Source organism: Arachis hypogaea, chromosome 19, assembly GCF_003086295.3.
Source record: "Arachis hypogaea cultivar Tifrunner chromosome 19, arahy.Tifrunner.gnm2.J5K5, whole genome shotgun sequence".
NCBI lineage: Eukaryota > Viridiplantae > Streptophyta > Magnoliopsida > Fabales > Fabaceae > Arachis > Arachis hypogaea.
This window is the reverse complement of record NC_092054.1, coordinates 155,122,189-155,264,291: the sequence shown is the minus strand read 5'-3', so window position 1 is coordinate 155,264,291 and position 142,103 is coordinate 155,122,189. Positions and strand designations below refer to the sequence as shown.

General features: G+C 33.5%; 17 protein-coding genes across 36 annotated transcripts in view; 12 read left to right on the top strand and 5 right to left on the bottom strand.

Moving 5' to 3' along the window:
* The first annotated feature begins 13,536 nt into the window (after window positions 1-13,536).
* Window positions 13,537-14,959, top strand: LOC112776141 (uncharacterized). Its single transcript, XM_025820171.3, has one exon. The coding sequence runs from the start codon at window positions 14,082-14,084 to the stop codon at window positions 14,637-14,639; it is 558 nt and encodes a 185-aa protein (XP_025675956.1). The 5' UTR covers window positions 13,537-14,081; the 3' UTR covers window positions 14,640-14,959.
* A 10,412-nt stretch (window positions 14,960-25,371) lies between these two features.
* LOC112775795 (ubiquitin receptor RAD23c) lies at window positions 25,372-29,742 on the top strand. 3 transcript variants are annotated; one of them, XM_025819646.3, is made up of 12 exons: window positions 25,372-25,901; window positions 26,757-26,918; window positions 27,396-27,449; window positions 27,614-27,693; window positions 27,797-27,913; window positions 28,004-28,181; window positions 28,332-28,499; window positions 28,565-28,633; window positions 28,726-28,773; window positions 28,848-28,957; window positions 29,117-29,195; window positions 29,354-29,742. In XM_025819646.3, exons 1-12 carry the CDS (start codon window positions 25,836-25,838, stop codon window positions 29,471-29,473), a joined length of 1,251 nt encoding a protein of 416 aa, XP_025675431.1. In that variant the 5' UTR covers window positions 25,372-25,835; the 3' UTR covers window positions 29,474-29,742. The 3 variants fall into 3 exon arrangements, with proteins under 3 accessions (XP_025675431.1, XP_072084931.1, XP_072084932.1); XM_072228830.1 differs by having other exon boundaries at window positions 28,001-28,181; XM_072228831.1 differs by lacking the exon at window positions 29,117-29,195 and having other exon boundaries at window positions 28,848-28,982; window positions 29,330-29,742.
* Window positions 29,743-40,117: 10,375 nt separating this feature from the next.
* Window positions 40,118-41,735, top strand: LOC112780013 (ACD11 homolog protein). The gene is made up of 4 exons (XM_025824361.3): window positions 40,118-40,546; window positions 40,642-40,814; window positions 40,908-41,053; window positions 41,433-41,735. Exons 1-4 carry the CDS (start codon window positions 40,292-40,294, stop codon window positions 41,537-41,539), a joined length of 681 nt encoding a protein of 226 aa, XP_025680146.1. The 5' UTR covers window positions 40,118-40,291; the 3' UTR covers window positions 41,540-41,735.
* Window positions 41,736-44,846: 3,111 nt separating this feature from the next.
* LOC112775881 (dihydrolipoyllysine-residue acetyltransferase component 4 of pyruvate dehydrogenase complex, chloroplastic) lies at window positions 44,847-48,634 on the bottom strand. The gene is made up of 6 exons (XM_025819778.3): window positions 47,453-48,634; window positions 47,133-47,324; window positions 46,937-47,024; window positions 46,776-46,846; window positions 46,609-46,692; window positions 44,847-45,283 (listed from the first exon to the last, which is right to left on the bottom strand). Exons 1-6 carry the CDS (start codon window positions 48,338-48,340, stop codon window positions 45,179-45,181), a joined length of 1,428 nt encoding a protein of 475 aa, XP_025675563.1. The 5' UTR covers window positions 48,341-48,634; the 3' UTR covers window positions 44,847-45,178.
* Window positions 48,635-54,450: 5,816 nt separating this feature from the next.
* Window positions 54,451-55,438, top strand: LOC140182434 (uncharacterized). The gene is made up of 3 exons (XM_072228638.1): window positions 54,451-54,822; window positions 55,135-55,235; window positions 55,381-55,438. Exons 1-3 carry the CDS (start codon window positions 54,451-54,453, stop codon window positions 55,436-55,438), a joined length of 531 nt encoding a protein of 176 aa, XP_072084739.1.
* A 7,242-nt stretch (window positions 55,439-62,680) lies between these two features.
* On the top strand, window positions 62,681-66,430 carry LOC112777309 (uncharacterized). Its single transcript, XM_025821652.3, has 6 exons — window positions 62,681-63,396; window positions 64,019-64,068; window positions 64,189-64,311; window positions 64,434-65,201; window positions 65,292-65,508; window positions 65,617-66,430. Exons 1-6 carry the CDS (start codon window positions 63,132-63,134, stop codon window positions 66,114-66,116), a joined length of 1,923 nt encoding a protein of 640 aa, XP_025677437.1. The 5' UTR covers window positions 62,681-63,131; the 3' UTR covers window positions 66,117-66,430.
* A 585-nt stretch (window positions 66,431-67,015) lies between these two features.
* Window positions 67,016-69,082, top strand: LOC112777312 (uncharacterized). Of its 7 annotated transcripts, none has more exons than XR_003190379.3 (4): window positions 67,016-67,948; window positions 68,062-68,143; window positions 68,581-68,804; window positions 68,928-69,082. XR_003190379.3 is itself a non-coding variant. In XM_025821657.3 (3 exons), exons 1-3 carry the CDS (start codon window positions 67,805-67,807, stop codon window positions 69,029-69,031), a joined length of 330 nt encoding a protein of 109 aa, XP_025677442.1. In that variant the 5' UTR covers window positions 67,016-67,804; the 3' UTR covers window positions 69,032-69,082. The 7 variants fall into 7 exon arrangements, 3 of the variants coding, with proteins under 3 accessions (XP_025677442.1, XP_025677441.1, XP_025677440.1); XR_011878060.1 differs by having other exon boundaries at window positions 68,581-68,834; XR_003190378.3 differs by having other exon boundaries at window positions 68,578-68,804.
* Window positions 69,083-69,996: 914 nt separating this feature from the next.
* On the top strand, window positions 69,997-78,754 carry LOC112777308 (uncharacterized). Of its 10 annotated transcripts, XR_011878056.1 has the most exons (16): window positions 69,997-70,593; window positions 71,189-72,423; window positions 72,547-72,719; window positions 73,419-73,591; window positions 73,693-73,761; window positions 74,276-74,348; window positions 74,698-74,854; window positions 74,951-75,242; window positions 75,357-75,471; window positions 75,585-75,748; window positions 76,027-76,101; window positions 76,198-76,611; window positions 77,018-77,082; window positions 77,594-77,645; window positions 77,736-77,761; window positions 78,603-78,754. XR_011878056.1 is itself a non-coding variant. In XM_072228829.1 (13 exons), exons 1-13 carry the CDS (start codon window positions 70,240-70,242, stop codon window positions 76,384-76,386), a joined length of 2,961 nt encoding a protein of 986 aa, XP_072084930.1. In that variant the 5' UTR covers window positions 69,997-70,239; the 3' UTR covers window positions 76,387-76,802. The 10 variants fall into 10 exon arrangements, 3 of the variants coding, with proteins under 3 accessions (XP_072084930.1, XP_072084929.1, XP_025677436.1); XR_011878054.1 differs by lacking the exon at window positions 78,603-78,754 and having other exon boundaries at window positions 77,736-77,960; XR_011878058.1 differs by lacking the exons at window positions 77,594-77,645; window positions 77,736-77,761; window positions 78,603-78,754 and adding an exon at window positions 77,270-77,411 and having other exon boundaries at window positions 74,951-75,049; window positions 75,140-75,242.
* A 482-nt stretch (window positions 78,755-79,236) lies between these two features.
* LOC112777311 (uncharacterized) lies at window positions 79,237-82,834 on the top strand. Its single transcript, XM_025821654.3, has 6 exons — window positions 79,237-79,420; window positions 80,852-81,068; window positions 81,152-81,255; window positions 81,371-81,542; window positions 81,691-81,813; window positions 81,944-82,834. Exons 1-6 carry the CDS (start codon window positions 79,383-79,385, stop codon window positions 82,511-82,513), a joined length of 1,224 nt encoding a protein of 407 aa, XP_025677439.1. The 5' UTR covers window positions 79,237-79,382; the 3' UTR covers window positions 82,514-82,834.
* A 1,377-nt stretch (window positions 82,835-84,211) lies between these two features.
* Window positions 84,212-86,768, top strand: LOC112777310 (cytochrome P450 CYP73A100). Its single transcript, XM_025821653.3, has 2 exons — window positions 84,212-85,171; window positions 85,818-86,768. Exons 1-2 carry the CDS (start codon window positions 84,297-84,299, stop codon window positions 86,548-86,550), a joined length of 1,608 nt encoding a protein of 535 aa, XP_025677438.1. The 5' UTR covers window positions 84,212-84,296; the 3' UTR covers window positions 86,551-86,768.
* Window positions 86,769-88,400: 1,632 nt separating this feature from the next.
* On the top strand, window positions 88,401-93,303 carry LOC112777304 (uncharacterized). 2 transcript variants are annotated; one of them, XM_025821647.3, is made up of 13 exons: window positions 88,401-88,520; window positions 88,945-89,358; window positions 89,448-89,694; window positions 89,868-89,980; window positions 90,364-90,443; window positions 90,675-90,816; window positions 90,950-91,030; window positions 91,467-91,571; window positions 91,799-91,981; window positions 92,079-92,171; window positions 92,492-92,631; window positions 92,721-92,787; window positions 92,879-93,303. In XM_025821647.3, exons 2-13 carry the CDS (start codon window positions 88,972-88,974, stop codon window positions 92,996-92,998), a joined length of 1,758 nt encoding a protein of 585 aa, XP_025677432.1. In that variant the 5' UTR covers window positions 88,401-88,520; window positions 88,945-88,971; the 3' UTR covers window positions 92,999-93,303. The 2 variants fall into 2 exon arrangements, with proteins under 2 accessions (XP_025677432.1, XP_025677431.1); XM_025821646.3 differs by having other exon boundaries at window positions 88,439-88,718.
* Window positions 93,304-94,777: 1,474 nt separating this feature from the next.
* LOC112778427 (probable carboxylesterase 17) lies at window positions 94,778-96,224 on the bottom strand. Its single transcript, XM_025822742.3, has one exon. It carries the CDS (start codon window positions 96,202-96,204, stop codon window positions 95,005-95,007), a length of 1,200 nt encoding a protein of 399 aa, XP_025678527.1. The 5' UTR covers window positions 96,205-96,224; the 3' UTR covers window positions 94,778-95,004.
* A 6,823-nt stretch (window positions 96,225-103,047) lies between these two features.
* On the top strand, window positions 103,048-104,141 carry LOC112779628 (uncharacterized). The gene is made up of 2 exons (XM_025823957.3): window positions 103,048-103,657; window positions 103,800-104,141. The coding sequence occupies exons 1-2, from the start codon at window positions 103,276-103,278 to the stop codon at window positions 103,856-103,858; spliced, it is 441 nt and encodes a 146-aa protein (XP_025679742.1). The 5' UTR covers window positions 103,048-103,275; the 3' UTR covers window positions 103,859-104,141.
* Window positions 104,142-104,214: 73 nt separating this feature from the next.
* Window positions 104,215-107,105, bottom strand: LOC112779627 (transcription factor TGA2.3-like). Its single transcript, XM_025823956.3, has 11 exons — window positions 106,810-107,105; window positions 106,614-106,729; window positions 106,442-106,518; window positions 106,195-106,362; window positions 106,012-106,092; window positions 105,851-105,910; window positions 105,680-105,757; window positions 105,530-105,587; window positions 105,008-105,279; window positions 104,677-104,922; window positions 104,215-104,556 (listed from the first exon to the last, which is right to left on the bottom strand). Exons 1-11 carry the CDS (start codon window positions 106,875-106,877, stop codon window positions 104,410-104,412), a joined length of 1,371 nt encoding a protein of 456 aa, XP_025679741.1. The 5' UTR covers window positions 106,878-107,105; the 3' UTR covers window positions 104,215-104,409.
* Window positions 107,106-111,809: 4,704 nt separating this feature from the next.
* LOC140182433 (uncharacterized) lies at window positions 111,810-115,876 on the top strand. Its single transcript, XM_072228637.1, has 3 exons — window positions 111,810-112,072; window positions 112,279-112,808; window positions 115,734-115,876. Exons 1-3 carry the CDS (start codon window positions 111,810-111,812, stop codon window positions 115,874-115,876), a joined length of 936 nt encoding a protein of 311 aa, XP_072084738.1.
* A 2,498-nt stretch (window positions 115,877-118,374) lies between these two features.
* On the bottom strand, window positions 118,375-122,081 carry LOC112776876 (uncharacterized). 2 transcript variants are annotated; one of them, XM_025821150.3, is made up of 7 exons: window positions 121,573-122,081; window positions 120,731-121,194; window positions 120,137-120,320; window positions 119,797-120,021; window positions 119,591-119,707; window positions 119,152-119,385; window positions 118,375-118,836 (listed from the first exon to the last, which is right to left on the bottom strand). In XM_025821150.3, exons 1-7 carry the CDS (start codon window positions 121,636-121,638, stop codon window positions 118,633-118,635), a joined length of 1,494 nt encoding a protein of 497 aa, XP_025676935.1. In that variant the 5' UTR covers window positions 121,639-122,081; the 3' UTR covers window positions 118,375-118,632. The 2 variants fall into 2 exon arrangements, with proteins under 2 accessions (XP_025676935.1, XP_025676936.1); XM_025821151.3 differs by lacking the exon at window positions 119,152-119,385 and having other exon boundaries at window positions 121,573-122,059.
* A 9,718-nt stretch (window positions 122,082-131,799) lies between these two features.
* Window positions 131,800-142,103, bottom strand: part of LOC112776832 (cytochrome P450 76A2) — a 14,062-nt gene continuing 3,758 nt past the window's right edge. Inside the window, exon 2 of the mRNA XM_025821093.2 lies at window positions 131,800-132,725. Within this exon, the coding sequence (XP_025676878.1) occupies window positions 132,099-132,725 (627 nt within the window). The 3' untranslated portion in view covers window positions 131,800-132,098. The remainder of the gene's footprint in view (window positions 132,726-142,103) is intronic.

Genomic DNA, 142,103 nt, shown 5'->3' with positions numbered 1-142,103 from the left:
GATGACGTGTATCCCGCTAAGCTCGGGATTAGCATCAGCAACAACAATCCGACCATGAATCTCGGAAACAACCAAACCAAAACTGAAATAAACACGCACGTGAGTTATACACTACCCAATAGACGTTACTTGCGAAAACAGAACTCATCATCCAAGCCACCAATATCGGAACAAGTCAGGCTCCACTTGACGCCCCAGTCATCTATAAAATGAGGGAGAAAACAACCTAAGAAGGACAGGTGATAGAATTCACTCTAACTCATACTCTTTACTCCTCTTAACTCATACACTTACTTGAGCGTCGGAGTGCTTTTTGCAGGTGCTCCCGCTGCCGTGTTTCACCACACTGAGGTTACCTTTGGAGACCACCTCCCTGACGACGTACAGCTCCTGGAACTAAGCAAATCTCGTTGGGGACCTATACCTCGGCTGGTTCGGACGGAACATTTGGCGCCCACCGTGGGGTCCGGTTACACTGACCCCACTTTTTCTTTTGTATAGCACCTCGTGTTTTCTTTTTACGCAGGAATTCTCAACCTTCGCGCATGGCTGATAATGGAGTCCATCAAAACACTCAGGCCGAGCTCATGGCTCAAATGGCCGAACTGCAAGCGGAGGTCAAAAGGCTGGCCGAACTAACCAGCCAAAATGATGCCAGTAAACGTGAAGACAACGGCCATAAAGGAAAAACAGACCTACTGAGTATTGACCCACCAAGGGAGAAGCTGACCTTGGACAACCCATTCTCTGAGGAGATCACCAACTACCAGATGCCAAAGTATTTCACATTACCGTCTTCCCTCGAGCCATATAAGGGGATTGGTGACCCCCGGGCTCACATCAAGAAATTTCAATCTATGATGTTCTTTAATGGTCCTAATAACGAACCCGTCCTTTGCAGGGCCTTTCCTACTTACCTCGATGGCGCAGCCCTGCTTTGGTTCTCAAAACTACCTGTAGGATCAATCTCTTCTTTCGAGGAATTAGCAAAATCCTTCATAGACTACTTCGCTGCAGCAAGGATATATGTACATGGATCAGACTACCTCGGTACCATTCGCCAAGGACCCCAGGAGAACTTGAAAGACTACCTAACCAGGTTTGCAGAAGCGACAATGGAAATACCCGACCTAGACCCCGCCGTCCATCTGCACGCCATAAAGGCAGGACTCCGACCCGAAAAATTCAGGGAAACAATCGCAGTAACAAAGCCGAAGACATTGGAAGAGTTCCGAGAAAGGGCGGCGGGGCAGATGGAGATCGAAGAGCTCCGCGAAACTGAAAAAACAGAAAAGAGACAACCCAGAAGAGAGGATGAGAAATCCACAAGGTCGGCAAACATCAAGGACCTCAAGAGACCCTTCAAGCTAACCCCAAAATTTGACAATTACACCAGGTTCAACACAAGAAGGGAAAGGATAATCAAAGAAATACTCAACGCCAAAATCATAAAACCATCAACAAGGGCCGGGAGCTATCAAGACCAGAGATTCGTCGACAAAAGCAAGCACTGTGCTTTCCACCAAAAGTACGGCCACACAACCGACGAATGCATAATAGCCAAGGACCTATTAGAAAGATTAGCCCGGCAGGGCCTCCTAGATAAATACATCGAGGGAAGGAAGCATAAAGAGAACGACAGAGAGGAACGCCAACGGACCTCAGGAGCAAAAGACACCAACAAATGGCCAAACAACACACCACCTAAGGGGATCATAAACACCATATCAGGAGGATTCGCCGGAGGAGGAGAAACAACTTCGGCGAGAAAACGTAACTATCGCGCGATGCTCGCAATAGAAGGGACAACACCACATAACGACAAGGACACATCAAACCTAGAAATCGTTTTCAATCAGAGGGACATATGCTCAGCCGCACCACATTCAGATGACCCAGTGGTAATTTCTATCCAAACAGGCGAGTTACTGGTAAGAAAAGTCCTCTTGGACCCAGGTAGTAGTGCCGATGTTCTGTTTTACGCTACTTTTATAAAAATGCAATTATCTGAAAAACTTATGCAACCTTCATCCGGAGAATTAGTCGGATTCTCCGGAGAAAGAGTACCGATCAAGGGCTACATATGGTTGAAGACAATGATGGGAAACCACCAATTGTCACGAACCATCGACATACAATACCTTATAGTCGACTGCCCTGGTCCTTATAACATTATTCTCGGAAGACCTGCTCTGAACATGTTCAGGGCAGTAGTTTCAACCTTTCACCTATGTGTAAAATTTCAGGCACAGGACGGAAAAATAGCGACACTTCACTCAGACCGACAACAAGCTCGGCAATGTTACAACGCAAGCCTGAAAAGGTCGGCTCCAAGACTAGGGTTCCAGCAAGAAGTCAAAGCGATCCATAACGCAACAGAGGTACTGTCCTTGGCAGAGCTTGATCCGCGCGAAGACACCCAAGAGAGGCCTCAACCAGCAGACGAGCTCCAGAAAATCCCACTGACAGAGAAACCAGAACAGTTCACATACGTCGGCCAGGCACTACAAGGAAAGGAAAGATCAGAACTGGTGAAAGTATTGCAAGACAACGCCGACCTATTTGCATGGACCCCGGCAGATATGCCAGGAATAGATCCGAGCATTATCTGCCATAAACTCGCCACAAACAAAGCAAACCGACCTATAGCTCAGAAAAAGAGGAATCTCGGAGCAGACAAATCAAAGGCCGCACTGGAAGAAACCGAAAAGCTACTTAAAGCCAACTTCATCAAAGAAATCAGATTCACTACATGGCTCTCGAACGTAGTAATGGTAAGAAAAAATTCAGGTAAATGGCGCATGTGCGTCGACTTCACAGATTTAAATAAAGCATGCCCCAAGGATGCTTATCCTCTACCATGCATCGATAAACTTGTAGACAGTGCCTCAGGTTACAAAAGCTTGAGCTTCATGGATGCATACTCTGGTTATAACCAGATACTCATGCACCCAGAAGACCAAAGCAAAACCGCGTTTATAACCGAGCATGGAAATTTTTGTTATAAAGTAATGCCATTTGGACTAAAGAATGCAGGTGCAACATACCAGCGACTGATGGACAAGGTGTTCCATCATCAAATAGGTCGGAACATGGAGATCTATGTGGATGACATGGTCGCCAAGACCACCCATGGGAAATCACACTGCGATGATCTTAAAGAAATATTTGAACAAGTCCGAACATACAGAATGAGGCTCAACCCAGAAAAATGTGCTTTTGGAGTACGAGGGGGCAAATTCCTCAGATTCATGCTAACATCACGAGGTATAGAGGCGAACCCAGAAAAATGTAAGGCAATACTCAGCATGGCAAGCCCCAAAACAGTCAAAGAAGTACAACAACTAGCAGGGAGAATAGCAGCATTATCCCGGTTCCTACCATCAGTATCAAGCCGATCATATCATTTCTTCCAAACAATAGCAAAGAACAAAAAGTTTCTATGGACGGAAGAATGTGAGAAAGCTTTCACTGAACTCAAAGTCGTCTTATCATCACCTCCAGTACTACAGAGACCTGAAATTGGCAAGCCCTTATACTTATACTTATCCGCTTCCGAGCACTCTATAAGCTCGGCCTTAATGATCGAATCAGGGAAAGCACAACAACCAGTATACTTCGTCAGCAGAGTCATGCAGCCAACAGAACAAAGGTACCCAAGAATTGAACAGCTAGCTTTGGCGCTCGTAACAACGGCGAGGAGACTTAGACATTACTTTCAAAGCCACACAATAATAGTACGAACAAACCAACCATTACGACAAATACTAACAAAGCCGGAATTAGCTGGACGACTGACCAAATGGTCCATAGAGCTCTCACAATTCGATATCCAGTTTCAACCAAGATCGGCACTAAAGGCACAAATCCTAGCCGACTTCGTATCAGAATTAACCTCGGCCGAACACAACAAGCACTGGGAGCTGCATGTAGACGGAGCTTCCAGCCGAGAAGGAAGCGGAGCTGGAGTAATTCTGAAAGAAGGAGAAAACGTAGTGGCCGAGCAATCGCTACAATTCCACTTCCCAGCAAGTAACAACCAGGCCGAATATGAAGCCCTCATAGCCGGACTCAAGCTCGCCCTCAACCTCCAGATACAAAGCCTGACAGCCCATTGTGATTCCCTCTTGGTAGTCCAACAAATCCGATGAGAATACCAGGTAAAAGATCCCTTGCTAGAGCGTTACTGGCTGATAGCAAAGGATCTTATTTCGAAATTTAATTCATTCATCATCCTACATGTACATAGAGAAAAGAATACTAGAGCCGACATATTATCTAAACTTGCATCCACTAGGGCAGACACACAAACATCAGCACTAACACAACTGACACTTAAAAAACCCAGCATTGAATTTATATCCATAACAAACATTAACCACCTCCATGACTGGAGAACACCCTTTCTTGAGTACATCAATACAGGTACCGTGCCTAAAAATGAGCTTCATCCGCAACACTTCAGACGAAAGGCAAGCCTATATAAAAGCGTAGCAGGAGAACTGTATAAGCGCGGCATCTCACAACCGTTACTGAAATGTCTGAACAACGAGGAGGCTAGAGAAGTAATGAACGAAGTACATGAAGGCGTATGTGGAAATCACATCGGAGGAGGAGCCCTAGCTGTAAAAATCGTCCGAACAGGATATTTCTGGCCGACCATAAAAAGATATTGCATAGCGAAAGTCAAGAAATGCGATAAATGCCAAAAGCATGAAGCCATTTCTACAAAGCCAGCCGAGCTATTGCATAGTATGGAGGTAAGCTGGCCTTTTCAAAGATGGGGACTCGATATCCTCGGCCCATTTCCAGTAGCACCAGGTCAGATAAAATTTCTTTTAGTATCAATCGACTACTTCTCAAAATGGATAGAAGCGCAACCCTTAGCAAAGATAACAGCCGAAAAGGTAAGATCTTTTATATGGAAAAACATAATATGCCGATTTGGAATACCAAGAGAAATAATATCAGATAACGGTAGACAATTTACCGATAATAACCTCGGCACATTTTTAAGCAACTTTAATATACAGCACTATTTCAGCTCGGTCGAACACCCACAAACCAATGGGCAAGCCGAAGCTGCTAACCGAGTTATATTGCAGGCAATAAAGAGAAAGCTTGACAATGCGAAGGGTGAATGGGCCGAGCTAATCCCAGAAATACTATGGAGCTACAACACTACAACACAAACAACCACCGGCGAAACACCTTTCAGGTTAGTATACGGGGCAGAGGCACTAATCCCAGTAGAAGTCGGAACACCCACAGTTAGGACCGAGCTATACGACGAACAAAACAACACTCTCATAAGAGGGGCCGAGCTTGACCTCATCGAAGAAGATAGGGATATCGCAGCAATCAAACAAAGAGCCATGAAACAATTGGCTGCAAGAAGAGACAATAGCAAAGTCGTCCCGAGGGCTTTCTCAGAAGACGACCTTGTCCTCAGACGAACTGAAGACGCAAGACGACCTCCTTCACACGGCAAGCTCGCAGCGAACTGGGAAGGACCCTTTCGAATAGCAAAAGTGCTCGGAATGGGGGCTTATCAATTACAGACATTACAGGGCAGCCCAGTATCAGGAAACTGGAATGTTTCCTCACTAAAAGTGTATAGATCATAAATTGTACAATCAGCGGATGAAGGCACTCTTTTTCCCCCTTAGAGCTTTTTTCCCAAAACAAAGGGTTTTGCCTAAGCAAGGGTTTTAACGAGGCCGGACGCCCAATATATTCAACTTATTGAATGTTTCTCTCAAATCTAAGCCTAACAAACAACATATAAGGGAGAACAATGTATACAAAATCAACAACAAAATGACATCATTAACTTGGCCTAAACCTCGGCCAAAACAAAATAGTTCAAAAGTATCAGCAAAACAAGGCCAAACCACGGCCAAACGAAAGAAAATAGTCAATAATAGACAAATCATACACAAACTAAGAGGGAGGAGCGTTCTCATCGTGCTCCTCCGCAGTTCCATCTACAACTAATTTTCCACCAACAACTATCTTAGTCATATCAAGCTGATCACTGTCAAAATCCGGGGCCAGCACAGCGATCTGACTCACAGCTCGTTCAAATCCATAGGAGAACATCTCCATACCATGCTCCTCCAACTCATGAACGCGAGAAGTGAGCCGACCTTTGGCCACATCATGTTCCATAACTTCAGCTTGCAGCAAACGGATCTGGTCCCTTAAGCGAGTCACCTCCTCTTCAGAATCCTTTGCCCTAGCCAAAGCACTAATGACAGCATCATCTTTCTCCTTAGCAGATTTTTCCAACTCAGCTATCCTCATATTATGCGACTTCTCCAGATCGGCAACCCGATTCACGTACCCCTGCTGCTCGGCACCGATAAGCTCGGTAGTTCGACCAACACACATCAGGCGAGAAGCAACAATCTACACAAACATAAAAAACCACAAAAAGTCAAAAGGCAAGGAAGAAGTATACCAAAATGCTCAAACTATAGCAGGCATTACCTGAACAAATTTACCAAGAGACTCCATGCCAACGCGGTGAGTCATCAGCATATCATCAGGGTATTGAGACACCTTATCAGAAAGATCGGCGAAGTCAAATTGATCACTCCACAAGGAATGCGATCCAGAGCCAGGAATAAAGCCATGAAGCTTTCTCTGACGATCAAAGGCAACCCCACCACCTCCAACAACTTCCCTTACTTCCTCCGAGATCACCTCCACAGATTTCTCAACATTATCCCTTTTTCTCTTAAAGGAAGACGCAGCCTGAGCAACAGATTGAGCAATATCACCTCCCCCCTCATTCACTGCCAGAGAGGCATCGGTGAGTCTTTCTTTTTTCTTTTTTAGAAAAGTCTGAAGACGCCCTGGATCAAGAAGAGGCACCCGTCCACCTACACAGAAGACAAAAGGTCAGAATAAATAAAGCAAGTGAGAAACAAACACAAAACAGTCAAGAAATACCTAAATATGCTTTCAAACCATCCATATCACCAGAGTCATAATAGCGAAGAAGGTCAGGAATAGACAAACACTCCCCCCCAGCAAAACTCTCAACCAAAAAGTCAAGTAACTGCTCCTCCTCCTCACTCCGTTCAACAGCTTCAAGAATCTGACAAGGTTCCGAACACCAGTACAAGGAAAATCTCTCTACCAACTCGTCATCTAGGTAGAAAGGGCATTCAGATTCCACCGACCTCACCTTTACAAACAAAGATTTAAAGTTTTTAAAGGAAGACTTATAAAGAAGAAAGAGAGACCGACCAGGGTAACTGCTCAGACATACCCATAACCCCTTTCGAACCCCTTTCGCCTGAAACAACGAAAAGAAGACAGCAAGAGAACAAGGGGCAGAAAGAAAGCTCATTAAACACTGGAAAGCACGCAAAAACGCCCAAGAGTTAGGATGTAATTGTGAAGGCGCACAGTTCAACTGGGTTAACACATCACATTCAAATGCAGAAAACGGGAACCTAACGTGAAGCTCAATAAGACAAGGAGTATAAAAGTAGAAATACTGCCAATCCCCCCTCCTCTCGCAAACCCTATCTTCACTAGAACAGGGAAGGAACTCAACCGCAATACCAGACCCCTCCCTCACGACATGCAAGCTACGAAGCTCACCAATGGAGTCGGCACTAACAAAAGAAGAGGAGTGGGTCCTCACATCATCATGAACCCAGTAATAAGGGTTGGATTCATCCTCCTCCACAACTTTATCTTTTTCTTTATCCCTCGCCATCCCAGAAGAAAGAACAGAGAAAAGAAAACGAACTACAGAGGAAAAAACGAACCTTTAGAAGTCATGGCAAAGGTCAGAAAGAATTTGAAACAGCAACGAAATTCCCAAAGGAAAATTATTGCAAGCCCACTAACTTAGTGGGTAAATACTTCACAACCGTTAAACAAGCGTGGATAACCCAAACGGCAAATAAAGGCATTAAAAGCGGGCACGTTTTGCAAGAAAAGCAATAGCAACGCCTTCCAAGACCATTTAACACCATTGAAGACCAATTTTGGAGCGGCCCAAGACCAGAAGACACAACGAAAACAATAAGCTCGTCTATCATTTACGTACAATGCCAGCCGAGCTTGGGGGCTATGACGTGTATCCCGCTAAGCTCGGGATTAGCATCAGCAACAACAATCCGACCATGAATCTCGGAAACAACCAAACCAAAACTGAAATAAACACGCACGTGAGTTATACACTACCCCATAGACGTTACTTGCGAAAACAGAACTCATCATCCAAGCCACCAATATCGGAACAAGTCAGGCTCCACTTGACGCCCCAGTCATCTATAAAATGAGGGAGAAAACAACCTAAGAAGGACAGGTGATAGAATTCACTCTAACTCATACTCTTTACTCCTCTTAACTCATACACTTACTTGAGCGTCAGAGTGCTTTTTGCAGGTGCTCCCGCTGCCGTGTTTCACCACACTGAGGTTACCTTTGGAGACCACCTCCCTGACGACGTACAGCTCCTGGAACTAAGCAAATCTCGTTGGGGACCTATACCTCGGCTGGTTCGGACGGAACAGCTGATATACGTAAATACGAACTAGCCTTGGCTTATTAACGTTTTTTGCCCAAGAGTATAACTCGAATGAATTAATTTAGAATGTTCTATATTTTTTATTTTAGTGTTTGAATTTTTACTAAAATTATGTGAGATGGATAAAAAACTTGTTAGATAAATAAAAATTCAAATTAAACAATGCAACCACAATTCTCGTTTTACATAGGTATAGATAAAATAATATCTTTTTCTATTAAAAATATTTAAATAAATTTTTGATATTTAATTAAAAATTTAACATTTTATGATATTATGGTAAAAACTTTTTCAATAAAAATAATATAAAAAGTATAAACAAAAATAAATTAAATGAAACAATAAAAAATAAATAAATGATATATATTATAAAAAATATTTAATATTAATAATTTTATTTATATTTAAAATTTTAAACTTGACTTTAGGTATGATTTTTTTTTTGAAGTATGGGGCAAATAAATTATTACAATAGAGACAATTATCTACACATATATACTTGTTATTAATTTTTAAAAAAAGTTTAACGGAGACAATTGCTCGCACACTAGTATATGTAGATACGTTTCTGATTGAATATATATTTTTTTAATAATATATATATATATAACCCTGCAAAATTTTAACATTTTATTTTCAAAAATTATTTTTATTATGGAACTTCTTTTGGTGTATTGGCTGCATATTGGTAAAGGAGATGTTTTACTAAAGTGTGGTGTCCCAGTCAATATGTCGGGGACGTGGTTTCTGAACCGGTCAGTGACGTGTCAGCACCCCGTCAACACGCAGGGAGCGTGCTGATGTGGCGAGTAGGGGCGGGTGACAGTTCGTTGTCAACACGTGGTGCTGTGAAACCCATGAAGTGGTGCAGGGTTTCGTTGAGTTCCAACGTTGTAGCAGCACCACGGGAAGGGACATTTTGCAGGCTTACTTACATGCAAGGAACAGCCTCTCACTCTGGTAATCAGTGAGCAGCCTTCAACCCTGTATGAATTCAATCTTCTTCCCTTCCATTGAAGCACACAAAAAGAGTGTTGAAGCAAGGAACTAAGAGAGAAAAAAGGATTGTATGAGCGAGTAGCTTGAAAGAAGGAAAAAAAAAATTATATGGCGCAGTAGAAGTGAAGAGAGTATTGGCAACAGTAGTGATAGTAGTGTGAGTATTGATTTAGAAGAAAAAAATTTTGAATAAAAACATTATTAGTTTGTAGAGATTAAAAAATGGTACGTAATTATACGGTATCCGAAGAATATATTATCAATTATTTGGATCATTCAATTTATGTAAGTTGATAAATTTTTTTTATGTATTTAAATTTTATTTATTTATGTATTTAAATTTTTTAAATTTTTTTACGTATAAATATATATGTAGTAAGAATATTATTTTTTGTATTTTATAAATATTTTAAAATAAAATTTTTATTTGTAAAATATAATTATATTCTATTTATAAACGTTAATATGTAATTTTTTTTTGTTATGATGAGATTAATTATCTGTTATAAAAATATTATAATAAAATATATATTTTATCATTTTTGTTATGAATATACTAATGAATAAAAAAATAAATATTTTGATTTTTTAAAAATAAATATGTGGCTGCGAACATGTATTTTAAAATATTAATATATAAATATTATAATAAATATAATTATAATAAATAAATATGTGACTGACTCAGCACACCTTCACGTGTTGTCTGGTTCAACCAACCAGGTCTCGTTACGTGTTAGCACGCTTTTTGCATGTTGACTCAGTACGCCTTTTACGTGCTGACTCAACACACTCCCCACGTACTACTAGTTTCAGTCAATCAGTCTTCGTCACCTGTCGTCCATATTTTCTGTGTAATGTATATAACACGCTTTACGTGTTAGATCTATCATCTGATACGTCCACTAATGTGTAATACATTTTTTATCCCTATTTTCAACTAAAACACCACCCTTCTTCTCATAACAAGATTCTTGAGCCTTTTATTTTTTACTATTCTTTTAATTTTTAATCAAAATGATAATGCCGACTCTTTCACAAGGCTTTTTTACCTAAATACGCATGGAAAAATGATTTATTCCCTAAATGCGCATGGTTTAAAATTCTGCTCAAAATACGCATACCCATTTCACCTCTGGCGACCACAAAATGGTTTCTTACTCCATTTCACAAGAAGCGCCCACAAAATGGGCCTGTTGCGTGTCAGAGAGCAACTCAAGTCCGCCTTCCACGAAATGGAACATATCACAGGGGGCATCCACAAAATGGAGGAGTGAGATATTAGAACTGAATATGAATCAAAACAAACAGATAATAGACATCAAACTTGGAAGAACAATAGAATATATATATATATATATATATTTAAAAATTTAATTTTGATGCATGAAAGTGTAAAATTTTTTTCACAAATATCCAATTAAATTTATATGTTTAGATAATATATAAAAATATTTATCATAGTAAAATAAATATAATAAAAAATAAAAATATGAAAGAGAGTACTATCAATTTTATAATTTTAAATAAAAATAAAATATTCTATAATTTTTCTAGCACTGTCAGTATTCTTTAATTTAGTATTATTTTAAACTATAAATTTTCATTATTTATGGCTATATTGTTACTTATGATTAGTTTTTTATTTATTTTGTCTTTTTTATAGAGTACATCAAAGAAATAAAAAAAATTATACAAATAAAAAATAAGAAAAATTTCATAAAACCAACAACATATACCATATGAAAAAAATATAATAAAAAATAAATAAAATTCATATGAATCAAATCAAATAAAAAATTTCATACACAACATAAATATAATGTAGTAAAAGATAAAAAAAGAAGTTATATTAACAAAAAATAATAAAAATATCATAAAAATTAATAAAATACTTGAAAAATTAGAGCACTATAAAAAAAAAAGCAACATTTGTCATATAAAAAAATGCATTTGCATCTTCATATTTCAAAAGTTGTATTTGCATAAAATTAGAATCCAAACATTTTATTTACGTAAATTACTCTATTATTTTATAGTAACAAACACTACAAATTAAGATGACTATAATTACAGAAATTTTGATATTACTTGAAAAATATAATTAAAATTAAGATGACTTTTTATTACTGCTTTAACTGATAAATGGCTAAAATACTAGCAAATAATTTTTTTCTCTTCTATATATTGAAGTGCCTTCTAAAAATAATTAAACTCGCTTATTATAAGAACATAGTATATAAAAGTATTTCGTTGTTGGCTCAGCTAATGTCCACCAATTCGTTTGTGTCAGGGACGGCTTGGCCATTTCGTGGATGCTCCCTGTGATATGTTCCATTTCGTGGAAGGTGGGCTTGAGTTGTTTTCTGACATGCAGCAGGTCCATTTCGTGGGTGCTTCTTGTGAAATGGAGTTAGAATCCATTTCGTGGTCGGCAGAAATGAAATGGATGTGCGTATTTTGAGCACAATTTCAAACCATGCGTATTTAGGGAATAAATCATTTTCCCATGCGTATTTAGATAAAAAAGCCCTTCCACAATGGCATAAAAGATAAAACATATCTATTGAGTAATGTTTGGGAATTATAGCCCTTTTAAACCCGGAAAAAGTTTCCTTCCAAAAATTGAAAGCAGTTTTTAAAACACAGGTGGCAAACGTTTGTACTTTGTACCCGAAAAGTATATTACTCTAAATAGTAATTTTATATCTTTTTATAAATTTCTACACATACTAAATCAACTTAAAATATAAAAAGTAATTATAGATTATTTTATTAAATAAATAAATAGAGAAAAAGAAAAGAAGAGACACTTTTTAATTTTAATATTGACCTTTCAATAGTATTTTTTAGTATTATTAAAACTTAGGGTATTTTACCATAATGTAGAATCTATAAATTTAACCTTTAAATTTGTTGCTTTTGATTTTAATTTTTTTAAATATATAAATTTGATTCTCATATTTATTATTTTTTTTATTTAATTTTATTTAAATATACAAATTTAACTCTCAAATTTATCATTTTAATATTTATTTATTTTTAACGTACTAATCGGAGGATCGGACCCTCTATTTTGTTTTACGATTAAAAAGAAATTATTTCAACATAAATAAAATCTTTTAATTTGTGTACCATAAAATTTAACTGTCAAATTTTTTTATAAATTTTATTACTCCTCAAAACTAAAAGTCTAATTTTTAATTAAGATTTTTAAAAATAAAATAACTTTTATATTAAAATAATACACCAACTAACTATTACACCGGATTGCATTTTCTTCCATCTTTAAAAAAATTAGCCGAGAAGAGATGATGTCTCCCATTGATTGAGGCAGTGATATTGGAATGCATTATCGTAAAGGTTTTTAATGCAACATTATTGACGTTCAGAACACTCCATTATTCAACCCACTCGTTTGGTCGTTCCCACGAAGCTTTTATCTACATATTCCACGAAATCTTTTCTGCTGAGTCACACCACCTGTTTGGGATTTAGAATGCAATTTTCAAGTCTAATCAAAATCAAATCTCATCAATTTAATAAAAATAAACAACAAGCAAGTTTCCTTCCCGAAACGCCCTCAGACTTAACCCGCAATGTGGAATTTTCCTATTCCTACCTAACAAACAAAAAGAAAGAAACAGCCCCGAATCGATCCTACTAAAGCAACGAAGCCGTGAAACTGTCATTGACTGACTAGGCAAATGGGCCCCCGCCTACGTGAGAGTACTAGATGCTCGGTGATAATTACTTAAAAAAAAAAAGAAAAAAAAAAGAAATAAGCACACCTCTATAAATATATAAAAAAATAATATTTCAAAATAATTTTCTACATCTCATATCAAGTAAGAATTATTTTTTTTATCTAACAATTATTTAACATTTATTCTTTTCTTTATTTTCTTAATAAAAATTGATTGTTAGTTAAAAAATTAATTTCCTAACAAAATTGGTAAAAAAATTGTTTTTACTTTAAATTTTCAATTTAAAAAAGAAAAGAAGTATCCTGTAGATGAGAATACAATAATAAAATATACAATTATACTTTAGGTTTTAACAAATAGTCTAATAATAATTACTCAACGCCAATGGTCCGGACTCCAACTTCGAATTCAACCCAACTTAATGCTTTAAAAATGGAAAAAAGTAGCCACCATTTTCTTTAAATTTTATTTATTAATTTGCACCGGAGGAAACCAGAAATGAGAAACATGGGTACAAAAAGGCAAATCAATGTGTGTGATGGGCCAAGAATTTGGTCCCCACGCGCCTGCGTCGCGTCAGCATCATTACAACTCTTCACTCAACTTTTCTTCACAGGTCTTCCTATCTCTCTCTTGCTTTTTCTCTCTCTATTGTCCCCATTATATATAAGCCCCTCTCAGATCTCATCGCCACCACAACGCAATGCACCGTGTCAACCCTCTTTCAAACACCACCAGATAGGCAGCTAAAGTTTATTTAGTTCATATTTCTTATTGGTTCTAAAACGCTACCGTTTTGGGCTTCTTATTTTATTACTATTATGGAAGATACGAGTGGCAAAAAGAGGGTCCGTTGTGACTCGGACGACTCAGTGCTGGAATCGCCCGAGGCGAAGCGACTCAGGGACGATTTACTCGAGTTCTTCAACGACGCCGACGAAGCGCCTTCCACTCAGGATCTTGACTCCGTCATGAGGAGCTTGCAAGAGGAGATTTCCGCGTCTCCCTCGCCAGCTCCGTTCCCTGTGACGTCAGATTCCGGCGAGTCTCAGCCTCAGATCGGTTACCTTCAGGAGGCTTCTGACGACGAGCTTGGCCTTCCGCCGCCGGGGAACTCCTTGGTGGTGCTGGAGGAGAACGGTGAGGACGCTGCGGCTGAGTTGGTACGTGTTTCGTCTGACTCGTCCGGAATAGGCGAGTTATGGGAATTTGAGGATCGGATCCCGAGTTACGACTCGTTTGGTTTTGAAAACGGGTTTGCTTATGAGAGCAACACTGATTACGTAGCTTTTGATGGCCTTTTCGATCACTCTGATGTATATTGTGACTCGGCCGATTTCACTGAGTCGTGGCGGCACGAGTCCTTGCCGGCACAATAGAGAAAGCTAATCTCCGAAAAAAGAAAAATCAGAAAAGAAACTTCTGGATCTGTTTCGTTTACCAAAAAAACTTTTGTAGACATGTAAATCTTTCTCACCTTTTCCCCCTTTTTATTTGAAGGGGAATTAGAGATATATAATTAGCACTATAGGATGAACTGAATTAACTGAAGATGCTATTGGCGCCAAGAAAAATATGGTTTTTTTTTTTTTTTTTCGGTTTACGAATGTTTAATTTATGTATTTTCTTTCATTTGTTATATATAAAAGATGTAAAGATGAATACAAATAAAAATAGATGAACAAGTATTCTGATAGAAGTATTTTATTAGGTACTTAGGTTCAGGATAAAAAATTTAATTAATTAAGTTATTTTTAAAAAAATAGTTAAATAATAAATTATTTTATGTTTGAATTTTTAATTTTAAAAATATTTATTTTGTAAAAATATGATAAAAAATAATAATATTATGAAAAAAATTATTTTTTAAAATTTTTTTTATAAGTTTTTAAATAAATTTTTAAAAAATTATAATTTAATTTTAAAAATTACACTAAATATTAATATTATTATTTTTTATAAGTTAAAAATTTAAAAAAATTATTTTTAAAACTTTTTAAACGGAGTCATAATTATGCATTGGTTTGCTTAATCATTTATATATATAATAAACTCTGTTAGAAGGAAAATTTAAACTATTTTTATTAAGAATAAAAAAGGATTTTTCTATTTCCTAATTATTAACAAGTGCCTGTTATTAGAAAAATATAATTTTTTTTTAAAAAATTAATATTTGAAAAGTTTTTGCAAGAAAGGAATTTGTACACAGTTTATAGGCTAAAACTAGAACCAATTAAATGGAATAAATAAAGGGGTTTATACTTTTTCTTGATGAAGATCATGCAAAAGCTCCCTCTTGTTTACTTTTTGGCGTTTTAAATTGCCGATGCAACTTGTTGCTTAGCTAATGGAGAATAAGGTAGCGTAAAGAAATCTTAATTAATAAGTCAATTATAGATACTTTGTGGAAAATAAATACATCTATATATTGATTTTAGAAAAATAAATATGATTAGTTGATTACCGAGACAATACTCTAAAAATTTTAGACATATTGCCCCTTTGATAAGTGGATATTTTAAATTTTAGCGTACGAGAATTCAAATGATGTAATTTTTTATTTTTTAGATAATTATATTAGTTGTATTTTTTTAATTCTTTATTTGAATAAGATAATTATATTATTTTTATTCATAAAATATGTAATGGCTTTTATTATTTATTAGTTTTAGGTGTTAATTAATAAATATAGATGCATTTTGAAGTGAGAGAGAGAGGAAAAAATTTAAATTCATTATATTTAATAGTATTTTAAATCCTTTAGCTTTTTTTTTTTTTATGATACTAGGGACCATAAGCCCAAAGAAAGAAAAAAAATCAAAAGAAAAACAGAAAAAATCAAGCACACTAGCGCTAGGAGATACGGGACAGCGTTACCCGGTTACCCCTCTAAAAATACTCTGTTCAAAGTTTATACACACTATTGGATGTAATACTTAGAATTGGAGATTGTCCAATCTATTTTACCAAAAAAAAAAAAAAGTTCATACACGCCATGAAAGGTAACTAGAACCTTTTTCTTATGTTTTTTTCTTAATTTTTTCAGCTACGTAGGTAACCCACAAAGTAATATGCAATGTCTAGCCCAATTATTGGGCTTCCTAGAATAGACCAAACCCCTAAATTTGTCTACCCATATTTCGGGTTTTGTTCAGTCCAAAAACGTAAAACAGATCCATGCCAAAGAAACACTAAGTTTTTACCCAGAAAATTATTTATTTATTTGTTTTTGTGCAAAAGAAATATTTATATTTAATGTAACACTGACTTTGTTCTTAATAATTCTATTTTTAATTTAATTTACGACAGACAGGAAAAAGAATTCTCCTACTTTTTTTAAGGTTAACAACTTCTCCTACTTTATCTAGACAAAAAATGTGGTACGGTGACTGCTTTAAAATCTACTGCTTCTGCTAGCTCTATTTTTTCTATTCATTGTGTAGTACAAGGTGGATACATCCCACATGATTGTTAGTTTATAGTTGGTTGGTAGGAATGGGTGTAGCTAACGAAGGATTAAGTGGAACGTGATAAAATTTTAATTAAATCACTCCGTTGAACAAACAAAAAAAAAGAGGAAAAAAAAAGAAGAAAGGGAAAGCACTACTTAACATAAGAACGCGAAGACTTTATATTATAAATCATGAATACAAGTAGTTATATGTGCTATACACAACAATTTTATTTTATTTTGCTTTTCTGTGGGATAATAATGCATGTGCCGTATGTTGGATGAAATTATTGTCATTGCACCAGACGAATTGTAATATATAATAATATTATATCATCGTTCTTATAAATCAATGATCCGAGGCAACCTAACAAGTAACAACTTGCATGAGTAGATAAAACAACGAAGATAGCATACGGATGGCTACAAGAAAGATAAACATCAATTAGACAAATAATGAAGTTAGTAAAAGTGTAGAGCCCAACAATTTTATTTAATTTTGGCCAACATGTAACCAGTAAAAAAAGAGTGAACTATTAGATGAAATCTCACACCATTAAAATTATTATTGATAGTTATTTGATGGCTACAAATCACAAAAGTTACTGAACCCTGATCCTAGCATTCCTCGTGAAGTTATCATCGGTGCTTTTTTTTTCCTTTTTTCTTTTTACAATCTAATACTAATTTGTCAAGAATTTGGACGACATTTAAAAATTTAGCGTTAATCAATAATTTGTTATATACAAGCGTAATTATCCGTGGCATGTATGTAATAAAATTATAATTATAATTTTAAATTATTTTTTTAAAATTAATTTAAATTATAATAATTTGATTAATAAAAAAAATAACATATTATACATTGTTTGTTTTTTTTTAATCTAATGTTAATTGGATTAACTCTAAAATAGTTATTAATCGATTTTAATAATCTACTTTATTCAATAAATCAGACATATATACTGAACGTGATAATAAATAATATAGTAATAGTTAAATTCACCAACAAATATATTAGCTATTATCACATTATAAAACAAATTAAATATAAAAGCTATTAGCACTTATAAATCTATAAAATCGTACTGTCTTTGATTTATGCAAGGGTTCACTTATCAAATAAACTTAAAATATGAACAAAAAATATTTATAAAATGAATCTAGCATCACTTGAAAAAATCATAGAAAATAATCAACTTGTCTTATTATCCATGAGAACTATTTCTATGTAAGTCATTTTATTCTTGTCAAATTTAGACGGGACTTTCCATGACGTTATATATTAATTTTGTTAAATAATTCTTTCTCTCTTTATATATATATATATATATTACGGTAGTTTTTTTAATATATATACATAGACATAAATAATTCTATACATATACACAAATAAATAAAATATATGAATTATATTTTGTTAAACTCTATGTTATCGATTATTAAAAATATTTAAATCACATATATTAATTATTTTTTGTTATAAGTATTTCGTTTTATTTATATGATTATTTTTTATTCTACAATCGTACAATAAATTTTTTTTATATCCATATATATTCCTCAATTCCGACCCATTTATACGCATATTAACAATTTTTTTTCTAATAGTGATATTTTAATCTTTCGTTTTTTTTTTCACGTATCTTATTTTAATATTTTTTTAATAATTACATTACTAATCTGAAATATAAAATGAGAAAAAAAGGTGATACATATATCCAAGAAAGAAAATAAACTTAAAAATCAGGGAAAAAAAAAGAAATTTTATATTAAAAAATATAAAAATAATATATTCAAAAAGAATAGTCGTAATTTATAAATAGAGTCAACAATTTAAATTTCTCTAAAACTAATTTAATCAAATACCAATATTAGAAATAAATTACTTAAATAATATTTAACCTATTCTAGTCCTTAGACACATAGGTAGCGTTTGTTTTGAGGTATTGAGACAGAGATTGAGAGAATGAGACTCAGTATCGTCATGTTTGTTGGTTTAGAGACCGTTATTAAAATTTCTGTCTCTATCTCTAAAATTTTAGTATTTCAGTACCTTCAAAATATAAGGACACAGGGAACTAAAAGTTTTAGAGATGGAGACTGAAACTTTAATAACATTTTATACCTAAAATACCCTCATTTCAATTAATTTATTCCAATTTTATTCTTTGTGCAAATTAAATTAGAGTTTCATTTTTGTTTCAATTTCTGTCTCCTATTTTGCACCAAACAAAATACTGTGATTTATTTTAATCTCTATCTCTTAGCCTCTGTCTCTCAATCTCAGTCTTTCTGTCTCTGTTTCTCCACCAAATGCTACCATATAGATTAAAGTCATTCTTATAACGACAACCAACTAAAATAATATCGTAAGTTCGAATATTTAGAATTTGTGCAAATTCAGACAATTCCCTTGTTATTTGAAAACCTTCTGTATCCCTGATATGATAGAGTTGAATCGCAATTCCTTTTATGGAAAAAGAGTTACGGATGTGGCTTTGATGTGTTAGAGATCAAAATTCGGAAGTCACTATTTATATTTGAGTGTGACACCCATTAAACCCTAAAGCTAAATAAAATAGTATCTCTGATTTTATTCTGATTTGATTCTAAATAAAAAATAATAATGACTTATTTAATTCAGCATTTATAATAATAAATGAGATGATCATTATATAAGTCATTTAATGTAAAATAGCTTAATTTGTGATTATAATTAATATATGTATTGCCCATAAATAGATTAGAAAATAATATTTTCGTAACAAAATAATCATTCAATTTGAATTACAATTAATTGATTGATAAAAATTATAATAAATTGTACGATATTTAAATAATTAACCAAATAAATTAGTTGATATAATTAATTTATTATAATAAATTGAATTTAATGAGTTAAAGAAAATAAATCGAAAAACATCATCAGAAACTTGTCATGACAGTTTTATCATTAAGTACATAAATTTAATTGTTATATAATAGAATAGATATTTACAAATTATTATATTAAACACAAACTAAAAAAAAATACACTAAACAAAATAAAAGCATCAATGGTGAAATATAACTCAAAAAATTACTTAAATTCAAAAAGAACATGTGATGAATTATAATAAATCTATATATGAGAAGTAAAAATAAAATAAATAATTAAAAAAATAAAAGAAGATAAAAAAGATAATGTGTGGAGTAGATAAAAAATGTATTGCAATAGAAGATTAATATAATTAATTAATATAGAGGATGAAAGAGAAAAATCAAAATACGATCTTATTAAAAAATTTAAAAAATATATTTTAAAAAATAACCTATTAATCAACTTTTATAAAAATATTACAAAAAAAATTAAATTATTTTTAAATAAAATAATAATACCCTTAAGAATTATTAATCAAAATAAAAAAAATTAATATAAAATAAAATCATAGATAAATATTATCAAAATTAAGATAAAAAATAAAAATAAAAAATTACATTGAAGTACAAAATAAAGAGAAAAAAAAAGGGATATATAAAATAATAAGATAATAAATTGAATTAATTGAGTTCATTTATTTCTTTGCTTTATATATTATTTATTAAATAATTTAATATGTATTTCAATCAAATGTTATAATTAATTTGGTTTAATGAATCAAACAAAAATTTAAAATAATTTGATATTTACTCTAATTAAATTAAATATTTGAAGTTATGATTAATATAATTTAATGAATCAAATAAAATATTAAATGATAAAATATTTATCCTAAAAATATTTATAATATTTTAATCTATGGTCTAAAAGTACAGTTATAATAACCCATTAAAAATACTTAATTAGTTAATACAAATAATTAGTATAATTGATTTAGTTCAATAAATTAAAAGAAATAAATGTGAAAGGAAGATATAAAAAAAAGTGAAATTATAAAAAAAAAAAAGAAAATAGAAAAGATAATGTGTGGAGTAGATAAAAAAATGTATTGCAATAGAAAATTAATATAATTAATTAATACAAAGGATGAAAGAGAAAAATTAAAATACAATCTTATTAAAAAATTTTAAAAAAATATTTTAAAAAAGAACCTATTAATCAGCTTTTATAAAAATATTACAAAAAAATTTAAATTATTTTTAAATAAAATAATAATACTCTTAAGAATTATTAATCAAAATAAATATAAAAAGAATTAATATAAAACAAAATCATAGAAAAATATTATCAAAATTAAGATAAAAAAACAAAAATAAAAAATTATAAATATTTTATTTAAAGTACAAAATAAAGAGAGAGAAAAGGGATATATAAAATAATAAGATAATAAATTAAATTAATTGAGTTCATTTATTTCATTGCTTTATATATTATTTATTAAATAATTTAATATATATCTCAATCAAATGTTATAATTAATTTGGTTTAACGAATCCAACAAGAATTTAAAATAATTTGATATTTACTGTAATTAAATTAAATATTTGAAGTTATGATTAATATAATTTAATGAATCAAATAAAATATTAAATGATGAAATATTTATCCTAAAAATATTTATAATATTTTAACTTATGGTCTAAAAGCACAGTTATAATAACCCATTAAAAAGTACTTAATTAGTTAATACAAATAATTAGTATAATTGATTTAGTTCAATCAATTAAAAGAAATAAATTTGAAAGGAAGATATAAAAAAATTGAAATTATAAAAACGTGTAGCCATTAAAAAGCAATAAAAAAATCTCTTCTAATTTTTTATTTATTAATTATTAATTATTATTTTTAAAAAAATAATCAAGTATTATTGTTAATTATGAAATAACCTAAAATCATAATGCATTTTATTTTTAAATAAATAATCATCCATTAATATCTATAAATAAAACCTATCGTCAAAATGTTTTGATTAAAAATGTGAAGGGTTAATTACTATTCATTATTAATAATATATCGATTATATCAAAAAGTAAAAATATAATTATCCGCATTTACAACATTAGAAGAATTATCATTATGAGTAAAATTTTGTCAAAATAAAAAAGAATAAAAAAAAATTACACACATATTCATTATGTAGTTCTTTATCTTCGCAATATTTTAGTACAAAATTTATTACAGAACATATAAATTTTTACATACAGCACAATTTTATTTACATAACACATAAATTTGTGGATATAGAACAATTTTTTTTATGTTATATACCAATTTTTTTATGCTGTGCACCAAAATTTTTGTACTCATTTTTCTAAAACATATATAGGAGTAAGAGTGTTTATCGGTCGGGTTTAATTAGAGCTAAATCCAGCCCTAAAAGGTCATATGATCTATTTTGATCCCGCCTAAAAGAAGTTCAAAATAAATTGGACTGATCCGATGTAAAATTAGTATCTACAAATTTATATATTATATATACTAAATTAATAAAATTTACTTTTACAATTAAATTTAACAAATGTTATATCATATTTATACTGAAATAAATTATCAATAAAAATGATATCGTGTAATATAAAAAATATTATTTGAAATATAAAAGTATAATATTTTTTTGTGACTTAAATAAGTTAAACAAAAAAGAAAGAAAATAAAGGTCAATAACGGTTTAAATAGAGGAGAAGTCCCGCTTAAGACCACTCTCAAACTTCTCCCCAAAAGAAGGAAGCTCCACTTGATGAAGTTGTGACCTCATCGCCATCTTTGCCTTGGTATTCGCCACCATGTTTTTGCATTTCTTATAATCAAATGAAAGTCAACATGCTAATTCCAGTGTATGATATCCCTTATTTTGAGCACATAAACCCAAAACAATCTTCATGATTAGCAATAAGATTAAACGATTTCACACATCCGTCTCACAAATAATGTTTCATTAATTCACATCCCATGTTAAGAGATAAACTCTCCAAATAACAAACAATTCTCATTAAACAATACTATTACTCTCAATCATTCCCAAATAATCTTTTTGCCAACACTTTACAATATCTCATAATGCAAGCAAAACTAACACTATCACTAGAATCAGGATAAGTAGCATCACAATTAATTTTAAAAGTATCTATAGATGGAAGATACAAAAAACCACTTATAATTAGAAAGGAGGAATACATGTTGTAATCCCAAAACACCTCTAAGCACTTTTTCTGAAGCTAAAGTCACACGAATAATTTTTTTGGAGGCCAAATCTCATGAGAATTAAAGATGACATTATTCGTTACTTGTCATATCTACCAAAGTCTTGAAAAGAATCCGAACATATGCTCTTAACTATGATATAAGAATCATTTTTTCAAATATAGAGGATGACAAGAAATGTCTAACCTGTGCCATACAAACTGAACTTTCGGACAAATCTCGAATACAATGGAAAACTGATTCCTAACTAGAAAGACATTTTGGGTACCTATCTGATTATGACATTCCTATTCTGAAGCAAAAACTTGCAGTAGGAAAAATCTCTCTAAGACACAACCAAGCAAAAAAATTGTGTTTTTTGGAATAAGTTGGCGCTAAAGCCAAAGTCAATTCTCCCACTCTTTCTAATCAAAAAGCTGCTTATACAATCACAGGTAATTAATTATTGTGTGAGTTGTTGACTTTGGATGCAGAAAAGAATGTTATTTTTTAAATTCTGAAAATAGAAAAAAATATATTTTTATTGTAGAAAACAAATTTCAGACCAGATCGAATAACTCGAACCATAATTCCAATTGATTCGAAGATAACGTTAAGTAAAAATAACAAATTCGAAATTGATAAAATATTTCTTGGGTCCGAGTCAAGTTTTGGACTGGGTCAAATCTTGAACATTCTTATATAAGAGGAGGAGGATAAGAAAAAGAAGATGGTGACATGATGATAATAACAAAAGAGAATGAAGTGAAAAAAGAAGATAGAGAAAAAGAAAATGTTAGTGCTAGGACTACGACAATATTAGAGAAACAAAACAGCATAAGCTATTTTTTTTTATTTTTGAATTATGAAAAATCACAATACACATATTTGGTACCATTTAAAACAAAAAAATTTAACTTCTCGAAAAGTTAATTCACATCCTTTTGAAAAAGTAAAAATATATGACTTCTCCTTTTTGATAAGTCATTCTATCACTTTCCTAAAAAAATTGACTTCAAAACAAAAAAAATCACTTTTATTATTGGGTCTGTGAAAATATTTTCTGTTTCTGCTGAAAATACTGTCCCTCCACTACTATTTTCACGCAAAGTTCCATCTGTTAGAAGCACTGACCTTCCACGATCATTTTCACCTAATGTTCCAGCTGCTGGAAGTATTAGCCCTCCACTACCATTTTCACGTAATGATTCATCTGCTGAAAGTATTGACCCTTCACCACCATTTTAAAACAATGTTACTGCATATATTCCTTTCAATTATTTTTTTTTATCATTTTACCACTTTATTTTCATTATTAAATTTGTATTTAAGATGATATGTGATATGAAATCTCAGTTTTAATTTTATTTTTTTCACATGTGATTTTATTTTTATATAATTTGCTATTATTTTTATAGTTAGTTATAACAAGTTATTAACCCCAATAAAGAAGGAGGCTAACAGGAGTAAAAAAAAATAAAAACAACACCAAAATATACATTGACATACATTTTATATTTGTTTTTTATTTTTACCTACCATATCATACATAATAAAACAACAAATACTAACTACACAATAATTTCTTTGGCATTGTCATCAAGATAATTGTGAATTAAAATTTTATTACTATTCACCACATATAAGAACACCGTTATGAGTGAAAGTGAAGTAGAAGAACCAATTTTTAATGATATTACGTGACAAGAACCAATAGTCTAAAAAATGGAACTAATAAGAGAGCAAATAAAGAATCGATTATCTAAACGATTGTAATTTTAGTGATTAGGTTAAGTAAAATCAACCTTTAATATTGAAAAATATTTGTTATTATTGTTATTTTAATTTTTATTTTATTGTGTAAAAAAAATTATATTTTTTGAGTTATCTATCCAAATGCTACAACTTTAAAATAAGTACTTTTATAACTAAAAATTCAAATGCAAAATAATTTATTTATAAACTACTATTAATAAAAGTCCTTATACTTTAAACTCTTTTTTTTTTAAATTTATTTAAATTAGTTATCCAGATTGGCCTTAGTTAAAAGCTTGGTTTGAAAAAGGCTTTCGCTCTATTGATAGTTTAATTTTGAGTCTTAAACGGTTAAACCCTGTAATTTTGGCATGTGTTAATACTAGTTACTAGTTAATTCTCATTAGTCTTAAGTGTTCGTTTGGGCGGGCGTTATTATTTTGATAAAAAAAAAATTTTTAATAAAAAAAGATTTTTTTTTTATTTTTTAGTGTGTTTGACAAATTTTTAATAGTAAAAATAAATGCACTAAAAAATAAATAAAAAAATTTTAAAAAAAATTATAATTTATATCTTTTTTTGAAAGATATTTTTTTTAAAAAGATATTTTTCATATAATAAATAAATACTTTTATATCGTTATACTTAAATATAATTGATAAATAAAAAAATATTTTTATATGAGATATTCACATTTTTAAAAAAAGATAACTCAAAATTTTCTTTTTAAAAGCTGACCCAACCAAGTTCTAAATCCTAATTATAATCGAGCTAACCCAACAATTAGTGATCTAGTCCAATTGAACGAGGCTCAAATCCGCAAGCCCCTTCAGTCCGTGTCAGGCACTAAAATCTAGCTCACTCTACACTACAATTCGCAACTAAAATCCCTCTCAGTCCTTGTTTCACGAGAAAGCACTTCCCCGATCCACACCGTTCATGTCACCTTCTAAGGTATAAAATCAATCATCTCAGAGGGGCGTTTATTAAACACCGGAAAGGGCGCGTGGATAATCGTCACTCAACTACTCCCAACTCAAACTAGCATATTTTCGGGTATATATCCTATTTAGAAATTAAAAATAAAAATGGAAATAAACAAAACAAGAGATTTTTTATTTTCCACTCTGCCCATACTGCTCTTCTTCTCTCCATCGTCGTTTTAGGTTAAATAAACCCTCTGTCGATCGGTGGTACTAAGCCGTGCCGGCGCGAATTCCGACGCTGTTCGTGGCGGCGACTGAAAGTTTCAGAGACAGTGCGAAGATGAAGGTTTTTGTAAAGACTCTGAAGGGCACGCACTTCGAGATTGAAGTGAAGCCCGATGACACGGTTTGACACCTCAACTCTCGATCGAATTTTGTTCTTAATTTCGTTTTCTTTTCGTTCTTACGTCAATTGCATTCCGTGATTGGATTGAATATATTTATGATTGTATCGAGGGTGTGAGGGTTCCGAATTTCGACTAATAATTAGGGTTTTAATGTTTCACTCGTTCGATCGTGGTATTGAATTTTGACCACTGTTCGAATTTTTCTTTTAATACTTAACTTTGTAATTTAGCTTTTTAGGAGCTGTAATTTTTGGAATATGATTTGTATCGTGGTTGGAACATCTTCTGCCTAGTTAGCTATTTTTGGCTCCATTGGTTATGGCATATAGCTGCAATACTATTCCCTGGCAAATTTACTCATCTGGATTCTGATAATTTAATGGGAAATCTGTTGTCAAAAGTTCTGTGAAAATTTAATGGAAAGTTGCCACATGATAGTGAATAAGTTTGACATTGACTTTATTTGGAGCCTTACTTTACGGGAATATCAAACCGGTTTATGCTTTAAGAAGAAATCTGGATAAGTACTGGTTCTGTATAATTGAGCATTTCTCAATTTTATAAATCATCACCAGCCCATTACAACTGACACCTTGGTCAATGGCCAAGTGATCACTGACTGTCAGATTTTTCACTCTCCTATCAGCTTTGGGAACTCACTTATCTAAGTAGCACATATTATGTCTCTGTCAATAGTCAAGTTTGTGGTTTTTGACGGTTGAACTAAACTACTCTGAGTTACTTAAGCGACGCATTCTACTATTGCAATTGTGGCATTGCTTCATCTCTAATGATTATATGATTTCATTTATATCGTGTTTTTATTTTATTTATGATGAGCATATTCCTTTCAGGTTACCGAAGTGAAGAAAAATATAGAAACTGTTCAAGGTGCAAATGTCTACCCTGCTGCACAGCAAATGCTTATTCATCAAGGCAAGGTTCTTAAGGATGGTACTACTTTGGAGGAAAACAAAGTAGCTGAAAATAGTTTCATTGTAATCATGCTTTCTAAGGTAAAATTTTCTTATTTATCTCATTCCCTTTAAAAGTTTACGTTGGTATCAAAAAACATTAACATGTATGCAGTTGTTTTGTTGCATAAATAGTTGTCTAAAGTTTTACAAACTGTTGCACATGGAAAAAATTATTGGTTCTTCCATGGACATAGGTCATTGCTTGTTGATTTGAGTTTGATATGGTAACCGGTAGATAGATTGTTTGGAGTGGCTCAGAACTGTCATAATTTGTAGGTTTTACTAGCTACCTATGAGCGCATGGTGTATATTCACTATTATGTAGAATCATAATTTAATGTTAACCCCTTGTATTCTGAAGTTGATGTATGGATTTTGGGGGATACATAAACATAAGTGGAGTTATTTATCTTGAACTTTGTCAAAAGAAATTGTTGTTGACTTTTGTTAAATTTTCAACTCTTATAATATACATTTATTCAGTACTAAGTTAGAACTATGTGCTTACAATTCCAGAGTAAGAGCACATCTGGTGAAGGATCTACTGCATCAACAGCACCTTCATCAAAGGTTAGAACAGTTTGCTACGCTATAAATATTGTATACTATATTATTATTTGAATGATCACATTCCTGAGATATATTGAGACAATGGTCTTTAGTTATCAAGGTTCTGAAATTTATTGTATTTTACTTTATTATTATTTTTTTAAACTATTATGTCTTCATTGCAGGCTCCACAGACTAGTGCAACTCCTACTCCTACCCCATCTGTGTCAGTAGCACCTCAAGCTGTTCCTGCCACTGCTGCACCGTGAGTTGATGATATTTTATAGAATTTTTTCTTGAGAATTTATGTTGCAGTCTCAACTATTTCAATATGAAGAGCTTGAGGTCTAAACTTTGCATTTTGGCAGGCCTGCACCTTCACCTTCACCTGCACCTTCGCCTTCACCTGCACCTGCTGCACCTGCACCTGCACCTGCACCTGCACCTTCACCTGCTGCAGCTCCTACATCTACAGATACTGCTGTGTAAATATTGTTTCCTGTGATCTACGTTTTCTATACATTTTACATGCTTACTTCCATTATATATTGTTGAAATAAACTTTCTTGAAGCAGGGTAGGGTCTGATATCTATGGGCAGGCAGCATCCAATCTGGTTGCCGGAAGCAACTTGGAGGGAACAATTCAGCAAATTCTTGATATGGGGGGTGGGAGCTGGGATAGGGACACAGTTATCCGTGCTCTTAGAGCTGCTTACAACAACCCTGAGAGAGCTGTTGAATATTTGTATACGGTATGTGAGATTTTAGATGATGAATTTCATACTTGATGATAGTTGTGCGCTATATTTTGGCATCTCTACTAGTTCAATGGAAGTTTATTTTCTGTATCACTGCTTTAAAAACAAAAAAGATTAAAATAAAACATCATTCACATATATCAGGGTATCCCTGAGCAAGCTGAAGCTCCACCTGTGGCCCGAGTGCCTACAAGTGTACAACCTACAAATCCACCAGCTGCTGCACCTCAGGCAGCTTCACCTCAAGCAGCACAACCAGCTCCTGTCACAACTAGTGGACCAAATGCTAATCCTCTAGACCTATTTCCCCAGGTAGCATTCTACTATTTATTAAAGAGAATGTTGGAGGTTTGTACACTAACAACTATGTCTTACAGGGCCTCCCCAATGTTGGTTCTGGTGCTGCTGGCGCTGGCTCTTTAGAATTTCTGCGCAACAGCCAACAGGTACTCTCTATTTTGCTGACCTGTTATCTGCACTGAAGTTCCTACACGTGTCTTAGCTAAACTCTCCAGTTTTATTTGTTCTGTTTTCTCAGTTCCAAGCCTTGCGAGCTATGGTGCAGGCTAACCCACAAATATTGCAGGTTTTTCTTCTTTGCCTTATTAGTGTATGCTATGTTCTCGTTTTAGAGTTCCCTGAATATTCTTGTTACTGCAGCCTATGCTACAAGAGCTTGGCAAACAAAATCCTCATCTTATGAGATTGATTCGAGATCATCAAGCTGATTTCCTTCGACTGATAAATGAACCTGTGGAGGGTGGTGAGGGGTGAGTGATCATCCTATGCTGTTCTGTATATGTATTTTTGTTGAAGGAATGGAGAAATATAGTTTTTTGTTTTTATTTCATTTTATTTTTTTGGGGGTGGTGGGGTAGGGTTCAACAATTTTGTTCAATGTCTTAATCTTTCTTGTTAATGTGCTTTAGGAATTTATTTGGCCAGCTAGCTGCTGGCATGCCACAATCAGTAACTGTTACACCTGAAGAGCGCCAAGCAATTGAACGTGTAAGTTTGATCTCTTGCCTATATAAACTATACGCTCTATTTCCTCTGTTCATGCATATAAATACATGAATAAGCACTCCTCGTTGATCTAAAAGTACCCATTCCTACTATTGGTAATCAATATTTATGAGTAGCGTGATGTTTTACTGCTGCTGCAGCTTGAAGCAATGGGCTTTGATCGTGCACTTGTGTTGGAGGTGTATTTTGCTTGCAACAAGAACGAGGAATTGGCTGCCAACTACCTCTTAGATCACATGCACGAGTTTGACGAACAATAGATCTCCTATCCAGTTGCAAATGATCTGTTCTTGTCATTTTTCTTTTTTATTTTTTCTTTTTCCCCTTTTTCTTTCTTTTATCTTTTTAACTCGATGGGTCTGTTATACTTCTGTTTAACGAGGTAATGTTTGATTATGACAAGCCTTAAGTCGTCAAGGGATGTTTTATGGCCTCAACATTATTATTGCCCTTGTATCTACATTTACTCCGCGTAGAGGGGTTTTTTATTTTTAAAGTATTCATATACATAGTCGTTTGTCTTGGATTATTGGTGTGTTGCATGTTTCGTACATGTCTAGTTATGAATATTTTGTTATTCATATTTTTATTTGCAAGTCGATGGATGGCAAACTTGCCTAAGCTTGCAAACCCATCTGGTGTGGTTACAAATTGGAGATTGGGCATTTTTTGTTCCTAAATCCTAATCAGTTATTTAACATTCAAACTATCGTAGACTCGTACTCGCTTTATGATCATTTGGTGTTAAACTACTTTGGATATGTAAATATGCACGGGACATCGCTTTGCTTGGTAAAAGCTTGCCTGAACTTTCAAGCTGGGGTTTGGATGTTTGACGACTAAATCCTCATAGTGGTTTCTGTGATTGACGTTATGTAGCAAAATCGTTTCTGAGATTCAAATTGTACTAATTACGTCTCTGAAATTGGAAAAATTGCACCATATTAGTTTTTGATCCGTTTTTCATTAACGACGTGCTGACGTGGCTTGATGACATGGACCTTTGGTGACACGTGTCACCTCATGGTTTGGCCACGTATAATGGTATGATGATGTGTCGGTCAACGACACGTGGCATGCTAACGTGGATGGTTATGCCACGTGTCATAATGTTATTTGTCCACGTTTCATCCACTATGTCATCGTTAAATGTGCACCAAATTGGTTCCTTACTTTACATCAAATGACAATGACTCATTTTAGTCCCGTGCACCAAATTAGTCCATTCATTAGTTTTTTTCATTTTTTTTTATAAATTTAAAATTCTCAATATTTTTTTATACATTAATTTTAATTATATTTTTTATTATAAACATTTTTATAATAAGTTTTTTAATTAATAATTTTAACTTGTATCATTAGAACACATGTTAACTAAAATTAAAACTTTATTATTGCCTCTTGTGTGTGTTTGTATCTGTTTTAATACTGTTCAAGTCATGGTTACAATAAGTACTTATATTGATTAATAGTGTAATATATGAAAAAGCCGCCTAACTAAGTTATAGATAAAATGAATTATTATAATTGACAGTATAAATCTATCTTATTAATTTAGAGAGAAGTCAATTATATGGAAAATCAGACATTCTTAAAATGGATGAGAATAATGAATTTATATTAGTTAACAAGTGTCTTATCAAGTATTCTTAAAATATTTATTAAAATGTTAAATATTAAAAAATTGTATTAAGGAATATTATTATGGACAATTATAGGTACAGATGTATATATACAAATATTCTCTTTAGTTGAATACAAAAGTGACATGTGGATCTATGCTAATAATTGGGGGGACAACTTGATCATCTTTCTGAGCAGTTTGCAGTGTTTGCAGGGCTCGTTTATATAGTTCCATATTGAAGCTAAGCTGGTGGAAAGAAATATCATGGATGGGCTTATCATTGTTGGGCTATTATTTTGTTATTGAAATATTGTGTGGATTTCATCACTTAAATCAAAATGCTGTTGGACATCACTTATTTTTGGATCATATTAACTGATGCTTTGCATATCACTTTTTTTTAATTTTTTTTTACATATGTATTTATATTTATGAATGTAAAAATTATATTTTGTATAAATATAAATTCTAATTTATTATGATATTTTATTGAATAAGTACTTATGTAATAACAATTATGTTATATTATAATTTTTATCATAATAATATAAATTTTAAATTTATTGTAGAGTCAAAATATAAAGTGTATATTACATTGTAACATTTAAATTAATATAAAATATTGAAAAAAGATTTATTAGGTTGTTTGAATCAACAAAATAAAATAAACATAACAGCAATACAATTGTTTTAAGAGACTTGTGTAAAAAACTAATATTAATATGCATTTACATATAAAGAAATTCTAAATGAGTTTAACTCTCTTCAATTCTAGAAAAATTATGCTTCGAGTTAAAAAATTATGGCCTATAAATGAAGCGGACTTAAACAGATCAACCCATTTAATTCGCTCAGTTAATTTAATTTTCTTCACTTAACTTAAAATTTTGTTTTGAAATTTAAATAGATATAATTTACATGAATGATTAAATTTAAGGTTTAATTATTCTGTTGGTCTCTATAGTTTCATAAAATTTTCAATTAAGTCCCTATTCTGTTGGTCCCTCTTAGTAGTATTTTTCTTAATTGTATAGGGACCCATCTAAAAAAAATTGGTACAGAAACTCAAATAAAAAGAAAAAAATGGTGTAGAGACTCAATTGAAAAAAAATTAGTGCAGAGACCCAATTAAAAGGAAAAAAAGTATAGGGACCAAATTGAAAATTTTGCAAAATTATAGGGACCAACAGAGTAATTAAACCTAAGTTTAATTGAGTTAATAGTCAAATTAGTCCCTGAAAGACGAGACATTCTTTAAATTCTGTAGAGACTCAATTGAAAAAAAAATTAGTGCAGAGACCCAATTAAAAAGAAAAAAAGTATAGGGACCTAATTGAAAATTTCGCAAAATTATAGGACCAACAGAGTAATTAAACCTAAGTTTAATTGAGTTAATAGTCAAATTAGTCCCTGAAAGGCGGGACATTCTTTAAATTCATCCCTAAAAATTTTTTTCCATCAAATTGATCCTTTAAATATTACAAATTAATCATATTTGCCCTTCAGTAATTTCATTAACAATTTTCGTCAACAATTGATAATAAAAATATTAATTAACAACATACATAATACTTGACATAAATAATTAGATTTTAACTAGATATATTTATCAAAATCTATTAATTTAGTTCATTTTTTCAATTACATAAACTATATTTTCAATATAACTTAATAACTAAATTGATAAATTTTCATAAATATGTTTGGTCAATATTTAAATAAAAATTGTTAATGAAGTTACCGAATGACAAATCTATCTATTCTATTATATAAAAATTGGATTTTTGCACTTAATGATAAAGTTGACGTGGCATGCTTCTAAAAGTATTTTCTGATTTATTTCTTTTAACACATTAAATATAATTTATTATAATAGATTAATTATATTAATTAATTGATTTGATTAGATATTTAAGTATCATATAATTTAATATTATGTATATCAATTAATTGAATATAATTATTAGAGTATAATTAGGATAATTATTATTATTATTTCCCTTCCCTATTGCTTATATAATTATATGTTAGTTTAATATAGCTTTCTTTTCGGACACTGTATTAGTATCAGTATTATATTTAGACATTTAGTTAATGTTGGAAATTGGAATGTTTTATTGGTTTGTTGGGGAATAGGATCACATATATACTTCGGCTCTTGTTTGATTTATTCTAGTAAACTAATACGCAATTTAATTGATTAGATAAGTTAAATTTTAATGGTTAAAAAAAAAAGTTTTAGATATTTTTATTTGACTAATTTTTTAAAAAATTATGTTTTTAATTTTATATTGAATGTCTTTAATTATCTATAATTTTATTATTTTTTAAAAAATATTATATTTTATATTATGTCATATTATCGGATCATATACTATCCGTGACGAATATAAAAAATTTGAACCTAGGAGCAAAGTATATATAATGCATGAAACAAAATAAGGGAAGTAGAGTAGTAGTTTAAGTTTAACAACATAATGGAAACTATTACTATTTAACATTTTTTATGTCTTTCTTTTTTAAGATGATTAATTTTTTGTTTTTTTATTCTTTAGAATATTCAAATAATATTTTTATTTTATTTATTTATTTTTCTATATTTGAAAAATATATATATGTTTCATATTATTTATTCAATACAAAATAAGCATTTTCAAAAAATAAAAGATCTTATGACAATTATTTTTATGCTGAATAAATACTTTTACTGAAGTAAAATGTATAAAAAAAATTGATTGGTAAACTGGTTCTTTATCTATATTTTATTTTTATCAAATAATAATAATAATAATAATAATAATAATAATAATAATAATAATAATAATAAGATAGTAATAATGTTAAGAAACAAATAGTAATAAGATAATAAAGTTATATTTTTGAAAGAACATAAATAAAAGACGAATAAATGACCATTTGTACACATAAAAGATGAAAACGCTGACATATGTATTCACACTAGATCGAAACTAAACTTGTCCTCGATGCCTTTCGTGTAACAAAAGTACCTTGTCTTTGGAGGGTTGGAGTGCCACGTAGGGTACTTTTGTTAGGGGTGGCAAAGCGGGCCGGCTCGCCCCATAAACGGGACGGACCGGTCCGCCCTGCCAACTAACATGGGTTCAAAATGCTAGCCCGCCTCTCTTTATGGCGGATTGGCGGGCTAGTCCGCTTGACTTTTTTTTTTTAAATAAAAATCATTAAAATTAACTAAAAAATAATAATTAAAAAATTAAATACAAATAAAAAATAGTTAAATTATAATATAATTTTTTTACTATTTTTTTTAATTTTAACTTTAATAAAATTGTTTAAAATAATATTTGCCAATAGAATTATCTTTATTTTAAAAAATAAGTCACATAATTTGAGCATATATACGAAATTGTAAAATAAAATAAATAAAGTTAATAACTAAAAGAACAATAAAAACAAAAAATGAAAAAAAGTGTTTAAAAATTATATAATTATTAATTTCATAATAGTAATCACTCTATTATTTAATTAAAAAATAAAAATAAAAAGTCTTCGGCCTCACGGACCGGCCCGTCCCGTCCCGCAAAAATCCGCCACTTTGGCGGTGCGGGTTTGGCGGATTTTTTTAATTTGGCGGGCTCCAAATCCTAGCCCGACCCGCCCTTTTTAGCGGGTTTAGCGGATCGGCCCGACGAGCTCGATCCGTTTTGCCACCCCTACTTTTATCACACGAAAAACACCTTACGTGGATACAAATTTAGTTTCGATCTAGTGTGAATACATATGTTAGTATTTTCATTTTTATTGATATAAATGGTCATTTATTTAATAAAAGACTAATAAAACTATTTTAAAAAAATTAACACAATTAAGTTTCTATGCTATCTCATTAATCTCATACAAATATTAGGATTATGTCTACGAACTTAATATCTTAATGTAATAGATCTAAAAATATAGATCATTGCAGAGTTATATATAAACTTTATATTAATTTTTCTATTCTTGTGTTTCAATCTTTAAAATTTTTTACAATTTAAATTAAATGTGATATAAATTTTGCTATTTTAAAATGAACTTTTTAAATAATTTCGATTTCTCGAAATAAAAATAAATGGTTCTAAATCAGATAAATATAAAAAGAATTAGAAAGTATTAAAAAAATAAATTGACATGAAGGCAGCATAAATTTCCATTTGAGGCTCCATTATTACTGCTGATTGCTAAACATGGGCTGCTTTCTCTTTTTTTTTTCTATTAACAAAATCCAAACATTTGAGGTCCAATTCATTATTTAGAACATCCAATCCAATGCTGCCACAACCCAATCCAGAAATCCACCAACTAACACTAGCAATGCATAGGCTTGACTCAGCCACAGCCACCATCACCCAGACAAGCCCTGACACCAATTTCTATCTGTCGATCTAATAGTGAACCAAAAAGAATATCTGTATATCTGTACCAACTTGCATCTGTACCGTAGAGCGACCCTATTATTATACTCTTAACTTACTGATACGAATTTGTATCAAGCACTAGAGAGAATTAGAGATAATCAGAGAGAATAGAAGAGAAATCCCTAGAATTAGGGCCAAAGAGAGAAAGTAGAGTTTCCAATTACACCATGCCTCCCTCCATTATTACATCATATTCCTATTTATAGTATAATTCTCTAATTGGACTAGCCCAATACTAATTGTATCATTACCCTACCCTTCAAAATAACCTTATCCTCAAGGTTGCGGAAAAAAAATTATAAATCCTAGTAAAAATTATAAAAACTAATTACAAGTAATACAAAAATATTTCTAATCCTGAAATAAAATTGTCTATGCTACTGCTAACAAAAAAAAAAAAAAATTTAACCACCAGGATCCCATTGAAAAAAATTTTGTTCAGTCCACAACCAACAAAATAGAACTGCTGTAGAAATCTGAAAATAGACCAAAAAAATTGAAATCCTTAGAATTGGGCTTGAAGTCATTATACCATCCATCACATGCTGATTTTGGGCTTCAGAAATTAAAATTTGGCCTGGCCCACAATAGAAGCCCAACTCATTGATAGGCTTCAGCATCTCTTCCTCATTCTCATGGAAGAAGAGAAGCGCGTTGTTGTTTCTTTGTCTCGGAGGTGCACCCGCCGCCGCCCCCGCGTCCCACCCGCCGCCACCGACCGTCGCGAGCTCGCGTGGAGAAGCCGGCACTGCCTTCCAGCTCCCGTTTCTTTGCTGTCCGCTGTTCTCTGTTTGCATGGAGGAACCGGCACTGCCTTCCATGTCCCTTCGCCACTGCCCGCCATCGCAATTGCTTCCTCCCCCGCGATCCCAAGGGAAGACAGCCACCAGGAGTGTTGGTGGATTAGCCCCGATTGGAGAGACTCGACGGAACCCCGGAACTTTGCGATCTCTGCCACTCCGTCCCGACTCTCTGGAACCAGTCGCCGACGCCGCGTCGTGAGAGACCGTCGACAAATTCGGCGCAGCCTGCGCTCCTCGCGTCTCCGTTGTAGAGGTGCCGCAACGGTTGTTCAGATTGGTAACGTCATCGTCATCCATCGTCGCTGCTCCGTCAATCCCTGCTTTCGCGAGTGTCCGCTCTCCTTTTGCGATGGCACCGTCCTCGGCGCCGCTGCCTCGGAGTAGAACTGCAGCCTCGCCGGTGCTGGTGGTTGGTGCCAGGCCAACCGCTGCATCTGGAAATGCGTAAAGTGGCTTTGGCTGTGGTCGATTCACCCCCTCTGCCTCTGTGTGCTCTAGAATTAGAGGTATTGGAATTGAATTTGGAAATCTTGCTTGATCTGAAATTGCTGTTGATTCCTGTTGTTGTTCTGGTTGGAAATCAAATTTGAAATCTGATTGTTCTTCATTGGCCAAATCGCTTGCTTCTGCTTCCTTTTCTGCATCGATGATATTTGAATTTAGGAAAGAATTTCGCTGCTGTTGCTGAAATTGTGTTATTGCTTTGTAATTACAAATTGACAATGAGGACTGCTGAATTATTGCTTGATCTGGATTTTCTGTTGATTTTGCTTGTTGTTGCTGTGGTTGGACTAGGAAACAGAAATCTGATTCTTCTGCTTCTTCTTCCACTTTTGTGTGAACTGGAGTCATGGTGAATTCTGGAAAATTGGTTGCTGCATTCTCCAATGCTGCCTTCTCATAATCTGATGCTAAATTCTGAAATTGCAGAGCCGTAAGTGTAGAATTGTTTGCTTCAAGAGCTGTTGAATCATTGTTGAGTGGTGGAAAAGCTGAGGTTGATTTGGCTTGAATCTGGCATATTGGAGACTGTTGGAATCGTTGATGATTTCGCAAGGTTGCACAAATTTTGGTGCAAGTTGCCTGAATATGTGCAAGTATCTTGGATCCATTTTCATAATTTGAATTCAAGCGATCTAAGTTAGTTTGAATCTGCTCCCAAATTGCATCCTCCGAGGAATTTGGCATGGTGTTCAATGAAAGCACCATTTGATACGAATTTGTATCAAGCACTAGAGAGAATTAGAGATAATCAGAGAGAATAGAAGAGAAATCCCTAGAATTAGGGCCAAAGAGAGAAAGTAGAGTTTCCAATTACACCATGCCTCCCTCCATTATTACATCATATTCCTATTTATAGTATAATTCTCTAATTGGACTAGCCCAATACTAATTGTATCACTTACACTATTTACTAAATCAATATCAATATCTGGCATAGTTCTTTTAATAAAATATTGTAGAAAAAATTGTATAATTAAAACTAAAATTGTAAAAATATTTTATAAAAATACTTGTATTTAAATAACTTGTGAAAAGAGAAAATTAAAATTAGTATATTCAATATATAATGAGAATTTTAAATTTATAAAGAAAATGAGAAAAAACTGATAAAGGGACTAATTTGGTGCACGACATTCAATTTCAAGGACTAAAATGAGTCATCTGATGCAAAGTAAGGGACCAATTTGGTGCACATGTAACGATGACATAGTAGATGACACGTGGACAAATAGCATTGTGACACGTGGTATAACCATCTACGTCAGTATGCCATGTGTCGCTGACCGACACATCATCATACCATTACACGTGGCCAAACCATGAGGTGACACGTGTCACCAAATGTCCATGTCATCAAGCTACGTCAGCGCGTCGTTAATAGAAAACGGATCAGGGACTAATATGGTGCAATTTTTCCAATCTCAGATGTAATTGGTGAAATTAAAATATCAAGAACGATTTTAGTCCGTGTTTGACAGACTTTTTTTAAATTTTGGTATACGGTGTTTGACAGACTTATCTGTAACAAAAAGGATAAAAATTAAGTTTGGAAAGATAACTGATTGGTCCCTTTTGTTGGTCTGTTGGAAGAAAATGATTGTGTAAACTTGAAAATGATGCAAATCAAACCCAATATTGTTTTTGTTTTTGGTAATTTAGAGGGGCTTACGCCCATATTGATCTGTTTATTTGGAAGAAAACTAGGGAGTGTAAATCGGAGAACGATGCAAATGAATAGGGCTGCACATGGATCGGATAATATCCGCATATCCGCGGTAATTATCCGCATCCGATCCGAATTTTGCGGATATTATCCGATCCGTATAGCTATCGGATCGGATCCGCACTATGGTCGGATCGGATTGCAGATTTGGCAGTGATATCCGCGGATCCTATCCGCAAATCTGCATATCCGCACATCACATATAAATAGCATAGTTTAAGAAAATAAACCCTAATGTGATATGAATTTTAGTGTGTTATTTATGAATTTTATGATATTTTGTTTTTAATTTTTTATGTTGTACTTCAACTTAGAATAATTAAACTTAAATCTTGTGTTATTATTTTATTTTTGTTATTCAAAAGAACTATTATTGATAATATTTTAGGAGTAAATAGGCTTAAACAGATAAAAAAATGAATTTTTTGGATTTTTTTTGTAAAAATAGTCAAATAGAATCTTAAAATAGTTTTTTTTTAATTATGCGGATATACCCGATATCCGATCCGCAAGTATGCGGATCGGATCGAATCGGATCCGGCCTAAAAAAAATGCGGATATCGTATCCGATCCGATCCGATGAGTGCAGTGCGGATCGCATAGTTGTAAGAACCGGACCGGACCGGCCGGTTCGACCAGACGGAAAACCGGTGAACCGGTGGTCCAGCCGGTTCGGTCTTAGCTTTGGACCGAAGAAGGAAGCAAACCGTTTAAAATCGGACGGTTCGTCACAAACCGGAGCAAACCGGCCAAAACCGGCCGGTTCGATACAATCCGTGAACCGGCCGGTCCAATATTCAAAAATGTATGCAATGGGTTTCAAACCCTTGTCCCCTTGTTAAACAAGGATAAGGAATGCCACCAAGCTGGTGTGTTCATTTAGAAATTTATGTGCTAATTATTTTATATATTATATATATACACAACTGAATTATTTTATATTTATTTAATTTAATTTTAGTTTTATACTCAATTTTTTTTAATTCTTTAGAATTTATAGAATTATTAAAATAAGTATCAAATATTTTAATATTTACATTTACATATTAAAATGTTAGTAAAGATATTTATTTTAAATTTTTTAGAGTATTGAGTTAGTAGGTCTTCGAAGATTTCGACTTAAGACTAATTAGTAGGGACATCTAAGCATCACCACTAAATTTCACATGAAAAATTAATGGAGGGACGTAATGTGTTCATCGTTTACTATCTTGAAGAACCAAATTGATATTTTATTTTTTTTCAAGGGCTAATTAATTTGAAGTAAAAAATTTTAAGGATGGACATAATTGTCACTTTATTCAATTTTTTACTATTTTATATTTTTTATTTACGTACGACCGGTTCTATCGGTTCAACCAGTGACCCACCGGTTGAACCAGTAAACCAGTGACCTGACCGGTTCGATCACCAGTTCGGTTCTGACAACTATGGCGGATCGGATAGAATTTTAGGCTATATCCGATCTGATCCGATCCGTGTGCAGCCCTACAAATGAACTGCAATATACTTTATTAGAAAAAAAAAAAACAAAAATATAACAACAAATTCTGAGAGGTGATACTTGAAGCCCAAAATATTAATGGGGTATTATTTAGAAAAGGATAAAAATTTATGTCACGGTTGTATGATGAGATTATTATTATCATGATTAATTTTGGTATTAATCACTCTTAAGATTTATTTTTTTTTGGTCAAGATCACTCTTAGAAAGAAGGTGGGCTTTGAGATCCGTTCAATAGGAGCCCAAAAAGAGAAAAAAAAAAAAAACGAAAAGTCGCGAGAAGTTACCAGCGGTTGACGTCTCGTGTGATGTGGCGTCAAACGGAAAAGAAAAGGAAATTGAGTTTTTGAATGAAGGAAAGGCAAGGCGCGTTCGTAGCGGAAAGTTCCTATTCCATCCCGCAACTCCTTTCTTTTCTTGACATTTCAACGATTCTCTTGTTTGAACCTTTTGGAAAAGAAGGCGTTTGGACTGAGTAGCGATAATGATGAATGGCGTTGAGGTCATCATGGACAATAGCAGCACCAGCATCGTTAAACTACCCGATCCTGCGGTGGTGGCGGCGACGACTTCAAGTCCTCTCTCCGCCATTGCCGAGGCCTTTGAACACCTCGCCAAACTCCTCAACCGTGGTGACCTTCCCTTGGACGCCTTCTACGAAGCCTGCTCTTTCGTCTCTGTTCTCTTCAATTGTCTCGGCTTTGCTTTCAAATTCGCCGAATTGGAATACGTCGCCAAGGTTCATTTCCTTCCCTTTCGGAATAATTCAAAAATTTTGTTGTATATTTGATTGCTTTGTAACAATGCTATGAATATTATGATTCGTACGGTCAGCTAGAAGGACTTATGGAAGCATCACCGGCGTGTGGCACTCTGAAGGATGTAATTGAAGTTGATGTCGCTAGCAAAACGGTTAAATCCCCGGGAAGTTATTCGCGTAATTTGCGCAGAGTTCGCCAGGGTGTTGATCTCGTCAGAGCTATATTCGAACAACTTCTGGCAACTGAGTATGGCATCTTTGATCTTTCTTGTGTATATCATTTGTGATGCTGAATTGAATTATCCAATTTAACAATTGATTTGTCATTTGGCGTTTTCAGCGATAGCTGTCTGAAAGAAATAGCTTCAAGTGCGTACGCTCAGATTTGTGCACCGTATCACACATGGGCAGTAAGAACAGCTGTGCATGCTGGGATGTATACACTTCCAACAAGAGACCAGCTTTTCTTGAGGCTCAATGAAACAGGTAGCTTGTTGCATCATTTTTGTTTTTGGCCACATCAAAATGATCAATGCCTGTGTGGCTGTGTGAAGCAATAATTACTATTTGAGTGTTTGTTTGGGTACCATTAAAAAAAGATGTTTTTTACATAATAAATAAACAAAAAGTACTTCTATATTGTTATACTCAAACATAATTGATAGATAAAAAAGTCATTTTGCATGAGATATCCGAACATAAAATTACTTTAATTTTTTCATAAGATCTTTTAAAAAAAGATAACTCGAAAAAAGATTTTCTCTTAAAAACTCACCCAAACAAACCTTTTAGATTAGATATTATTTTCTTGTGGCATTCTATCTTTTAAAGAGAACTGAGTTGTTGTGCATGAATGGTACTCCAGAGAAGTCTGCTGAGACGAAGATGAAAAGGTACATCAATGCTGCAACTCCAGTTATAGAATACATTGATAAACTGTACCTTTCAAGAAAGATTCCGTTGAACTGGTGAGTTCATGTGGCTTCAACACATAGTAGTATTGTTGTGACACAATTTTTTCTGATGTAATGTATAAACATACATGTAACTATTTAGTTTCTAAGCGCTTGACATGTAGCTTTAGGGAGATACACAATAGTTTTACTAAAATTTGTGTTGTATCTATTGTGTACATACATTATTCATTTGAAAGAGGTTCTGCTTAAAAGAGGTCCGCGGATACATGCGGGTGCGTGATTGAGTTTATTCATTTGAAAGAGATTCTACTTAAAAGAGGTTCGCGGAAAACATATAAAAATTGGATAATGATATATTTATCATATATATATTGAGCTTAGAAATGTGATCACAATGATGTGATTAATAATCTTGTATCATTCTTTTTTTTTTTACTAAAGATAAGGAGACTTAAATCTGCGAACTCTTAGATGAATATGAGGAGACTATGTCATTTGAGTTATAACTCATTGACTTAATAATCTTGTATCATGTATTAAGTAAACATGCATAATTAATATAAATATATGGCAAAAATAGAAAAATTAGTTCTTGAAGTAAAAATGCTTATTTTCCGTGCCAAAATTTGATTGTTATGCTACAATAAATTAGAAACATCAAGTGAGTTTGCAAATTAATAATGTGTGTAATATATAGGTACCATGATAAGGATAAAGCATGGTCAAAATTAGAAAGGAAGATTTTAAAGGGATAGAGAATACTATCTTTATCAAATTGTGTGTGACAATATGCCAAAATAAAATATTTTTGAAGATTTTATAATAAACGACATTGGTAGTTTTAATATAATTATTTGAATCCTAGTAAGAAATAACAAGTTATTAGTAATTAGTTGTGTGAATATTGGCTATTTAAGAAGTAAATTCAAGGATTGTCCCTAACTTTTATTTTAAATGATTCTCTTACGGCACATTTAATTTCAAATCATTAATTCTTTATATAATGGATTCTTGATTTGAGAGATGAAAGAGTTGCTCATTAGAAAATAAACAGTGTAATTCTTATATCACTCAAATTTTTAATATAAATTTTGGTGATATATATAGTGATTATTCGAAAATTTTCACAAATTTGAGATATTTTTATAATCGTGTTATTTTGACTCCAATAATAAATGTTGTTGAACAAGTAAATAATTAAATGCTAACTTTAAATGAAAATGACTAAAAAAAAGTTTATTTCAATTCGAATTTACCTTCCTTAAAAAAAAAAGAGCTAACAATAGTATATCATCAATGTACGCACTCGAATTTTTTATAAGTATTAAATTTCTTAAACTTCCAAATCATGATCTTTGCTTTAAATAAGGGTATCCTGTAATGCTTATTAAAAATATTAATAGTTCAACGGGTCTTTGTAACAGTACTAGATTAATTATCACAAGATAAATTTATTTAAGTGAAAGTCTTATTAAAATGTAATATTAGTGAAAAGATTTTTATATTTAAGATGACATTTATTCTTTCGAATATAAAATTGTCACTTAAGTTTTAACGAATACAATTTTTTTTTATGTTTTCATATGTCATGACTATTAAAAATAGAAACAAATAGTATATTTTTCATAGATATTAAAAAATCACATTAATTTCTACTTATATATTATATGCACCTGGCATTATAAAAGTTCTGATAAAATTTATATGCAAGATCAAATGATTTCAGGCTTGGAATAAAATTAAAAGCTTCAACAAAATTCAAGAGACTGATATCCAAATACTATTATATTAAAGGTTCACAAATGAAAGAATTAATTTAATTAACATATACATAAATTAAGTGATTAATTTTTTGTTATGTTGATGTTTAATTTAATTATTAAAATTTAATATATAAAATTTAGAATGATTGATTTTTTAATAATAGTTAATATTTTATTTGTAATTTTAATATTTTTTAATTAGTAACTTTTAGAATATATTTTAATTAAATTTGTAAAAACAAATAAATATATAAATTTATTGTTATATAAAGGAGGAATTAACTGTTTTACATGTATTCTAACTGTAAAGAATAATGTTACACGATAAAAAAAATTTATTATTTTTTTCGATACTTGGCTTACACTTTAAATATTAAAATAGTAATTTTATTATAAAATTTTAATAGTATAAAAAAAGATGTGGATCCAAAAGATTAACTCTTAAACTTTCTCTAAAGTTAAGCACAAATGTGGAGTTAAATTCTAAAATGATTTTTGAGATTGGTATCTTGCATTAAAATCGTCATTAAAATTCTAATTGCATCAATTACGTCCCTAAAATTGATAAAAGTTGATAACAGTGTATCATATTAGTCCCTGACCCATTTTTCATTAACGGTAAGATGACATAACTTGATAACGTAGACTGTTAGTGACACATGTTACTTTATGATTTGACCACGTATAATAATATGATGATGTGTTGACCAATTACACGTAACATACTGACATGTATAATTATACCTCGTATCACAACAATATTTATCCACGTATCATTCGCTATATCCTCATTGTAGATATACTAAATCAGTCCCTCTCCACCACCTTCTCAATTAGTGTTTGGAGAGAAATTCTTATCTATGTTTGTTATAGTTAAGATCAAGCTACTATACTACTATATACGGTATTATCTTTATATTAGACGATTCTTGTAAATGTGTTTTTTATATAATTAGGTAAATTAATATAATATAAAAATAATATTCTAAAAGATAATATCCATTTCAAATATTTTCGCTGAATACATAAATTTAGGTACTCCTCTTGCTAGTTAGTAATATCTATGTTTGCCAATTTATGTATATACATTATTCAGTGCATTATTATTGAAAGCTAATTAGTTTCTTCAGTACTAAAGGAATGCAAAATATGTATATTAGTGAATGTGAAATTTAAGGCCAAGTATATATAGGTTTTGTTTTCCATTATACTAATCTATAGTTTGAACAAGGAAGATCCATGAAAATACAAATAACTGAAGTTGACAAAGGATTATACTCAAATACTCCATACATACAAGAGTTGTGGAGACTGGAGAGTTTATATTCTACAAATAGCATTTTTGGTTTACTGAATAACAAAATAGGCAATACCCAAAAAGAAAAGAAAAATAAAAACAGAATAAGCTATTTATTAAAAAAGCATTTCTATATTAGTTCTCAACCCATGTCCTACGATATTATTAATAAAAGAAGTTCCAGCAAAACTAAAGGACAATTAACCAAATTTCAGAATCCCATACTACCAAATCAGAATCAATAGACAATGATGCCCAAAAAAATTAACAATCAATAGACAATATAAGCAATAGACAAATCAAGAACTAGAAATTAGGCTAGATTTTATTGCAAAAGTACAAGCTTTAAGGTCTTATTTGCTCATGCGGCACAGAAAACATTGCTGACTTGCTGTTTACAGAATCCTTCACTGAAAAAAAAAAAAAAGAAAAGAAAAGAAAGAAAGGGTAAAAGCTGTTTCTCGTAGTCAATGTTTTGCTCAATAGAATTCACGATTGCTCCTAAAAACTAAAAAAAAAAAAAATGAAAGTGAAAGATAAGCTCAAAATGATGGGCACTAAGCCAAACAAGCTGCCCAAACTATCAATTCACGATCCCCCAGCGACTATAACATGATCTCAAAGAACAGAATCACTACAATGTTAGACTGTCTGGGTTTTCAATGATTTTGGAGAATGTCTGAAGGAAGGCGGCCAAATCAGCGCCATAAATTATTCGGTGATCAGCTGTTACATTCACCTGAAAAAGAAAGTTCAGATACAATTAGTTTGATCCTGAGATTTAAATAAAAAAAATGCTACTCGTTATAAAAGACTTAAATACAAGTCATATTTGAGTCGTGTATTACTATTTGTTCTAGTGCTTATTAAGTACAAGGCATATGATGCTTGCCATATGAAGGCTTGCCAGATTGTTCTTTTATCAGCTAAGACTGCTAAGTGATGCAACCCAAGTCAGATTTATAAGTTCAATATGGCAGTGCAACTGTGCAATGCAGAGGATAAAAGATCCAAAGATCCTTTTTAGAAACACAATCATTGAATGTTTAGAAACACTTGCAATTGCAAATTTTAGACAGAAAACAGTACAAACAACGACCACAATGATATTCATATGTGAACCTACAAATCAACACAGTAAATTATGTTTGTCCATTTCCTATGAAACACAAATGTCTGACTTTTAGATGATAGTTGGTAATTGGGAGAACATATACATTTATATCAACCGGAGAATTAAATTATTAAAAAGGTGATCCAAGGCAACTCTCCTGTCCCAGGTAGGAGTAGGGTCCAACAAACAAGACTTCAACTAAATTTCCTTGAAGAAGATTCAATATTTGATTTTACACTAATGTTTCACGACGAGAAAAAAAATTTCAGATTCTGAAAATGGGATTTTGTGTAGCTCTGCAACCTCTATACAAAGGGGAAGACTGAATCAAATACAGAGAATTTTAAGAGAGAAAAATGCATGGGTGAGGAATGAGGATAGGAAAGTGCCTTTGAAAGGCAGAAAAATCTGGTTTACATTGTAAGAGCAGTAGCAGACTAGTAGCAATCAGAAAACAAAATTTAAAAAAATTGAAAAAGGACAACACACTTGAAGATGTTATTCTCAGTCATGGTAGCAAATTTTCAGAAAAATAAGTTAAAAGATTTGAGATGAACCTATTGAATTACCTTTTGAATAACAAGATTCCATTCAATTGTCAGAAAAATATATTCAAGAAGCACAACACAGAGCAGATGTAATGCTCATCCATCGTATAAACTCCTTAGGTAAACAAGAATTGTAATAGGATAAAATGTATTCCAAAACTTAGATCTAGAATTAAAACTTCAGAAAAATAGGCAGTACAACACTAGATAGAAATGCAACCTAAGGTCTGTCGTCACATGAAGACTATGTTACTCTGACATGCAGATCACCAAGGAAGGAATAGTTGTTCTTTCTATTTTTATTTTATCTTTTCGTTGCAATGGCTTGATTGGCTTCATATGGTGTTCTAATAAGTGCATAAGCATAACTACTTGAAAGAAAATATATACACATATACTCACCAGCATCTTATTTTTCACCTTGAAGAATCCAGTTGCATCAGCCTCGACAGTAGGCTTTGATGCTCCAACTGCCATGATAGCCCCCTGAAAACAAGAAATGGCCAAGTTCATATGAAATGGAATTCAAGCTGCCAGAGAATCTCAAAAATTATGAGTCAGTCTCTCACCTGCCCTGGAGGAAGTATGGCATCAAACCTGTCAACTCCAAACATGCCCAGATTGGAGAGTGTGAAAGTTCCTGCAGACACAAGATTCCGTTAGAAGATCAGAGTTCTAATTTGAACTAATAGCCAACTAACAGAATAACAATTAAAAACAATAAATAGACCTGAATTATACTCATTGGGTTGCAATTGCTTTCCACGAGCTTTATTAACTAGCTCTTTCCACTTTTGGGACAGCAGATACAAGTCCAACTGCAACAACACAAGAAACCAATTTACTTGAAAACAAAGAAAACACAAAAATGCTCCATTAACGACCACAAGCCACAATGTAATTACAGCATTCGAAAATCAAGAGACCTTGTCAGCATCCTGAAGTACAGGGGTAATCAAACCGCCGTTGATTGCCACAGCAACTGCAATGTTGATGTTGCTGTTATAGGCAAAGTTCTTGCCATCTTTGCAGCTGGCATTGACCACTGGATGTTGGACAAGTGCCATTGCAGCAGCCTTGGCCAAAATTGCTGTCATTGTCACCCCCTTCGGCTTCACCTGAACAATGGAATATAAAAAAACACCCAATCATATCACTATGAATATTCATACCTACTGGTATCACGATTTATCGAAACAAGCCAAATAACGGCATCAACATGTCATGAAGGAAAATTCATGCATACCTTCTCATATAAAGCATCAAGTGCATCAGTGATCACAGGATAACCAACACGGAATGTAGGCACGGAGAGGCTCTCCACCATGTTCTTTGCAACTGCAGATTGCATTGTCGTGAATGTAACAACGCTAGAGCCTGGAATTGGAGGCGGCGCCACTGCACCAGCAGCAGCTGCTTTTGGAGGAGCTGAGCTCGCCGGAGCAGGAGCCGCCGGAGCAGGACTGCTCTTTGATGGCGCAATCCCAGCAGCGGTCTCCACGTCGGCCGGAGTGATCCGACCAAACGGACCGGTCCCGGCGAGAGACGCAAGGTCTACCTTGTGCTGCTTTGCGAGCTTCTTCGCCTGAGGCGTGGCGACGGTCTTCTTCGGTCCGTCAGAAGCTGCCGCCGATGGCGGAGGAGGAGGAGGAGGAGAAGGCTGAGAAATTGCCGGAGCTGGATTTGCAGGCTGAGGAGGAGGCGCAGAGGATTGGGATTGTGATGACTTGGCAGCTTTGGCTTTGGCTTCGGCGACTTCTTCCTCCGTCTCGGCGAGTAAGGCGATGGGAGCTCCAACGGGGGCTGTTTCGCCGTCGGGGACGACGATGGCGGCGAGTATTCCATCGTAGAATGTCTCGACGTCCATGTCAGCTTTGTCGGATTCGACGACGACGACGCTCTCACCCTTGGAGAGAGTCTCGCCCTCGGATTTGATCCAAGAGACGATTTTGCCCTCAGTCATAGTGGAGCTGAGTGCGGGCATGAAGATTTCTCGGATCTTGGATTGGACAGTGAATGAAGTAGCGCGGCCTCGAGGGATTGGGAGAATGAAGCTGCGACGGCATGGGAGGAGGGATGTGGATGAGATTGAAGAGGAGAATGAGAGGGTGAATGGTGAAGGAGAAGAAGCCATTTGTGTGTTTGTGAATTGGGAATGTGATGAATGAATGTGTGAAGTGAGTGAACAGAGTAGAAAGAAAGAAAGAAAGAAAAATCTGGGCGGAGAGGACGAGGGAGAGATGCACGGTTTGTTCAGCTGCCTCTCTATGTTTCCATCGCCCAAATAATATTATTCATTCACTTCTCCTCCTTCTATGCTACACACTATGTCCAAAATCCCATTTTCTTTCATCTTGCTGTTTTATTATGTAATTAATTTTGATGTATTAATAAGTATAAGATTTTATTTGGGTGTTATTAAATTGTTTAAAAAATATTTTTTATTTTGTTGCATGTTTGATGAATTTAAAAAATAATAGAAAAAAAAAACTTAGAGGTTATAATTTATATTTTTTAAAATGTATGTTTTATTTTAAAAAATATATTTTTATATAAGAGTAAAGTATCGTTTTTGTCTTTAACATTTGAGATAAATTATATTTGTGTCCATAATGTTTAAATCCTCCTATTTATATCGTTAACGTTTATAAAAGTGATTTAATATTATTCTATCGTGAATTATACTAACAAATCAGATTGTATTTTTCAATTATTCTCATTTGAATAGGGGTGCATATGGGCCGGGTGAAGCCGGGTTTGATGTGACCCAGACTCGACCCGAAATATACACCGGGTCTATTTATTAGACCCGAACCCAACCCTAGACCCGATAAAACCAATACACTTTCGGGTCACAATTATACCGGGTGAAAACCGGGCCGTTAACATTACATTACGTTGATACCTTCTTGTAAGCTAGCATGTAAAAATATCCAAATTTCCAAGACTCCAACCATTATTTAACATGGTAAAATTCACTTAGAAAAATATAACAAGAACCAACCCTTCTTTAAAATTAAAGCATAACCACAATCAATACTAAAGCAAAACCACAAGTAATACTAATATTGTCTAATAATACCAAATATTTAAATCAATACAAATAACACAATATTATGCATTAGTCTAAAGTCTTATGCATTCTAAACATAAAACATTAACTTATAGTCTTATAATGACTAATAAAACAAAATATTAAGGTTTACAATACTTAAATTTCACATAAGAATAATCATAATCCATCACTAATAACATAAAATATTAATTGTGTATGATGACCGGGCCACCGGGCCGACTTCGGTGACCCGAGCTATGGCCCGGACCCGACCCGAAATAATGATCGGGTCTATTTTTGAGACCCTTACCCGGCCCTAAACCCGATGAAATCACACCAAATTAGCCCCTAAAGTGTTCGGGACCGGGCCGGACCTTCGGGCCGGGCTGGGTCTGTGCACCCCTACATTTGAATGTATTCGTTCTCAATTAAGTTTTACCTGGATGTGTTTGATTTTAATATTTTACCTATTATTTGTGTTTTAAGTTCAATTATTTTCCTAAAAAAGTGAATAATGCAAATGTTGTAGGGGATTAGTTTCAATTTTTGATGAACTATTTTCTGAAGTGAATTATCGATTCTATTTCAGAAATTTGTATTATAACTTCAAGAAGAGATTTTCAAAACTCAAACTAAAGTTCATGACATGTAATTGATGGCAGGATAACATTGAATTACTTTTACAAACGTTCGGGATACAAATAGGACGATTTAAACATTAGGGGACATAAATATGACTTACATCAAATGTTAGAGACAAAAACGATACTTTACTCTTTATATAATAAATAAATAAATAATATTTTTATATTATTATACCTAAACATAATTGATAAATAAAATATTTTTTATACGAAATATCTAAATATAAAATTATTTTATTTTTCTAAAAGATCATTTAAAAAAACTAAAAAAAAATCTTTTATTAGAAATTCACTCAAACAAATCTTTAAATAATTTTATACATATATTTAATTATGTAATATTACGTTATAAAAATAACTATATTTTATATCGATTGCATGAATAATAATCTAAAAAATATATAGTTACACGACAGCATAAAATATTTTAGATAATTAGTATACTAAGGTCCAGTTTGGGAAGTGAATCCGGAGCAGTGCAGTACAATGAAGAAGATGACTTAATGATGATATTACAAGAGTAGAATGAAGCGATAGCTGAGAAGAGGAGGCTAACAAAACAAAAAGAGAATGCACAAAGAAGCATATTGAAAAAATTCAAACAGGTGTGTAACAATGTTTTAAAATGATTTTTAGCTCTTGGAATGTGAAGGGTTGAAAAGTTGAGTATGATAAAAGAGCTCAAAAAAAAAAAACAAAAATTGAATACAGGGACGGATTTATATGTAGGGGTGTGGGAGCAATTGCCCCTATTGAACTTTCAAAAAATTAATAATAAGTATATATATGTGCAGAGAATTGTCCCCATTACAATAATTTATTTGCCTCACACTTTAAAAAAATTATATGTAAGAAACATTTATATTATTAGATATTAATACAATAATAAAAATTATTGTATTATATAAATTCAAAACAAATATTAATAATAACTAATAAGAATCTGATTATTTAATTACCTAAACTTAAGCTTAATTTTTTAAATATAAATGAGATTATTAGTGTTTAATACTTTTTTATAAATGTGTATCATTTATTTACTTTTTTATGTTTTGTTTAATTTAATTTTGTTTATACATACATATAATATTGTTTTTGTTAAAAAAAATTATTATAATATTATAAAATGTCAACTTTGCAATTAAATATCAAAAAATTATTTGATATTTTTTAATAAAAAAATATATTATTTTTTCTATACCTACATATAAAGATAATTGTAATTGTTTAATTTAAAATTGAGTAAAGTATCGTTTTTGTCCCCAACGTTTGGGATAAGTCCTATTTGTGTCCCTAACATTTAAATCGTCCTATTTGTATCCCTAACGTTTGTAAAAGTGATTTAATGTTATCCTGTCGTCAATTACACATCATGAGCGCTTTAGTTTGAGTTTTAAAAATCTCTTCTTGAAGTTAGAATACAAATGTTTGGGATAGATTCGATGATCTACTCCGAAAAATAGCTCATCAAATGTTGAAACTAATTCCTACAACATTTACATAATTCACTTTTCTAGGGATATAATTGAATCTAAATACAAATAGTGGGTATAATATTAAAATCGAACACATCCAAGTGAGACCTAATTGAGAATGAATACATCCAAGTGAGAATAATTGAAAAATATAATCTGATTTGTTAGTATAATTGATAGTAGGATAACATTGAATCACTTTTATAAACGTTAGAGATACAAATAGGACGATTTAAATGTTAGGGACACAAATAGGACTTACCCCAAACGTTGGGGATAAAAATGATACTTTACTCTAAATTTTATTTTTTTTCACAAATTTTTTGTCTTTTTCACATAATTTTAGAAAAAATTTAGACATCAAAATAAAAAATAGTCAAAATTCTAAATTAGTTCATTCAAATTATATTTCTTATAGATTTTTTAGCTATTGCGTTATAATTTTTTTGTATCATATAAAAAATAATCAATATAAATGTAATTTGACGGATATTAGATGCTTGACTAAGCACAAGTATTAATAATAAATGTTTTTCATGCAATATTACCGAAATATTGAAATAAAAAAAATATTTTTAAATTAAATTACTATACTTTTAAATGTATTAATTATATTTATTTATTAAAAATTTGATTAGCTAATATACTCCAAATTTAAATATCTAAATATATTAATATATATTTTTTATGTATTTTATTATATTATTTTGCCCTCACTTCTAAAATTTTCTGGATCCGTCACTGATTGAATATGTTAGGCTTGGTTGAAACAAAATTGCAAGTTGTGACTAAATTTGATGTCGTACGTATTTGGGGAAGTGATGCGGTGGGTTGGGAGTTTGTAGAATCGGAAGGCACGTCTGGGGTCTGTTGTTAATGTGGGATGAGATGTTGTTTAGAATGAGTAACTGTTATAAAGGGGAGAGGTAGTTATGTGTTGAGGGAGTTTTATTGAAAAATGAGTTCCACTGTGCTTTCTGTTTGGTTTATGGTTCTCATACGAGAGTGGAAAAACTTGCTGTATGGGAGGAACTGAGCTATATAACTGGCTTATGTCAAGTCCCGATATGCTACATGGGTGACTTTAATGAGGTGATACAGGTTGATGAGAGGAAAAATCAGGACAGGTTAACAGCGTCTGCAGAAGATTTTAAGGGTTGGATCCAAGATATGCAGTTAGTGGACTTACCGTTGAATGATCGTAAATTTACATGGTATAAAGGTGGTTCCTATAGTCGTATTGACAGAGTCCTAGTGAGTGTAGAATGGACTGAGGAGTTCCCAGAGATTCGCTTAAAAGGTAGTCCGAGAGGCTTGTCAGATCACTGCCCAATAATAGTTGAAGATACTAAGTATAAAGGTGGCCCACGTCCGTTCCGGACTCTAGACTCATGGTTTACACATGAAGGATTCCTAAGAATGGTCAGAGAGAAATGGAGGAATATTGGAGAGGGGCAGTTCACAGATAAGTTGAGGCTCTAACGGTGCCTTTGGGAAAATGGCATAAAGAAAAATTTGGTGACATGGAAAAGAAAATTCAGCGCTTTGAGGAGGAGATCAAGAAGGTGGATGACATGGTTGAGAATGGAGTCTATGATGGTACAGTGGAGGCTAGAAGGAAGGCTCTAGTAAGCTATTGCAAGCAGTGGTATGTGAGGAAAGAGGTACACTGAAAACAGATATCGCGTTCTAGGCATGCGAAGGACATGGATAAAAACACAAGGTACTTTCATAACTTGGCGTCGGCAAGAAGAAGGAATAATAGAATTGATGCTTTGGTGATTAATGGAAGGTTGGTAAGAAATCAAGTTAGGATCAAGATTGTCATCAGAGAGTTCTACAGAGATTTGTATCACCAGGAGAGATCACCGGTGGTAGGTTTTAGGGACGGACTGGTTAACCGGATTAACGAAGAAGAATCCAGTGTGTTGGAGAGAATACCGTCATTGAAGGAGATTAGAGAGGCTGTTTGGGACTGTGAATCCTCTAAGGCTCCAGGAAGCGACGGGTATAATATGAACTTCATCAAGAAGTGCTGGGATGAGATTGGTATAGAGTTCTCAACGGCTGTTCTGGACTTCTTTCGGTCATCAAGGTTGCCGTCTGACTCCAATATTACTTGGGTGGCCCTTGCATCGAAGTACACTGGAGCCAAGGAGATCAAAGACTTCCGGCCGATCAGCATGGTAGGCTACATATACAAATTAATTTTCAAGGTGATGGTCAGAAGGATGAGATCAGTGATGCCAGGCCTAGTAGGAGAGACTCAAAGTGCATTTGTGAAAGGTCGAAAAATTCACGACGAGACACTGATTGCGTGCGAAACAGTGCAATGGTTGAATACGAGGAAGAAGAAGGCGGCAATTATTAAATTAGACTTCCAGAAGGCTTATGATCAGGTAAAGTGGAACTTTGTGGTTGTGCTGCAGAAGATGGGATTTGGTTGGAGATGGAGAGAATGGGTTAGGGAGTGTGTCGGTACAGCGTCCATGGCAATTCTGATAAATGATTCCCCATCCAAACCGTTCAAGATGGAGAGAGGCTTGAGACAAGGTGATCCACTGTCTCCGTTCTTGTTTGTTCTGGTAGTGGATATCCTACACAGGATGATAGGGGAGGCAGTGAGGAACAGACGAATTTCGCCGCTGCTGGTTGGTAAGGAAAACATAGAGTTGTCACATCTCCAGTTTGTAGATGACACTATATTATTCTGCCCACCAGAGTAGGAGACCATCAGAAACTATGCCAGATTGTTAAGGTGCTTTGAGATAATGTCGGGGTTAACGATTAACTTTGATAAATCCAGTTTAATCCCAATCAATTGTGAACAGTATTGGACTGACAACATGTGCAGCTTATTGGGATGTAAAGAGGCAAATCTTCCAGTCAGATATCTTGGCATTCCTCTAGGAGCAAACCCGAGGCTGGTCAAGACATGGAAACCGATAATTGATAAGGTTGAGAAAAGCTCAATTTGTGGAAGGCTAAGGTGCTGAATAAAGCGGGTAAGCTAGTCCTTATAAAGTCTGTGTTGAATAGCTTGCCAGTGTACTACCTGAGCCTGTACAAGATGCCGAAGGCCGTGGCAGAAAAGTTGATATCATTACAGAGAAGATTCTTATGGAGCAATGAGGAAGGTAGGAATGGTATAGCACTAGTTAAGTGGGAAGTAGTTCAGGCCCCTAAAAAGGAGTGTGGTCTAGGGGTAGGTGATGCAGTGATTAGAAACTCTGCTCTACTCTTTAAAAGGTGGTGGTGCTTTTCAAAGGAGGAGTGTCCTTTATGGAAGAATGTTGTATGCTCCTGCTACGACTTGAATCCTAATATGATGTTATCAACTCAGCCACTACCTACTAGAGGGGGACCATGGAAGGACATATGTCAGTTGCAGCTCAAGGATAGTAATGTAAGGGATAAGATGATTACTGGGTTGTCTATAGAGGTGGGTGATGGCAGGAGGACTCTATTCTGAGAAGATGTATGGCTACAAGGCGGTTCACTCAAGTTGAGGTTTCCGATACTCTTCTCTGTTTCAAACCAGCAAGGATCTGTCATAGGGAATTGTGGGTTTTGGGATGGATTAGAGTGGATCTGAAACTTCTAGTGGAGGGGAGGCTTATATCAATGGGAGTTGGAATTATTGGATAGTTTGCATGAGTCTTTAAGGCCTATTAAACTAGCAAGTGATAAGTAAGACAAAGTTGTGTGGAAGTTTGGTAAGGAAGGAATTTTTTCAACTAACTCTTTTGTGCAGGTGGTGCAGTCAGATACTCTCCCGGAGGATATCACCAGCTTCAGTTTCACCAGAACCATATGGAAAGGTTTGGCACCACCACGAGTGGAGTTATTTATTTGGTTTGTTCTGATAGAAAGAGTAAATACTAAAGAAAGACTACATAGATTTGGAATACTTAGTCATGGAGACAACATATGTGTGTTATGTAAAAGAGATGTTGAACATGTTCACCACTTGTTCCTGGATTGTGAGTTTACTTGGCAGGTATGATGTCGATGGCTTTCTGATTTCGGGAGAGCGTGGTCTATTTCGGGCTCACTAAAGGAACATTTTGAGAGCTGGACAGGCATCGTAAACAGAAAGGAGGAGCGGAATAGGTAGATGATGTGCTTCTTTGCGATTATTTGGAATGTATGGCTTGAGAGAAACAGGCGGATTTTTAATTCCAAATAAGGTGGTCCAGAAGAGGTGTTTCAAAAATCCTTAACCAGTTATGGAGAGTGGAGTAGTTTGGAACCTTCTTGTTGTTGATGGCAATGTCGGAGATGACAACAGGGGTAGTTTAATTACTTTGGTTTAATATCTTTATTTTCATGACTACAGTTTGGTTGTCTACCAATCCACTGTATTGTGTTGAGCTCTCTTGTTAAAAAAAAAAATAACTTAATTAAGCTTTTTTTGACAAAATAGCTTAAACAATAAATGACTATATTAAAAATAACTTATAAATAAATTATTTTGTGTTTGGATTTTTAGCTCTAAAAGTGCTTATTTTATAAAAATGTTATAAAAAGTAGTAGTATTATTAGAGAAGCCATTTGTTTTAACTTATCTATAAACTCTTAAATAACTTCTTAGAAAGCTACAATTTAATTTTGAAAATTGCACCAGATATTAATACTACTATTTTTCATAAGTCATAAACTCAAAAAAGTTACTTTTAAAGCTTTTTAAACGGGCCTTAAATCGTGTCAGCTATTGGGTCGGAAGTTCTAAGTTGAGACTCTAATAAGGCTGAGGCGATTCAACATGATTCTTAGGCCAAATTAAATTCGTATGGCTTTGGACTCATTTTGTGCGAGATGTTTCTTTTCTGTAGAGTTCCTTTCATATCTTTTATTTTTACTTTTATTTTTTTAAGTTTTTTGTAATCTTTTTCTTTTTGCAAATTTATCTTTTTAGCAAAGTTGTTCTTTTCATTTCTTTTAAGAGTTTGTATACTTTGTATTTGAATTCAAAGTATTTTAATCTAGTCGAAGACAATTTATTACTTCTTTAAATTAAATGTCATTTTTTCAGCTATTTTATTTCCAAAGTTATTTTTTTTTTATATTTCAGATTTTCTTTTATTATTTTAACTAAGTAAAATAATTTTTGATGCACTTTCAAAAACTAGTATTTATAAGAAAATTTCGTTTCAAATCACTAGATATAGACCTAAATTTGTTAAAACTTTGTATAACAATAATAAAAATAATTATGATAATGACAATTGATATTTGAATAGAAAATAAAATTCATTGAAATAAAATTGACTATATATTGGAATTTGTATTTTAAATAAAAAATTAATATTTTATGAATATAGATATATTCAAAAAGAATTATATTTTTTGTTTTTTTTTTAATTTATCTTATTAATACTACAAATAAGATATTTATAAATATATTTCGTTTGTATTGCTAACAAAATACGTGTAAAAAATTTAAAACACGTATCTCGATTACATACTATATTAATCCTTAGGTTATTGAATTATGAGATATAGTAGAAAACAAGAAATTTTTTTACCTCTTGTTGGCTTTTCCAACTATTTAAGATATCTTTTATATCATCACGTACAACATTAATCAAAAACTCAAAGCAAATTCTATGCAGTCCAGCCCAACTTAAGAGAACCTAACGTTCATGATTTCTTCCTTCCTTTTTTTTCTTTCTTTAATTCTCTCTTTCTTTTTTCCTTTTTTTTATTTTGTACCATCAATTTTACAATTGTAATTTGACAAAAATTATTTTTTTAATAAGAAAATAGAATTGGTGTTTAATTTTAATATTGACATCAAATATATTTTGTAGTATTGTAGATGTACAAAAAAATACTGACAAAACATATTAAGGACATATTGTTGCCATACATTAGAGATTTGTCGCAGCTTTATACATGTGTTGGCACTCGAGCAACACGTAGAGTATGTTGTTTTAGCTTTTTCAGAGATTCTGAGTAGCTTTATTGATGTGGCGGCACCAGAACAATACGCAAAAAGTATTGCTTCAACTTTTACAAAAATTTCGAACATGTTTTCTAGATATTTCCAACAGTTTTTACAATATGTGGAAGAAGTGTTGACAGTTGTTTGCATGCAAGAGACCGTGTCCTTTTTTGAGAACACGTGACGCAGACGTAGAAGCTCTTTAAATTAAGTTTAATTCTTCTCTTTTCTTCAACATTCATAATATGCATAGAGTAAGTAAACGAGAGAGAAAGGAAAAATAGAGTGAAGAAGATAGTTGTTGATCCTGAAAAAAATAGAGTAGAAAGAAAATCAGAAAGAAAAAAACAAATAGTGTATTTAGAGTGAATTTTATACATAAAAAAATTATAAATTTATATTTATAAAAAATGATAGGTGATTATACAATAATGAGAGAACATATTATTAATTATTTAGATCACCTTAATTATATAAGTTGATTATTTTTGTTTATTTATCGTATTTAAAGCTTTTTATTTTTAGTTAATATTATTTTTAATGTTAGCCTTGTATGATGATATAACATTATTATTTTAGTATTATATTTAGTATTATTACTTTTACTTGTATTTAACATTAGTATGTTATCTAAATTTGTAATTATTAAAATTAATAAATAATATAAATATTAAACAATGAATTTTTTTTGGATAGTATTGTTATTTTTCTGTTATAATATTATTTTATTTTATATTCGTAATTAATGAAATAAATAAATAATGGAATAAACTCAACTTTGTAGACTTTATGAATTTTTGACATCCTGTACACGTTATTGATATACACTTGCTAATTGAGGCGCTAGTTAGCACAGTAAGCAATAACGTGGCGATATGTTAGTCGCTCTACCTCAAAGTGTCCACAGTCACACATCTGCCGTACAAGATCAACTACTACACTTTTTCATTAGGCATATTGCACATCTCAAACACCTCATGTTATCTATCAACTTGGTGCACAATTATATTTTTTGTACTTTGGATATTTGCTTCTATCTGCTGAGTGACAAATTTAGAGTAAGTAAATCCAGTATGCTTGCACTCGTGAATCTCAGCCCTCTTTCGCGTAAATAGCTCATTTAATTGATAAGATGTTGCTCGGACGAGCGCCAACACAGGAATATTTCAGGCACCCTTCAACACTGAATTTATGCACTAGACAAGGTTCGTCTTCATGTGGTCCATCGATATCCCTCGTCAAATGCCAATATCCAGCTTGTAACTTTGATTGTGTCGTACCATCGGATATATGCCTTGTCTAACTCTTGTAACCTCTTGTAGTTGTTGTTGCACTCCTCCACTATCCTTGAATACCCTACGTTGACAACAAATTTTTGCAAGTACGGGGCCTTGATTGCCCTCAAGAAATTGCTACCAATATGCCTAATACAATATATCCAACATACTTTTGGAAGTTGTCAATAACCTTCACTGCGATTTACTGCTGTCCGAATTGACTCATGTCTTTAAGAGATTATACCCGCACAATCTCTTCTAACAACATGCTTACACAAATTGCTAAGAAAAAAAGTACCACGTATCAGCGGTCTTCCCCTCCAGGATGGCAAAGCAATCAACACAATGTTTTGGTTCCCTTTTCGTGCAACTGTAACTAAAAGAACACTTTTATATTTTCCGTAAATATGTGTGTCGTCAACCTGAATAAGAGGCTTGCATGCCGGAATGTTCTAATGCATGGATTAAAACTCCTTAATACGTTGAAGTATTTTGACACCGTCCGCCTCTTCATTTCCATTATACATGGGTCGTGTTTTTGTTTAGACAATTGAGATAACATCTTTTGAATCATTACTGAGAACCACGATGGGAAAATTTTGTAAGATTCTTCCTAACTATCTAAAACTTTAGGTATTGACTTATACTTTTCCAACCAAGTCTTTCGATAATTTATGGTGTAGTTGAACCTTGATTGGATTTCTGTAATTATAGATTTCACCTTCACGGATGGGTCGGTCTCAACCAATGGCCTTATAACCTCAGCAACCGTGTTTGAGTCCAACTTGAAATGATCTTCTGAAATCGTTCACATGATGCATGTGTGACTCCCGTTGTATCTTCGTATCTTCCAACAACCTTTTTTTTTGTGTGTATCAAGTGGGCTTATCCCATCGCATCCACGGCCATACGTCTTGTATTTTGCATAGAACGTATAAACATATTATAGTTGACTCCTCTAGAGATAGTATAACTCTTAATTGCCGTGACGACCACTTTTTTAGAACTGTATTCCATTTCAGTCCTGAACTCCCCGTCCTTGGATTAGCAACGCCTACAAAAAAAAAACCTGTCACTCATTGATCGATCCAAAATATAAATTAAGAAAATGTATTACTCACTCCTCACGTACCTATATTTGCATATTTGGAAAATTTCGGTGCATGTATGGCATCAAGATCCAAGCTACACATAAAATGTGGATCGTCCATTGGTTGACTAACTGCGGGAGGAACCACTACATTTTTTAATATTGTCTCACATTTCACATCACCATCCTCGTCCTTCTCACCAATTTCGTACGTAGTTTCGAAGTCTCGCTATCACTATTTCATTTCTTTGTACACTTCAACTTTATCATCTTTGAATCATGTTGAATTTCTTCTACATCTATATTTTCAAACTTGACATATAACCCAATATTTTGCTGTTGCACCTGAGTCTGCTGATGAATATGGAACATATGCTGCATATTTGCTTCATCAATAATCGGTATAATATTAAACTGTATTAGATCATCAAACACTATAACGGGATTCCGATATAGAATATTGCTCATTCTCTTTAAAATATCACTCTCTATGCTTTGACAGAGACCGTTCTATAGCTCTACGAACGTCATGGTGCATGGTACCATAAACAAAATGGATTCTCACACACAAAGCTCATCCCATCATGAATATTTCGTATAATGTCACTATTATAATACACATGTATATTTGTAGTATCCTCCATCACACCACTAACATACTAAAATAACTCTCTTATTCGCAATAAAATGTTAACGAGCTTCGCATTATATAAGAAGAGCACTGGACATTAAGGTTAAGTGTACAACATGCCCCATACGTGTTGGCTAAGATGTCACCATGTGATAATAAGAGTTCCCATTTTAGATGTACTCATCAAACAAAATTAATCCTTAAGGAACCAAAAATTTTACGATAAAGAAACCATCCGTTTTTGACAAACCAACGTTTCAAATGATCAAAATGGTGGTTTAACTAACTTAATTAAACTATAGCATATCTGGTGGATCAAAGATTACATAATTTAATTAATTAAGTGCGTGGCTGGGATTACAATCGTTTAGGCAATTGATTCTTTATTTGCTTTCTTATTAGTTCTATTTTTTACGCAATTGGTTCTTCCTACGTAATATCATTAGAAAACGATGTTCTTATATGTGGTGAATAATAATAAAATTTTAATTCACAATAATCTTGATGGCAATGCCAAAGAAATTATTATGTAGTTAGTATTTGTTGTTTTATTGTGTATGATATGGTAGATAAAAATATAAAATAAATGTGAAATGTGTGTCAATGTATATTTTGTTGCTGTTTTTTATTTTTTTTACTCCTATAAGAACTCTCTCTTCATTTATTGAGGTTAAGAACTTGCTATAACTAACTATAAAAATAATAGCAAACTATACAAAAATAATTCACATGTGAAAAAAATAAAGTTAAAACTGAGATTTCATACCACACAATGTTACATCCAAATTTAATAATAAAAATATATTGATAAAATAATTAAAAAAAAAACTGAAAGAAATATATGTAGTAAGTAATTCAAATGAAATATTATTTTAAAATGGTGGTAGATGATCAATATTTTCAGCAAATGAATCATTATATGAAAATAGTGGTGGAAGACTAATACTTTTAAATTATTACTAACTCAGTCACCAAAAAAAATTATTACCAACTTAGTTGCTGCATTTTGTGTTTGATACCAATCAATTGGGTCCAATTCGCGTCTGACCCTCTTCTGTCTCTATTTCGTGGATACCATCTCTGTGATGACTGAATTCGTGTTCGCTACACCTGAAAAGTCCATTTTGTAGGTACCATACATAAGATGAAAAGTTATTTCCAATTCGTGAGTGCTTCTTATAACTTGGTGTTGTGCATTTTGAAAAAAGTTTTAATTCATGCGTATTTAGAAAATAATAGTTTATCTGTATTTATTTCCATAAAAAAAATCCGCAACAACCACCCATTTATAATTATATTAGATAATTTTATTTTTAATAAAAACACTAATAGAAAAAAAAGGCGGTTATTTGACAAAATTAGTTTTTTCTTTAATCGTTGATCCGGAGAAGGTATATATACCTAGTTTGTTTTATAAGTCTTTCTAATACAACTATTTTCTTGTATTTAAATTAAACTAAAAGCGAAATATCCCAATAAAGTTGACTAACTGACTAGTCACCCCATTGACTCATATTACGGGAAAAAAAACTGTAAGGACAAAAAAACCCTACGAGGTTAGTTTTGTGAATAAATACAAAATGATTTTATGTTTTTTTATTTGTTTACACATCGTAATAAAATTTGATATTTTGCGTCTATTTTTTATTTTTATTTTTATTACTAATTTGAAAATATAAAAAATATATTAAGATGTAATTCTTTACAAAAAGTTTAGCCTGATTTTGAGAACATAGAAACTTTTTTATTAAAGAATTAAGTGTGTTTTTTATTTGTGTTTTTTTTATTTTATAATTTTGTGAAAAAATAAAATAATAAAAAATGAAAATTTATTTTTTATACAAAATTATAAAAATAAAAATTACTAAAATAATAATAATACAAGTAAAATACATTTTAATTTTTATATCGACCATATTATATACTAAAAATCAATTGTAAATTAGTTTTGTATAAAATAAATATTGTAATATGATTTACATTAAAAATATATAAATATAAGTTATTGATTTAGTGTTTAAATAGAAAATAATTTATTTGCTGTCAACAGCTGGCAAAGATGAAAAAGAGGGAGTATTCAATTCAATATTTTTCTCTTTACTACATTGCGCCGGCAGATCCGGGCACACCCCCTTTTATCTCCTTTGTCTCCTTTGAATCTGCAACGTGTGATGACCGATGCCAATGGTCCACCCGCAATTCATATCCATCCCCAAGGGCATTCTCGGCATTCTACATATAATCCGCGTCACTCACTTATTGTCCTGAGTCATCATCCTGTCCTAACGAATCTCCACCGTTGATCTTCGCTCCACCTCAGATCAGCACATCTCGAAACCCTAATTCCCACTCTTTCCACAGAATTTCCTTAAAATGATTAGAGCCGGGATGTCAATTTACTTTAGTTTATTACTTTATTGATACTATTATTAATTTGTAATATAGTAATTAACGTGAGAATAATGAATATAATAAATAAATTTTTATTTTTATAATAAGTAATTAATTTCTTTTAGATTAAAATTTAGGAGTCAAAACAAGAAAGAAAATCAAAATCGAAAAGAACAAATATAGAAAATAGAAAATAATTATTACATCACCATTTCAGAAAACAACGCTCTTTAAATTGCGATTCAAACCTATCCTCCGCCTTCTGAAATCAATCTCTTATTCCATTGCAGCCAGCCAGCCAGCAGAAGAACCGCCTCATAGCCGAATTGTGCAATTCAATTCAATTCTCGTTTTTTCGTTGCGTTCGTTGTGGGTTGATTGATTGATTCCGATTAGGTTATAATTAGGGCAAGGTATGGCGTCGTGTGGGTACGTGAGGTGGGAGGAAGTTTGGGTGTCGAGGGAGAAGGGAAGGAGGGAGGTGCATTACGTTCTGAGGAGAAGGGATGGGAGCTCAGATCTGGCACTTGTTGGCAAAGAGAAGAGCTTGAGGCACATGTTTTATCACTATGCGCTTCCCACCCAGAAGAAGCTTCTTGCTTCCATGGGGTCTTCTGTGTCTTTCTCCAAGCTCAAATCTCGCAAAGAAGTCGTTGATTGGTTGGATTCCCTATTCTCTGGTTCGTGCCCTAAAACTCTCTTTATCTTTCTGTTTGTCATTTTGAGCCCTTATGATAATTCACTGGTCCTTTTCAACCGGTTTTGAATTCGGGGTTGATAATTCGCTCGTTCTTGTGAAAATTATCCTCGAGTATTGAGGTTTCGCCGTTTCGGCAACACTCAGCTTTTTCCCTACTTCGAATTTTCATTTGGGTTTGCGATGAAAATTGAATTTATTGGTTTGGATACCTTGCCTTTCCAATTTTCGTCTTCCTGGGGTTTTATCTTCGCCCTAATTCTCGTGTGCTTCATGTTTTTGTCACGCTGATTTACTGTATTCTTCGATTGTTTCATTTTTTCCCTCCTTACATCCATTTTAGTTTTTGTGTTCCAACATATTATGCCACACCGCTAAAATTCATGGATTTATTTATCTACTTTTTCGATCTCTCAAGTTCTAAAAAATACCTGGCATATTCATAATTTGATATGTGATAGGTGTTATAACTCTGTTTGCCTGTGGCTTGATTCTCCCCTGATAGCCCAGGTATCCGTGTTTAACACCACTGGTTCTTCGTTTATAGAGTGTTAGTCTTGGATATTATGCTAATTTTTATTTTTTAATTTGTTTTAACTTTTCAGAATCCTCCGCAGAGAATTCAGCTCGTGCAGCTGATGCTGAAACCTTGAAGGTACTGATTATGATTTATGAAGCAGCAATAGGATTTTGGTAATTTTTTTTTTCTTCGAATGTAAGCCCTTATTTGTTATATGATCCATTTCCTTATTCAATTCTTCTGTATGTTTTCCAGGATAATCAATTGGGGAAGCTGGGCCATGGTACAAAAGAATTCTTATGGTTAGGGTCTCCTTGGACTTGCAAGAAAAGAAGAAATCACTATCAGTCATTTAAGCGAAACGGTTTTAAGATATCTGTAAGTCATCGTCATATATATATAATTTTTATTTTTTTATGCATCTCCTTCTATTCCCACACCTTATCTATATTTGACTTTTCCAACCTGCTTGTTTTGCCTGATTTCAAAATGTTTTCCAGGTTTATGATTTTGTATATGTTTTAGCAGAAGAAGGCAAACGTCTGGTTGCCTACTTGGAAGACATGTATGAGGATTCCAGAGGCAACAGGATGGTTGTGGTACGATGGTTTCACAAAATTGATGAGGTTGGTATCGATTTGCCTCATGATTTTTGTGAGAGAGAGGTTTTCTTTTCTCTTTATCTTCAAGATCTAAGTATTGAATGCATAGATGGATTGGCTTCTGTCGTTACTCCACAACATTACGAAAAGCTTCAGAGTGTTGCGAGATATACTCTCTGGGAGCCATTCATATGCAGAAAACAATTTGATAATGATGATGTTAAACCCTTCGATGTATCCCAGCTTAAGGGTTACTGGAAACAAGATATAATCAGATTCATGTGTGCGCCTTCTGAATCAAGGTCTCATGGGAGTTCTGGTCTGTCTGACAATAGTCAAGGAAACTCTGATCCAGCTGCTGAGAGTAGACCTAAGAAGAGGCGGCGCCTGACAAAAGTTGGTAGCAAAGAAGTGGCTGATTTGGCTGCTATTAAACTAGATTTGAGTAATTCTAAATCCAATACCAAAATTGGAACGGGAAAGACTTCGTTGAAGAATGTTTCTGATGACTATTTAGTTGTAGGTTCCCAAGTTGAGGTTCTCTCACAGGACAGTGGAATGAGAGGCTGTTGGTTCAGAGCCTCTATTGTTAAGATGCACAAAAATAAAGTGAAGGTTCAATATCAAGACATTCAGGATGCCGTTGATGAAACCAAGAAGCTCGAGGTATCTTAATAAGCGTCATCTTTAACCTCCCTTTATATCGATTATGAACTTGTCCAAATGTTAACATTGCTTTTTTCCTTTTTGGTTTAGGAATGGGTTTTGGCTTCCAAAATCTCAGCTCATGATGATCTGAGGCTACGGAAGTATGGAAGGAATAAGATTCGGCCAGTCCCACCACCTCATAGATTTGAAAAATCCACGGGGGTTGATGTTGGTTCCATTGTTGATGTTTGGTGGCATGACGGTTGGTGGGAAGGCATTGTTGTTAAAATAGTGTCTGAAGCTAAATATCGTGTTTATTTCCCAGGTATGACTGTTTGCTCTTCCCTTATTTTTTTCTCTGAAATTTGCTGCTAACACTTGACACCTGTTTGTGCTGTGGTGTAATTGACATTTATGTTTGTGATCTTTGCAGGGGAGAAGTTGGTGTCAATGTTTGACCTTGATAACCTACGACAGTCTCAAGAATGGATAGGGAATGAGTGGGTGAAGATGAGGGGAAGGCCTGACCTTGTGGATTCTGTATTGTCAACCTTAAAGGCAAAACAAGGTCCCTGCAAATCAAGTGAATTATCCACAGAAGATGTCATACAATCAAAGGAGGCTGATGCATGCTTGGATTCTGAAGGGGATAAAAGTAAGAAGCCTGTGTTGTTTCCAGACCTCTTGAAAGATGATATACTATCTCAATTACGGTGGTCATCTAGGAAGAGGAGACGTAGTAATGGCACCTCTTTGGGAAGCGATAAAGATAGGAGAAAGTCCCCAAACTCTCTGGAATCTGATGCTTCTGACAGTTTTGTGATTCCAGCATTTGTGAATGCTGAACATGACGACTTCACATATGGAGGGGATCCTTCTGTTTTCAACTCTTCGGTTGTCCCTTCCTTAACCAACTTAGTTATGTGTAGGTAATGTGTCTGTGTTTCTTTTACTAGGTCTAGGCTCATGGTTCTTTCTTTCTATAATTCTTTTTTTTTCCGTTCCCTAAGTTCGAATATTTAGCTCTCTTAGATGAATAATTTTCTTTTGATATTGGAGTGAACTGTGGTATCGTGGCTATGATGCCAAGTAAGTTTGGCAGATAATTTCTAGATGCAGTGGTGTAACCGCTTTAGCTTTGACGTAGGATAGTTTTTTTGTAACGGTTCTTTTCATTCTCTTAAAATGTTCTAAATGTATCGTGTAATTTAATGGAATAATGGAAATACATATACCATTTTGTACTAGCTGGAGAATATCACGAGAAGTACTTGAAAATTATGATTTACCGATTTACGTTGTTTTCTTCGATTAAGCTGAAAGGATTGAAACTATTGAAAGTGCTAGATTAATGATTAATAATGTAGTGCGGGCGTGAAAGAGGAGCTTTTCATTGATGCACGAATGACCCTATATCTTTCGGCGATATTAGGCTAACGTAAGATCATATTTAAAATGATTAATTACCTTTACAAACAGTAGCTAAACTACAACATTAACTAGGCTCATTTCATTGGGGGAGGTTGATTATAGTGTCCTATCATATATGTGTGTTTTGGACAAGCATAATGCTTTAGCCTCTATGGTCATAGTAAACCTGAAATACAAAATTGATCAACTTAAAACAACAAAACTAGAATTCCTTTGCAACCTTTGTTAGTACCTTTTTTTGTTTTGACTGGTTGTTAGTACTAGTAGTTACTAGTTGGTACATAATTTGGCCAGTCAGATGACAACAACGTGTTCCCGAAAATGACTATATTGCCACTTGCCAATCCAAATAACTTAGACTACTTGATAAATACACCAACACGACATAAACACTTGTGCTTAATCAATGTTCATAGATACGTGTAGCGTTTTCTTTCTTGTTTTTGACTACTGTATCTCTACTAGTACGAGTAACACAGAAAACTAGAGATAGAATACTCAGAAGTCAAAGTATGGTGGCCCTCAATGGAACGTTGCCCCTGCTGCCGTATGCAGGAGCCCGTTGCTTGACTTTAGTTGTACACGAGGACCTACGCTAATGGATCCAATGCTACTAATCCTATGGATAATAATAATTAGATTGTCTTAAATAATATATCTATACTCAAATTCTTCAGAGTCTTGATTTCACTCTCTTTTAATTCTTCAGCTTCACTCATGCTATTGGTTTAAGCCAAGCCAGAGTCAAACAAAGCTTTAATTTTCATTCTTGAAGCTGCGCCAACTAAGCACGCCACTTAAGTACACTTTGCATTATTGATTCATTCAATTAATCTGGTGTCTGGTTTAGGAAGCAACCATGAAAGGAATAATTAATTCTGGTAAACACAAGCACTATTAAACGTGGGGCCTTCTCCTTTACATAGTGAGTGAACAATCAACAATCTAAGTTAACTTGGTCATAATAACTTTCTTTCACACTTCACTATTGCTGTTTTATCATGATCTCTCTCCATTTTCTTGTGCCTACCAACTTCTGAATCCACTCCAAGCATCCCAAGAGATGGAATTGCTCTATCACCTTGGAGGAAGCTGTTCATAGGTCATTTTCCCTGCACATTCCACTCTTTCCAAGATGGAATTCAACCATCAAACTCGTTAACTACACACATAAAAAGGCATTTTTGGTAATGGCAGCACACCTAATTATCACAGGTATGGCTTTTGAAGATGGTTCTAAAAAGGAGCTGCATAAAGTTGGTAGAAAAATGTCAAAGCGATTCTCTCTTTCTGGGACTAGTTTGGCTTCTATGGAGTCTTTGTCCCGGCCATTAGTATGCACTATTTACCACCACTCTTTCTTGCTCATAGTTTCTGTATCAAGTATAGAACTTCATCTAGTTTCTATATTCTTGAGTCTAATTTTTTTGTTCTTATCTGAGAACAGGTCCAGGAAGTTGTTCTTTCTGCAGATATGCAATGTGAAAAGTGCCAGAAGAGGGTTTCTGACATCATTGCTAAAATGCATGGTAAGTGTTATTTTCCTCTTACTCTCTTACACAATGGACATCTATGTGTGTGGAATTATATGTTACTATGTTGCATGTGATTGTCAAATTGTTGATTCGTTTTGAAGGGCCCTAAGAACTTTTTCTTCTTACTAAGGCCATGATATACACAAACACTTTCCCTCTCTCTGATTTGCAAGAAGAGGTTAGATAGAGAAGACAATGAGAGGAATAAGAGAAGTGGTCACTCTTCTTGTCACTTCAATATGGTGAAAACAGGAATTTAAACAGTTAACTTATAAATCCAGCTGTTAAATTTTATGGTTTTGGTTTCATTAGACACTTACCTACTCAAAAAAAACATGACCCTACTATTTAAGGATATAGATTAGTGAATTCTTCTATTTGATGAATTTTGAAACACAAGTGTGATGCAAAATGTTATGATGGTTCAGCAGAGACAGAGTCCGTGGAGGTGGATGTGTTAGAGAAGAAGGTGACACTCACATTTAGGTTGTTACCAACTGTTGGTAAAGTAATCACAGAAGCACAGCAAATTACTCCCATTAACAGGAACAATCTCCCTAAAGTTGCCATTATTAAACGGATATTCCGCTCTTCCCATGGTTAAGTACACCACTCACAAGTCACAAAGGAGAAAAAAGGATCCAGATTCACATGTGTATAAGATTCTCTAGACTGATTTTACAGTGTATAGTAGAAAGCTTTTTGTGTGTTCTTTATTGAATTTGCTTTTTCTCTGAAGAGACATTAAAAGGAATTCATTGTGTTTTGTGTTAAACAGGAAATTCGGACCACACAATGCATAGCCAAGCAATGTCATTCATTGCCTTTATTCGATTTTATTGTACCTTGGTCTGCTCAACTCAAATTGTAATGGTGAACTGAATTTTATGTGCAAGGTGTTAATGTTAATTTTAAGACTGATTTTTATTACAATATTAGAAAATGATAATGATTAGATAAAAGAAAACTAAGAGAAAACGATTTTGCTTTACCTTATGGCATTGCAAGTCGTGGGCATCAAGGGATGCTTCCCCTTAATTAAGCGTCAAGTTGAGAAGATAGAATGACTTGATAAATAAATAAACAAGTTCTTGTTCCTCTTAGCTTGCTTTCTTACCCCAACAAACAGAATCAGATTCGAAAATGAAGGAGGCAAAATAATATTATATGTTTTAGAATTTTGAGTACTTTATTAGAAAACGTGTCAGTTGGTCCACATACACTCATTATTCTCAGAGTGCACAATTTTCATCTTATCCAAAAATAAAGCTCCATCATCGTTGGTTCTTTCAAATTCCAACTATTTTCTGCAAGCATATATTCTCTTCCTCTAAAGAGATCAATCTCCAGCACTATTTATAGATTGTAGTGAAGTTCCTTTACTTTTTCTGCGCCCTTCGAAAAATTTTAGTACTGTTGCACGATGATGATGATTCTCAAAATTGATTGACTGCATGCACGTATTAAACTTGAAGGAATTAAAAATGGAGTTCACAAATTTTCGTTACTGATGAATTATATAATAAACAATTATTTTTGAGGTGTATGGAATTTAATTCTAATGCATTATCAATCTCAAATACCGTTTAAACAGTAATTTAAAGTTGTTTAACAGTTTCGGATTGCAATATTTAAAATGTAATGATGTGACTTTTTGATAATGTGCCTAATAGTCCTTTTAATTTTAAATAAGAGTAATAACACAAAATGTATTTTTATTTCAAACATATAAAAGAATAAAAAATATCCATAACTTTATTGGTTTAGAAATTAGAAAAAAAATTAGGAAAAATATAAAGTAATAAAATTATAAACTATAATAATAATAATAATAAATTGTTTTATTTAGCAATTGATTGAATCATTGGGTGTGGGCACGCTTAAGAAGGAAGGAGGCACGTGCGATGATCGGCGAATATGATCCTCAATAATTTGGTTCTGTTGTATGTATTGTAGCTGGCCTTCTGAATCTGATCCAATACCATTGCTCCGCGCGTGCTGCAACCGTACGATCTATTCTCTCCCATTCAACCTTCCTTCATATTCAACCATAACACCTCAAAACCCTAACCCTAACCCTAATCCCAATCATGGTAACCGATTCCCACGACTCTCGTCGCAAGCATCGCCGATCCTCCTCTCCGGAAGACGCCGATAGATCCTCGAAGCGCCACAAGCACCGCCACCATAGCCACCGCCATCGCCACTCCACCAAGAAACGCGATGAAGACACCGAATACGATCGCGGAACTCTTGCTAGGATTCCTTCTCCAGCTCCTGTTTCTAACTCTGCTCCGTATAGCTCTCTCCCTGACGACGACGTCGAGGAGGGAGAGATTCTCGAAGAAGGTGAGATTGGAAAAAAGCAGACAGAATCTGATGCAGAGCCTGGTGAAATTGAGCTGTCAGGAAATCGAGATTCTCGATCCGATAACAAAATTCCGGTATGATACAATCGAATTGTTCTTCGTTTATCTATTTATTTTTTTAATTCGGCTTTATTTTCTTTTAATATTGTGGTGAAATCTGTTTGGTTGCCGAGAAAGCAGAGGCCAGAGGAATGGATTTAAAAGACGTCTTACTATTGTAATTGTGTTGTTTTGATTGACGAAACCAGGATGTGTTCATATCTTCTTTAACCTTCTGAGATTTATCTTAGTATAAGTAGGTGTTTTAGGCGTCTCTGTTCTCCTCGGTGACCAAACAGAGCACTATGTTTCCTTTTTTGGATTGTATAATCAATTTTTTCATTCGTGGCGTGAGAGCTTGTTAGAGTACCTTGTCAGTGTTTCATAGATATGTAAGAACCTGCTTGCACTACACGAACATGAGTGAATTGGAAAAGAAGTCTCTCTAGGCGTTTCAGTGAAGACTGGTGGCTTACAGTTAATTTGTAAGAGCTGGTTACGTTTTTTTTTTTTAAATAATTATTATTATACTTCATTTTTTGCCCATGGACCAAGTTAAAAGGATTGTTCAATTTCTTTAGCATCGCTTTAAGTAGACATTTGCATTCAATTTCTTGTTTGTGATGGGCAGGGACCTGTCACAAAAAATTCAAAAACTGGAAAGGAGGACAGAAGTCATGGTAAATATGTTAGTCCTGCATTGGATACTGCAGACAAGCACCCTGGACTTCATGATGACTATGGTTCTCCTAACCAGTCAAGCCCTGAGCTGAAAGGTGGAAAGAATGCTAGAGATACTAAAGATGGTTTGGGTAATGGGTATTTGAACCCTAAATCATCCAAAGAAGATAAGAAGCAGAATGAGGGCCCTGGACAATTGAGAGGAAATGAGAAACTAAAAGGTGACTATGAAGAGAAAGAGATACAGGCAAATGGAATAAAACATAATTACCATACAAATTCATCATCTGATAGTGAAGGTGAAAAATATAGAATGTTAAGAAGTTCTCCTTCTCATGATAGATGTAGAAGTCGATCAAGATCAAGTGGTCATCCTAGGGACAGATCTCGTTCTCGTAGTATAGCAGATGAATATGCTCATTCCAAGAAAAGGCACTCTAGGGATCAAGGGTCCCTTCATCATAGTGGCAGAGATAAGACTGACTATGAGCATGATGAGGAAGGAATGAGAGCACGTGGAAGGGAGCATGGTCGTGGCAATGCAGACTTGTTGGTAGATGACAGGAGGGGACGTAGTTCCAGGTATCGTAGTCGAGAGTCCCAGGATCGCAGTAGGGACAGTCATGTGGATAGGGATTTATACAGGGAAAAGAAACGAGACGAAGCAAGCAGGAATAGGGAGGTTGATTGGGTGCGTAAAACAGAAAAGGAACGTGAAAGGAGCTATGAGAGGGATAGAAGGGACACAATAAAAGACAGAAGTAGGGAAAGGGAGGAGGATAGGGATAGGAGACGAGAAAAGGAGAGAGGCTGGAGCAGGGAAACAGATTTTGAGAGGGATAGAAGAAGGGGAAAGGAAAGGGACAGGAGTAGGGATAATACAAGGGGTGGTGAGAGAGGAAGAGATTGGGATAGTGAAAGGGATGATAAGAATCGGGAAAGAGATCACATTAAGGAGAGGGAGAGGCGAGATGATAGATATAGGCACACTGATAAAGACACCGCATATAATAAGGATAAGCATTTGCGTCATGAGGATGGTGAAGACATTCGAGACAGATATAGAAAACATTCAAGACACGAAGAAACTGAATATCATCGGGAGAGAAACAGGAATTCTGATTCTGTAAAATTTTATAATTCTGCAAGAAGTGCCATGGAAGAGAATGAAAGCAAGCTAGAAAGGTATTTCACTACCTATAATTTTTTGTTGCTATCATAATTTTCTTCCATTCATACAATACTCTCTCTGGAATAGCACAGTATCTATTTATTTATTTTTAATTATTTTGTCTATGTTGATTGTAGAGGTGAGGCTGAACAAGATTACTTAGATGAGGATACTCTGCAATTACCAGAGCAAGAAGAGGAAGATCTGAATAGGATTAAGGAGGAAAGTAGACGGAGAAGGGAAGCAATAATGGAGAAATACAAGAAGCAGCATCAGCAAGCAGAACAGGCAGCTGAAAATGAAGGAAAAGGTATTGTTCTTCTCCCCTCTTTTCCTTCTGTGTGTTTCAAAGTGATAGGATGATAACAAATTAGAAAGTAGCAGCTATTTACCATACAATGATTTTCGGCCACTACTACAAGTTGTAGTTCTTTACACAATGATCTTCCTAATATAGTTATAACCTCTAAAATTTTTCCATGAATATGTTAATTTTCACTATTTTGGCTCCATTAGTGCCATGTAATCTTCGCTTCTTAAAGTATGAGGGGTTGTCATTGGTTCTAAAGCCCTCCACTTTTTCTTAAATTGAGCTGGACTTGGTAAGGATATGCATTTAAGTTTCCTATGCTACCTGTTATCTATTTGTTAATCCGTGTTTACTGTATTTTGTGAGTTGTTTGATTTGTTGTTCATGAAACATTCATTTTTCTTTTTGATAAACCCCTATCATTACCCTTTTTCTGAATCATTGTTTTTTGCATCTCTTGAAATTCAAATGTTCTCAGTTTAGACATATGCTTGATTTCATTTCTATGTAATAATGTAGACTTCTTGCAAACCATTATTGCTATGTTTTCTTTACCGTGAGAGTGAGTTCTGAAGTTAAAAAGGAGGAATGATAGGCTTGGAAATTGGATTAATTACAAAGTAATGGCTTTTTTGTTTTTCCATCACTGTCACCATTATTTGGACTATCTTTAGTAATTTCATGATGCACTATTTTTAGACAAGGAATCCGTGGACATTCCTACTGATGTTCCTGAAGCACATGATGGCAAGAATGATGGTATTGATGATGTAGAAACATCATTTGCTGTTGGGAAATCTACTCCTGAAAATTTGAATGGTGCTTCTAAGAAGATATCTGGTGCTGGTGGCCTGGGTGAGGGTACTCCTAAGGTTTGTCCTTAAATTTGTTTACATTTTTAATATTAATTAATCTGATTTTTTTTCATACTTCTATTTATTGGGTTTTGAAATATTTTTTCTGATCTTTACAGAGTGAAAGATCAGACGACATGTTTTGTGATGATATATTTGGTGAGACACCAACTGGAGTTCGGAAATCAGTAAGTTTTGCATAACCGATTCTAAGTTTAATTGGAGGGAATTTTGTGTTGACTTGTTCCATGTGTTACTAACCTCAGAAATATATGACATGGGTTCTGATTCTGGGTGATTCACTTATTTAAAATGTTCTATAAACCTTTTATCTTTCATCTTTCATCTTTCATCTTTCTTGCAATAATAGTTCTCACCTGCCTCTGTTCTCTGCCTACTCTAAAGATTTTGTTTTAGTTCCCGCATGTCTTTTCACACACACACACACACACACACACACACACACACACACACACACACGTACTCACTATGACATATCTCCCAATCTATGTTGCTTTTAGTGCAAGAACAGGTGAATTTCCTTTGTGGATAACCACCTTTTGTATTTATTCCTGAATCCTGATTGTAATTGCTAACTAATACATAATTTTTTATTTTGGTATTCTTTGATGTTCATTGTTCTTCCATATATCATACTTCTACATCTATAACTGATATAGTGATTTTCCACCTTTCTTTTAGGGAAAAGGGGATGGTATACTGATTGAGAGGGTTGGCCTACATGACAATTGGGATGACGCAGAGGGGTATTACAGTAAGTAATTGATTATTGTTTCAATCTATTTCAGTTCTCTTTTGATTGATGTGTTAAGGCTCGAGTACTTGACCCGAAATTTGTGCCTTGTTTTTCTTAAAAACATGATTAGATTAGATGGTGATGCAACTTCCTTTATTGGGAAGAATTATTGTTAAATGTGTTCTTTCAAGTTTGATGCTTTTCCACCAAAATGAAGTGTGCTGGTTCTGTTGTGAAACCTGTCAAAATGTTGTGGAAAATCTTTTGGGCAGCCAAATTTCTGCTGGATTTGGTTGCCTGTTATTGCATGCAATGTCTCCAAATACACCTATTCTCCTGTTCATAGTGTTGTGATATTGCTGTGTAGGCTATCGTTTTGGTGAAATACTTGATGGCCGATACGAAGTCACTGCTGCACATGGGAGGGGTGTTTTTTCAACAGTGGTTCGGGCAAAGAATCTCAAGACTGGTAATGGTGAGCCAGATGAAGTTGCTATAAAAATCATTCGTAATAATGACACCATGTGCGTTATCTTCTTCTACTGGTTATTTGAATTGTACCTTTTGCTTTCTGTTAGTGTTGTGTTTACTCACTGTTACTCATCTCTAATATGGTATAGGTACAAGGCTGGTATGGATGAGTTGGTCATACTGAAGAAATTAGTAGGTGCAGATCCAGATGATAAGCGTCATTGTGTTCGTTTCCTTTCAAGTTTTAAGTACAGGAATCACCTTTGTTTAGTTTTTGAATCTCTTAATATGAATCTGCGTGAAGTATTAAAGAAGTTTGGTCGCAATATTGGCCTTAGGCTAACAGCTGTGAGAGCATATGCAAAGCAACTATTTATTGCCCTGAAGCATCTTCGGAACTGTGGTGTTCTTCATTGTGATATAAAGCCTGATAATATGTTGGTATGCCAAAAATAATTTTGTTTAAATGTTTCTTTTCCGGATGCTAGTTGTATTTGTTTGCAAGAAGTAATATGTTGTCTTCTAACCTTTTGTGTTCTTATGGTACAAAAAAAGGTGAACGAGGCTAAAAATGTCTTGAAGCTTTGCGACTTTGGTAATGCTATGTTTGCTGGTAAGAATGAAGTCACACCATATCTTGTCAGTCGGTTTTATCGGGCCCCTGAAATAAGTAAGTTCCATTCATTTACTTATGAGATTCTTAATCACTAATCTCGGGAAATATCCTATGGTTGCCAACTCTTGGGCTTTTGGATTTTTATTTATTTATTTCTTCTCCTGCAGTTCTTGGCTTGCAATATGATCATCCGTTGGATATTTGGTCAGTAGGCTGTTGTTTGTATGAGCTCTATACAGGGAAAGTTCTTTTTCCAGGTCTTACAAACAATGACATGCTTAGGCTTCACATGGAATTAAAGGGTCCTTTTCCAAAGAAGATGCTGCGTAAGGTATATACTGTTAAATTTTTTTTTGGGTTTAGTACTAGGGTTTAGCAACCATTTGAGCGCTGAGTAAAAATTGTTCTTTACTGTTTGATTCAGGGTTCTTATATATATAGATTGCCTGTGGTGAATGTTTTCATTGTTTGCAATTGAGAAATTAGTTATTCATTTTTCTTTTACTCATTTTATCACCATAGGACGAATTGTGGTCCCCACTATGAGAGTGAGTGGCACTCCTATCTCTACTTTCTAATTAGATCTAAGGTATTTTCTGGACCTTGCAGGGAGCATTCACTGACCAACATTTTGATCAGGACCTGACTTTTCTTGCTACTGAAGAGGATCCTGTGACAAAAAAGGTTAGACTTCTATTGTATTTTGAAGTTTTTTTTTTTTTTACTATGATTCGAAGTTTTCCTAAGAGCTTAAATATTGATGGTAATATTATTTGTTAGACGATAAAGCGGATGATTCTCAACATAAAACCAAAAGATATTGGAACAATCATCACAGGCTCTCCTGGAGAGGATCCAAAGATGTTAGCCAACTTCAAGGATCTCATGGATAAAATTTTTATCTTGGACCCAGACAAGAGGTTGACGGTATCACAAGCACTGAACCACCCGTTTATCACTGGCAAGTGAACAGTGTGCTGCTTTTGACTCCCCGAAGTGATGTTCACTGATATTTGTACATAGTGATCTGATTTAATTCACATTGGGGTTCTAATCATTTGGCATTATTTATCTGTTCCGTACTGACCAAGGAGTGTCATCACGAATATTGGCTTTTTGAAGTGAAAAGAGTGATATCTGGTCAGGCGTACACTATACTGGCGGTTCTTTCACTGGAATGTACTGTTTCCTATTGTAAGACAACTAGCCAATGGCAGTTCCCCCCTTCTTGTGTGGCCATTATGAAATTTAATCTGTTAGTTTTTCATAGTATAGTTGTATTTGGACTTCAAACGTTTGTTGCAATTAATTGCGTAGAAAATTTTATTACAGCGAATTCAATTTTTCGCGATAGTAAACTTGTGCTTCTATGATCCTTTGCAGAAGTTGGCCTTGTTTCTTTCTTTGGACACTCTTTTTTCTCATTTATATTACTTCTACTAACCTTGCATAACTGTTGTAATCTGGATGATTTATATCATTTGCATGTAATATCTTCTGATCCTCCATAGTTTCTAGTTATCATTGCCAGTATAAATGTCTTTACAATTTCATAGAACCTCTTTGGATTCTGGAGATTCTAATTTAATTTCTCATCCAGGAGGCCTATCAGTGGTCTGAGGCATCCCTCCCGTGCCTAGATGCTTAAAGGGAACCCAGGAGAAGGTACCTTGGTTTGTTTATTGGGAGATTAATTTCACCTCTCTAGAATAGATTGTTATTTCTATTATAATTTATTATCAGCTTCAATGGAATAGCATGAATGATTGTTTTGGTTCTGAGGAACATCAATGGTTTTAGTTGCCTATAAGCACATTGAAACATGTGATTTTATTTCGTTTTGAAAATATAGGTATGTTAATGAGGGGAAGGGGAGTGGTTAGTGTTGCATCTTCATCCATTAAAGTGATGCAGGTTCCATTAAACCAAATGCCTAAATACCACACCCTTTCACATAATTGTAAGACTCTTAAGTGACAGAATAACTTCCTTTATTTTCCGCCTCTTTGATCTTCCAAGTTTCAGCCATTAGCTACGCACAATTTTAGTTCTTGAATTTTACTCGATCATCTCTTTCAATCTACTACCTTGTATTCTTTTCTGAGATTTTGTTAAATGCATATCCTAATGAAATTGTCTTGCATCTTATCCATGATGGCTGCTCATTTTGTTGGAGGAATTTTCACTGGAGATGTTTGGCTGTGTTCTTGAAGCAAATTCATATATCTGTGAGTAATTGATCCAGGACTCTTGTGTGGGTTTGATTTTTCTTCTAATTTCACTAAATATTCATTGTTTGATTTCCTTTGTCTTTTTAGGTGCTGTGTCTTGGTCCTTCAATTTTGTAAGTATATTTAAGTCCAATTCCTTTATGATCTATGTCGGCAGTGATGAGATTGATGGGTCTTCTGGTTTCCAGTTCCGTATGATGAATACTCTCTATCCTTGATTCTCATTTTGGAAGTTAATATTTCATGTGCTTGCAATTGCACTTAGGTTTGTTAAGGTGGATGTTGGTGGTATTTAATAGCATTTTCAGTAAAGTTTTTCTGTGGGTGTGTTGTTTGTTCTTGCTTAGTATGGTGTTTTTGGGCTTGCCTTTTGCCTTTTCTCGTCTATGCTGTCCTAAGCCCCTAACAATAACTTCACGTCAGATCAGTCTCATTATTTAAGTATAATTTGGAAATAGGGATTTCCTTTTTCTATATGGTATGTTGTAATCTTCGTTTTTTAATGATGTTTTTGTAAGGGGTAGAGTGATGTCATGTCTTATAATTATTGTGATGTTACATGTTATCTATCAAGAACCTATTTCATCTCAAATATTTTGTAGGGACTAAGCTAATGTCGTGTATCCTTGAAAAACAAAAATACATGTTTATTTGAGGCCAATAATTTCGCTGCCATCTTAGTTCCTTTCATAAAGTGACTCTGTTGTCTCTTCCAGATCAATGAGTCACTTCCCACTGACATCTTTGCTTATGGAGTATTTTTGTGATGTTATGTCTTATAATTATTGTGATGTTACATGTTATCTATCAAGAACCTATTTCATCTCAAATATTTTGTAGGGACTAAGCTAATGTCGTGTATCCTTAAAAAACAAAAATACATGTTTATTTGAGGCCAATAATTTGGCTGCCATCTTAGTTCCTTTCATAAAGTGACTCTGTTGTCTCTTCCAGATCAATGAGTCACTTCCCACTGACATCTTTGCTTATGGAGTATGCTATGCTGTATGTTAGAAAATAATTTTAGGCATAAAAAAGTTTGTGTATTAACTTAACACTGGAGCCAAGGGGGGCTATGAATATGGTTTGCTATAATCCTTTTGTTATGATGGCTTGTTTCTGACTATGAAATTCCATAGAAATGATCCTATTATGTGATTTACTTCCACAAGGCGTAAAAGGTCAGGTTAGTCAACATTGAAACGAGAATGTATTGGTGGGTTTAAAAGTTTGAGGACATTAAACTGTTAAAAACAAGAATTAGATCCGGGTAAATTATGAAAGGTTTCATTATTAATGGTGGAGAGTCACTTAAGTACTTTGATGGATATATCATTTCATGAGTTATGGAAGGTCGAGAATCTGGTAGTGGAAGTGGAGGGAAGAATAATAAGCATGATTACAGTCTGTTGTATCAATAATTCATGCTGGCAAAAGTAAATTTTGTACCAATGGATATGCTACTTTGATGTTTCTTGTGATATTTAATTCTGGCTGCCTGGGTTGCTTTTTTTGGTCATTCTGGATGCCTGTGTTTAACTTTTAACATTCATTTATGGTGCTTTTGTTCTACTTTAGTGTTTCTGGATTAACTATTAAGGTTGACCTGCGCTGCTGACCCAACTTCCATTTTCATCAAATGCTAAATGCCTGGCGTCCCATCCTAGTTACTATGTCTTGCAGTGTGGATAATGTACGGCTTAGGCATATTTGTGGGGTTTGGGCAGTCAGTGAATGGATCGGAAGTTTCATACGAAACGTAAACTTTGCAGGTATAAAATAAATAGAGGGGCTTTTGTGTCAATACAGGGATTGGGACACTATAATAATTTATATAAAATATTTTACAAGAAAAGAACATATACGTTATTAGTGTATAGAAATAATCTAAAATAGGATAAATTTCTTGGATACCCTTGACAGTTTAACCGATCCTTGGAAATATGTCCTGATTATTTAGTTATTTTTAATCACGGGTTAACTTTGTTTTATTATTATTATTATTATTATTATTATTATTATTATTATTGGAAAAATGGAAGTAACGGACATTGCTTAATCTAAGCTAAGAATTGTTAGTTTGTTACAATGTATTAGTAATTTAGTTTCTTTCAACTTTCTCGAGTATCAGTGAAATCATCGATAAAACAAATAATATAAGTTAGTATAACGCATTGTAAATTTCTGAATTATATTGTTGAAAGTTGAAACTATTAATAATCGAAACTTGTTTGGGAATGTTACTTCGTAAAATAATGCGCTAAATCTAATGGAAGAAAAGGGGCAGAATTCCTAATAAAAAAACGGGGAGTGATAGGTAAACAATGACCATTTTGAACAAAATGAATAATTACCAATCAAATAAAAAAATATTACATTTTAATTTAATGCTAATTAAATTTAAGATTAATTTACTCTTTTAATCCTATTAATTTACATTGTTCATACATTGTTTAAAAATATCGTTGGTTACCTATCCTTTTCCTAAAAAACATTAGTAGTCACCAGATGCCCTATATTCTAATTTCAATATATTACCTAAAGAGCACGTGATGGCAGTACCATGAAATAGAAGGTTGTGCGTGTTGCAAAATTTGACCAAAATGCATGAACTCTCAAAAGATTGCAAGACTATTTGACGACATATTCATTTGTTTAACGGAAAAGATTTATATCCTTACATTTTCGGGGGAGAGTAAAGGGTCTAGGATAGCAATTTCCTTTATTATACTCTTAAAATGTTAAAATTCCATTCAAAATATGTTTATTTTAATTGAAGTTAGTTTCTCTTTAGTGAAGGAGCAGCGGACCGTACGATTGTCGTGATCTGCTTCTCATGATTGATCGAATAGTCAATAAATTGAATTTTGTAGATGACCTCTCCATTTCTCTCTTCACCTTTTCTTTTTGTTTGATTGGTTCATATAATCTAATTCTGCAATTTGGCTCACACCTCTCTCAGAATGTGACAACCGATCGAATGATACTTGAAAATTGAAATGTTCACACCTTGACACTTCACTCACGCACTAACCGCGTTTAGTACTTAGTAGCTGTCTCTTGTCATATTACACTTTGAGCCTTGCCTATTAAGAAAACTCTTACATCTCGAAACACCCATTACCATTACTATATATTGGAATAATTAATTGTAAACATATATAAACACTTTGTCTCAAGCTTATTATTCACATTATTTTCAGCACCATCAGAGCCGTCACGTTCCCGTATCATATGGGTAAGAAACTGGATGCTCTGTTAGGTAGAAACTTTAAGGCTTCAAAGTTTACGGCAACCGTTAATCTTGCCTTATCTCGCCTCGCTATCCTAAAAAACAAGCGCCATGCACATCTCAAACTAGCCCGTTCTGACGTTCATCAACTTCTCCAACTTGGTCACCATGATCGCGCTCTCCTCCGAGTAAGATATAGTTTAATGCTATATATCATTTGTTTTGTCTTAGTTATGGGTTTCGGGAAACTGATGGGTTGCTATTGACACAGGCTGAGCATGTGATCAAGGAGCAGAATATGCTGGATGTATATGACAAGATTGAAGGATACTGCAACCTCTTGTTTGAGAGGGTCCACCTCATTGCACAAGAGAGGTTCGTTTACTTTATGTTATTTAGTATTTTATCATCCTGCTGCTTATGATTGATTGAAAGCCTTTTTTCATTCTTATTTTGAATTGATGAGTTTTCGGTGTTCTTCTTGTTGTAGAGAATGTCCTGAGGAACTAAAAGAGGCTGCATCAGGATTACTCTACATGGCTTCAAGGTGTGGAGATTTACCAGAGATTCTAGAGATTCGTGCAATGTTGACATCAAGATTTGGGAAGGAGTTTGCTGCTCGTGCTGTTGAGTTAAGAAATAACTGTGGTGTTGATCCTCAGGTGTGTCAATATATATTGAGAGTCAATATGTTAATCGTGGTTCTGTCACTTCGATCAGTATCTACTAATCATTATTTTTTCGTTCCAACTTTTTTTTTTACCCCCGCAAAAGATTATAACTTTTGTGATCCTTTTAATTTGCTTCAAGTTGATACAAAAGCTTTCCACAAGGATGCCAAGCTTGGAAAGCAGAACGAAGGTACTCAAAGATATTGCTTCTGAGAACAACATTATTCTACTGATTGAAGAAGTTTCTTCTGTTACAATTGAGGTATAGTAAGTGCATATAAGAGCTAAAGCAACAAATACGCATTCTTTTTTCTTTCTTTTTTTTTCTTTTTTTTTTCACACTCTGTGTTAATCAAATTCTTACAGAGAGAGCCTGATGTGATCAAATGCAGGAACAAGTCAATGTTGCAAAACAAAATCAGCAGGAGACTAGGCTAAAAGAAGAGAACCTCCACAATTTGCTTAGTAAAGAAAAAGATGAGGAGTCAATTGATTCCTTTAAGGCTATGAAGAAGTATAAGGATGTAGCTGATGCTGCAAAAGCTGCTTTTGAATCAGCAGCACAAGCAGCCGCTGCTGCAAGAGCTGCTCTGGAACTCTCACAATCCAGTCCTCACGGTCCTGATGATGATCATAATAGTCCAAGCCCCGGACCAAGAAAATTCTTGGATGAACAAGATTCTGATTTTGTGGAAGTTGTCCCTCGGCTGGAAGACTCAGCTGATGAGATTCCAAAGGGGGAGTCCGTGTCATTGGTTGCAGAAACTGAGGCTGATTCACTTGTGAAGGAACTAGAATTTGATGAGAGTGATGATGAGGCTGATAATAAAGACAAGAGTAATCAAACTTCTAAGCAGACACCAAGAGTATCAAATGATGTTCCAGAATCCAAGATGCATAGCAAACCTCATTTGGATTTGGAGAAGAGGCCGTTTTCAGTGAGAACTAGACATGGTTACTGAGGAAGAATGAGTGTACGCGTATGCATAATGAGACTTTTCTTATGAGATTTGAGTTATGCAGATAGTTTGGGATAAGTGTGTTGATTGGTTGAACCAGTTACGTTTATTTCACAAGTTGAGCAAGGAAAAATTGTCTGTTTGGATTTTGTGTATCTAAACTATTGATTTGATATAGTAGGAGGCATTCTCAAGGCTCGGACATAGGAAACAGAGAAGTTCCAGTTGATTCATTTAACAGAAAAAAAAAAGTGTGTTGTATTTGGCCGGCTAAAATTTTTATATATGAATAATTTTAATGTGAAATACAAAAGTATTTGATCATTTTGGTGTTTTACACAGTTGTGGTAGTAGTACAAAACGTCACTGACGTTTTGTAATAAAAAAAATTTTTGATCATAAAAGAACAAAACGTCGCTGACGTTTTGTTAAAAAAATATTATTTTAATTAAAAAATACAAAACGTCACTGACGTTTTGTAATAAAAAAAATTTTTTGATCATGAAAGAACAAAACGTCGCTGACGTTTTGTTAAAAAAAATATTATTTTGATTAAAAAAATACAAAACGTCACTGACGTTTTGTAAATGGCCATAGTTGTGTTTAACACACAGTTTGGTTCATAATGAAGAATTTCACCTCTAGTAATACAATATTAAAAAGAAAAAGTTCTATTGGGCCACTAATATATTTATGATTGCAAAAATCTATGAATAGCAGAAGTATCCAATCACACTTCATCGTAGACAACTATATTAGATTGAACCAAATATAGATATTAACAACTTATCCTACTTTTATTATTATGTCATTAAAATTTCTTAATCATTTTTGTATAGTTATTCATTTTTTGTTGATTAAAGAATCCTGATCATCTTTAAAGGTATTTTTTTCCTTTGCAAAATGTTATTTTGATGAGCTAAATATGGGGTTTCTACAACCTAAAAAGATTTAGAATTGCTTAGATTTAGTTTTACTTCTTGGAACATGTTCCTAATCAGTAGATTTAGATCTGATTTCAAGTTTAAAAGTTTTTTGGTAAGATTTATAATATAATAACGCTTTGTGACCTTGATTATTAGGATAATGTACGTTGCACAACGTGACCAATATCAGATTCCTAAGAAATACTACATAAGCTATGTATGTGTCTGTGTGTTGATCTCTCCTCTCCATAAATAAACTTTTTAATGTCCCAAAACTTGTGCACTGAAACGCTGATATAAAGATATACCAAAACTTTATAGTGATAAAAAAAAAAGGAGAAAGTATCAATTAGCGTATTAGTTAGCTATAAAAACATTATGGTGAATAATTGACTATTATTATTATAGTAGCTATGTTAATTATATAATTTTGATAACACTTTAAAAAATTTTATTAAAATTAAATTTTTTTTTTTATATTTTTACAATGATTTTTATTTTTTTAAATAAAAAAGTATTAGCTACTGTAGCATGCAATATATATATTCAGCCACGGTTGGCTTGACTCTATATATAGAATATATTATAGAAATATATATACCACTTGCTCAAGTCTGCTTCATATGTTGGCTTTACTAACTCGACATATTTGACTTCACCTATCACATTTCGAAATTAATCTTCCTACCTTGGTTTGAAATACCAATGAATCTAGCCCATGGATTCAATCACAAACTGTGGGGAATTCCTATATATATATATATAAGCTTACTCTCAATATCTTCTAACCAACCCACTCATATACATATAGTAGTTCATTCCTAGCCTTAATTATTCTTTTGCACACAAAAAATTTAAACATGGGACTTCAACTCAAGAAACCAGTCTTTTACACTAGTATTATTACACTAGCACTTACCTTAATTACAAAACTCTTGTGTTGTCAACTTTCTATTCCTTTCCCTTCCTCAAATTTCGTTGTTGCTATTGCCACTCTTGTGTTTACGTTGTTCCTATATTTGAACAAGAACTCTTCTACCACACTCCCTCCAGGGCCTCTCTCTGTTCCTATATTTGGAAATTGGTTACAAGTTGGCAATGATCTCAACCACCGTCTTCTAGCTTCATACTCACAACACTATGGCCCCGTTTTCCTTCTCAAACTTGGTTCCAAGAACTTGGTTGTGGTATCTGATCCAGAACTTGCCACCCAAGTCCTCCACTCACAAGGTGTTGAATTCGGCTCTCGCCCTCGAAACGTTGTGTTTGATATCTTCACTGGCAATGGACAAGACATGGTGTTCACTGTTTATGGTGATCATTGGCGCAAGATGCGTAGGATAATGACCCTGCCATTTTTCACCAACAAGGTTGTCCATAACTACAGCAACATGTGGGAAGAAGAGATGGATTTGGTGGTGCATGATCTCAATGGCAATGTTGAGAAAGTGAGGAGCGAAGGGATAGTTATCAGAAGGAGGCTTCAGCTGATGCTGTATAACATCATGTATAGAATGATGTTTGATGCAAAGTTTGAGTCTCAAGAGGACCCTTTGTTCATTCAGGCTACCAAGTTTAACTCTGAGAGAAGCCGTTTGGCACAGAGCTTTGAGTACAACTATGGAGATTTTATACCTCTGCTTAGACCCTTCTTGAGGGGCTACCTCAACAAGTGCAAGGACTTGCAAACTAGGAGGTTGGCATTTTTCAACAACTATTACATTGAGAAAAGGAGGTAAGAAAGTAAAATAAATCTTTGATTTTACATTTAATTTCCATTTGTAACAAATGGTATTCAACATTCATTCATTCAACTTAAATTTTGTATTCAGAATTGGGACCTAAATTTTATGTTTTATATACCTTAATTCTATAAGGTATTGTTTGTTTTGAGGTATTGAGACAGAGACTTAGTATCATGTTTGTTGGTCTAAAGATTGGTACTAAAATTTCTGTTTCTGTCCCTAAAATTTCAGTATTTCAGTACCTCCAAAAAGTAGGGACACAGGGGACTAAAATTTTTAGAGATGGAAACTGAAACTTTAATAACATTTTATACCTAAAATATTCTCATTTCAATTAATTAATTCCAATTTTACTCTTTTGTACAAATTAAATTAGAATTTCATTCTTGTTTTAATTTCTGTATCTCACTTTGCACCAAACAGAATATTAAAATTTATTTCAATCTCTGTTTCTTAGTCTCTGTCTCAGTCTTTTCGTCTCTGTCTCTCCACCAAACGCTACCTAACAGAACAAATGAATAATTTAACTGTCATTAACTGCCTAACTAAAGGAGAGTTATTTAACAATTAATAATACTATCCAGATTAAAATGGACCAAATATAAAATTGTAACACCTATGTGACTTACTGTACAGAAATATAATGGCTGCTAATGGAGAAAAGCACAAGATAAGCTGTGCAATTGATCACATCATAGATGCTGAGATGAAGGGAGAAATAAGTGAAGAGAATGTGCTTTACATTGTAGAGAACATAAATGTTGCAGCAATAGAGACAACACTGTGGTCAATAGAATGGGCAATAGCAGAGTTGGTGAACCATCCAGAAGTCCAAAGAAAGATTCGTGATGAGATATCCAAAGTGCTTAAAGACCAAACAGTTACAGAATCTAACCTGCATGAACTGCCATATCTACAAGCCACAGTGAAAGAGACACTAAGAATTCACACACCAATTCCTCTACTTGTGCCACACATGAACCTTGAGGAAGCAAATCTAGGAGGGTACAAGATTCCAAAGGAGTCCAAGGTGGTAGTGAATGCATGGTGGCTTGCAAATAACCCTGCATGGTGGAAGAACCCTCAAGAGTTTAGGCCAGAGAGGTTCTTGGAAGAGGAGAGTGAGACAGAAGCAGTGGCTGGAGGGAAGGTTGATTTCAGGTTCTTGCCATTTGGTGTTGGAAGGAGGAGTTGCCCTGGGATCATTCTTGCAATGCCAATTCTGGCTTTGATCATTGCAAAGTTGGTAACAAACTTTGACATGAAACCTCCAAATGGATCAAACAAGATTAATGTCACTGAAAAAGGAGGCCAATTCAGCTTGCACATTGCTAACCATTCCACTGTTTCTTTTCATCCAATTAATTAGCAAATTATTTTCCTCTTGTCAACTTCAAAATCAAATTGTATTTCCTTGTTTGTTTGCTTCTTCTTTCTCAATTATTCTGTGTAATGTGTCACATCACCTTGTCTTATAAAATTCATAAGTGTACCAAAATTACTAGGTTATATTTACGGGGAAGGTGTTTTTCAACGAAGAATAAAAAAAAAAAAAGACATAATGTAGTATGCATATTTTTCTCAAAATTTTAATTATAATTTTTACTCTTCTATACACCAAATTTTATAACAGCACGATTCATTTAAATTAGTTCCTATCCTGAATATAGGAATGGCAATACCATCCGAACTCGCGGGTATTCACTCAGTCCCTATTCGCTCGGGGCGGATAATTACCTGCCTCGCATCGAGACGGGATAATACCCGCCACGCTATATATATAATATATATAATTTTAATATATAATATGTATAATATATGTAAAATAATTAGTAAATGATTAATAATATTATATCATATTTAAATTTTTACTTTAATTTATGTTATGTATGTGATGATGATTATATAAATTTTAAAATTTAATTTTATTTATTAAATTTTAATAATTATAGAGACGAACAAGACAGATACCCGCAGGACGGATTCAACGTTTTACTATTCACGAGTGGAAGCAGGACAGATTATATACGAGTTATTGCACGACAGAACGGAGTTGAATAAAGCAAAAACCCGTCCGTTGCCATCCCTACCTGAAGACAAGATGCATATTAGTGATTGTTACGAATTACGATAGAGGCCAAACTGCCCACTGAACCCATCTCTCCGATCTAGGCTGAGTGATCCACTCACGTTCGCTTATATTTTGCACTTTTATTTGAGCTTAAGGATTTTTTTTTTCAAATATAATATTTATATTAAATCATTTAATCAAATATATTATTTAACATTTTCAATCATCATATTTATATAAAGATTATTCTAACAATGTTTGTCTGAGTAGTTTCTTTATTATATCCAATATTTCAGAAATAATTCATATGCTTTAATGTAATTAAATGACAAATAAAAAATATTTATTTTAGAGTTTACTTTTATACAATTATCAATTTTATTTAAAACATTTATGTGTTTAAATAAATCTTTTATTATTAAATTTAAAAACTGAATAATTTAAATAATGTAATTATATAAATATTTTTAAAAATTCACATCTAATTATCTTTACATAAATTTAATATTTAAAAAATTATTAGATAATTTTACCTAGTAGATATGAATGTTCAGTTTTTACATTTTGAAAAGAGTACTGCTAGGGAACCAATAGCCTAAGCGTACAATGTGTATAATGGGCTAAATCTTTGGTCTATAAATAAAATGAACATTACCCATACTATCTAGAATAACCATACTCTCATGTCATAAAACCACTTATTCCAAAAGCTTAAATCTAAAACTCTAATACCATATCATGAAATCACTCATCCCAAAAGCGTAACCTGACAGGACAATGTAACACTAGTGGTTATATCTCTAATATTTTTTAAACCTCCATTGTACATATTGTATGCTTAGGCAATTAACTCCCTATACTTATTCTTTTGAAAATTAACATTTTGAGAAAAGAACAAATAGGTTCTTGATCTTTTTGTCCTGTAGACATTTTTGTTCCTGACCATTAAAAAATACTTTTAAGTCCCCGACCTTCACAAAATTTGGACGGATCAGTCACTCCGTCTAAATGCCTCCATCAGGAACTGATCCGTCTAAATTTTGTGAAGGTCAAAGACTTAAATTTTTCAATGATCAAGAATAAAAATATCTGCGGGACAAAAAGTCAATGATCTATTTGTCATTTTCTCTACATTTTTTTTAGTTACTACCTTATGAAAAATGCGTGGAACGGTGCGTTTGGGTAAAAAATTGTAGAGAAGCATAGAGATGCGAAGCAAACGCCATTTCCGTGGGGTTGTGTGCGTGTGACCACGTTGAAAAACATTGGTAACACTTCTCTCTCTCTCTCTCTCTCTTCCATCGTCTTCTTTTCATCGCTGTTAGGGTTTCCGGTGTCCATGCATACTGTCTCTCATTGATGCATTCTTAATTTTCTCAACTCCACTCCACTGCACCCTAATTCACTCAACACTAGATCCCAATTCCTGCTTACTTACCTCCCCAATTACAAACATCTTCGCTACGGTATTTACCTCTTCGATTCACTACTTCTATTTCATTTACATTTTTAATTGCACACCAGTTGAGTAGCCTGTAGCTTAATTTAATTTAATTAAAGTAAAGTATTTCTAGTTCAAGATACTTTGGTAGGCGATTTCAAAATTCAGTGCTAAGTATCTGTTTTTTATTTTGGTAGTTTGTAGATATATATGATCTTATTGCAATTTGATTAATTTGTTGATTATGCCAGGGGTTTTTGGAATAAAAGGAAATTTCCATGGCTGATGAACCGTTATATCCGATAGCGGTGCTTATAGATGAGCTGAAGAATGATGACATCCAGCTACGGTTGAACTCTATTCGCAGGCTTTCCACGATTGCACGTGCACTTGGCGAGGAGCGAACGCGAAGGGAGTTAATTCCGTTCTTGAGTGAAAATAATGATGATGATGATGAGGTGCTTCTTGCTATGGCAGAAGAGTTGGGAGTGTTCATTCCTTATGTTGGTGGAGTGGAGCATGCTAGTGTGTTGCTCCCACCTCTTGAGACACTTTGCACTGTTGAGGAAACTTGTGTCAGGGATAAAGCAGTGGAGTCACTTTGTAGAATTGGATCTCAAATGAGAGAAAATGATTTGGTTGAACATTTCATCCCATTGGTGAAGGTCAGTAATTATTTCCTCCTTAGTGCTTGTTTATGATTCAGGAGGTGTTGTTTGTATCCTGCCTAATTCATGTTATAAATTTTGGTCAGAGGTTGGCAGCAGGTGAATGGTTTACTGCCCGAGTATCTGCATGTGGATTATTTCATATTGCATATCCAAGTGCACCAGAACCGTCAAAGGCAGAGCTAAGGTCGACATACAGTCAGTTATGTCAAGATGACATGCCAATGGTTAGGAGGTCTGCTGCATCAAATCTTGGAAAATTTGCTGCAACAGTTGAATATGCTCATTTGAAGGCAGACATCATGTCAATTTTTGATGATCTTACTCAAGATGGTAATTATATATACATATAGTTCTTTCTAGATGGGGAAATGTCTTTCTTTTGTATATTACCAGTGTGTTCGATTATGGTGAATAGCTTATTATCTTTTTCCCATTGAAACACCGCTTCCCCCCCACACATCTCTTCAATTTTAATATGTAGTTGCTATTTTAAATTTGAACAGATCAAGATTCTGTTAGATTGTTAGCTGTGGAGGGTTGTGCAGCTCTTGGCAAGCTGTTGGAGCCTCAAGATTGTGTTGCGCATATACTCCCGGTTATTGTTAACTTCTCCCAGGTACACTTAAGCATGGATTAAAATGTTAATAAAAAAATCTTTACTTAATAGTATGTACCATATACAGATTTCATTTTTCAAACTATGTACTATATATACCAAGTTTTCTATCCTTTTGTTCCAACTGAATTTTATGGATTTTGGCTGTCCAGAGATTATACACTTCTCCTGATTTCACACATGAAACTCGAGACTATTTATTAGTTTAAAATATTCATCTCTCATTCATGATTGTGTTAATTTCCCACTTAAATTCCTAAACATAGCCATTGCTTGGTATCCTGTGCTATGTTTTTTCTACCATATCAATTCCCCCCCCCCCCCCCCCAAAAAAAAAAAAACAACTTTTAATCGCCTGATGTTATTTAACTGATCCTGGATAGGATAAGTCCTGGCGCGTACGTTACATGGTTGCAAATCAATTATATGAGCTCTGTGAAGCTGTAGGCCCCGAACCTACAAGGTATTATTTTTCAGCTGAATATTACACCTGCTGCGTGTATGTGAATATATTGATTTATGATTATGAGCTATGTTCTTTAGTTGGGACTTGGGCTTATTATGGTGATAGTTGAAGATGTGATTCCTATAATTATATTGATTTCCTCCTATGTTTAACAAGGCTAAAATCTGAAGTCCTTTCAAATATATCTATTTTTCTTAAGATCTTATCAAACTATTTCTTTGTAAAAAGGACGGAACTGGTGCCTGCCTATGTGCGGTTGCTTCGAGATAATGAAGCTGAAGTACGCATAGCAGCTGCTGGAAAAGTGACCAAATTTTGCAGGATTTTAAGTCCAGATCTTGCGATTCAGCACATTCTTCCTTGTGTGAAGGTGTGTGTACCTTTGAAATAGAAACCCTTAATACATATATAATGTTACCAAGGCTCTATTTTGTTTTGATTTCGTAGTTCAGTATTCTAAAACTATATTTACAGGTTTAAATACTTTGGAACAACTTTTGCAGGAACTGTCATCAGATTCTTCACAGCATGTACGTTCTGCTTTGGCTTCAGTAATAATGGGAATGGCTCCTGTATTAGGAAAGGTAACGTTCTAGATTGGGAAGTTCATAAACTACGTGAATTTCATCACTCCTCACCATTATGTACTTGGTTCTCATATAATGCAATAATATAAATTTATTCTCTATTGTTTTTATTGTGCTATCTATATACTTTTATGGGTGGCATATTTTTTTGTTATTCTGGTAACTAACTTCTGCCTATTGCTGGTATGCAACCTTATGTTAAATTTGATGGATTGTGCTAGTTTAATTCTTCAACTGATTTTTGTGGCATTGGATTTTAGCCTTTTTATTTTTAAATTTCTAATAAATACTGCCTTCTTTTTTTCATCTAATTAAAATTTATCCAAAATTTTTATTCTTTTTAATTTTTTCTCATTCTATACCCTTCACCATTTATGATGGTAGTATCTTTTAGTGTTAATCTGATTCTAGTTCTACCTTATCTTCATTGCAGGAGGCAACAATCGAGCAGCTTCTTCCTATTTTCCTTTCCCTTTTGAAGGATGAATTTCCTGATGTGCGCCTAAACATCATCAGCAAGCTTGATCAAGTAAATCAGGTTGTTAACTGGTTACATGTTCTTAAGTTGTTTTAGGTTGCAGAATGCTTTATATTCTTTGAATAACCCTTTTTTCTTTTCATCCAATAATGCTATTAATTCTAGCATGTGAAGTTTATGCTTTCATTTTGCCCTATGTCTGCATGCCGCCATATAATTGCAGAAAGTATGAATCAAGCAAATAAAGCAGACTTTTTAAAGTTATGCTGATCAAGCTATTCTTACAGGTTATTGGAATTGATCTGTTATCTCAATCTTTATTACCTGCCATTGTTGAACTCGCTGAGGATAGGCATTGGAGGGTCCGGCTTGCAATAATTGAATATATACCCTTATTGGCAAGTCAATTGGGGGTTGGGTTCTTTGATGACAAGCTTGGTGCTCTTTGCATGCAATGGTTACAAGACAAGGTTTCTGCTATCCTCTTCCCTGCTAGTGTGAGGGTATCTTGGGAACCACACTATTACAGATGACTATTTCTACTTACTCTATGAATGCTTAATGCAGGTTCATTCAATTCGTGAAGCTGCTGCTAACAACTTGAAACGCCTTGCTGAAGAATTTGGTCCTGAATGGGCTATGCAGCACATAGTTCCACAGGTTCAGTTTTTACTTTAATTTATTATATACCATCGCATAGTATGTTTGCATTTGTCCCAATTAGTTTTTTCTTTTGTCTGTGCCTTTACTATATGTTGGAAATCAGTCCCTATACAAGTATACCTATTTGTTTAGCCTGTGTTCTTTTGGCTGTGGTCTGTGTTAACCGATTTGGGGTTGTCAATATTAACATTATATACCATGGGCTTGTTATAGGTTCCATATGTATAGGATTCGAAAATGCTTTTTATTTAAATATCTGCTTTATAACAACCACACACGAGTGCAACTTCACAATATCGTATGATGTGTGTGAACAGGTTTTGGATATGATTAGCAATCCACACTACTTGTATCGAATGACCGTTCTTAGAGCAATCTCTCTGCTTGCTCCTGTCATGGGTGCTGAAATCACTTGTTCAAGGTTGTTGCCTGTTGTTATTGCTGCATCAAAAGATAGGTAATTATAATTTGAAGTTTGTTATATGTCATAGCGTTTGAGTAAATGTAATGCTATAGTTTCTGATGGGGATGCCTTTTCACTCTCAGAGTGCCCAACATCAAGTTCAATGTGGCAAAGGTATTAGAGTCCATCTTCCCCATCGTTGATCAGTCTGTAAGTGTCGTATTTTCTTGTGCTTTCCATCCTCTGTTCTGTTTCTTTGTTTGTCTTCCACTTTAATTTTGGGAACGTCATTGCCATTTAGGTGGTGGAGAAGACAATCCGTCCATGTTTGGTTGAGCTCAGCGAGGATCCCGATGTTGATGTGCGATTTTTTTCCAACCAAGCTCTTCAGGCAATCGATCATGTCATGATGTCTAGCTAGACAGAAATGTTTCGGCCGGTGTTGAAGACGAGGACACCATTAGATGGGTAGAGGGTGCTAATATTTCCCATCACCATGATAATACTCACGTAACTGTATTAATAGCTATATCGTTTATTGTGACACGATACTCCTTAAGAATTGATGTGATTTAGTTCCCATAATACGTTAATTTTCAGATATCTGTATGTTTTTACTTTTTTTTTTTACATTTGGCATAGGTTCCTTAGTCTTGCGCCTTGTACAATCATGTTACTGCTCGCATGTAAGATTTTTCTTTATTTCATTTTGCATAGGTTCCTTAATTGTTCCTTGTACCTCTAGCCCCCAGGTGACGAGTTGCTTATGCATTTCAACTACCAAGCGCTATGATTGCTTTTTACACCCTTCTCTTGCATTTTGATTTCAATTTGCCTGGGAGGAATTTTGAACAAGAGATGAGAGGAGTGTGCTTTTATATTAGCTACATGGCTAATGTTTAGTCAACAAAAATATTTTTATACTAAATTTTAATTTCTAGATCTTAAGAATATGAAATAAAGTATTGGTCTAAAATATTATCCAACATTGATAAAAAGTATTGGACTTCTAGTGTTTTTCTTTATATTATTTTATGGGCAGAGGATTTGTTTTTCTCTTATTCTCTCGCTAGTTTGAAAGTAACACATTTCAAACACCTAATTCTATAAATAATAATAGATAAGACACTATATTTGTTAGATTAATTAAAAGCAATTAATAATTGTGCCATTATATTTGTTAGATTAACTAAAATCAATATATAACGTGCATGTTCATAAAATCTTAAATAAATACAATGAACAACAGGAGATTTGAATCAAAATCCCTCTCTTTTGAACAAATATTTAATGTCACCAAATTAGTAATTCAATTTGTTAATAATATATAAATAATATTGATATGATAAAATGTGTAAAATATTTTACATTGTTGGGGCATCAAAACTAAATTCTAAATAATGTGTTTGAGTGAATATAAATTTGTTTTTGCAAGTTGAATTGGACATGGTCAAATTAAGATTTTTAGAATGTGAATAGAAATCAGATTGAGAGGTTTAAACCGGCAAATTAGAAATTAGAATAGAGCTTGAATCCCATCCTAACTTATCTGCTGTCACCCTTATTTCAAAGAAGCTCCATCACTTTTTCTAAACTACACTATAACTCTGTCTATCACCAACTTGCCATCAAACATCTGTAGCTATTCAGTACATTACTTCACACGACAAGCAAGAGTGAGAAATCTCAAGTCTCAACTTCCACCAGATCCGACAAATAAATAAATAACATGTTTTTATCACTCCAAACGGGGGTTGAGGCATGCATTCCCAACCACCACTTCACCCTTTCTCTCCACTCTTCATTCCCTTTAAATAACTCTCCAAACTATTCTCTCATTGCCTTACCTCTCTCTCTCTCTCTCTCTCTCTCTCTTCTTTATTTGTAATGCACATCACTGAGCTAATTAGCCACCTGGATTTCTCTAAGGATAATTCCAATTTTGCATTCAAGCAGGGCCAGTATTCTTAGATCTTGTAATATAACGTCTCCTCAACTGTGCAGGGATCCAAGGAGCAGAGGTTGTGAAACAATGGAACACTCATTTGAGCAAGATAACACAAGCAGTTTATGCAGACAATGGGCTGAGGTTTTAAGCCGTTTAAAAACCTCAACCTCGAACTTTCATCGTGCATGTTCTGCAATGGTTGACCCAATGGTTCTGTTATAAGTAGTAGCCTCTCTCTGTTCTGTTTATACATTATAATGTAAAATTTCATAATCTGATAATTATGTATAATTGTACACAACAAATCAGTCATCAAATTATAACTGATTTTGTTGCTGATTTTTTGTGTACACGTAACATAGTTGTATTATGTCTACAATGTCAAGAGTTATAACAGTTGGATTCAATGTAAAATTACACTACTCTAATAGTATGCTTATATAAAGTAGTATTACAACAAACCAATGGGTTCATACTAATCAGAGAGGCATGATGAAGGACTTGAGACAAGACATCATTTGATGTGTTGTGTATTTTGAGATGTGAGATTTGCTGAGAATCTGAAAGGCATGGCCGACACCTTTGAAGACAGAATATTCCACTGTGATACCCTCTTTGGCCAAAGCATCACAGAACTCCAAGTTCCTATCCTTTAATATATCCATCTCTGATATGCACACCAACGTTGGCACCAATAAATTCTTCAACTTTACTGCCCCTTTTGCAATAGGATTGCACCACGGATGATCACGGTCCGCCCCACATGGCAGCGCCAGACGCCAGTAGGCATCGGACGCTGCCAAGTTAAGGGCAGAGCCAGGTGATTCAGCCATGGATTTCTCAGATGCTGTTCTCACTTCTCCACCGAAGAAAGGTTGTATCAGAACAAGTCCCTTCAAGTTTAAAGGCCTCAAAGCAGATTCAGATTCAGATTCAGATTCAGATTCAGATTCAGATACCCTTATGGCAACATTGTAAGCTATGTTAGCACCTGCACTGTCACCTCCTAAGAACACACTTGAAAAGTTGCATTTCTTAGTCCACCATTCACTATCATTGTATTGATATAGAAATTGTTGTTTCACCCACATTAGTGTCTTTATTCCATCATCATATGGTGATGGAAGAGGGTTCTCCGGTGCCAATCGGTAGTTCACTGACATAATCATGCACCCTACTTCAGCAGATAGCTTAGCGAGGAAATCATGGTAGCAACTCCATGCTGCTGATCCAATGCAGAAGCCACCACCATGAAAATACACCAGCAAAGGTATCTTACTGTGATGGTGGAGATTTGGAACATAGAAACGTGCCCATGTGTTTGTAACGTTGTCAATGACCATGTCTCTTGATGTAACTTTTAGTTCCGGACTCAGAGCTGAAGAACTGACACATGGAACAACTTGAGGTCGTTCTATGTATCCATCTTTGTGAACTCTAATAAGCCCTTTGATTTCCTCAACAATAGAACCATGATGATGTTGTTGATATTCTTTGCTTCTTGTTCTGTATTGTGGACTAAGGCTTAGGCTTGATGCAAGAGCAGCCATTGAAAGAAGAAACCAAAAAAAACAAAAAGGATTTACTTGGGGCAATTTAATTTTGGGGTTTGTAGCTTTGTGGTTGGTTACATTTATATACAAATAATGAAGTGATTGGAGAGAAACATTTATATACATGTAGTTTTGGAATTGATAATGGCATGTTCTAGGTGGGTGCACAACCCACTATTATATACACACGGTACATTATAAATTATAATTTATTATTAGTAAAAAAATTTAATTTTTTTTAAATATAAAATAAATATATTAAAAATTTAAAATTTTATTAATATAAAATCAATCGTTTTTCAAAATTTAGGTTCTAACAAAAAAGAGTTGAGGATCAATTTCAATCTAATTTTAGAGTTAAGAAATCAAATTTAACTCAAAGCAACCACTTTTCAACAGAAAATAGTTCTTATTTTTTGTATTTTTAATAAAAAAATTTTCAATTTATAATCTTAATACGTGTCTTTAGAATATAAGATAGATAAACGCATACTATTAAGTTACCAAAATTAGCTCTACAATTAATTAATCACAAATTCACAATGATATGCTTGTTTACACGCCAGCCGTTCATGTTTGACCTTAATCATGCACAAAATTGACCCATGCTGTTTTCTTTTAATTAATTTGTATGGTATCAAGGTTTTCATTTTTTATTCTGATTCACACCTCTCTCACTCGGCTTCAGGTATGGTCATGGAATTGGAAACTGCTCCTATGTTGTCTATTTCTTCCCGTAAACTTTCATGTTGATCACGAGAATTTATATGCAAATTCTGCCGTTTAAACTTTAAATCATTTATTTAAGATGCATACGCGTTTCATTTTATTTCAAATAAAATAATACAAATTATTTGTGTGTTCTAAAAATTAGCTTTCGTTATTTATATTTATTTTATCTAGTACAAGAATCAACACATCTCTTTACAATTGATAAATTTAAGTATGAAATTCACAATAAATTCATAATAATTAGATTGTTTGACAACTAAATATTAAAACATAATATATCTCAACATCTTAATTATTATTTTTATACAAAAGTAACTCCGTATAAATAGCTACCAAATTTAGAATAAAAAATTTAACAAATACACTAATTTTCATGATGATGGTTTGCTGTCACTAAGCACGTATAATGATGTAGGGATAGAGGCAGAATCTAAAAAGAATTTTGTTAGGTAGATAATGAATTTTGTAAATAAGGTGAATAATGGGTTTTAGAATTAATCTAATAAAGTAAAAAAATATTTCATTTTCAAATTACCTCTTAAATCTTAACATGAGGATAACCATATGCACGCACACTTATAGTGAATTGAACATTTAGTCATTGTTAACTGTGCATGAGTAAATCAAATCTAAAAAAATAACCATCCAATTAAAAATAATGAACATAATATCTGCATACCTATTGATTTAAACATCCAACATATCCATTATTCATATTGTTTAGTATTCTCATTGTCTACTTATACTTTTTCTTTTAGAAAAGTACGAAAGACAACATTGTTGACATTTTGTGTTGGTCAACTATATTGTTGAGTGCAAATTAAACATTAGGCTGCTTCCCAATAAAATCATTTCAGGAACACTGTTTTGGGACATTACACAATTAAATCACTCTAGATATTTCTTAGAAAGTGGAAATTGGATGGAGATTACTTTTCTTGTGGCCATGGATATTGGCATGTCACTAATAAGTTCCTTTTCGAAGGGCCTCATGTATTTTATTGGTCACAAAGCATCCAAACATTCATGGAAGTTGGAATCTCTCTCCGGTTTTCAGGATGTCCATTGAACATGCTACTCTCTAAACAACCCATGTCTTTGGGACTTGAAAAAGTACAACAATTGGAGCTGAATGGGGTCAAAGCCTATGAATGATGTTTGCCTTTCTTTTGAGTCACACACATTCATTCATTCATGCATCTTCTTCATAATAATGGAGTGCCATCTTAGCTCGTTGATATGTAATTATGTTACTTTTGAAATTTATTTGGCAACCCAAATTGGAAGGGCTATAATGACTAATTAGGAAGATTTGCATTCTTAAGAAGCCATACTCTACTACACTTGTTATTTTTTCTACACTTGTTATTTTTTCTATGCTGCATGGTCGAAACTTGAAGCCGCCGGTGAATCTGGATGACGATGGATCTGGACTCCTGTAACTCGAACCCTTCGAGAGAGAAGGTGGAGCAGAAGCAGCAATTCTTAATGGAGGAGCAATGGCAATCGACGGCAAAAAAAATGAACGCAGAACATTCATCTACATAATAAAATTAATTGCAAAACCAGAACATTCATCTACATAATCCCATAACAAAACAAGATTTACAATATATATTCTGAAAAAATTTAAAAATAAAAATAAAGAAGTACAAGAAGATAGAAATAAAACAATGGTAGTATAATGATACTCACATTAACATTAATCAAATTACAACAAATTTAGTATCAAAATTTAACAGTCAAACTAAACTCAAATAACTAAATCTGTGTTCAAATATTATTATCTAAAAAAGAAAAAACCTTTGAGGTAAAGTTGAAATAGATAGAACAATGGGCACCTGCAGCACCCACATTGACGGCGAGTCCGAAACGGTGAGGGAGGGGCGATGCGATGAGACCCGTGACAAAGAGGGAAGGAGGCACGGTGAGATGCAGAAGCGCTTGCCTCTTGCCTCTGCGCTTCTACATCTCACCGTGCCTCCTTCCCTCTTTGTCACGGGTCTCACCGCATCGCCCCTCCCTCACCGTTTCGGACTCGCCGTCAATGTGGGTGCTGCAGGTGCCCATTGTTCTATCTATTTCAACTTTACCTCAAAAGTTTTTTTTTTTTTAGATAATAATATTTGAACACAGATTTGGTTATTTGAGTTTAGTTTGTTAAATTTTGATACTAAATTGTTGTAATTTGATTAATGTTAATGTGAGTATCATTATACTGCCATTGTTTTATTTCTATCTTCTTGTGCTTCTTTATTTTTATTTTTAAACTTTTTCAGAATATATATTGTAAATCTTGTTTTGTTATGGGATTATGTAGATGAATGTTCTGGTTTTGCAATTAATTTTATTATGTAGATGAATGTTCTGCGTTCATTTTTTTTTTTTTTTGCCGTCGATTACCATTGCTCCTCCATCAAGAACCGCTACTTCTGCTCCTCCTTCTCTCTCGAAGGGTTCGGGTTACAGGAGTCCAGATCCATCGTCATCCAGATTCACCGGCGGCTTCAAGCTTCGACGGCGCTTCCCTCCACATCCTCTCTCTACCAACGTCATTCATCCTTTTCAGAAAAAACGTCTCTGATCTTTTCCTCTTCTATTATCCCTTTATTAAAAAAAATTACATGTGTATTTTATTTTACAGACATGCAACAAATTAAAATTTTGAGTAAAGTATCGTTTTTGTCCCCAACGTTTGGGGTAAATTCTATTTGTGTCCCTAACGTTTAAATCGTCCTATTTGTATCCCTAACGTTTATAAAAGTGATTTAATGTTATCCTGCCGTCAATTACACATCATGAGCACTTTAGTTTGAGTTTTAAAAATTTCTTCTTGAAATTAGAATATAAATGTCTGAGATAAAATTGATGATCTACTCCGAAAAATAGCTCATTAAATGTTGAAACTAATTCCTACAACATTTACATAATTCACTTTTCTAAGGACATAATTGAATCTAAACACAAATAGTGGGTATAATATTAAAATTGACCACATCCAAGTGAGACCTAATTGTGAATGAATACATCCAAGTGAGAATAATTGAAAAATATAATCTGATTTGTTAGTATAATTGATAGTAGGATAACAGTGAATCACTTTTATAAACGTTAATGATACAAATAGGACGATTTAAACGTTAGGGATACAAATAGAACTTACCCTAAACATTGGGATAAAAACGATACTTTACTCTAAAATTTTTATTAATTTTATTAAATTTAATTTAAATTGGCATATTGTTGCTTTTGTATTTGGTTGAAGATTATAGTGGTATTGATGTTGATGATAACTCTAAAAGAAGGGATTGGACAAAAATAGTGATAGAGAAGAATAATGGGGATAAAATTGACATTTTAGTAAAATTTTGAGTTGTATATTCTGTTGTGTCTAAGTTACTAAACAAGATGAAAAATTGAGTGTCTTTTATGTCTATGTACTCATGTATATTTATATCTATGTCTTTATTATTTCAAGACATCAACCAAACGCAGCCTAATATCACCCATCAAATATTAATTCAGTGCTTATATTAAGATTTAACTAATATATGCCTTAAATACATGCTGAAGTTATAAATTATAAAAATTATACAAAATTTATTTTCAATATTTTATTATATATTTATCAAAATTTTTATTAACAATAATATTAATATGTGACCTAAAACTGTCAGTTCATGTTACAATTTATAAACTATGAGCTAATGACTAAAGTCTCAACAAATCTTTCCTATTATTTTTAGTCGGTGAAACATTTTTTATTTTTTATTTATTTTTTTTTGAGAAAGTATTTTTTTATTTTCTTTTTTTTTTTGTTAAATGAATCAGAGAGCTCTCAATTTTAAGTATTGTAAACTCACTTACATAGTCACACAATATACCTAAGATAGCATTTATTTTGAGATATTGAGACGGAAACTGAGAGACTGAAATTTAGTATTATATTTGTTGGCTTAGAGATTGATACTAAAATTTCTGTTCCTATTTCCAAAATTTTAGTATTTTAATACCTCCAAAAAATAGAAATACAGAAAATTAAAATTTTTTAGAACGGAGACTGAAATCTAAATAATATTTTATGACCAAAATATATTCGTTCTAATTAATTAATTCCAAATTTATCCTTTGTGTAAATCCAGTTAGGGCTACTTTTTCGCAGCTTCTAACTTGTTCATCTTCTCATCATCAGGACCACTGTTGCGTCATCGCCATCGTAGCTCCAGCAAGCGAATCTGAGCTTGAGCAAATCTTGAAAATTAGCATACAAAGTTATTAATCCAATTATAATTAAGGATTATATAATCATCTAGACAAAAATACACCCCCAAATTTGGTGATATGTGACAAACGAAAGAGGAAAGTAGAGATTAAGAGAAAGAGAGCAGAGTAGAGACACGACTCCAAAGTGAAGAGCAAACATGATAAAGAACAACAGCGACAGTAGTGAGGTAGATGCAAAGATGGCAAAGAACACCAAACAGACGACTTTGCGGAATACTTGGTGGCGCGATTGAGAAGTTTTGGAGATGCTGCGATGCGCTAGGCTCGATGGGAGAGTCATTTATACCGGCGTAAACAGCGGTGCCGACGAAGAGGTTGACAGGCGGCTTGTGTCCTTGCTGCTCAGTTCTTCGAGTACAAGGAAGAAAGAGAGTGAAGTTTCGTGAAATTTGACATAGGTTGAGAAAGGGATTATTTAAGTAATTTATAATATTTTAGTATTTATTTTTATTTCAAACCAAATAAGATACTGAGACATAACTCAATCCTATACACTTTTACACCAAACATAATACTAAAATTTATCTTAGTCTCAGTCTCTCTTTCAAACACTACATAAAATTTCATACTCTTATCCACTATTTGACCTAATCAAATTTTGAATCCAAATGCACTTATTACAAGACATACATGATGACTACTAGACCAAGACCTTGCATGCCCATTTTCTTACTTTGTTCTATTCTCTCTTGTGTTGGATGCTGTTATCCAAAGCCCAAGAAGAATGATAGTTGATGGGCCACAAAGGGAAATGCCCAAAGAATCTCTAACCGATAGCCTCGCCCAAAACAGGCGATAACTAGCTACAACAAAAACGATGTTCCGTCCAAATACAAGGGGGCTCGTTCACCAAAAAAAGAAAATTGGAGATAATGAAAGAATCTTCAGCCGACATTTCTCTCTGGCATGTGGAATCCCAAACATGCAAAGCAAAGATGTGTTGCGATCTGGACCCCACATTTTGGATCATCATATAAATAATTGAAAAAAATATTATTCCGATCATTTGCTTCCAAGTTTAGTTGTAAAGATACAAAGAAAATAGATGAAGCTAACAAATTAGTGATTAAACTTGTATATGACAATAATAGTTGTGTCAATTATTCTACATCATAACACATGCATACAAACCAAAACCTAATTTTGCTAGATAATGTTTTCTCAGAGATTAAGAAACTATCTATGAAAGATATACATATAGGAAGATCATAATTTGCAATATTAATGAAAGCACACATCCTTATCATCCTAAAGAAGCTTTTTCTTTTCTTTTATTTTTAATTAACTTTAGATTAAACGTCCTTGATAAAAAAAAATTAGAATTAATAAAACATTGAGCTGTCCATATCAATAATGAATAATGAAGCTAAATTAAATTGTAATGTTTATTAAGTGATGGACTGATGATACCAGTGACTTGAAGCAATGGATAATCATGTTAGGAATCTGAGACATTTATTATTATGTTTTTAAGATTGCACTTGATTACTATAATAGATATAATAGTAATTTCCATGGGCTAATGATGAAATATTGGATATTTCGCATAAGTCACGGATATGAATATAAGATGTAATCCTGTTCCTTTATTATGTTACCAAAATGAAATTAATTATTACTACCATAAAAGAGCATCCCAAATGAAGTAGATGTTGATTAATCAATCCACACATTAGGATATACAAGTTTGACCCTTTATTGTCAGTTATAATTATAAGATTATAAGTGATCCAACACCAACAAGATACTCATAATTGACGTGTTGTTAATTGTTATTGCTTAAAACACAAAACAAGTATCATTAATTAATACAACGCATAAAATTGATATTTTAATGGTAACCCCAAAACACAGGTTATGGTTGATGTTGATGTTGATGTGGATGAATCACAACCATTAAATGTCACTAAGAAAGTAACCGCCAAATACCTTGCGAACCAATTGATTTGGATTATAGATTCAGTGACTATATCATCATCAAATATTTAAAGTACGTGACATTTGCTAACGTACGAAAATGGACATATTCTTCCAATTTGGACACTATTTTAGATTAGATTAACACTTCATGGACCCAATACACTGACAACTAAATTATTTTTTATTTTTATTTCTAATTACTCCTCCATATATATACATAAACTTCAGCATCCACTTTGTTTTCAAGTTATTACTTACTATATGGAGATGGAGATGAATTCAAATGCTAGTGTTGTTTTTGAGGCAGAGAATGATGATGATAGTTTCTATGCTGAGATTAGGAGGCAGATTTTGCTGTTAACAAGTGAAGAAAATGAGGATGTGATAGAGAAAACATGCTGCAAGATTAATAACCATGGTGGTGGTGATTCAAATAGGTTGGTTTATGGTGTTGGTCCAGCTGCAGCATCACTTTCTTTAAACAGTGGCTTTGGCAGTTTATGTTGCTGGGAATCAGATGCCGCCGGACGGTTGCCGGCACCGGCACCGGCACCGCCGGTTTGGCTAGTGAACTTGTGGAAGCATGGAAAAGGGACTGGTGTGTTCATTCCACAAGTGCCATGCAGCAAAAACAAAAGATCAGGTACCTTTTTCTTTTCTTTTCTTTTCTATTTTACTGGTTTAGACTTTAGAAAGATAGATGATAAAAGTAAATTTTTTTAAAGGAAAGTTTTAATACTTTAATCTAATCTTTAATGGTATTGGTACTTTTTGAATCTTGGCAGGAAGAATGAACAACGGCAGAAGAAGAATCTATAGACCTGTGGTGAATAATAAGGATTGAAGAATCTTATGTCTTTTGAAAGTGAAGATTGTAGCTTACTTATGATACAGCTCACATGATTTAATTAGTGTAAGGAATATTTAGAAAAGAGAAGGTGCAAAAAAGGGAAGAAAAGTATGTGAAAAGTTTCTTTCATTCATCTTGTAAATATTATTGTTCAACTTGATGGTATCTATGTTCAGATCATACCATTATTGGAACAGATTTGTGGAGAATATATATTTGTAAAATGTGTTAATATCATCTTAGTACTGATATAACTATATTCAGAGCAAACTTTTTTTAAGTTTTCTTGGTTTTTATTTGTTTGGGTAAGCTTGAACCTGTGAACTATATCCAAGAGCATTTCAAAAATTCAAGAAAGATTGTCAGATCAATGCAATTAAAATTTGAGATTGTTGACATTGTGGCCAAACTATAAACCATTTACTTTTTGCTTTGAGGGTGGAAACAACTCATCACCAACTACCTATTACTACAGAACTACCAAATCAGCTTAGGAAACCAGCATTACAAAGGTGGTTGCAAACTATACATATCTATGTCAGTTCCTACTCTTTAGGACAGGCTAGCCATAATGAACTAAGCGCTCGAAGCCTAGAGATGTAATCGTTTATGACCAAGAGCGCGCGAGCGGCTTGGTGTGTCGCCAAAATTCGTTGCAGCTGTTGCAGTGCTTGTTGCCTCAAAAGGTCAGCCTAACAAAAAGATCATGTTAGAACTTAGAACACATTGCATGGTAACATTCTTTGAATGGAGGAATAAGAATTAGCAATATACAATCCAATTATTTATGTAATGAAGTTTCATTCATCTACCTGGTGAAGAAAACTCTCAAGTGTGGCAAGTTTGCCCATTGCAATTGCCATTAGGCCCATGTACTGAGCAACATTTCCAGAACTGGTAGGACCTAAGGAGGTGGAGGAAAGCGTCTCCGAAAGAGATTGATGCAATGCTTCCATGCCTTGGGATAAAGCATCCTCTGCCTGCTGAGAAGACTGCTGCAAATTATAAATTCCCATCAATTGCTCATCTGTTAAGGGCTCGAGGTGGTTTCTAACTATCTGAATATTGAAACAAACAAATGTCATAGATAGCTTTCGGCACAAGGTAAAGCACAAGTGAGCAATTCTATGGATGATCAATCACCTTAAGAAGCTCTGATGGACGGAATCCACCTAGCCACATGAAGCATCTTTCTGCAGGTGTCTTCCATGTTCCGGAAAGTATGTGAAATACATCTGCCTTGGCCCCTATGGTTTTTAACCGAAATAGTTCATCATGATGTGCCAAGACACCATCAACAAGAAGATTCAGTTCATTATCACCCATTTGAGAATTTACGGCTGATCTTAGGTCACTAATCAGACGTTGATGCTCATCGACCCAACGCGCATAGTCCATATCAAATGCTAAGGCACCTAAAATATGAACATTTCAAACCAAGAGATTAATTTTCGAAGCTCATTGAACTTGGCAACAAGTATTCTATCTAGCTCTTCATAACTAAACCATCAGCCTAATCATCATTCAGTGATTATTTAGTTTTATGCAAGGGAACCTAGAATAGAAAATACACAAACCTAACAATTTTTTATTTTGTTCCACAAGACATCAACAAGATCAGTCACAACTCAGATAAACATTCTCTGGCTTATTTATAAACATTACCATTTCCAACAACTGCGCGAGCATGATCCCCCACAGTTCCAGTTGCAGCAAATACACCCTAAAGGAAACAGCATCCCATGGACATAATGGTAAGCAGAACTAACAACAAAACCATATTAAACAGTACAATCTCTACAATCAAATTAAGACCTGCTGACGTGCGCGTTGAAGTTCTTGCTCTAATTGTGCAAGCCTAACTCTACTATTCTCCAATTGCTGCACATATGCCTATTGAAAAACCAACACATATCAATCATTCAATGGTTAGGGGCTTAATTGAGCAATCTAACATATCAGGTTGGGATCAATTACTTAATTTACCTTCTTCCTCAATCGACTCTTCCTAGCAGCCTCGCGATTCTGAGCCAGTCTACGAAGAGTCTAGAAAAATGTTTATACAAAAATGTAAGAATCAGTACTACCAATGAAACAGAAATTGAAATAGTAAGCAGAAGAAGTAGCACACAAACAATGAAACAAACCTTCTGATCCTCATGTTTAAGCTTAGTTTGATCATTGGAGTCCACAACTACAAGTTCCCCATTCCCAGCCCTATTATTGCACTACACACAGTTGAGGAGAGAAATAGAAACACTCATGTAAGATTCAAAAGAATAAACAAAACATGCACTTGTTTGTGTAAACAGAGGAATTTAGAGAGGTACATGGGTTTTATCATCGGTGTCAATATCAGTGGAAGCATCATCGGTCTGTTGACTATTGTCAGCCATGGCTGATTCAGACCGAGTCTCAAAATGCCCCTTCTGCTGGAACATATGCTGCTGCTGCTGCTGTTGCCCTGTCTCAACGTAACAACCTGAAGAAGCAAGGTTCTATAGAAACACAACATTTCAGATAAGGTTCTTCGAAATCCAACTACAAGAGAGAGAGTGTGTGTGAGTGTGTTCATACGTTGTTGAATGTCCCGTACTGCAAGTTACTTGAGGCAACAGCAACATTGTTGAACTTGGCAGTGAAGGGAGGAGAAGCTGAAAATAATAGTAAAATAATGCAGAGGATAAGGTATGCTTGATAAATAAGAGAGTGAGTGAGTGAGAGATAAGAGAGTGAGAAAGAGAGTAACTTGAGGTTAAATCAAAGGCATGGTGATAGTGCTGTTGTTGAAATACAAGAGCAACGGCAAGATCAGAATCAGTTAAACGCGTTGTTGGATTTGGAGTTGTGGTAGTGTCATCTCCCCTGTTTCAAAAACACTGAAAAGAATGAGTAGTTGTTGCTTGGTTGGTTGCTTCATAGAATGAAGAAGAAGAAACAAGTACCGAAGGTGGAAGAGGGAGTGAGAATAGTGTGATGGTGGTGATTCAGTTGTTGGCTTGAATCTTTGCATCTCTGTTTAGTTTACTACGAAAGCAAGCATGAAGATGAAGATGAGAGAGTGTAGTCATCAAAAATTGAAAAGGTTTGATGTACCTTTACGAATGACTACACCTCCTATTTGTATTTAAAGCCTACTAAATCTTCATAACAGTGTCTCAGATTCACGTTATTATACTCATTTTCAGATTTAGCTTTGGATATTAGATGAAGGTTAGTGAAAAATAAATCTAAATATCATATTTAAATAACTCAAGTAACTATCTCTTATATTAGGCTTTAATTTTTTTCAGTAACATATGAAACAAAGAAAATCCTCCTTTTAGTTAATTCAGTTTCTTTTTTGTTCCGCTGCGCGATGGGCCATAAGAATGAAATCTAAACTAGTGCCTGGCATACAAATGGGGCTTCACAAAAATTTAGATTTGTTGGTTTCTATAAAGCTGAGGGTTAAGACATGGATTTAACTTATGTATTAGAATTAAACAAGTGTCGAGAATTCGAATCATACCTTGTGCATACAGTAATCTATTGGTCAGCGACAAACCCTTAAATGGAGTTCAGTACCGCGACGGATTAATTCTTGACCTATCAGGTTGGAGATACTGTGGGAAACCAAAAAAAACTTATGTATTAGAATTAATAAAAAAAATCTATATAATTGTGTGTATATTCGAATAAGTGTATAAATTTGTGATATAATGTTTAAAATTAAAATTTATTTAATTTATCTGAAAAAATAATTATGTTAAGTATATAATAAAATTAGTTACTAATTTAAATATATATTAAAATATAAAATATAAAATATACATTAAACATAAATTAAATAATACATATATTTATACATGAATATATAACAACTAATTTGTAAAATTTTGAAAATCACGATGTTATAAAATTTGTATATAATTATATCGAAATTTTTATTTTAAAAGAATACTATGAAAAAAGATAAATATTTGTATTTAAATAACGCAATATTTTTTTATATCAAGTATTTTATATATAAAAACAATTTTATTCTCGCATTTCTGACTTGGGAATTGAGTTTCCCAACAAGCTCACACACTTCAATAACCAGCTCAATCTTTTCCTTTCTAGTTTCTAGTTTCTACTTTCTACTGCTACTCACTATATGTTAATGAATTCAATTATTATATATACTGTGTTGTTCTTATTTTTATTTTAATTTATGATAATTATTAGAGTTTAGAATTTAAATTCATAATAAGTTTTAAACCTTATAAAAAATTATATTAAAAGAATATTTAATATTTAATCTAAAAATTGTTATGCATGTTAGTAAAATATAATTTTCCTAAAAGTTTTGTTGTATTGGGTGGTAGATTGCAGATTTTGTTTTTGATATTGGAGTAGTAACAGTGTTTTTTCAAAATGTGGATTAATGAAGTGTTATTCTCAAATATGGAATCGTTAAAAATCGGATCGTCTGATTGATGAGGATACAGACATCAGATCGAGGGATTTGTAAGAAAACAGAAATTGGACTAAGAATTTTCTATTAAAAAAAATTAAAAAATTTGAAATATAAAAATCTGACTCTCCAATTTATGTATCTTCTACACTTTTAAAAAATATCAAAAATTATAATATTAAGATATATCACTACTTTTACTTCTATATAAAAAAAAAAAGAGCCGGTAGATTGTAGTTGGGGCCACACAACTCAAGGCATAAAATACGGAGTACTATAGAGTATATGATTGATACTCTTTCTCTCTCTCTCTAGGCTTTGTATATATAACTGTGAGCTCTGAGGTTTTCAGTGTTTCTGGCTCTACAACCTGCAAAAGTCTGTGAAATACATGGATATACATATACGTTAACTTCAATATTATATGCCACCATAATCATATATTCTCTAAGAAAATGTAAAAGCTTATTCATAAAATCGGTGATGATGACAAAAATAGCTGGCTATAAACTTTTTATTTATCATATATCGATTCAGTTGTTCTTGTTCTAGGATGGGATGTTGATGCGATTGAAAGTTTAGCTTAATTTAATTAAGAACGATCAAATTACACATTAATTAAGATTTTGAAGATGATACTTAAAATTATCTAGCTATATAGTGTTGAAGAAAGAGGGTAGCTAAGCTAGGTAGAGTTCATTAAAGCAAAAAAGCTTTGCTTGAAAGGAACCTCATAAGCAGAGAAGAAGAGTAGTGCGTTGTTTTGGGGAGGTCTTTTAATTAGGAGCAGAATGTGTCAGAAGAGTGTATTCACTTCGCATTTCTATTTCTATTTTACGCTATTGTCACCTATAAGCCTGCAAACTGGACCAGACACAGTGTCAGACAGACACACAAAAATAAATAATAATTATATAAATAAAGCTCAGTATTATGAGATACGGATTTTCTCTTTTCTGCTGATTCTTTGTGTACTTAATTTGAATCATTTTTGGCATTATTTCACCTGTTGATTTATTTCTTATCATTACCTTTTTTTTTAAGACTTATTTGGATGAGTTTAAAAAAATATATTTTTACATTTAAAAAAATAATTTTATATTTAAATATTTTATATAAAAATATTTTTGTCTAATAATTATCTTTAAGTATAATAATATAAAATATTATTTATTTATTTATTATGTTAAAAATATTTTTTTAGTAAAAAATCTTTAAAAAAAATTTTGTGTTTTTATTTTTATTTTTAAACTTTTTTCAAACACACTAAAAAAAAGTATATTCCGAAATAAGCTCTTATTCATAAAATAATTCATACATAATTTAGTTGAGTAAATAGTCAAATTAGTTTTTAAAAGATTAATTATTCTTTAAATTGATCTTCGAAATTTTTTTAATTAAATTTATCCTTAAAAAAATTTAAATTAGTGATATCAGATCAAATTAATTTCAAATTAAAAAATTCTAATGTCTCAAGATTTTTTTTAATTAAATTTTAATTTGATCTCATTTTATAAATTTATCATAAATTATGACTTCTAAGTATATGTTGTGACTTGTGATATCACGTATCATGTTAACAAATTTTAAATTAAAGACGAATTAATTTAGAATTTTTAAGAGACAAACTTAATTAAAAAAGATTTTGAAAGATCAGTTTAAAAAATGAGTAATTTATGAATTTGACTGTTACTCTTATTTATTTATTTAAGATTTTATATAAATACAAAATATTTTATATGCAAAATTTAAGTGTACAATGTCATTTTTATTGTTCCTAATTCCTTGTATACACGTTTATCTTTTTAACTTTGAAAGCAAACTGAAAACTAACATTTTCAAGAGAAGTGAAAAGTAGCCTACTTCTATGGCCAGCTATCATTTATGACTTTAAGCAAATAAAAGATTGGTTTTAAAAGTAAAATCTAAATAGTTGAAAACTCAGGTACAGTCGACTTCACGTGAAGTTGATAACTAAAAGTCGCTAGATGATTTGACTGATTTGATTAAATTTTCATCTAACAGCTCTCAGCTATTAATTTCACATGAAGGTGATTGTACCTGAGTTTTCACCATCTAAATAGCCGTCATTGGAATTTTTTTATTTTTATTCTTTTGGGTGTGTGTAGAAATTGGATTATGCATAATGACATATATATTCGGCTCAATAATTTGGTTATGGAATACATGATGGTGTTTTGGCTGAAAATGGAAATACTATGTGTATTATCCCTAGGTAGACGTATCAGATGAAAGCTCAACACGCAGGGGGCGTGTTACTGAAGCACGTGGGGGCCGTGGAAGCCACGTGGCACCGTCTGGTTGATCCAACAAGGCAGCACGTGGAGGGCGTGCTTAGTCAGCATGCCCCCTGCGTGCTGACGTGGCAAAGCTTGATTGGCTCGTTGAGGCAGCACGTGGGGGCGTGCTGAGTCAACACGCAGGGGGCGTGCTGACATGGCGAAGCGTGATTGGTTCACTGAGGCAATACGTGGGGGGCGTGCTGAGTCAGCATGCAGGGGCGTGCTGACACGTGTCAAAGCGTGATTGGCTGAGGCAGGCAGCACGTGGGGGCGTGTTAAATGCTCCCCTCTATATAAGGCAGAGTTCGATACTATTTTTGCATTCTAAATAAGATTTGAGTGTGTTTTGAGTGTTCTTTGAGTGTGTTGTTAGTGTAATTGAGGGCACCACAAATTTGGTGGTATATCGCAACGGTGAGATAATACGTAATACTCATGAGGAAGTGAGGTTTGTATGCCAGAATCGGTTTTTATTCCATGACGTTAATGGAGCTGCAGAACGGCCTCTGTCAAAACATGGAGAACAGTACGTTAATGAGAGTGAGCAGAATTCTGTACTGAAATCCGGTTGTAGTTTTTGGTGGTCTAATACAGTTTGATATCATGCCGATCACTGATAAAGCGAGTATGCAGAATATGTTTCAAATTCACCGGCAGAATCAGATGCGGCACCCACAGATTGAGCTGTACGTTGAGTTTGAAACCCTAAAGGCAGTAGTGATTTTAAATGATTTAGATATAGATGATGATAGAGCTGCAGTATACGAAGGAATGAATAGTGACAGCGAAGAGGACTTCGAAGCCACTTATGAAGCTGGTGACGAAGACGAGGATGGTGATGTGGAAGTTGAGGCAGCAACGAATAATGTAGTGGTTCATCCCTCGAGCAGTCAACCGATGCACGTTCCACCTTTTATGCGTGAGTTGGATCTCGACGCCATGCATGCCCCCGAGTTTTCGGAATATGCAAACATAGGTATGTGTTGACTAAATAATAAGTTTTTGTTAATTTATACTTTGGATTGATCAATAAACGATGATTTCGGTTTTCTGTAGGCGTTGCTGATCCTGAGGACGGAGAGTTCCGGATTGGAATAGAATATAGTTCTAGAAAGTCGGTTTTCGCAGCAATTAGAAGTTACACTATATCTAGAGGAGTTGACTATGATGAGTATGAGTCTGAGTCACAGACGTTCTATGCAAAATGAAAGATGTACGGGCGGGGTGCGACTGGCTTATCCGCGCCAGCTTGATACGGAAAAAAGGTTGTTGGGAGATACGCAGATACAACGGTAGGCACACGTGCACAATCGAAACGATTTCACAAGATTATTCCAAGTTGGACTCGGATACAGTTGCTGAGGCTATAAAGCCATTGGTCGAGACGGACCCGTCCATCAAGGTGAAATCTATAATAGCGGAAGTCCAGTCAAGGTTCAACTATACCATCAGTTATCGAAAGGCTTGGTTGGCAAAGTAGAAGTCCATAGCCAAGGTTTTCGGTGATTGGAGGATTCTTACCAAGCCTTGCCATGGTGGCTCTTGGTCATGGTGCAGAAGATGCCTAGTTCAGTTGTCCAAATAGAAACACGACCACTATACAACGAGAATGAGGAGGCGCAAGGTGTAAAAATACTTCATCGCGTATTTTAGAGTTTCAATCCATGCATTAGGGCATTCAGGCATTGCAAGCCCCTAGTTCAGGTTGACGGCACACACCTATACAGAAAATACAAAGGTACACTTCTAGTCGCTGTTGCACAAGATGGGAACCAGAACATTGTGCCTATCGCTTTTGCCTTGGTGGAAGGGGAGACAGCTGATGTGTGGCACTTCTTTCTCAGGAATCTGCGAATGTATATTGTTAGAAAAGACGGTGTGGGTATGATCTCAGACTGGCATGAGTCAATACGGGCAGTGGTTAATCATTTCGGAGGTGACTGGCAACCTCCAAGAACATGGTGGATGTTTTGTATAAGGCACATTCGCAGTAACTTCCTAAGGGCATTCAAAGTCCCTCACTTGCAAAAGCTTGTTGTCAACATAGGGTATCCAAGAACGGTGGAAGAGTACAATATCAACTATAAGAGGTTGGAAGAGCAAGGCGAGGCATATGCCAAGTGGTGCGACCATCGGATTCCACGTCTGTGGCGAATCCAGTTTACACACCAACAAATTCCTGTTAGGCTACTTCAACAAAGATGTATGTTACATTAATTAAATAATAATCCTTATAAATATTTTAATAAATATTCATAACATAGCTTATTTATTTATTTATTAAAATATTAAAATATTTATTTATTTATCGAATAAAATATTTAATTCTTACAAAAAAATATTTAAGCGATAACAATATTTAATAATCTTTATTTATTTATCAAATTATTTATTTTTTCAATGTTTAATAACAATATATTTTTTATATATTTACATATTTAATTTATTATAATATTCATTTATTCATATACGCAACCACATATTTATTTTTAAAAAATTAAAATATTTATTTTTTTATTCATTAGTACATTAAAAATTATAAAAAATTACATATTAACGTTTATATATAATTTACAAATTATAGTTTTATTCTTAAAATATTTATAAAATACACAGAATAATATTCCCATTACATATATATTTATATGTAAAAATTTTTTTGCCAACTTACATAAATTAGATGATCCAAATAGTTGATAATATGTTCTTCGGGCGCCGTATAATTACGTACCATTTTTTTAATTACTTTAAACTAAATTTTTTTTTCTTCTATACACTACTGTTACTACTCTCTTCACTAAACACTACTGCTACTACTCTCTTCACTAAACCCTACACGCTCATACACTCCATTGTATCTCTCTCAGTTATTTTCTTCAGCAGTTGTATATGCACAATAGAGGGAAGAAGAGTGCATTTATATAGGTTGAGGGGGAGCTTGCTGGTTACCGGAGTGGGGGGGCTTGATGGGTGGAAATTAGATTCCACACCAAAAACTCACTGGCAAGTGTACCGGGTCGCATCAAGTAGTAATAACTCATTTTGAGTGAGGTCGATCCCACAGGAATTGATGGATCAAGCAACTTTAGTGGGTGATTAGTCTAGTCAAGCTAACATTGGTGAATTGAATGAAAGTAAAGCAACAGAAAGTAAACTGCTGAGAATTGTAAATGACAGAAAGTAAATTACATTGAAACTTAGATGACAAGGACAATAAATTCCAGCAGATCTCACTTGTAGGAATTAAATTGACAGAAGTTTAAAGAACAAGGAATGTAAATTACAGTAAATGTAAATCAGCAGAATGTAGATTGAATGAAAGCTTAAAGAGCAAGAAAAGTAACTGCAGCAAAATGTAAAGGGAGCTGGGTGCTGAAAAGTTAAATGAAAGCAGTAAATCAGTAACTTAGAGCAATTGCAGAAAATATAAATTTGCAGGAAATGTAAATCAAGCTCTCAACAAACATCAAATGTAAAATACAGAGGAACAAGAAGATTTAAATTTCATGAAAGTAAATTGGAAGCAATGGAAATAGAAAGCAATGAGAACAGAAGATTAAAATCAAGCTCAATGTAAATTGATTTGTGAAATTGCAGAAAGAGAAACTTGCAGAGGAAGGAAAAATAAAACAGAAAGAAAGGAAAACTCAGATCTGATTTTTCAATTCTCAAGTTCAAAAAGAAAATCTAAACAAAGGGCTCTCTATTCTACTCCTACTCCTATTGCTCTCTAGCAGGGCCAGCCTCCTTAATGAAATGGAATTGATGCCTTTATATAGGCTTTACAAAATTAAAATGAAATTGAAATTAAAAATAAATTACAATTAAATGAAATTCCTATTCTAACTATCTCTTGTGCCTTTGAGTGATGATAATGGACTTTGCTTGCTTTGGATTTGAAGAGGAGTGGATCCGGATGGCTTGGTTCAAGTGGCATGGGTCAAGGTTGCTTGGTTCAATTTTGGTTGGAGACATGCTCCAGTGGAGCGCTCGGTTAAGTAAGAAAACGTAGCGCTCCCTTGCCTTGTCCCAGGCTCGTCGAACCTAGCCTTGTTCATAGCGCTAAGTTAACTAATGCAGCGTAGCGCCCCTTGCTTTTTCTTTTGTTCCCCTCTTCGAGCCTTGTTGGCTTCATTTGCTAGCAATTTTCTCAGCCCAAAGTAGCGCTTAGTGAAAATTGTGAACGTAGCGCTCACATGCTGCCTTGGTTCCCTCTTTGATCCTTGGCTTGGAAGCCCGTAAAAGGTAAAATAGTGAACGTAGCGCTACCTTCCCTTGTCTTGGTGCGCATTCAGCTTCCCTTGGTCAGCACTTCTCTTGGGCGCTCCGTTGCAATTTTTGAGCGCTACATAGCCTTCCTTAAATGATTGAACGCTCATTGGTGGCTCCTCATGGTGCGCCCTTCCTTTGATGAGCGCTCCGTTCATTTATGTGAACGTTACATGCAATTCATTTACTTTGCTGATGCCAATTGCATATTTTCATTCTATTTAATTATTAATGTCATTTACCTAATGTTAGTGTTCATTCATTCATTTCATTGGCATTAATAATTCAATGCTTCATGCATACATTTCATTGGCTTTTAATTAATAAAGCCAATTACAAAATAAATGTATGGCTTTAATTAATAATGCTATGCATTAACGTTAAAGCATTCATTCATTTAATTCATTGGCTTTAATAATTTTCATGCATGCATTCATTTTCAATTAGCATTAGTAATTAAATGTTTCATGCATGCATTCTTTTATTAGTTCAGTCATTAATAATTAAATGCATGCATGCATGATAATTCATGATGCTAATGTCAAGGTTCTATAGTTATGGGCCACGCTTTTAAAAGCGTGGTCTAAAGTTTCAAAACGTGCTCAAATTTTAAAGTGTGTTCAAACTTTAAAGTGTGTCCCAAAATCCTTCTTTTTTTTCTTTTGAATTGATTTTGTGCTCCTTTGCTTTTTTTTCCACTTATTTCTTACAAAATTTATAAAATTAAAAGATCAAGAAAATATATCATTTAAGCACAAAAGAATGCAATATTTAAACACTAATTATCAAATTCTTGTATGAAAAAGCATTGAAAAATATGACATGATGACATGTCATCAGGACTGTCCCCTGCATGCAGGCAGGCCTGCAACACGCCCCCCGCGTGGTGCTGCTGCAACTTTGGAACTCTGCGAAACTCTGCACCGCGTCACGGGTGTCAAGGTACCACGCCCCCGACGTGTTGGCAGTGCGTTCCCGGTCGCCACATCAGCACACCCCTAGTGTGTTGAACGGGTGCTGACACGTCGCTCACCTGCTCAGGCATCACGCTCCCAACGTGTTGACTGTGACCTCCACACTTTGGCAATACCTATCCCTTTCCAATATCCAGCCAATACATCACCCCTCTTTCCATAAGAAAAATAATTTTTGTATATATTCACTGTATATATTATTCTCTTTTAAATCTTTCTTATATGATAATTTTATATTTATTGTTTTTAAATCTAAATAAAAAATTTAAATATTTTTATATATAAGATATACACCACCACCGTAATTCAATATGTATTATTTTTATTATATTAATAAAATTTTTATATTTAAATGAAGAGAAAAAGATAAAGAGGTCTTTGACTTTTTAGCTCGCAGACATTTAAGTTCTCGAAAATTTAAAAATACATTTAAATCACTGACCTTCTCAAAATCTAGACACATTGATCCTACTATTCATTTGAGTTTGTCAGACCCAACAAAAAAATAAAACGTGACTCTTATTATACTGACCTGGCCGATACGAATGTCCACGTGAAAGTTTTTAAAATTGTATAAATTAGATCCAAGGATCGATGTGTCCAAATTTTGAATAAATTAAAAATTTAAATATATTTTTAAATTCTCAATAACTTAAATGTTCATAGACCAAAAAATTATGAATCAATTTATCTTTTTCTCTTAAATTAATTACATATAATACCCGATTTATTTGGTTTAGAAAAAATATGCATATCCTGAATACTGAATAACCAATTTGTATTGTTAATAATATTTTGCTCAGAATACCGAAATGTGTCATGTGTATTTAAATTTATAATTTATCTACATATTACACATTTCATTAAATATTATATTTAATTAATTTAAATATAAAAAATTTCTTTTTCGACTTATATTTAATAAACATTATCATCTATTAACTAATAAAATTAATTTTTATGTTTTTATGATGTCTTATAAATAATCCTATTTTACTATCTTGCATTATGATTTTTAAAATTAATCATATTTGTATTAATGTTTGGAAAAATAATTTTTATAATGACCAGATTTATTTATATTTATTAGTAATAAATGGAATCTAATAATAGTTAATTCAAATTCAATTTATTCAATTTATATAAATATATGAAATACTATTAATTCGAATCTGTTTAATTCAATTTAATATTAAAAGACCTAGATATATAAATAAAGATATACATCTTTTGTTTTGAAACTTTCGCATAATATTAATATGTATTTGATTTATGCCCGTATTTTACCCTAAAAAGTGGGAGGTGAAAACTCTTGTATTGGCAATTTAGCGAAAAAAAAATTGATCCCATTGATTTGAAGCTGAAAATAAATCGGATTCATCGGTTTTTAAATTTGATCAAATCGGACTATTGGTTTTTAATTTTAAAAAGTAAAAAAAATTAAAATACGAAATCAGACCGAACGTTTCTTCTTTCAAAAAATTAAAAATTGTAGTAAACAAAAATTAGACCGATTTCTTGATTTGTAAACCATTCCCAAATTTTAGAAAAAAAAAATATACATGAAATTTACGGATTTTTTATTTTAATATGGAAGAGTGAATAGAGTTTTACGTTAATGTTACAAAAAATAGAGTTTTACAGTGTTATGGGACGCTATTCTGTGCAAGCACAATACGCAGAATACGTATTGCACTGACAATACGTAGTCTATGTATTTACAATACGCAGTCTGTGTATTGTCTTTATAAATTAAAAATATTTTAATCTAACAATTCGCACTCTGTGAATTCTATAACCCCCAAAATTTTGTAAAACACCATAATTTCCAATATTAAAGGATTACACCAGTTATTTTCCAATATCCAAAAAAATTAACCGAAATTCACCCCGTATTAAAATTTTTTATCCTCAATATTCCGTGTTATATTTGGATTATTATAGATTGATTTTGATATATATTGGGAGTTGGGAGTGATTGAATTGATGTTGAAGACAGGTATCGTATCAATCTTATCATCTGTGCTATAAAACACAGAATTTGCAGAGTGGAGGGGCAACAGTGAGATATCAGATCTTGGGGTAAAAGCCAAACAACAAAATATTAAAAGGTACAAAGATTGAAACAGATATACGGAATATGGAATCAATTTTGATCTCGAGCACGTCAAAGAACCTTCCATGTAGTAACAAAATCTTCACACTGCATAAGGAACCCATTTACTTACCTTTCATTGGTTCATTACTCCTACCAATAACAATAAAGTTAGGGGTCAAGATGATCTTAGAAAAACTATGTATTTGTTGATTTAATTTTGAAGGATTATATATATCTTATTTAATCATATGGCATTTTCCTTTTCAAGCACCATCTTAATCACTCCTTCACTTTTTGTGTTCCATGAAAACGTGAATCTAATACTGTTGATCATTAATAAATTCTTTTAATGTAAAATATTTTCACAGTAACGTATATGCCGAAAATAAAGCTTTTGTACTAGAATAAAAATAAAAAATAAAAGGAAAGAATATAAACCTGTACATTTTCCAATTTATATACTGGTTCAGTTCAGACACACGAATATTTTAAGTCTCTAAAAAAAAGGAGAGTTGACTATGAATTCCCCTGTATATAGAAAGACCAAAAGGGAAGCAACCATGGAAATTGCCTTGTATGAAACCAAGAAAATGAAATCACTATATATGAATTAAAATAAGAAAACTGTTGGAAGTATATATGCATGTATGGATATGTATGTATATATAAGAGAATGTGGTGTTTGGTCAAATGGAAGTATTTCCATCGAGACGATAGCGGGTTAAAACTTCCCTAGCTCGAGCACTTCTATGTTGAAGCCTCTGATGCAGTGTCTCCGATAACTGGTTGAAAAATTCAGTGTCCCATCTTTGTATCAATAAGGGGTCTTCTGCATAGCATATATATATCGATGTAACAGCACTTTCCACCACAACCATTGCCAATCCAACCTGGGATAAAAAAATAAAGGTTACACTTTCATGCAATAATTTGTTATATACACCAAACATTCACATATTCAACAATGTACACCTTGACGGATTCTTTTCTAACGGTCAATATATAACAAAATTAAATAAAATAATCATATGCAAGACATGCCGTCATTAAGATTTGTCCTATATGTACATATAATGAACAATTTGAATGTTTCATAGTCAAAGTAAAAGATAGGATATATCTAATTATCTATGAGCAATTCAGGTCATGATTAAGCTTTCACCAAGAAGGATCCCTTGGAAGTCAACAAGAGATTGTAAACTCACCAATACCATTCCCATTAGCATGGACGTGGACCCAATCATCATAACTCGGTCCTGCCATTTGAACCAAGCCCAAACACCAGAGCAAGTTCCGGTTATGAGCCCGCCGAAAACGGTGCCCATTAGCAGGACAGCACCTGAGCAATCATAGGCCACAAGTGCTTCGACCCCAGTTGATTGGAACAGCTCCCATGCATCTCTAGCCGAACGGTTAAAGCTTTTACCATGCACAGCAATCTGTTTATGGCACACGACCATGAACCATTCAAGCATAAGATTTCCCACAAAAACAAGTGAATCACCAATGTTACAATGGACAACTTTTTCTGCCGAAAACAAATTTTTTCAACATGCACAGAACTGCAGTGACCATTCCAGGCCATTTTCTGTCGAATACAGAATTTTATCGACATGGACTGAGTTGGTGGACACAGTAATGTACCTGAACATAAGCATACTTGTTGAAAAATCGGACAAGAGTCTCCACAAGATGGAAAAGGAAATCGACACAGCACAGCAGACACTCATTGTTGCCAATCTTTGAACGAAACCCACGAATCTGAGATAATTCAAAAGGTGGATAAAAGAAAGAGAGAAAAGATAAGCTACCACCAATAAAAGAAAGTTCCAGAAAACAAAAGTGGTTACCTTCCACCTCAAGGTCCTAATAGCAGCAGTAAATAGTGAGCCATAACAGATACTGCCAAAAGATGTTGTTAAAGCATACTGTAGAGATTTCATTAAGGAATCATCGGGAATTGATGCCGCCTCTCTACCACCATGGAAAAGAACAAGAAATACCATCCCAGACACTATAACATGTACAGTATTACAGAGTACCGCACCCGTCCAAAATAAGCTTACAGAGAAAACCTGCATGAGTCAATAGCATGATCACAGTACTGAGATGAGGAAAGCTTAAGTAATCTGCTCCCACAATCAATCCCAACAAGAACAGAAGAATGAAGAGCAAAACTTGCCAGCTCACCACAAGAAGCCACCAGCGTCCACCATCACCGATACTTGAAGCCACAACACCAGCTGCTCCAAATGACCATAAGGCCATCCATAAAAGCACAACCACCATAAATAAGTATGCCACTCTCATAACCTCAGGAAGATTCCATACCATCTGCACAGCTTTTTGCAGAACCAACATTGTGAATGGAAGTCTGGAAGTAAAACAATCATAACAGATTCAGTTAGTTATGCTTAAAAAAATTAATTAAAAAAAAGTAATAAATAAAACTATTGTGATTACAGAGAGCTAGCAAAAATTGGATTGACAAGGGAAGAGGAACGAATGTGCACAAGAATTCATGAATCTGGAATATATGTCATACTGTTTTGTCATTGATGCAGAAGATAAACAAAACTGCTTCACCACATGATCCAGTGAAAAACTTAAATTGTGTTAACAGGGACAAGCCATTGGCATTTTTTATAAACCAGCATACTCAGAACTACTTGTCATTTAAAATTTCAGATTCTATATATTGCAACAATGAAAGAGTATCTATGATTATACAAAACATTCACCTAATACCATTATCTATACTAATGTCCCAGGTCAACGCTTTACCTGTCTATGACTGCTAAGACATACAAGAACTGCAGGGCAGCTCCAATAGCAAAGGCGATTCCCCAAAAAATCTGGCCTGCCCAGAAACACAGAACACTAACCACAGCAAGATAAGTGGTGAGGATGTGAACGGACACCTTCATCATCTGAGTGGCCCTTGAGCCCAACAACAACAACCAACTCCATCCAAGAACTGTCCCAACTCCACCAGCAGCAGCATAAAGCGGCCAATAAGTCTCGGTCAACCCAGCTTCATTCTCCGAAAACCGGGAGGTAAACTTGTCAATGTTAAGTCTATTCTCTTCCTTGAACCTATTGAGGCCAAGAACCCCCAGAAGGAAACCAAGGGCAACCAAATGAACCACAAATACTCCAAACCAGAAAACATCATGCCATCGCCTCCGTGATTGTTCTAAACTGGCAGCTTCACTGCCATCACCGCTTCTCCTACTTCTGGCGGCATTCTGTCAAAACAAGATCAACTGAATTCACATACTTCGAATTCATTTTTTTAACACTTACTCTTCAATCCAATTGAGTTGATAAAGATAATACTTTTTGCCACTACATGTACCCAAGTATATCAAATCATTACTGAATTTATTTATCTTTTCGTCTTCTCCATATGAGAGTAATTACTAATTTGGTGCCAGATAAGCAGAATTAGTCAAAACTTATCAAAAGCATTTCCTTTTATACCCCCTAAAATAGAAAAAATACTAATTTGGTGCCAAAATAGAAAAACAAAGTCATCAAATAAAGTAAATTGATAGCGGTACATAAATAGTAAAAGCTAGTTATTGAAGAGAAAGAGAATGGTTAGTATGGGATGATAATGATACCTGATCAGCGGTGGCTATGGAAGCAAATTCAGAGGAGGAGGAAGAGAAAGAGGGAGAATCCATCATAAGGGGCAATGGAGAAACATTGCAGTGTGTTAGAAGAAATAGAGGGAATTTGGTAAACGGGTGGGAAAACGTGAAGACCAAGGCGACAGAGTTTTGGGGAGAATTAAGGTCAATGGGGTGGGTTGGTTGAGTTTCTAGGGTTTTGAATTGAATATTTGAAACAGTAGAAATAGTAATAGTAATTGTTTAAGGAAAGAAGATTGAAATTGTGGGAATGGAAAACTGAAACTTAACGGCTAAGAGGAAGAGAGAAGGGAAGAAGAAGAGTTGAGGGAGTTTGGAAGCAGAGAGAAAGAGAGAAAGAGTCATTTTCGGTGGCTTTGGCTTTTGGCTTTTGAAGACCAATCGCGCGGTGAAGTAGATACTCGATACCCGCCATTAGCGTAGAGATTGCTATAACACTACAAAACGTTACTATTTCTCAAGTGTCACGTTTTTGCCTCTGTTAACTGTAATTGTCAACTACAAACTAAATATGCATGCATTGACTTCCAACATTTTTATATAATTTAAATTCATAAAATTTTACCTTATTATTATTATTATTTTACCAAAGATATGAGACTCGAACCTGTAACCTCTTAATTGAGTATGGGAAGACTATGCCATTTGAGCTATTACTCATTGGTTTACCTTATTATTATTTGAGTTTAGCATTTTATATCGTCGTGCAATCACATCCGTTATTTTAGATGATTATTTATACGATTATGTAAAAAATAATTATTTTTATCGATGTGGCGTTACGTAATTAGATACATATATAAAACTACTTTATACTAATAATGCATTAAAATTAAACTCTTATTGTTTTAAGAAAAATGTTATTTTTTGCGAGTCTTCTACACTCATATCCCATAGATATTAATGTTAATTATATATTTAAAAAATAATATTGCTAATCAACTAAGGAATATAATATATAATTAAAGGTAAATGCTATAGTTTTTCTATGAAATAAGCGGTGAATTTTATGTACTTTTGTGTCCTAGAGTTCATATATGTTGATATTTTATTATGTATTTCTAAATTGACTCCTATTTAATTTTTTGCTAATTCTTTTTCTAAGTTAACTCCATTGTTTGACCGTTTCTCATTCTAACCACTCGTTCAAATACAAAGTGAATCACACCCACCGTTTTACCTTTTTTTTTTCCGTAATTTCTGTGTTTTTCTTTTTCTTTTTTTTCTTTCAAATTTAAAAACGCAAATCCTAACTCATTAGGTATTTTACGGTGAAAACTCACATGCCAATTTAATAGTCAAAGATCACTAGATGACAAATAATTTTTGGGAATCACTTAGATAAAGATATTAAAAATGTCTTTTCTTAAAGATATTTTTTAAAAATTAAAATTTAACACATATAATCAATTAAATTATATTATTTTTATTAAAATTAGACTGGACAAATTAATTTAGCAAAAAAATTAATAAATTAAATTTTTAAATAGGTATAAATTAATATTTTTTATAAAAAATTACTATAATATCCTTATTATAAAACACAATTAAAATATTTCTATCATATATATATATAAATTTTGAAAACTTTAAATTCTAATCCTATAACAATAGAGAAGAAAATGGCTAAAATTTAGAATTCTCAAAATTAATATATATATAATAAGAGTATTTTAGTCATTTTATATAATAGGGGTATTGTAGTCATTTTTTATAAAAAATAATATTAATTTAGACGGATTCAAAATTTGATTCACTATTTTTCGGTCAAATTAATTTATCTGATATAATTTTGACAAAAATAACATAATTTAAGTGATTATATGTGTTAAATTTTAATTATTAAAAAATATCTTTAAAAAAAGACGTTTTCTGCGTCTTTATAGGAGCATTTCCCATCATTTTTTATTATAATTTCCTATGAAAACACAATTTTTTAACATTGTATAATACTGACTTATGGAAAAAAAAAAACTGTAAGGGAAAAAAATGAAAAAGAGCTATCTAAAAGTAGTAATAAAGAAGGACATTCCTTTAATTTGATACTCTTATTTGTAAAAGTTGATAAATAATGTATGTATATTGTTAATATTGTTAAACCCAAAATGATAGTTCATGTGGAGGAGTTTGATATTAGTAGGACAGTAGGACACATGTTAACATGTTGTCAAGTAAATGGTGTTAAATCAGGACCAATTAACAGTAAAATAGGTGAAAATACATTAAATTGTATCAATTTTTAAATACATTAATGAAATATATAAACCATTAATAGTGATACACATAGGCAGATGTAATTTATTAAGAGGATGGAAACATTCACCTAATTAAAGACATAGAAAACATTAAAAGAAAACAAAATTAAGAAAATTGGTACATAAAAAAAAGATGAAAATTCAGGTGCAGCCAACTTTACGTAAAATTAATAGTTGAAAAATCTTAAATAATTTGACTAATTTAACTAAATTTTATCTAATAATTCTTAATTAATAACTTCATGTGAAGTTAATTGCACCTAAGTTTTCTTCACAAAATCTCTTCTCATGAACTAATTTATAGGTTAAACGATAGTAGATACGTTAGGTTGGTACCAATAATTTATGAGAAAGTTTGGCAGTATGTGTGATTTGTCCATAATAATGAATGGTATTGCCCTTATTATCAATATCATATCATTAATCAAGGTTGTCATCGTGCCTGTGGAGCCAATTCAAAATTGGAACTCTGAACTCTGCAAGTATTTTACTTAACAGAACCGTATCGGATTTTTTTATTCTCCCCAGAGACAAAATATAAATAATTTCAATGAATTGTCATTTTCTCTTTGTTAGATACTTTTTACTAAGATTCCTAATACATAAGATAAAGTTTAGATATTTATCTTAAAATGTACTACTCAATTCCCAAACGCAATGGATTGTTATTTTGATAGTGAGAATAATATTCTCTCAGTTTTTACTCGTATTATCGGGATTTATGTTTTACAATATTAATAAGATATTTTATTTAACACACTCTAAGATTAGTATACAAATTTGTTGGTTGACTTTAGAAGATATCAATATATAAAGTTAAAATATTTAATTAATCAACAATGTTATTTGAATTATTATATAGCTAAAATTCATTTGTGAATATCATTACATAGCCACATAGATGATAGTTTATAAATAATAATAATAATAATTTGTTTTGTTCATCTTATTGGAAGCACAAAACATGAAAATGGACATCGCAAGCAAGTCTCCTTAATTTATATAGCCATCTAGTTATATATTTCACGTTATAATCAATTTTTAGATTTATCTTAAAATTTATCTAAACAGATAAATTTAAATAATATCGTATAAAATTTTTGGTATAAAAATTATAGGACAAAAAACAGAAATAAATCAAGGGAGAAAATAATTTACGTGAATAAGCCAAAACGAAAACTGCTTCATGAATCCACCAACGTACGTTTATATGTAGTTTGAACCAACTTAGTTCGAACTCCATTTCTACATAATTCGAACCAGCTTGGTTCAAATTACACACACTATAATTCATGGTATAATTCGAATTATGCTGTTAAAAAATTAATAATTTATTAAAAAAATTATTAAAAAAATTAAAAATTTAAAAATAAAAAAAAATATATTTTATTTCATACGTTAAAAAAAGCTAACAAAATATTTAATTACGAGACTTCTTTTAAAATATTAATGAGCTATCAATTCGAATTCCATACAATACTTTTCTATCCATTTTTAATAGTTCATGAATATTTTTTAATAAATTTGTTTAAATTATACTACAAAAAATATTTTATCCTATGCAAAACAATTTAAAAAAAATGGCTTAAAAAATGTTAGGAGTACTATAAAAATTTGTAATGTTATAATAACTTAGGTAAATACATGCATGTACTCAAATTTTAAATAAAATATTCTACATAGTCAATAATAATTTAGAAATGAAAGAAAATATTTTATTCCATACAAAATAATTAAAAAATATATTTTATTCTATACAAAATAATTTTAAAAAATGGCTTAAAAGATTTTATGAGTACTATAAAAGTTTGTAATATTCTAGTGATTTAGGTAAATACATGATAAAAATATTTTTTCTTTAATTTCTAAATTATTAGTGACTATGTGGAGTATTTCTTTAATGTTCTAAGTCATTAGGACATTACAAATTTTTATAGTACTTCTAACATTTTTTAAGCCATTTTTTAAATTATTTTACATAGAATAAAATATTTTTTTGTGGTATAATTTAAATAAATTTATTAAAAAATATTCATGAGCTATCAAGAATGGGCAGAAGAGTATTGTATAGAATTCAAATTGCTCACCATATAATTGAATCAGAGTGATTCGAACTTCCCTATGCGTAATTCGAATCATGTAATATCTCACCATATAATTTAAATAATTTTATTAAAAACTTATCATGAATATTTTTTAATAAATTTATTTAAATTATACCACAAAAAAATATTTTATTCTATGCACAATAATTTAAAAAATGGCTTAAAAGATGTTAGAAGTACTATAAAAATTTGTAATGTCCTAATGACTTAAGACATTAAAGAAATACTCCACATAGTCACTAATAATTTAGAAATTAAAGAAAAAATATTTTTATCATACATTTACCTAAATCACTAGAATATTACAAACTTTTATAGTACTCATAACATCTTTTAAGCCATTTTTTAAAATTATTTTGTATAGAATAAAATATATTTTTTAATTATTTTGTATGGAATAAAATATTTTCTTTCATTTCTAAATTATTATTGACTATGTAGAATATTCACACTAATTCGAACCAGCTTGGTTCGAATTATACACACAGTAATTCATGGTATAATTCAAATTATGCTGTTAAAAAATTAATAATTTATTAAAAAAAATTTATTAAAAAATTTATTAAAAAAATTAATAATTTAAAAATTAAAAAATGTATATTTTATTTCATACGTTAAAAAAAAGCTAACAAAATATTTAATTACAAGACTTCTTTTAAAATATTAATGAGCTATCAATTCGAATTCCATACAATACTTTTCTGTCCATTTTTAATAGTTCATGAATATTTTTTAATAAATTTTTTTAATAAATTTTTTTAAATTATACTATAAAAAATATTTTATCCTATGCAAAACAATTTAAAAAAAATGGCTTAAAAAATGTTAGGAGTACTATAAAAATTTGTAATGTTATAATAACTTAGGTAAATACATGTATGTACTCACGTTCGTCCATGGCTTCCAAATCGTGTTTCCTTGAATTCAATCGATTGGTTTTTCAAAACAATCGATTGAATGATAACTCAATCGATTGGTTTACACCATATCACAAAACAATCGATTGAAAGTTGTAAGGTAGAATGGTAAAAAGCTTAAACCAATCGATTGTTTATACTTTCCAATCGAATGAATGCTTCAAAACAATCGATTGTTGTTGTTACTCAATCGATTGAACACCCAGTTATGTGTCTGTGGCATTTATGTATCCGGTGGTAATACTGGAAAACAAAGTGTTTAGGGCCATGACCAAGACTCATAAAGTAACTGTGTTCAAGAATCAACATACTGAACTAGGAGAATCAATAACACTATCTGAATTCTAAGTTTCTATAGATGCCAATCATTCTGAACTTCAATGGATAAAGTGAGATGCCAAAACTATTCAAGAGGCAAAAAGCTACAAGTCCCGCTCATCTGATTGGAGCTAAGTTTCATTGATATTTTGGAATTTATAGTATATTCTCTTCTTTTTATCCTATTTTATTTTCAGTTGCTTGGGGACAAGCAACAATTTAAGTTTGGTGTTGTGATGAGCGGATAATTTATACGCTTTTTGGCATTGTTTTTACATAGTTTTCAATATAATTTAGTTAGTTTTTAGTATATTTTTATTAGTTTTTAATTAAAATTCACATTTCTGGACTTTAATATGAGTTTGTATATTTTTCTGTGATTTTAGATATTTTCTGGCTGAAATTGAGGGACTTGAGCAAAAATCAGATTCAGAGGTTGAAGAAGGACCGCAGATGCTGCTGGATTCTGACCTCCCTGCACTCAAAGTGGATTTTCTGGAGCTACAAAACTCCAAATGGCACGCTCTCAATTGCGTTGGAAAGTAGACATCCAAGACTTTCCAGCAATATATAATAGTCCATACTTTGCCCGAATTTAGATGAAGAAAACTGGCGTTCAACGCCAATTTCATGCTGTATTCTGGAGTTAAACGCCAGAAACAGGTTGCAAAGTGGAGTTAAACGCCAGAAACAGGTTACAAACTGGCGTTCAACTCCAAGAGAAGCCTCTACACGTTTAAGGCCTCTTATTTCCCCTCCTGTCATAATACAATGCACCATGGTGGCTCTCGTGATATTTACCTCTAAATTGTTTGTAGTAGGGAGGATGGATCTCCTTACAATTTCAAACCATCCCTTAGCTTCCAGGAAAAAGTCTCCTCTTCTAATGAACCTTGGCATTCTCTTGGAATTCCTTACCCAGTCAGCCCCTGTAGCACAAATGTCGTTGACGATTTGTTCGTAGTCAGGGTCACCACGGACTCTTACATGGTAACTAGATTCTTCAAATGGTGTTGGTCTGAGCTCAAGGACCCTCATGATAGCCTTCGAGCCAAGCACACACCAAGTGGGCCCAAAAGTGGATTTCTACATCATTTACTCAATTCTATAAACCCTAGTAACTAGTTTAGCATAAATAGGACTTTTTACTATTGTATTTACATCTTTGATCAGTTTTATGCTATCTTAGACCTTTATGGGGGCTGGCCATTCAGCCATGCCTGGACCTTATCACTTATATATTTTCAACGGTAGAGTTTCTACACACCATAGATTAAGGTGTGGAGCTCTGCTGTTCCTCACAGATTAATGCAAAGTACTATTGTTTTTCTATTCAATTCAAACTTATTCCTATTCTAAGATATCCATTCGCACACAAGAACATGATGAATGTGATGATTATGTGACGCTCATCATCATTCTCACTTATGAACGCGTGCCTGACAAACACTTCCGTTCTACATGCAAACAAGCTAGAATGAGTATCTCTTAGATATCTAATACAGGGGACCGAGTCCGAGATACTAGAGTCTTCGTGGTATAAGTTAGAACCCATGGATGGCCATTCCTGAGATCTGAAAAGTCTAAACCTTGTCTGTGGTATTCCGAGTAGGATCTGGGAAGGGATGGCTGTGACGAGCTTCAAACTCGCGAGTGCTGGGCGTAGTGACAGACGCAAAAGGATAGTAAATCCTATTCCAGTATGATCGAGAACCGACAGATGATTAGCCATGCAGTGACAGCACATTGGACCATTTTCACAGAGAGGACGGGATGTAGCCATTGACAACGGTGATGCCCAACATAAAGCTTGCCATGGAAAGGAGTAGGAATGATTGGATGAAGACAGCAGAAAAGCAGAGGTTCAGGAGGAACGAAAGCATCTCTATACGCTTATTTGAAATTCTCACCAATGAATTACATAAGTATCTCTATCCCAGTTTATATTTTATTTATATTTTTATTATCAATTCACCATAACCATTTGAATCCGCCTGAATGAGATTTACAAGGTGACCATAGCTTGCTTCAGGCCGACAATCTCCGTGGGATCGACCCTTACTCACGTAAGGTTTATTACTTGGATGACCCAGTGCACTTGCTGGTTAGTTGTGTGAAGTTGTGATAAAGAGTTGAGATTACAATTGTGTGTACCAAGTTGTTGGCACCATTGATGATCACAATTTCGTGCACCAGTTGTATATGTGTTTGGTGAGAGCTTAAGTTGATCAAAGGTTCAAATTCTAGCTCACTTAGCCATATATATCCTTACCTTGATCCTAACCTCATTAAAACCTTATGAAAAGTCCTCATGATAATTGTATCTATAAAATTGAATAATTGTTGATTGTTAGATGAAACACAAATCTTAAAAAGCATGATTAGAAGAGAATTGAGTGGATCGATCCTAAGTACTTGAGTGACTAGAGTGTATACACATCTAGTGATGGGTTTGATTGCTCAATTCCATGCTTCCACCTATGATCATTTCTCATCTTGCAAGTTGTAAATTCTTATCTATGACTCATTTCAATTGTGGATTGGATTTGGTTATGATTGTTTTAGCCATTGGTTGTTTATATATGTATTCTTGAAAATTAATTTATTTTGACTAAGTAAATATATATAGATAGTTAGATGGTATTAGGTAGAATAGTTGCATGCATATAGATAGAGTGCATATAGATAGTCTGTATTGATATCTTTCTTGGTTTAGCATGAGTACATGCTATGTTTAAGTATGGGGAGGTTGATAAGCCACAATTTTATGGTTTATCTCGTGTTAAATTGAGTGGATTTTTTCAACTTTTCCTATATTTATTTATTAAAATAGCATAGTTTTGTGAATTCTTCCTAAATTGTGCTTTAGAGTAAAATCATGCTTTTTAGGCATGTAAATTGCTAGATTTAATTCACTTTAATCCCATTTGATTCTTTATGTGTTTGTTGAAGTGATTTCATTTTTATAAGGCATGTATGGATTGAAGAAGTAAGGAAAAAGCATGCAAAAGTGGAGAATTCATGAAAAAGTGAAGGATGTGTAGAGTTGTCAGCCCTGACCTCTTTGTACTAAAGTGATCATAACTTGAGCGTTAGAGCTTCGAATGAGGCATTCTGATGGTATTAGAAAGCTAACATTATGGGCTTCAAAATGATATGTAATTATCTATAGTGGACGTTGTGTTAAGGGGCCCGCGTACGCGTCCAAAGACTGCGTACGCGGCACATCAAAAACGTGACTCACTTAATGAGCACGTGCCCAGTGATTTCTGGAGTATTTTGGGTCCAATCCAACCCATTTCTGATGCTATTGAACTAGGAATTGAGGGGAGGATGAACCAAGTAGTTATAATTGAGTTTTAGCCATGTTTTAGGTTAGATTTGTAGAGAGAGAAGCTCTAACTTCTCTCTAGAATTTAGGATAGTTTAGGTTAAATTTCTTAGATCTAAGTTTTAATTCTTGTTTTAGTTCAACTCTCTTTATATTTCCTTGCTCTATTGTCTTAATTCTCTTAGTTTTACTTCTTAATCTCTTTATTTTGTCAATTTTAGTTTTATGAACAATATTGTTAATTCCCTTTTCCTTAATGCAATTTAATATTTTATGTTTTTTTGTGGTTTAATCTAGTTGTTTTTGTTGATTTCTTGCGATTGGTAGTCTTAGAATTTATTATTCTTGCAATTTACCATGCTCTTATTTTTATGCACACCAAAGTATTTGATGATATGTCTCTCTTAGTTTTATGGTATATTTTTAGTTCTCTTGGTTTGGTATTGAGGACTTAGGTGCCTTGATGTCATTGATATCCAATGTGATTGGCGATTTAGGGTTGTTAGTTGGTTTTCGGATCAACTATGTCCATTTGATTTCTCCCTCCGATGTTAAGGATAGCTAAGTAGAATTAACTCTTTGTAATTGCCATGTTGTGGTCAATGATCTAGATTGAAAACCTTGAATCTTAACCATTGCCAAAAGTATCTTTTACTATTTGATTTCTTTATTTGATCTTTACTTTCTTGCACCTTTCATTTCTTGTTTCATGTTATCAAAACTGCAAAAAAATCCCATAACCAATAATATGCATACTTCCCTGCAATTCTTTCGAGAGATGATCTGATATCTAATACTCTCAGTATTTTTATTGGTTTGACTTAAGTGACAAAAAAAATAAACTTTGATTGTGAGTTATCTGTTGGTTTGGAACTATACTTGCAACGTGATTATTTCGTGAAAATTCCAAACCGACGATTTCACTCTGCATCAATTGTTTATGTCAAAGCTTTCTAAACACACTAAATTTTGATTGTTTGACTAGAATAATCGATTGACTATTATTTGCTTAATCCATTAATCCTCATAGGATTGACACTCACTCATCGTGAGTTTATTACTTGAACCGGTGCACTTACCGGTAGTTTGTGGTTGTAAAATCCGTATCACTCATGCTTGAATTGAAATGATGAACACATACAATGTCTTTTTTAACATAGATACTAACATATTAAACCACATATATAATATATTAAAAGGGTGAAGATGACATAAATATTTAACTACTTTCGCACAATACCTCATAAATCATAATTCATAAACTCCCAATATTTAAATGAAAGATAGACAGAATTTATGTAGTTACTTTCAATAAAATTCATACAAGTAGTTTTCATTCCATCTAAATTCTCCATTTTGATGTGTTTTTGCATGAATTGAAATGATGAACACATAACGTGTCTTTTTTAATATAGATACCAACATATCAAACCACGTACATAATACATTAAAAGGGTGAAGATGTAAATATTTCACTACCCAAAAACACTAAAGAAAGTGACAAGACATACATATAATAGATTAACCGATATGAAATGCAGCTGAGGTCTTGATGAATTAACCTTTAGACTCATGATGGAGCAACAAGCTTCGGCACTGCAAGCAAGGGCTCAAGCTTCCTCATTGTAATTCCCAATTTGTCCCTCATATCCATGGTTGATGGCGTGACATGGCTATCAAGCTCCCAATCAAAGCGATGTAGCAATGACCCCAACACCAAGTGGAGGACCCTGTGGGCTAGTGGGACCCCCGCACACATCCTCCTCCCAGCACCAAATGGAATGAACTCATAGTGTTGACCTTTATAATCTACCTTTGACCCACCATCACAAAAAATAAACCTTTCAGGCTTGAAGGTCAAAGGGTCTTTCCACACATCTGGGTCCCTTCCAATGGCCCACGCATTCACGAAGACCTGCGTGTCTTTTGGTATGTAGTATCCCATGAACTTTGTGTCCTGAATGGCCCTTCGAGGAACAAGCAACGGAATGGGAGGGTGCAAGCGAAGTGTTTCTTTCACCACAGCTTGAAGGTATGGGAGCTTTTCTATGTCACTCTCTTTGAGTTCCCTTGCGGTTCCAACCACTCTATTGAGCTCGGATTTTACCTTCATTAAGCAATTACGGTTGCACAGAAGCTCTGTGAGTGCCCACTCTATCGTGCTGCTTGTAGTTTCTGATCCAGCCATGAATATTTCCTACATTTTAATTTGAAATAATAATTTTATGAATAATGTTGGACAACTAAGCTATAATAACATTATAAAAGCAACTCCAATGGAATCAATTTTGGGTATCACTTTTGACTTTTACTGTAATTGAAATTATTTAAAATTTATTTTAGATACCAATTCTAAAATGATATTGGTATAAAAAAAGAGATACCTTATCATTTTAAAGAAAGATCACCAAAATAATGCCACTTGTATACTTTATTAAATTCTTATTAAATGAACATTGTAACGTTATTGTATTGTTGTTAGTAAAATGAGACTATGCATTGGAATGGCAAATTTTACATTGAGTTTCAAATCAAATTTTATGATATATGGTTCCACAAATACTTATGTGACATCTTGTTGGACCATAAAATGAAATTAAAACTATGCATTGGAGATGCTCTAGGGGTTAATTTTAACCAACATTATAACAAATTGATCAGTTTAATGGCAGCATAAAGAATAGCGGCTAAGGATGGTAAAAAATTGACCTACTAGTAGATGTGTGACACATGGCAAATAAATTTTAAAAGAAAGTTTGTTTACTTAGTGGAGAGAATCACATTGGTGATTGGTGCTTAACTATTTCATTGTTACTGAAAAATCCGGTCAAACTGTAATTAATTAAAATATAAATTAAATAGGAGCGAATATAGTTAGAAAATTTAGCAATCAGAATTTGATAATTTAAATATGATATTTGGACTTAGTGAATTTTTCTGAGTCAGAAAACATAGTTTCCTGCGTAAAAATGGGCATTGAAAATTTGACTGATAATACCGGCTGAAATATATCCGGTACTGCAGCTAAATAAATTAATTATAAGTGAATAAGGTTAAGAAAGGAGAAATTATAATTTGGGAAGCTAGAAATATTTAAAATACGATTTAAAACTCTAATCTTAAAGGTTTTAACCTAAAATTGGGCCAACGGGCTAAAATAAGTGAACCGAGCCCAAGTGGAACACTATATAAGAACTCATTTCAGCACAAAACAACCCATTTTCCCCTTTTTGAAGAGAGAAACACCCTAAAATGGTGAAGAGAGGAGGAAGAGAGAAACCCTAGCCACCATCAACTTCAAACCACCATAACTTTCTCTCCGGAACTCCGATTGACGAGCCGTTTGTGGTCACGCGTTGCTCTTCTCATCTTCTACAATTTTATCTAAGTCTTATGGTGAGTATTCCATTGTCCTTTGCCCAGTTTTCGTTTTCCCACTTAAATTCGAGTTTGGTTATGGGTGGTGAGTAATTTTATGATTTTGGTTTATTTAGGAGTGCTCTAGTATGAGCCATTGGTGAGTTCCTTCAACCAATTTCATGGGTTAAGGTAAGAAACCCTCCAACCCTTGTGATTTATCATTTTTATGAACCCTAGGTTGATTATAAGTGTGAAAATTGATTATGTTAGAGTATTGGGTGATTTTGGTGCACAATTCAAAGATTGACATTGCTTGTGGGGCTTTGGTGAGGCTTGGAGCTAAGGTTGGTGGAGACTTCCAAAGAAGAGGCTCAATTGGTTCGGCTCCAAGAGGTACGGTTTAAGTTTTATTTAAGTACCGTGTGGTGTGATGAGAATTCCTAGGCTAAATGCCCCTAGGATTAAGTTTGGATTGTGTAAATGGTTGGTACTAATATGTATAGTTGATATATAATATAAATTAATGATTGGGTTGAGAGTTGTGTGAAATTGTATGTTTGGTGTGTTGAGAATTTGATGAATTGGATAATTAATATTGGTTTGTGGAATATGCATTTAAATTGTGAATTTGGGCCGGAGGCCGGAAAGAGGTAAGGAAGGTAAGTGATGTGTGTATTGTATGGTGTCATATGAGATTGAATGGATATTGAATATTGAGTGTGTGAATAAACGGGAGGAATGTGGAATAATAAGAAATTAGGAATTTAGGAGTGGAAGGTGACGAAATTGAATTGAATTGTGTAGATGAGGTAGGTTTGATTTTGGTTGAGTGTAATTATCTGAATGTGGTTGGGTTGTGGTCATTTGGATGAGTGGAAATGAATTTGGCTTGTGAACATTGGAATAATTGGTGATTCTATTTTTGCATAAAAACTGATTTTTGAACAACTTCGGCGGCCCGTAACTCGGTCCTCGGAGTTAGAAATTCTTCAAAACCGGATTTTTATAAAAGTTTATTCACGATCTTTCCAACGGTTCAGAAATGGTTGAAAAAAGAATTTTGTGGAAGAAGTTATGTGAGGCAGAAGTTTGAGATTTGAAAATTAAATTCTGCAGCTTTTTCAGACTTAGTAAAATTTTTGGTAAAACATACTCCGACGCGCACGCATGGCCGATGCGCACGCGTCACTCACGGTTTTTACTCTCTCACGTGTACGCCTGGCCGACACATACGCATCGCTGTATTGATGCAGGTGCATGGTATAAATTCAAGATAGTTGTGATGGTAGCGTGCTGGTTTTGTGCGAGGAGCACAAAACACATCCATGCGTACGCGTGGCTGACGTGCACATGTCCCCCCTACCTCTCAACTTCCCACGTGTGCGCATGGGTGACACTTACACGTCCCTGCTTTTCTCCGCTTCCCACGTGTGCGCGTGGACGACGCGCACGCATGACCCTGTTTTCAGCAAAAATTGATTTTTGAATTTTTAAAGCCGAATTTCAGACTTCTAAGCCTCCATTTTCATCCTCTAAGTCCTAAATCTTTATAGTATGCCTAGTAATGAAAAGAAGCTTGAACATGAGTATGTCGGAGATGCATATATGATTAATGAATGAATGTGGTAAATGAATAATGATGGGAAATGTTAAATGTGAATATGCTGGTGTTGTCTCTCTGGTTGTAAGGGTGACAGGGCACCAATACCCTCTAATGGTGACAGGGCACAGATACCCTCTAATGATGACACGGCACGGATTCCCTCTAATGGTAATAAGTCGCAACAAAGAGACTGTACCTGGATAGTAGCAAGGATTGTGGTTCGTCCTGCTTGCTCCGGGTCAATGCTTGAGATACCTGGGTAGAAGAAAGGATGGTGGTTCGTCCCACTTGCTCCAGGTAAGAGATTGTGATGCCTGAGTAGTAGTGGCAGTAGCGGTGATTCCACTCGCTCCAGGTTGAGCTTTTAAACACCCGCCTGGGTAGTAGCCGCAGTAGTGGTTATTCCACTGGCTCTGGGTTAAGTGGGTAGTAGTAAGGGGGTTGTAGCTCAAATCCACTTGCTCCGCATGGGTGTTTCAGTCCATGGTTAGCTACCAGGACATGTCGGGTTGGCTATATAACCGATAGATAATATCATCAGCCATAGGGTAGGCATACATTATTTTCATATGTTTGAATTATTTGGGTTCGCCTAGTTGTTTTGGATTGCTATATCATATATGCTATATTACCTGGTTATGTGCTACTTGTTCTACTTGTACCTTATTGTGTATTACTTGCCTGTATTGCTTGTGTTTGTACAACTGAGAGATCCCTCATGCTGGTGCCGGTTGACACTGAGGGCTGTTATTAATGAGATGAGTTGATGATGAAATTGAATAATGATGATGATTATTGAATGAGGTAATTTGACCTCTTTGGGTAGATGCAGTGAAGTAATTTCAGTTGCTCTAGGTGAGGATATGAGGTAATGATATAGAATTGCTGAGACAGAATAGCTGAGGATGGTTTCATTTATAATTCTGATTGTGAATTGTCGAAGAGTTAGAAAGTTGGGAAGCATGAGGAAGATGAATTAGATTTAGCATTCCCTTATGACAGTTGCCTATTCAAGGATTAGCGAGAAGATAGGATGAATATTTGGTGAAAGAAAGTTTAGGATGCTTAGTGAGTTTTTATTACAATGCATTGTATTTATTTGGCACTTTTACCGAACTGGGAACCCATGGGTCGGGGTTCTCATTCTGTATATATCACTTGTTTTTCAGGTACAGGTCCAAGTGCTCAGAAGTAAGCTGTGGTTCATCTGAGAGATGGCAAAGATCTTTATATTCTCTACTTTATATTTTGCCTAGAATCTCTACACCTTTACTTTGAAAAGCTTATATTATGAATTAAACTCTTTTGAACCTGCCTGTAGAGGCTTTTATGTTTCTTTTGGGAGAGGTTAGGAGATTCTGTTGTCAACTTCTTTCATATTGTACCCTAGCCGGCCTAAACTTCGCAGGTCGTGACTAGTGGCTATTTACTTATGTTATATATCTATATATTGTCCTTCTCTTACTCTCCTTTATGCCTTTATCTGTGTATCACTTTCGACTTCATGCTTTATCTTCTAGTTGTCGATGTGTGAGTGATACAACTTCGCGATTTTATTTTTACTCTTTTCAAGCTTCTCGATAACTTGATTAATACCCCTTTCAATTATACTTGTAAACTATGTATTAAAAATCCACCTAGAGAGTCGTACCACCTTATTATGATTGACTTATGACTCGAGCATAAGGATTTGAATATTATGGTGTTATAGTTACCATGAGGACAAGACTAGATAGTGAATGCAAAAAAATAGAGTCTTATAGTGAGGACTATCGAGTGGGGCGACAAAAACATGAAAAATGAAACATTATTAGCCCCAAAAAAATGGGTGTTAATGTGAGAACATGAAAGGCGGTGATCAGGGCATGTCGGATTTGGTGGCAGAAGAAACTTATCTTGTGAAAAAGCTTCGCAGTCATTGGAATTTTGCAGGGAAGCGGCACTCGCGGTGGAGAAATAGTCCATGCAGTGACTTAGGATAGATTCAAGATGAGCTTCCTAGGAATGATGAAGAGTTATAAAGTGGTAGTGTTTCAGCGTTGAAGATTTCTGATTCAAAGATTAGCAGCGATGACTCGGGATGCGTGGTGGTCATCGAAGGCGGTCTTTGCAGCAGACATAGAAGGCAGCAATGGATACCATGAATCTTCACTGAACAAGAAAGAAGATGACGCTTCTATCTGTGTTTGGGTGTGGATTCGGGTTGTCCAATGAAAATCGAATCTAATTTAGATCTGTTTTGTAAACTCCACATAAATAGTGAATAATTAGTTAATAAATTAATTATTAATCAAAGAAATTATAAAACCAAATTTTATTAATCCAACGGGGTAGAAATATTAAAAATACGAATTTTAACACCAATTTTAAGGGTTTTGGCCTAAAACTGAGCCAACGGGCCAAACCGGTCAAACTAGAACCACGTTGGACCCAAGGCCCAACCCAATTCAAGCCACACTTAGTGATCTCAGCCTCCCTTCCCCATCTTCAAATGCATGCCTGCTGAAATACGCAAGAGGGAGAAAAACTTGTGAAACCAAACCCTACCTTCCGTTCAATCTCATATAACTTTCAATCCGGAGCTCCGATCTTCGCACCGCTTATGGCCACATGATCACTGCGTCGAACTCTACAAAACCACCAAACATTGTGGTAAAGAAAACTCAAATTCTTTTGCAGCCTCTCCTTCCCCCAAATTTAAAAAATTTGGACATTTGGTATTGAAATTGTGATGTTTTGGTGTTTAGGATCAAGCTAACTTAGTGGGCTTGCCGGGCCTTGTCCTAGTTTCCGTCGTTAAGGTGAGAAACCTCTAACTCTTGTGAATTAATAACTATGAACCCTAAGTTTATTTTGTGTGATATGAATTTGTATTGGTTTAGATTATATGTGTTGGGACAAAATTAGTGGTTATGGAAGCTTGATTGTAGACCTTGGAGGCAGAATTGCTGTTGGTATGCATTTTAGTGTTTGGGACGTTGGTGGAACATTGGTGTTTGTGGTGTTCCGGGCTTACGGAGAAATTAACCAAGGTGTGGTTTCGGTTTCTCGTAGGTAATATATAATGTTTCGTGAAAAATTAGGTTAGATGACCATAGGATAGGTTAGAATGTACAATTATGTTGATGTTTAGTAATCTTGATTAACAATGTTGAGTTAGTTTGAGAATGAATTAATGATTGATGCTTGTGGTGAGGATGATGAATATGAGCAATGATTGTTGATATATTGATGAATTATGTTGCTTGATTTTGAATTGTTAGGAGAAGAGTATGAATTTTGAGTATTGACATGTTGTGGAATAAATGAAGAGTGTTTAGGTATGTTTTGGATATGGTTGGTTTGAGTTGGAACTTGAATGTTTGGTTTTGAAATGGAAATTTATAAAAATGGAGGTTTGTGATTTTGATGAAAAATCCAATTTTTTATCAAACTTTGGCAGGCCATAACCCGACTTCTGGACCTTCGAACTTCACCAAACTTGTTTCATATGAAAATTTGGTCTGTGAAGTTTACACCGTTTGAAGAATAGACTAAAAATATTTTCTTACGAAAAAGTTATGTGTGTCGGAAGTTTGGTGTGTAAAAGTGTTTCTACATATTTGTAACAGGTTTTTGAGAAAATACAGGGCCCGCATATGCGGACATATGGCTGCGTACGTGGGAATTGGCCACTGTCTTGGGGAACTCGCGTACGTGGACAAGGGTCACGTATGCGAGATAGCGAATTACACCCCTGCATATGCTAGAGACATCGCATGCGTACGCGGCCATTCGCCTCTGTCCAGTGTACTCGCGTACGCGGACAGAGCTCGCGTATACGAGACCCTTTATTTTTGGGAAAATGCATTTTTGTGAACATTAACCTATTTTCTAACCTCTAAACCTCTATTTTTACTCTTTAATATCCCAAAACTTTGTTTTAATCATACTGAAAGGGGTAAACCTTGAGAAGATGGAAACTTGAAAGTGAAGAAAATTTGTGAAGTGGTGAATTATGATTGAGAAGTGCTGAAACACTGAATATGTGATAAACAATGGCTAAGATGAAAAAGAATAATTGAACTTGAATGATGATTTGGCTGGTGCACTTCTTTTTATCTGAGATATGAGTTTCTCTGGGTAGATGGATTGGGTTCCAACCACTTGATCCAGGTTGAGACTCGATACTCTATTGACTCTACGTCGCATGATGTGGTCTGGCACTTTAACTCCCCAGAAATTTCCCCAATGAGCTAAATTTGATAATTGATTGTAAAAGTTATGCATAGACTCTTAGAGATGCACACACGAACGGACTATCCAAGGTTTAACTACCGGACTTGTCGGGTTTGACTATATAACTGACAGATGAGACTCATCAGCCATAGGATAGGCATACATCAAGTTCATTTATTTATTTTTTTGAGTTTGCATTACTTAGGTTTGCCTACTTGATAATCTATGCTTAACTGTTATATGTTCTGTTTGCTGTAACTGTAATCTATCTGTATTTTTCTTGTATGTAATATATGTCTGTGCAACCGAGAGATCCCCTATCTGGCAGAGGAATGACAAGAGTTATTCTATTGGAGTTTGGAGGGTTGGAAGAAAGTGAAGAATGAGGGGTTAATTTAGAATTTTGTTAGAACTTAAAGGCCTTAGATAACTTACCTTGTTCATGGTTTTAAATTATAACTCTAAGTTTTAATTCTGAGTGTCGGAGTTCTAGAATCGCCTCTGACTTTTTCGAGGCCTCATATATTATGTATGTTGGCACCATTACCATGCTAGAACCCTTCGTTCTCATTCCATACATATGTTATTGTTTTCAGACGCAGGTCGAGAGGCACCTCACTAGGCGTCTGGAGTTTCTTTTTTAGGCAAAGTCGGGCTGATATATTTTGATATTTGGGCTATATGTATATATATATATATGTTTAGACTCTCCTTTGTGTATGTTTCACTTATGTACCTCTTAGAGGCTTGATGGAGGTCTAGGAGTTTATATTATGTATTTTGAGTACTTTTGGGATGTATATTTATATATGATATTCTCCGGCTAGCCTTGGCTTCACATGTTGAGCCCGAAGCTTGACATTCTATATCTCTTGACACACCGCTCTTGTTATATATATGTGCCTTTACTTTTCTTCATACGCAAGTTTCTGTTATGTGAGCATTGCGCTTTTCTTTTAATGATTTTTTCTTAAACTTTCCTTCAAGGCTCCTCAATTATTAAATTCTTTCAACTACTATTATGTATATATTTTATTTTAGAGGTCGTAATACCACACCACCTCTATTTTTAATGTAAAAAAAAGGGTTACGTTTTTAATGATATCTTTAACAAAAGGTGGGAAAAAATTACATAAGATAGGAGAAAACACCCTACATGATGATTATTTTGATAACACAAGGATTGACATCAAATTATGTAGAACATAACTGAAGATGTAAAATCTAACTATGAAATAATGAATAATATAAACAAATGATTTCAAATGTTTAGTATTTTAAAATTTTATAATAAAAGTTATTTCTCAAATAACTTATAAAATAGACTTTAATTATTTTCAAATAAAATTATTACTAAAACATATATTTAAAAATCTTATAATTTTAAATTTATATACTCTTCAATCAAGTAGATTGTACATTTTATTATAATTCTTTGTTAGTAAGAGTGCTAAGATTTATTCTTATATTTTGCTAATAACAAATATTTGCAAAAGAAATTTAACTAATTTTTAAATAATATTCATATCGTTTTGAATAAACCACAAAAATATTGTCATTTTAATGTAAATAAATACTGTTTGAGCCAACCTCCAATCCTTATCCAACCTGTTCTAGGGGATTTGCTCATTCTCTACCTAGCAGTTGCAAGCCGAGCTATAGCCTCAGCATTAGTTTGAGAAGACGAACACGAATAACCTATCTACTTTGTTAGCAAAGTTCTGTAGGGAGCAGAACTAAACTATCAAACCATAGAGAAGTTCGCATATGCCCTTATCATCACTTCCAGAAGGCTTCGACCTTATTTTCAAACTCATACTATAAAAGTCCAAACAAACCAATCCATGAAGCATATCCTATAGAAGACGGACATTGTAGGAAGGATGCTATAATGGGCCATAGAACTGTCTAAGCTCGACTTAAGGTATAAAACTCGGACAGTAATCAAATCCCAGTATTTGGCCGACTTTGTGGCCAAATACACGGAATCCCAAGGAAGTCCTACTACCTGGAATCTATATGTAGATGGATCATCCAATAAAGCTAGAAGTGGAGCAAGAGTGATTTTAGATATTGAAGAAGGAACTCGGGTTGAAGGTTAAAGATCTCAACATGAAGAAATACTTGGAAGAAGCACGGGAATATTTAGCTCAATTCTCAAATAGGTAAAGTACCTCATAGTTGGGATTGATTGTTTGACCAAGTGGATTGAAGTAGAACTCTTGACAACCATCACACCCTAAAGAAGTTAAAAGTTTCTTTACAAGAATATTATTACTCGATTTGGAGTCTCACACTCCATTATCATGGATAATGGAACTCAGTTTACCGACTCAATCTTTAGAAGCTTAGTGGCAAACCTTAAAATCAAGCACTAGTTCACGTCGGTGGAAC

Coding starts and splice junctions, on each gene's coding strand:
- LOC112776141 (XM_025820171.3), top strand. CDS start 14,082: ATGGAAGATACGAGTGGCAAAAAGAGGGTCCGTTGTGACTCGGACGAC.
- LOC112775795 (XM_072228830.1), top strand. CDS start 25,836: ATGAAGGTTTTTGTAAAGACTCTGAAGGGCACGCACTTCGAGATTGAA. Junction 26,919..27,395: donor TTGTAATCATGCTTTCTAAG/GTAAAATTTTCT, acceptor TTACAATTCCAG/AGTAAGAGCACATCTGGTGA. Junction 27,914..28,000: donor ACATCTACAGATACTGCTGT/GTAAATATTGTT, acceptor ACTTTCTTGAAG/CAGGGTAGGGTCTGATATCT.
- LOC112780013 (XM_025824361.3), top strand. CDS start 40,292: ATGATGAATGGCGTTGAGGTCATCATGGACAATAGCAGCACCAGCATC. Junction 40,547..40,641: donor AATTGGAATACGTCGCCAAG/GTTCATTTCCTT, acceptor TCGTACGGTCAG/CTAGAAGGACTTATGGAAGC. Junction 41,054..41,432: donor CTTGAGGCTCAATGAAACAG/GTAGCTTGTTGC, acceptor ATGGTACTCCAG/AGAAGTCTGCTGAGACGAAG.
- LOC112775881 (XM_025819778.3), bottom strand. CDS start 48,340: ATGGCTTCTTCTCCTTCACCATTCACCCTCTCATTCTCCTCTTCAATC. Junction 47,325..47,452: donor TTGATGCTTTATATGAGAAG/GTATGCATGAAT, acceptor TCCATTGTTCAG/GTGAAGCCGAAGGGGGTGAC. Junction 47,025..47,132: donor TACTTCAGGATGCTGACAAG/GTCTCTTGATTT, acceptor GTGTTGTTGCAG/TTGGACTTGTATCTGCTGTC.
- LOC140182434 (XM_072228638.1), top strand. CDS start 54,451: ATGCCGAAGGCCGTGGCAGAAAAGTTGATATCATTACAGAGAAGATTC. Junction 54,823..55,134: donor TTACTGGGTTGTCTATAGAG/GTGGGTGATGGC, acceptor TCTTTTGTGCAG/GTGGTGCAGTCAGATACTCT. Junction 55,236..55,380: donor CGAGTGGAGTTATTTATTTG/GTTTGTTCTGAT, acceptor TTTACTTGGCAG/GTATGATGTCGATGGCTTTC.
- LOC112777309 (XM_025821652.3), top strand. CDS start 63,132: ATGGCGTCGTGTGGGTACGTGAGGTGGGAGGAAGTTTGGGTGTCGAGG. Junction 64,069..64,188: donor CTGATGCTGAAACCTTGAAG/GTACTGATTATG, acceptor TATGTTTTCCAG/GATAATCAATTGGGGAAGCT. Junction 65,509..65,616: donor ATATCGTGTTTATTTCCCAG/GTATGACTGTTT, acceptor TGATCTTTGCAG/GGGAGAAGTTGGTGTCAATG.
- LOC112777312 (XM_025821655.3), top strand. CDS start 67,805: ATGGCAGCACACCTAATTATCACAGGTATGGCTTTTGAAGATGGTTCT. Junction 67,949..68,061: donor AGTCTTTGTCCCGGCCATTA/GTATGCACTATT, acceptor ATCTGAGAACAG/GTCCAGGAAGTTGTTCTTTC. Junction 68,144..68,577: donor CATCATTGCTAAAATGCATG/GTAAGTGTTATT, acceptor ATGATGGTTCAG/CAGAGACAGAGTCCGTGGAG.
- LOC112777308 (XM_025821651.3), top strand. CDS start 70,240: ATGGTAACCGATTCCCACGACTCTCGTCGCAAGCATCGCCGATCCTCC. Junction 72,424..72,546: donor AATGAAAGCAAGCTAGAAAG/GTATTTCACTAC, acceptor TGTTGATTGTAG/AGGTGAGGCTGAACAAGATT. Junction 72,720..73,418: donor AGCTGAAAATGAAGGAAAAG/GTATTGTTCTTC, acceptor CACTATTTTTAG/ACAAGGAATCCGTGGACATT.
- LOC112777311 (XM_025821654.3), top strand. CDS start 79,383: ATGGATCGGAAGTTTCATACGAAACGTAAACTTTGCAG. Junction 81,543..81,690: donor ACTGTGGTGTTGATCCTCAG/GTGTGTCAATAT, acceptor ATTTGCTTCAAG/TTGATACAAAAGCTTTCCAC. Junction 81,814..81,943: donor TTTCTTCTGTTACAATTGAG/GTATAGTAAGTG, acceptor GATCAAATGCAG/GAACAAGTCAATGTTGCAAA.
- LOC112777310 (XM_025821653.3), top strand. CDS start 84,297: ATGGGACTTCAACTCAAGAAACCAGTCTTTTACACTAGTATTATTACA. Junction 85,172..85,817: donor TATTACATTGAGAAAAGGAG/GTAAGAAAGTAA, acceptor CTTACTGTACAG/AAATATAATGGCTGCTAATG.
- LOC112777304 (XM_025821647.3), top strand. CDS start 88,972: ATGGCTGATGAACCGTTATATCCGATAGCGGTGCTTATAGATGAGCTG. Junction 90,817..90,949: donor ACATTCTTCCTTGTGTGAAG/GTGTGTGTACCT, acceptor CAACTTTTGCAG/GAACTGTCATCAGATTCTTC. Junction 91,982..92,078: donor TGCAATGGTTACAAGACAAG/GTTTCTGCTATC, acceptor TGCTTAATGCAG/GTTCATTCAATTCGTGAAGC.
- LOC112778427 (XM_025822742.3), bottom strand. CDS start 96,204: ATGTATATAAATGTTTCTCTCCAATCACTTCATTATTTGTATATAAAT.
- LOC112779628 (XM_025823957.3), top strand. CDS start 103,276: ATGGAGATGGAGATGAATTCAAATGCTAGTGTTGTTTTTGAGGCAGAG. Junction 103,658..103,799: donor CAGCAAAAACAAAAGATCAG/GTACCTTTTTCT, acceptor GAATCTTGGCAG/GAAGAATGAACAACGGCAGA.
- LOC112779627 (XM_025823956.3), bottom strand. CDS start 106,877: ATGCAAAGATTCAAGCCAACAACTGAATCACCACCATCACACTATTCT. Junction 106,730..106,809: donor CACTCCCTCTTCCACCTTCG/GTACTTGTTTCT, acceptor TTTTTGAAACAG/GGGAGATGACACTACCACAA. Junction 106,519..106,613: donor TGCCTTTGATTTAACCTCAA/GTTACTCTCTTT, acceptor TATTATTTTCAG/CTTCTCCTCCCTTCACTGCC.
- LOC140182433 (XM_072228637.1), top strand. CDS start 111,810: ATGAAAGATGTACGGGCGGGGTGCGACTGGCTTATCCGCGCCAGCTTG. Junction 112,073..112,278: donor ATCAGTTATCGAAAGGCTTG/GTTGGCAAAGTA, acceptor TCCATGCATTAG/GGCATTCAGGCATTGCAAGC. Junction 112,809..115,733: donor TAGGCTACTTCAACAAAGAT/GTATGTTACATT, acceptor CCCTGCATGCAG/GCAGGCCTGCAACACGCCCC.
- LOC112776876 (XM_025821150.3), bottom strand. CDS start 121,638: ATGATGGATTCTCCCTCTTTCTCTTCCTCCTCCTCTGAATTTGCTTCC. Junction 121,195..121,572: donor CCATAGCCACCGCTGATCAG/GTATCATTATCA, acceptor TTGTTTTGACAG/AATGCCGCCAGAAGTAGGAG. Junction 120,022..120,136: donor GACGCTGGTGGCTTCTTGTG/GTGAGCTGGCAA, acceptor TGACTCATGCAG/GTTTTCTCTGTAAGCTTATT.